Below are 141,593 nucleotides of genomic sequence, written 5' to 3'. Positions count from 1 at the left end.
CTTTGCTCTGCAGCACAGCAGAGGCTAGCGAACTCACGCCGCAGGTAAGCCATTCCCATCCCATGCTTTAAAGTGCTGGGACTGTCAAAGTTGGCACATTTCTGAGGCTGAGCATCTCACAGTGGTTTTGGGAGCAGGTTATTCTGCCTACCTATAGCTTGCTTCCCCCCGCCCCACCCCCAGGTCTCCCAGGTACTCTGAGTGGCTAGGAGCAGAGCTGGGATCTGCTTCTCCTGGCGTGCACAGTAGGGCTGAGTCTCTGCTCTGCCATAGAAGCGATACTTAATTGCTCTCCTCGGTGAGGAGTGCCTGTGCCAGCAGTAAGCAGCACCAGCCAGGAAGTGAGCAGCAGAGAGCTGGAGAAAGCAAGGCGGCGTAGCTGCACACCACGCAGTGGCACAACCGCATCGATGAGGGTATGGTGTTGACCATGGCTTTGGTACAGGGGTGTTTGGAAGTAGATAGTCTCTGCAATGAGGGCTCCCCCTGGGCTTTTGTACTCCCATGCTTGCGGGGCAGACTGGGTGCATGCTTGGGCAGGGGGGCTGTGACCTGGTGGGTGCTCCCCCCAGCCGGGGTGTCAGGCAGGGTAGCAGAAGTGCTTTTTTTCCAGCTAAGCTGTGTCAGAAAATTGTTTTCTTTTCATCCTCTTTCTAATTTTGGGCTCTGAACTCAGTGCCCAAAACACACACACGAGTCTGAAGTCCAGTGGGCCAAAGTAGGTGTGTAGTTGTGGGGACTGTACAAACAGGAGCAGGAAGGGAGGGAAGAGGAGCCAAACAGTAGGGTCTCCCCGCGTGCTGCCCAATATTTTTGGTGATCTTCACGTGCCTGACCTTGGCTACCTCCAGTGATGTTCATGATAGCTAGGGCTGAGCCACACCTCCTTTGTTTAAGCCAGACCTCCTCTATCCACTCCATTTGACTGTTTCCCCCACTTTATAAATCCATTTACTATGTTTGCACTGATGGAAAAGACCACAAGGAACATCTCTGTGGCCTGCAATGCAGCACGCTCCTGTGGGTGTCCAGGCTAAGGCAATGTTGTTACACCTCCCAGCATCCATGCAGCACAAAGAAGGGACGAGAGTCCTCTGTGGGGACAAGATGAGGAGACAGCCTGCCCACCAGCTCAGCTCTGCCTGCAGGATGCGGCTCCAGGACCAGATGCAACTACAAAAGCAAAAAGCCAGCAACTGATGAAGATTTTGCAAACAGATTTGAAGACATTTGGAAATTCTAATGGAAAAAACATTTGACAGTTTGCAAAATAATAATAATAATAATAATAATAATGTATTTTGCCTATGTGACTTTTTCAGTAAGACGGGCAAAGAATACCATAATTAACAGTATTCTTTGCACTCTGTCCCATGCCCTTAGTTCCACCATCTCCCACCTCTTATCCCACTTACTCATGAACCACTCCCTCGTTCACCCACATATTTAAATGACAAGAATACAGATCAGTTGGACCTTCAAAATCAAGCCTTTTCTGTTTAATATATTTCCACCTATGAGGCAAGACACTTGATATTGGCTGAACGTGGGATGCTTCCAAAGGCAGTCTCATCTCTTACACCTCCCAAAGAGACCCCCCACCCACTGTCTTTCAGCGCCTTGCGTATCTGGACACTGGGTACCGAGCAGAAGTTGTACTTGCAGCAGTGCGCAAAGTATTACATTCTGTGCACAAAAAAAAAAAAAAAGAAATCACATCCTGAGAAGTTCCCCGAACATTCTTAAAATAGATTTTTCCATGATTTAGGGTCGCACGCAGAACCCTAGCTGATGAGGTCTGGGAATCTGTTGTTAATTTGCTCATTAGGAGGTGTTTTTACAGTGGCTTTCAGCACTCGTGAATTTTGTGCTCTAAAACTCTCACTAAACTTCCAACAGCAAACTTCACAAGGAGGGAATCACCTGCTTGGTAGGTCCCGTCAATCCCCTAAAATCAATGCTAAATCTAAACTCCCCCCAGCCCCCTTCTCTCAATACAGTGCTGAAGCAAAAATCAAACACGTGCATGCCCCTAAATCTGCCATGGTTGAGAAGTCCTGGGTTGAATAGATCTGAACAAGCTTTTACCTGCCTATCCCAGGAATGCATCCCACTGCCTCTGACAGCTTGCATGTGTGCCGGCGAAGAGTCCTAGGCAGTGACGTACGCGGAGGAGCAATGCGGCTGGGAGCGCGGTGGGGAATGCCGAGGATGCCACAACAGGAAGCACGGAGACATAACCCATCCAAGTGGGGTAACTGAGGCAGACGGAGCAGGAATGCGATTAAATTACTCCTCCGGGATTTGGCTGAGACGGCGCGACGTGCTGAGCTCATTCCCTGGTCAGAGGGAGGAAGCGAGCGGAGAAGGTTTCGCTGTTTGTGTTTTGTTTTGTCAGATAGGACCAAACAGCAGCAGCAAACATTGCTGTTTGGGGAAAGAGGTATTTCAGCACATTCCCCAGCTTCTTCTCCCCGTCCTGAAGTGCAGCTAGTGGAGGGAATGGGGGCAAATGAAAGTCTCCCTGGGCACGCTGGTGTAGGAGATGGAGCCACCCACGGCGACTTGCCAGGAAGCCGGCAGATGCTGGAGGGGCAGATGCCGCGCATCCCAAAGCAGTGGCCACAGCCCTGCACACAGAGCCATGTCCAAAGGAGCTGGCGTATGCCTTTTCTTTTGCGTGTGCTTCCCCCTCTGCCACACAAAACCTGTCTGCTCTGGCTGAGAAACGGGTCCCAGTTCCCTGAGGTCCCTCCACAGGGGTCTTGAGTGAGTCACAGGGACGATGACGAGGCACCGCAAGCAGCTCCTTTACAGCCGGTCTCAGCTACTCCTGCCCAGGGGAGTGTGTTGAAACAAACCTTTGCAGGTTAATTCGGTGTGCAAGCTACAGGGGCCCTTGTTTGATCTCATTCTTTAATGCGGTCAGGAGTTTTCCTTTGAATGAGTTTCATTTTTTTAACCTGAAAATGCCACTTACTCAAAAGCAAAATTATCTGTGGAAAAAAAAAAATTGAGTTTTGATATCAGGGAATGCAAATAGTCTCTTGTCAGTAGTTTCAGCTCTGAGGAATCTTGCACCGAAAATATTTTGGGTTCGGTAAAGTATTACAAGTACAGTAAACATGGAATAAAAAAGTTGGGAAAGGTCAACACTGAAATGTTTTGTTGCCATTGATCTTCTCTGGACATACTCATTGTAACTCACGCTTCGATAAAGTTTTCCAAGTTCTGGCCTTGTCCTGATTCAGGAAAGAGAAAAAAAAAAATCCTCTGATATTCTGCAAATTTTCACAGGATTGGGAAACAGTGTTTCTATTGATTATTCACCAAGCAGCAAGGCTCTTTGCCCTCATGCTGTGCTTCATAGCAGTACACGCACATACTGGATCAGAGCTACAACTCTTGTCGTCTTAATACCCAGCTGCTAAGCAGGCTGAGACCTGTGTGACAAAAATAGGGCATGTTTTCAGATGCCACTTGGGAAATGCTAGATTTTACACAAGGCATGAAGATTGTCTCCATGCTGATAAGTGTTTTTAAAATACAGTTGTATTTTGGGGTGGTGAGGTGAAGAGATTCGGACTCTTTTCTGTATTAATAAATCCTGAGTGTTCCTTTCCTAAGGTTTGCAGGAACCTTAAGTTCCTTATATGAAGCCCTGAGAAAGGAAGACCACCAGTCCATCAATGAAGCATGGCTTGCTCACTGTTCCTCTTTCTGAGCCCAATTTGGGATTATTCCTATCAGGCCCTTTGCATTTAAAGTACAACTTCCCAAGTTCCATCGCTTCATTAGGACACAACCATGTCCAGCAATACCAACAAGAGCAGGAGCAGATCTGTGGCTCACACAAAAACTGGGAACTAAGCTTTCAAAAATTTGGAAAGCAATTCTCATAGCAACTGGTTTTGGCCAGTATCTGAAGCATCCCTCATCACAGATCAGAGTCAATAAAGAGAACCTCAGCAAAACTGCTTTACATCCCAGATCTATTTCCTTTGAATGACTCCTGCCTTTACCAGGTTGCACACTGTTTATAGGTTAAACCAAGGTGGTTTTTTTTCCCCTACCTGGCAACGCTGCAAGTCTCACATGGTATCTGAGCAAGAAGTGAGGTTGCTTCCAGTCTTCTATGCAATTCAGAAGTCAGGATGTTTATTTAAAAGTTTCCAGACTATATGGACCGTGTCAGAGCTCTGAACTTTGCTGGAACTTCTGAAACAGTTGATTATGGGTTTCAGTTCACATCTGAGAGGAGGATTCAGATGGCTCTTGGTGCGTTCGTATTCCTGTGCTTGTCCTTCCTGCTTTTAAGCTGTCACCTACCAAAAACATGCTGAGGTCAGGATTCAGCTGGTGGCCTTGCTGGTGTGAGAAGCAAAAACTGACCGGCAGTTCCCTCTTTTAGCTTTGCACGAGCTCGGGAGTGCTGACTTTAGTGAAAACTTGTTTTTGTCAGTGTTCAAAGCTGCTTGCATGTTACTCAAGAGGCAGAAAGGCAGCAGACCCAAACTGGTTAAAGTCACTTCTCTGACTGCAAAGTCTGACCCCTCCCCAAAATGCTAATTTCTAGTGCCAACCCCAGAAGAGCTGCCCAGCTTCTTCCTCTCACCCCTATCCCTGCTTTTGGACAAGCGTTAGATATTGTGACTTTTCTTTCTTTTTTTTTTTTTTTTAGATCAATGAATCTGATGCTCTGTCTGCACTTCTTATTATATAGCAACTGTCAACTCAGACACAATCCATCAGGTGCACGTGAGAGCACCTTTTTTATTCTTCTTTTACTAACAGGATCCTAAACAGACAGATGAAGAACAAACCCAGGTTTTAGTGCCAACGACTGTTCCTGTATGGATTCTGGGATATTTCTGAATGGGTTTCTTTGAGCAATGGGGAGAGTCCCAGGGATAGTTTTGTTGTGAGCAGCTTTGCTGGCTGTCCTCCTTCCTGTGCAGCCATAGCCAGGCAGCCAAAGGATCAGCCATTTGTGTGCCGTGAGGACTCTGAGTCCTTTTCTCAGGAGGGACCAACTCAGATGAAGGCAAAGGATGGGAGGGGAGGCTGCAACGTGCCTATGCCCCCAACGGCCCTCAACTGAGTTCATCCGTGACAGCTGGATGTACATTATAGTAGCCCTGAAATGTCTCTTTCTGATGACACCTGAAGCTCATGTTGCATTGAGTCAGACATTGCCCTTGCCCAAACACCAGTTGGTTTGGCCTAGGTCTAAGGCAAGCTCTTCCTTGACGCCCTGCTGAGAGGAGAGCCAGGGTTGCTCCAAGCCGTGCAGCCCTTCGGCAGAGAGCCAGCATTTACAACCCCAATTGCAGCAGCGCTCCTGCGTGTGGTAGCCAAGAAAACCTGCAAGAACCATATGCTCAAAACATGCCCATGGGGAAGATGACTCTCTTCTGGCTCATTAGCTCCTGAAAAGACTTTAGCCAGAGCCAGCTTTCAAAAAAAACACCCCAAAACTCAATGACACAGAGACAAGAAGCCATCTGGTTAGGTATAACCAGAGGACTTAGCTACCTCCCTAACCATTGTCCACCCTTATTAATGGTTAAACTCTCTCTGTGTCATTGCTTGCTGTTTCTGGCCAATTCAAAGTCTTTCAAGTGGGAGGGAGAGTGAATAATAGAGGTAAAACAACCCCAAAGACCTGCCTGTATTCCTCAAGACACCCATTTAAACAGCACCTCAGGTTACCTGTAAGTGGCATTTGCTTTCCTGTTAAGGGGTATTTATGCGAATCCAGAAGTACATGAACAAGCAGGGCCCTTAGCCTTGTCTTGAAATGGGTGAATGGGTATTTGTGCATAACTCACATCCTTTGTACTTACATGGAAGGCATCCTTCCTTCATCTCCACAGTATCTTAGAGCCTTAGTTTTCTCCTTATTTATCTCTACAATCTCCTGAGGACTTCTGACTGACTTGCCTGAAGTCACACAAAAAAGTCGTAACAGCACAAAGGACTTGAGTCGAGGACTTGTTGGCATGGCAGGCAGGTCACCATGAAGTCCTTCTAGTGCACCCCAAATCTCACAGCAGCCCTTTGGCCTTGAGCACCTGCCCTTCTTGCGCGGAGGAGGATAAAGCTGTGCCAGCCTCATGCCCTCATGGGGCTGTGTGCCCCACAGGCACCCATGCATGGTGTGGCTGGAGTCACGGGGGCCTTGCCTGGCCACGGTGCTGCAGGCAGGTAACTCGTGCCCCTGCTCTACCGCTGACGTCTCAGCACTTTACAGAACTGAAACTGCTGAGAGTGACAGATTTGCTAAACCACGTATTTTTCTTGTTGCAGTCAGATGTTCGAAGAGGATTAAGCTGAATCCACCACTGCTTCACTGTCCCTTGTACCCAATGGCCATAACTTTATGTTTGGAACAGGTATGCGTGAACCTCCCCCAGTAGATGAAAGCCCATACCTGGCTTTAGCCTGAGACTTGAACCAAACTACACTTGACCCTTCTGTCAAGTTTGAAAAGTTCAGTCAACATTTTTTTCAACTTTTGCATTCCTCTGCCCTCTTTGGGATTTGACTGGAGGTAGAGGGACTGAAATACCCTGAGGAATGCTGTCTAGCAGTAATTTCTGACCCTGCAGAAACCAGTCTTTCTGATTCTGTTTAACTCTTACCATTTCCAGGCAAAAAAAAAAAAACAAACCACATTTGAGCAAGGTTCAAGTGGACATCCAGGTCGAGTTTTGAGTGCTCTCATTCGCAGGTGATCAGCCAGAAAGCTCTCTACTGAGTCTGGTGGCACCAACATCAAAGTTACACCAACAATAGATTTGGGCCCAGCAGTTTTCATTGCTTGTCCACACCGATGTCACCATTTCGAAGCCTGATGTAGGATGGAATGAGCAGATCTTGCCAGTTTTCACTGCCTGTGTTTGGCAGCTGGCAGAGGTTTTGTGATGAGCTTTACCAGAGGTGAGGAGATGTTAGACAGCTGTGGCAGCTGCTCAGTCAGATGTGGCATGTGATAACCTGACCTCAGGGACAACACTGAGGCTGTCTGGGAGTCCCTTGCTAAATTGCCATGCTACTTAATTAGCTTTCTGCTTTCTTTTTCTTTTTTTTTTTCCCCCTCATTCTTGCTCTTTTATCAGGCAGGCAGTCTGGTTCACAGGACAGTACGCTGGGAAGACGGGCTGCTACAAGAGCTCTTCCACGCAAAGATATAAATGGGGTGTCTTGGGCTGTCTTTCCTGTTCCTACCCTGATTTACTACCATATGCTCCTGCAAGTGCTGCTGTGGTCCTTGTCTTTCCCTGAGAATCACCTGAGCCTCAGACGGGCTGAGGGAGGTCTGAGGGCATCAGGGCCACCCAGGGCATGGGTGGCACATGTTCTTAAAGCAGTCAAGCATCTGAGCAACAAAACATTATGCAGGAGATAATGAACCTTTTGCAGATAATTAACAACATCAGCCAGTGACATTTCAGCCAGCCAGGATGGCTTGAGCAGCTTCCACCTGCCTAGCCCTGCCATTGAGATCAGGTCCTCCTTGTGCTGCAGGAAAATTAATTGGGGGAAAGAGGGAAGTGGAGGTGGAAGTTCTTGTGTTTAACATCTGTTAACAAAAGATCATTTAATCAACTGCAAAAACAAGAATAGTCACTTCTCCAGCTTCCCAAACATGTGTTCATGTGATGCTGCAGCTCTTCTCAGAAGCGTGCTCCCTAAAGGATGATGCTGCTGGGAAGGGAGGGCAGTTTAGTTTCAGGAGGGTTATTGCCTCATAGCACAGGGGAGACAAGGGCTTGAGTCCTGAACTTGATGGCCCCTCACATGCACATCAGATGTCCTAGTCAAGCCTCCAGTCCTCCCTCCCTACCACAACAGTATAAGAACAAACCAGCCAGAGTTCAGTAAAATACAGTAAAAAAAAAAAGAAAAAAGCATGTAAGTGTTATGCTAACACTCTGTCACCTAAAGGCATAAAGAGACAGCTGGACGATACCATTTTGATGGTGAGGTGTGTGCACCTGGATGGGTGCTGTGTACAGCAAGACCCTCTGTTTCCTGAGAAACAGCTGAAAGATGAATTATGGAACATGAAAGCAGTGATGCCAGTGATCCAGTGGGATCGAGAAAGCACCAGATTCAACAGCTCTGCCCCGGGCAAAGAAGAGGTGAGTCCCTAAGGATGCTGCTTTGCTTCCTTGCTGGCTTTTCCTACTTCTCAGGGGAGACAGGATGAGTCCCGGGATTATCATCTCCCCGCGAGCAGCAGCCACACTGCCTCCACCATGCTCTGAAACCACATTGATATGGTGCATTGCCTGGTTGCACTCACAGAAGATGCCTTGTTTTAGCCTCATCAGCTTCTTCATCTCCCTCCAGAGGGAAACCATGATGGAGCATGACTGGTTCCTCACTTCATCTCACTGCTCTTTCTCCCCTCTCTCTCCCTGCAGCTGCCTAGGCTGCTTGTCCACACCTCCACTGTAGTCTCGGTGCCAGTGCGCAGCAGGAGGGGATCTCAAGTCCAAGCTGTGCCGGCTTAGGGGCTGGAGGCCAGCACCTTTCTTCCAGCAGATAGCATCCAATCTCAAACCCCACCATCCAGATCTCCAGATCAGTGACCCGAAGCAATGCTCTTCCTTGACTCTGATACTTCTGTCCAGACGATGGGTTCAAGCTGGTAAAGAATTTTTCTAACATTACTAATGTGAAGAAACAAAGACCTAGCAAACCAAAATATAACTAGTGCCCAGTTGCCTCTTTATCTGGCTGTGCTTTATTTGCACAAGCTGAAGAACTTCATGATGCCAGGAGGAATGTGATAGAGGTTCTTTGTCTCATAAATTATTTTGGCCTAGTCTTCCCTGGGGAGACAGGGCATGAGAGCAGGAGCTGGCAGCATGGGTTCTGCTCCCAGCTTTGGCACTGACCTGCTGCATGACCTTGGACAACTCACTTCACCTCCCCTGAGCTTCTGTTTCCCCTCCTCTCCTTTGTCTGCCTTGTTTATTTGGACTGTCAACTCCTAGAGAAAGGAATTCAGCCTCCCTGGCTGCTTGCAGATTGCATAGCATGATGGGAGCCCCATCGGACTTGCTCCTGGGAGGTACTAAAGTAAAAAATTCATAACAATGACTAAAAACTAGCATTTGCTAAACAATTGTATGGGAGTTTTTAATTATTAAGTGGCATACGTGAATTAGTGGGACATCTCTGGCACTTCACAGCGCTTGTCCAGGAGCAGCAACTGCTGTTTCTTTCCTTTCCCGTGGCCATGCCAAAGGCCGTATCTACCAGTCCCATGAATTCTGACATCTCCTTCTCCCTGCCTCAGCTGCGCAGTGGGAGGAGTGGGAAGCATCTGCCGGAGAAAAGGGAGAGCTTGTTGGAGGTAATGAAGAAGTCTCCTTTTGGAGTCCTCCCCCTCACGAACATCTGGACAGATAACAGCTCTTCTGAGAAAGATCGAAAGAGCCAGGGAGGCCTCCTGGAAAGGGCAGGGAAACAATCCCCCTCAGACCTGGTCAGCGCAAAGGGCAGAAAGGCTGAGAGAGGCTGTGTGGCCTAACCCTGCCCCTGTCACCCGGAGGCTAGGGACGGAATGGATGAAACCAAGGCCACCAAAAACCTACGGGGCAGATTGTCTTTGGGTGAAACTATAAGAGCCTTGACCCCAGAATATACTTCTTTTAGGCAAGTGCTGCAGCCTTGAAATCTATTTAACCATATGGATGGTATCAAGAGGTATAATAAAAGGTTTGCCATTGCATTCATGGCTCTGGAGGAGTCTCCATGCTCACCCGGTGGCTCCTCCTCCACTCAGCAAGTCCCCCTGGCAGTGCCATTGCTGTCCCTCAGCCAAGAGCATGCCCTCCTCCTCCGGCCGAGTGACCCACGGCCAGCACACAAGGATATCACGAAATGGCATGAATTGCATCTTTACTCTACAGGCCACTCCCCAACAACAGCTAAGAGCAGACTGTTTCTCTAACGTGCCGAGGATGTTTTCAAAAAGGCCAAAACCCCACTACCCTCCTGGCAGCAGCCTGCAGCTTGGCAAACCCCACTTGTGCACTGATCCACTTTTAAAACACCTTACATGTATTGCATGCATTGGCTTTCTCAAGCCCCAGCAATGTGGAGGGGTCTGCTGGGAGCAGTGTGAAACGCAGCTCCTGAAGCGATGCTTTCTAATTGACAGGACCAGAGGGCAGGCAGTGCCTGCCGTCAGGGGAGACAGCCAAGCAAGCCATTAAGCAATCAACCAGAGGCTGATGCAGGATTGTTCCCAACCGTGCTGTTCTCTGGTGCTTTGCCCATTTACGGCTGCCCCGGTGAAGGTCCTTTCCCTGCCTGCCCACCTCTGGCTGGCCTCTGCAGGAGCATCCCCGTGGCGTGAGTCCTTCCTACCTGGCAAAGCCTGGAAGCGCACAGGGGCTTCTGTCTCCAAATGCATCAGGTGGCATGAAGAAGGCACAGACATAGGAGGGACGATCTAAGAGAAGAGACTCCACCTGGCCTTAATTCCCTTCTCCTCACTGCCACAGGAGCTTAGGAAGCTCAGGAGAGGGATGAGCACATGTGGGAGAGCGATGCTCAGGTGCAGGGCAAGTGGGAGTGAGGATCCTCCTGTGCACTGCCATTGAGGGTGTTTACAGATCTGTGTTTTGCCACTGGATCCACCTTGCTGCACACCCCGAGGCCATCAACACATAAAGCAGGCAAAGGGCAGCGGCTGCATATTTAAAAGAAACATAACAAAAGAAGAAAAAAAAAATCTGTTTTTCAGAGCTCGCAGGTTGCTGTTAAGCAGCTACTCCTTTCCATGGCAGTCGCTGTGGCTCTGAGACCACTGCAGACATTGCCAGGGTCTGAAGGGCGAAATTCCTGCGTCTCAGTCTCCAAATTCCTCAAATAAGTCCCTCCAATTTTTATGTTTTCATAAAGACATGGCCTGCTGCCGGGTGACCTGGAAGAGGCATCGCAGTGCTTTGTCAGCACACTTGCCTCACTGCAGAAGCTAAGGACCAAATTGTCTTATTAATCATTTAAAAAGTGGGGAGGAAAAAAAAAATAAAAGGCACAGTTCTGGCTAATTGTAGGGGGGAAAAATGAGGTCAGAGTTCATTTTTCTCTCGGCTGCTGCTTCACAGTTCACTGGCTGACAAGGAAAGCAAGATAACAAGAGACAGGAGATAGTTCAGGGAACAACCTCCGTCTCCCAAGGAGAAGTGGGGGAGTTCAGGTTTCTGACATGGATGGAGAGGCAGCCACGCTGGCTGCTGAGTGGCAGGACTCGGCAGAGGGGATGCCGCCAGCTACTCCAGGAGGGAGTGGAGTGTTTTGGCCCCAGTGCACGTGGAGCACGGGGAGGGGGGGGGACCGTCTCGGGTTTTGCCACCCTGTAAATGTACTGACATTGGTGCTGCTCGCAGGGAAGTCTGAGCCGGGAGGAACTGGGAGGCTCCCATCATCAGCGGTCGTGCAGGCTTTCAAGTGGATGCATTCGATTCAATCTCAGCCTCAGGGTTTATCCACTCACTGGTTTTTGGTTTCTTTTGAGCTTAACATCTATGCAAAAGTATAGATTGGAGGGGAGAGCAGGGTCCTGGTGCTCCTTCCTGCTCTAACACAGGGGGAACGATACGGCAAAGCCTGCCAAACCACCCTTCCCTCCCTCTGTCCCCTACAGTTGCTCCCGCTATGAGCGGCAACTGCTGGAGTAACCGAGACCTCCTCAGGAGCGTGAGATCCAGAATCATTCATTTTATGGGGCCCTCCTGCGAGAGCAAGGGATTTGTTACCCTGACTCCTGCTGGGGAAGCGCTCCCACAGCCAGAATGTGAAACACAATACAGCACGGGCTCTGACATTCAAGCTGGGTTATTTGAGGCGAGTTCGTTACACGGGGCCTACGCAGCACAATCCCAGCAGTAATTATACAGGCTCCTTGCACCATTCTGACTAGTTAAATGCTAACTGTCGCCTGTAATTGCAAAGCCGCCGAGCAAAGCCAACGTGCCGTGGCTGGGTTTAGGGGTGTAGAGGGAGGAAGGGGGTCAGGAGAAGGAATCGCAACCAGGTGGCAGTTGCTCAGTGAAGGTCCCTGTGCTGGAGGACGTATGTTAGGGTGGGATGTTTGCTTCTGTGAGCATGAGCAGTGGGCTGTGGCAGGCGGCTTGGGACCTTCTTCGGCAGTGGCACTCGTGGTAATTCCAGTGCTAATGCTAGTGTTAATGCTACAGAAAATGAGGTGATGGATAAAACTCCTAAGTCAACAACGCAACAACCACCAAAATCACTAGGGTTGTGTTAACAAGGCAAGAGAGGTTCAGGAGGATGTGAGTAAATAGTGCCAGCAAAACATCACAGGAATAAGGTTGAGATTGCTTCAGGCCAATGACCTGTTTGGCTCTGCATTCACACAGGCGGTTCGCCATCACTTTCCTATGTCCTTATCAAGTGTAAAACTTATGTCTGCAGTTCAGTGCTGGTTTTTAAGTTGTTTCCACTATGACTTCAGTCCAGAAGTGAGAGACCCAACATGAGGCATCCTCTCATCTTGCCTCATTTCAGCTGTCTCCAGTGTAGGTCTTCACAAATAAGCTAGGCACCCAAACTCCCATTATAGTCACAGGTGTTCTAGTCAACACAGAGAAGTTTGCAGAGTGATTCATGTCATCCTAAAGTGGACACCTACACCTGGGCAGAACAACTGTCCCGTAACTTCGTGGAGAATAACTGTGTCTGAGAGGCTGCAGCTCTGTCATCACCACTGCTAGATTTGGCCAATACAAGACTGATGCCTCATGTTGGAAGTACAGGGACTGTGTTCAGAAACAGAAACTATCTCCTGAGGCAGAGTCTTTGAGACAGTGAGACCTCACTCTTGGACCATGGAGAGTCTCTGGGTGGCACTAGAATTTCTTCTGTGATGGTTTTAGTAGCACTGTATTGGGTTTGCGTGGCAAGGTTTTGGTAATGGGGGCTACAGGGGTGGCTTCTGTGAGAAGCTGCTAGAAGCTTCTCTGTGTTCAACAGAGCCAATGCCAGCCGGCTGCAAGACAGACCTGCTGCTGGCCAAGGCCAAGCCCATCAGTGACGGTGGTAGCGGCTCTGGGATAATGTATTTAAGAAGGGGAAAAAAACCCAACCTGTGCAACACCAAGAGCAATTGTAGCCAGAGAGGGGAGTGAGAATGTGTGAGCAAAACAACTCTGCAGACACCAAGGTCAGTGAAGAAGGAGGGGCAGGAGGTGCTCCAGGCACCAGAGCAGAGATTCTCCTGCAGCCCCTGGAGAAGACCGTGGTGAGGCAGGCTGTCCCCTGCAGCCCATGGAGGTTGATGGTGGAGCAGATATCCACCTACAGCTCATGGAGGACCCCACGCCGGAGCAGGTGGAGACACCTGAAGGAGGCTGTGACCTTGTGTGAAGCCCGCGCTGGAGCAAGCTCCTGGTAGGACCTGTGGACGCATGGAGAGAGGAGCCCACACTGGAGCAGGTTTGCTGGCAGGACTTGTGACCCCGTGTGGGACCCACGCTGGAGCAGGGGAAGAGAGTGAGGAGTCCTCCCCCTGAGGAGGAAGGAGCGGCAGAGACAATGTGTGATGAACTGACTGCAACCCCCATTCCTGTCCCCCTGTGCCACTGAGGGGAGGAGGTAGAGAAAATTGGGAGTAAAGTGTAAGCCTGGGAAGAAGAGAGTGGTGGGGGAAAGTGTTTTAAGATTTGGTTTTATTTTTCATTACTCAACTTTGATTTGATTGGTAATAAATTAAATTAATTTTCCAAATTGATTCTGCTTTGCCTGTGACTGCAATTGCTGAGTGATCTCCCTGCCCTTTTCCCAACCCACGAGCCTTTCATTATATTTTCTCTCCCCTCTCCAGCTGAGGAGGGCAGTGATAGAGTGGCTTTGGCAGGCACCTGGCCTCCAGCAACCCACCACAAGCACATTAGAAAATAAGGATATGCACATTGGGTATGGGTTCCTTGTGTCTGCTTTGGATGCCAGCAGTTATTCAATAGCATGTGCTATGAAGGTCAGGCCAGGTGATCACAACAGTGAATCTCTGTCCGTATCAAACACAGGGCTATTTGACCTAGGGAGAGCTATCTAGAAGGTGCTGCCGAAAGGTAGGATCAAAACCAAGGTCCTGAAAGTCTTTTTCTTTCGTGATTGAGCAGGCAGGGATGGCAGAGAGGTGTGAGGTGAGAGAGATGTTAAACCCCTGTGAGACATTAGACCATTTCCTGAGGGCTGCAGCATGGCTGGTGGTGCAACAGCGCCAGGGGCTGAGCAGGTAAATGGCAGGTGGACCATTTGGGCCAAACACCAGATAAACATGAACATGAACATGAACAACATCCAGCACAGATGGTTCCACCATGCTCTGAAACACAAAATTACTTCAAAACTACCCTGAAACAGTAAGGCACGTGAGAATGAACAGCAGATAACAAGGGTTGAGCAGAGGGTTATAAACATCTCTGAAGACCACATTCCTCAACCCCTTCAGATAGACTGCCCATCCCTTTCCTTACCAACCGTATTTTCCCCTAATGCAGAAAAATTTCTAATTGCTTTTTCCATGGAAGTAACAACGTGTCATTTTTTTTCTTTTTTTTTCTTTTTTTTTCTTCTTTTTTTTTGGCTGGGACATCAATAAGGACCCTTCTGCATTTAGACATGAAGGAAGAGAAGGAAAACAGGCTTGTTTTCAAGAAGACAGGGTCTCTTCCGTTGCTCAACTGCCCATTTGCACAAGGCTTTCTGGCCCCGTAGTATTCTGTTTCCCTGGAGAGTATCGTCGACATGGGGAGGCGAGGCAGTGTTGGAAGGTAGCCTGAGGATAACAGGCGTTATAAAGAGGAATTTTTTTCCCTGCTGTTTTTGTTTGTTTTACCACAGAGGCTCAGAGGAGCTGGCCAAGAGCCTCACACAGCAGGTGCTGCCTGGGAATGCAAGGGGAGCAAAATTCCTACTAAATGGAAGCATTATTTGACACCACCGCCTTTCGCAATCTTTTTCTTTTGTTTCAGACAAACTCCAAGTCCTCCTGGGCTTTGCGGTCAAAGCTGTGTTGGACTCTTCTGCAGGGGAGGAAAGGGAAGTAGTAAGGGTGTCCCCAAACACGCCAAAGACTTGGGTGACAGAGACTGAGCCTTCTGGAAACAATACTGCTGGGTTCCCACAGAAGTAGTGAGAGGGCCAAGAAAAAAAGAAAAGTCTCTTTTGGCTCCCTCGCAACAGTTTTTTCTTTTTGCCTTTTTTTTTAATATGAAGAAGAGGTTGAGCCTGCACACCCACATCAAAATGCTTTCGCCATTTGGAGACCTCTGAGCCTACAGGAGCGGGTGACAGCTCTGCCCAGCTTGGCTATTTTTCCCCCATGGCTGTTGCAAGACTGGAAGAGAGAGTAAGCATGGCTGGGGGAAAGCAGGCTGACTCCTTCCTTCACCAGGGGCTTCCCCTGTGGCTCAGTCCTTCAGCTCTTCTTGTTTTCTTTTGTACCTCAGCTCCCCGCCTGTAAAACTGGTAGGAGCCATGTGGGGATCATATATTAGCAGCATGGGATGTGCAACTATTTCGTAAGGGATGGATTTGTAGAAATACCCAGCAAGAAGGAAGTCAGAATTTTCCAGAAATGACAGGCTTTGCCACAGACTTTACATCCCTTTTTTTTTTTTTTTTTTTTTTTTTTTTTATTTACAAGCAGGCAGGCTGCCTCTGTCCAAATGCTCACCTCCTACCAGCAAAAATGAGGTCTCAGGCAAAGAGTCATTTTTCATAGCCTTGTATTTGGATACTCTCAGTTGATGAAATGAACCCACAGAACTGCCCAGTTCTGCTCATTTCCAGAATGAACCCACAGAACTGCTCATTTCCAGAAGCCTACGAACACGCAGTAACTGGCCATGCCTGCAGTGTTCAGATACGTTTGTCTCATGACAATCCTCAAGCAAATGGAGTGTGTTCTTGGTTGCTCTGCATCTCGCGTGCTGGAGTCGTGCTCACTGACTGAGCCCCTGGGTGCTCCTCCAAGGCCAGAGCTATTAATATTAATGATTTTCTTCCCCATCCACACTCTGGGGTGCCTGGGAGGCCAATGGTCCCTCCTGCCCCAGCCTGGATGCTTTTACGCAGCAGCGTGTGAGACGCACCACATTCCTTAGTTATAAGCCTTTACAATCACGCATCGGCTCTCCAAAACAAGTTCAGAGCATGACTTCCAGCGAGATGGATGACGTGCCTCTTCAGGCCCAGAGGTAAAAGCTAGAAGTATTAGGAACACGGCAGCTAGGTGGTACCCACATTCCTGCCGCTAACGTCACTGGCATTTCTGCTTGCCAGCGTGCAACTAGTGCATTCCACAGCCCAAAGAACAGCTTTGTTTCTTGAATTTCATATACTGCAAAAGATGGAGAGAGATGCTTGTGAGACAAGCATCTGATTTTTCCCAGCTCTTCCACTGCTATTTATTAAGTACACTAAAATAATGAAAACCAATGACATTTGGATGGAGGGGAGAAAGTGATAGAGTTCAGAAAACGAAATTGAAATGAGCCTCTTTCAGAAGGCCATTCGTGTAGCATTAAAATTTCGGCCCACTTGGAAAGAAGGAAGGATAATACTGAAAAAAAAAAAACCCTAAAAGCTTCTGGTGTAAATTTGCCACAGTGAGAAAAGTGTGTCCTTGACACATGGCCAAAGGACAAACTGCAGCAATGAGCAGGCCCTTCAGGATCAGGAGTCCCAGCAAATGGTATAGCTACTGAAAAATAGAAAAGATGCAGAATAAGATTGCACAACTAACTTCAAAGCTGGCAAATATGACTTGATGGGGAGAGACACAGCTCTGTCTCCATCTCCACATCAAAAGGGGTTGGGGAGAGAGTAAAAATGTACAACACATCTGTGCAGGGAGATGGGTGAGGTATCCAGAAGCCCATTGGCAAGCCTGGTCACAGCCCTTGTTTCACCAAGAAATGTCAGTTTGTGTTTTGCATCAGCAAGTTGAATTTCTGTTCATTTTTCTAAATTAAAGTATGTTGAAAAATATTTTTTAAATATCCAAAGTTCTCATACCAACATTTTGTGAAAGGCGTATTTCTGTTCCCTTATTCAGAGTGAATTTTCTCTGTATTATTTAGGAATAAATAATAATGCAAGCAACAGTGCAAAAAGTTTTTAAATAGCCAAAACTGCAGTAAAGTTGACTCAGAAATACTTCTGATACATCAGCCTTTTGTCCAGATGTCAGGCAAACCCCCCCCTGAAAACTCCAAAGTTTGAAAAATATAGTTTGCCAGGCAATGCTGCTCAGTTATAAAGTGGAGAAAGGTGCAAAACTGATTACTAGATGTGAAGCCAAACAAAAGCGTATTGGAAACAAGGCGCATTTTTAGACTAATGTGAGCTTCAAAGTCAAGGTGGTGAGTCTCCAACTTCGGATATGTTCACATTCCCGTATCTTGGTATGTCCGGAGGCTGATGTTTTTCTGGAAGATACAGCAAAACTACTGGGCTCGGTACTGGGCTAACTGGCTGCAACTGAATGGCTTTGAAATATAGGAAGTCATACCAGATGTTCTCATGGTTCCTTCTGGCCTTAGACCCTGTGAATCTATGAATGAGTTCTGAATCTGTGAAATCCCAAGTCCTAAGAATACAAACATATGAGTAGAGTTATATTTCTGGCCTCCAGATCAGAAGAAAGATATTGAATGTGCATTGTTGCGATAAATCAAAGCAGCAGCTAAATCGGAGCTGTAATAAAAGTCAACTGCAGATCTTTGTGCAGAAATTGGTCATATGTCATGTGAGGACAAGGTTCAGAGAAGTGATTTCTCAACATCTGAAATGACTGATTTTTGGAGCAGCCCCTTCCAAGCACTGTGGTGGAGATCCTCCTCTGAACTTGGTGCTCAAGGCCACACAGGAGCTCGTTTAACAAGTGACAATCAATGAGGCACTGAACGCTGTTGACCACAGTGTAATTGAGATGGGCATCCCTGCCATGAAAACCAGCAGTGAGACATTCAAGTCAAGAGAAAGGATTTTTGTTTAGTTGGGCTTCCTTAAAGGGAAGCTTGTCAAAACTGAGGAAATTGAAATCCATAGTCAGCAAGAAAGCTACTCAGCCACGGTCTAAGGATGGTCACACCAAGCATGTATCCACCCGCTCCCCTCCTCTGAAAAAGGAAGAGCAGCAACAACAACAAATACAAAGGAATTATGATACTTTTGTATCATTTCATAGCACTTTTAAGTAATCTGATTTGTTTTGGGGGGAAGACCTCCATATGCCCCAGAACTGGATTCAGGTGACATGAGTTTGAGTCTCACCACTGAAATGCCTTCTTGACAAGCTCTGAGCATCTCAGTTTCCTGCCCCCACCATCTCTCAGCTATGTCTTGAGAAGGCATTGGAGCGGCAGGAGCCACCTGGGACCCAGTGTGCCTCATCAGTACAACATGGGGTGAATCCTAAGATGCACAGTTGGCCACCATGATGCAGACTTCCCTTCTCCATGCATGAGGGTGCTTGCATGATGAGCATGTTTAGATGGTTGTGTTAAAGCAAACTTCCTTCAAGAAATGGACACCTAGTTTGAATGAAATGGTCAGGAAAAAGCATGTGCTGCCAAAATTCTCCAGTGAAGCACCCTTATTATATAATACTGAGCTGCGTGTGCTGTGCAGAGTACTGTATGTCATTTGCAGAGGGCCCGTTGATGCTCTAACGTCACCACCAATGTCACGCAACACTGGGCGAAGCAACGAGCACAGCAATATCACCAAGCAATACATAATGGCAATGACAGTGGAACTAATGTAGAGGCGATTATCCTTACATTATTCAACACTTCCAATTGCTCTCTGTTTTAAGTGGCTATATGATGTAATAATATATAAATACTGTAATGAAGGGTTTATTTATAGCCATCTCAGTGTTACCAGTGAAAGTATTAATGCATTTTTCCCACGCTATGTTCATTGACTGCAGCAGAGCAACCCACTTTCAAGGGACTGTGTCAAAAGAGTGTTTAAGCCATTCCTCAGTCTTAGGAACAGGTGAATGGCTAATGTAGCAGGCAAAGTAATCAGCTTTGAATATGGGAATAAAAAAAATAGAGCAAAAAAATAGAGCAAAAAAATGAAGGTGAGGAGAGGACACCTCAAATGGAAAAAGAGGGTTAAAGTGTCTCTAAAGCTGGCAACTACTTTCCAGCCTGAGGACTAAAAGGACTCCCTGGAGCAGTAGCAGCTTGCACCCAGCTCTCATTTAAGACATGAGCGTTGAGGGGGGTAGTGATCAAACCTTGGGGCTGTGTCAAACATAGGAGCAAAAGCAGCTTCAGGTCTCAGAAATCTGGAGTGATGCCATTCGTGCTGCCAGTTGCTCTCAACTTCTAACGGCATTGGCCTTAATTGAGCTGGTGTTCCTGTACAATCCTCCACATCCTTCAGCTTTCCAAACCACACTGGAGCCACCAGTAACCTCCAGATATTTCTTCCTCCTCCCTGAGGATGGTATCAAGAAGAAAACATCAGGTCTTGAATGGCTGGAGATGCAGGGGTTTGGAAGGACTACGTGGTGTTTGCAGAGACACCACAACACTCCTATTCCTACGCTCCACCTGCAAAGAGAGTTCCCTTTCACCCTGAACAAAGTGAAAACAGGAAAAAGCAGAAAGAAAAATACTCCCTTTTCCTTTGGGGTGTGCAGGAGAAGCCGCAATTACCTGGAGAGACAAAGCAGTGGAGATGGGGCTTCTGGCTCTCTGATCCACCTTCCTCATGTGCTGCACCAGGTCCTGCCCCACTCCTCAGCCCCTTGTGTCCCCGCAGCTTTCTGCTGGTCCAGGAAGAGCTGCTTTTCAGAAATTCACCTGCTACCTGCATTTTTCTCTATTTGGGGATGAGCTTTCCCTGCCCTTGAATCTACTAACACATGTGGCTCATCATTCCTTGCAGGGTGTATCATGTCTTTCCATTAAGGGCCTTTTGAATGGTGGAGCCATGGCAAGACTTGTAGGGAAAATGTCAAAATTTCTCTACCTAGTTTAGGGCTTTCCCCATTCATCTTTCTTACAATTTGCCACTCTGAGAGCACGAAAATCCTGTGTATCCATGTGGGCTTTTAGTGCGAAGCAGAGCGAGAATAGGGCATTGGCTTTTCGTGCAAGAGTGACAGCAGGAGGGGATGTACTTTCCTCCACCGCATTGGCGTGCTGCCGGCAAGTGCAAGAAACTGCCTTTTTTCCCCGTTTCACAACAAACAGAGCTGCACTGTAAACAGCATTCATCACACAGGGAGTTCCACTTAGAACTGGGTGAACGCTAGAAAAATACTATTTACAAGTCCTCCCTCAAATAAAAAACATGAGTTTATTTTGGCAGTGACAGTGGTTCTCCTAGTGATTGCTTCTGGCAAGCGATCAGGCAGGTACAACAACACTTGCTGAAATATTCATGGGATGGGGACATGCTGCAGATGCTTGTGTAAATATGAACCGTCGGACAAATGCTTGTGCAAATCTGTGTTCACACAGGTCTGTGCAGCGAGGGGTTTGCATAACTGGTTTTGAGAGCTGCTTGTGGGTTTGGGACTCCTCGAATCAAAGCGGAGAAGCTCTGCCACGTGACGGAGGTAAACAGTGACACACGCATGAACTTACCAAGAGCGCAAATGAAAAAAAAAAAAGGGGGGGAAATAAAAAATACTTGAACTGCATTCAGGCTGCGTAGTTTACAAGCAACCCAAAGACTGAGAAATGGCCAGAGAAACCATTCACGTAATAATGGCGCGTCAAACACATCTGTAAAGTTCCTGCAGCATTTGCAAACAGATGCCCAAGTTCAACAGGATTTAGTCAGAGCGGTTCATATGATTAAAATTAGGCGAGCATGTAAATATCTTACTGGAACGGGGCCAGGAGAAGGGACTACAGTTGCATGGTTACTTGATTGTCGTGAGTAATCATCCAGCTATATTTCCTCCAGGACCAACGCATGGATCGATTGGTATGGGAAAAATTAAAGATGGGAATTGCAGGAAAAGGAAGAGTGATGGGAGAGTTGGCCAGGCTGGCTTGCGGAGGTGGGCGGCTGGGCAGACGTTCAACAAGTGGCACCTACGAGCAGGGACCCAAGGCAGGTGTCACCTCACACCCACAGCTTCCAAACGCCCCATTGCACTTCTCCTGGTGCGGTCCAAGACTTAACCGTGTGCTGGCTGTAACCGAGGCGTCCGCATGTGAAAGCAATTGTGATGGCTGGAAAGGCTTGGGTTCTGTTTTGTTTGCGTTGTTCATTTCCTACAAATGCAATTACCAAGGGATAAATTAAATTAGGTTGTAACGTTATTTTGAACATCTTTTCTGGTTTGCTTTACTTCAAATTTTCTGAGAGGCCAGTGTTTACAGTTAAAAATACAACTTGGCAGAAGTACAATCAGGAGTGAGCAACACGTACCACAAACAAAACCATTAAGACCATTTAGAAAATTTTTGCAAAAGACAATCAAGTGTTACGGGACTAATTTCCCACTTGGTCATCATAGTCTTATGTCAACATTAACACCATTGACTTCAGCTGAGCCCTACAGGCACAAAGCTTGTGTGATGGGGAGGAAAACTGGCCCAGTTTAGGATTATGTATACCGTATTATTTAAAAGACAAAGAAGCGAATCCCAGGAGTGTTTAAGTACCCTGCAGCCTCTGAATACAGCCCTTTTCCCACTGAAATCAAAGGCAGAGCATCCGTGTACTGGGAGGGGCTGTCCCCTACCTGCCACTGGGAAGGCATGGCCACCAGCAATGCACTTTTTTGGGCTGGATGCGGAGTTTAGGACAGGATGGATGCTTTGGAGAATGGAGAGATGACTAGAGAGAAAGGTGTGTCTTCCTCCCTACGCACATCACCTCCCAGCCACAATACCTCCTTATGTCTCATTAGTTCATGGTTCTCCATTGTCAGAACAATATTTAAATTATTCCTGGCAGAGTAGGAATTACTTTAAAAGCTCCCCAAATCAGTCAATGTAATTTTTTTGTCTATATATTTATGGATAGAGAGATATGTATATAAAAAAAAGATGGGAGGTGTTTTTCACCTGGTTGATCATTGGAGTTTGGGGGTTTTTTTCATTGTTAGGTCTATTAGAAAAGCAATTGTATTAGACATGTTGGGTTGGCCACTAGGATGAGTAAAACAGTTTGGGAGAGGAAGAAGTTTATGAATATTTCAGGGTAATTACTAACAGTTAGTCCCAGAACCAGAGGAAAAAAAAAAAAAAGAAAGAAAAAGAGAGAACAGCTTTCGCCTGTTACTGATTTCCTTTTTGGTTACAGGGACCATTGTTTGTTTTAATGACAGGAAAAGAGAGCTGTCAGAAGACATTTGCATAGTGCAAATAGGGTCACAAATCACAGGGACTGCGTAGATCATTTAGCAGCGAGCCGGCAACCATTGGTGTGCAACTGCAAGAACAAGATTGTTTCCTGGAATATGGGGAAAAGCTGATAGTTTTTCCACATGCGGTTGAGGGCTCCATCAAATTTTGGGGAGAAAAGCTTCCTGCTTGTGACAGGGTCCTCCAGGCTTTCGCGAAGGTGTTGCTGTTTGTTTATTTTCCTAGCTGCGTGCTTAAGATGCATTCTTTGAAAATGTAGCTGATGGGTCTGTTTGTATAGACTGCACTGCTGGTGAGTTAGACCAGGGGTTTGTGTTCATTTGGGAAAAGAGAAAGAATCCTGGCCATCAGAAATGTTTACTATATCAGGAAATGAATTCACTACTTGAGGGTTCCAGTGGATATAAAACAAAAATTAAAACAAGAGCCTTGTATAAACCCACTTTGTATTGTCTCCTCCATAAACAGCCCCATACGTGACAAAGCTCCGAGTGAGAGAGAGAGGTAGTTTTATTGGGGCATGTGGAGGGGAGTTAATTGCTGTCGTGTTTTGATTTTTTTTGCACATGTTGGTGAGTTTGAAGCAAAATCTGGTCGTCTTTTTTCCCTCCCGTTCCAGGGAGAGCTGAGCGTTCGCTGAGAAATAACACTAGGCAAAATGACTTCAAGCTGTCACCATTACACAACCTAAACTTTATTTCTTCATTAATGCATTACAGAGCAAAAAAACAATGAGAGCATTCCTCTGGAATGCGTGTTTACTGAGCACAAAATGATATGTTTACTGAAATAGCAGTTGCTGCCGGGTTACCCAGTGGGAGAGAGCTTTCTCTTTCCGCACCGGTCCGAGACCCTGGTGCCGCTCTGCTCTGCAGCCTTCGGTGCTGGCGATTTCCCCTCCCTGCCCCGGTCCCTGTGCAAGTGGAGGCTGAGGGGGTCCCATGGGAAAGAGCAGCGGCGGTGCCAAGCCAAGGCTCAGCATTGTCCGGCGGCACCTTTCTGGTGGCTCTGGCAAGCCCTGGAGGAAACGAGAAAAAGGAGGGAGATTTTGAGGCATCCCTTCCTGGAAAAAGCATGAGTCAGAGGAGAAGGGGCTAAGCCCAGGATTTTGGGGCAGGCAGCAGTGCTCTGCTTGGTGCGGGAGCAGGAGGGATGCTCAGGGCAGAGGAGGGGTGCTGGTGGCACGTGGGTGAAGGGCTGAGGCGGTGGCTGAGGACTGGCAGAGCAGCTCCTGGGTACAGCAGCACTGGGGCAATGCACCACAGGAGGAAGGGTGGGAGGGCAGGCGATGTCCTTTGTGGTCACAGTAATGAAAACATCATTCCTGATGGCCGGGATGTGATGGGCACGTTGCAAACGCCCCAAACAAAAACAGCCAAGGGAGGGAAGAAAGGGAGTCAAATAGACAAAGGAAAATAAAACTGGTGATGGAGCTTTATCCCAAGCGTCAAAGCAATCCGTGCGTGTGTCAGTACATGTGTACACACGCAGGTGCACACACATGCACACCCTCCTACGCACCCGGTCTCATAAATTCAAAGGTAGGGTGGGTTTTTTTCTCTTTATTCCACTAAGATTCAGGCAGCAAAAACAATAATTAAGGAGCTTTTGCTCAGTACAACTGCCAAGCAGACATCAGGTTGGCTGCAGCACTCTTTGGTGTGGATATGGCTCTCCAATGATTCATAACCAGCCCAATCGGAACAGGGTTCATCTGTGCCCCAACCAACAAAAACACAACTGCAATGTTTTCTGTTCGTTCCCTGCTCCTTTAAAGAGAAATACACACACATGCATGGAGGAAAAACAAAACCAGAGTGCTTTCTAACCTGGTACAGCATATTACACTAATTAAGGGATGCTGTTACTCATGCATCATTCACGACCCTGCCAAAACTGGGAACAAACAGTCCCTACAATCTGGATAGGACTGTCTGAGCTGAACTTTGTCAAGTTTTCTGATCTGAAAAAGCCCAAATAGGAAACATCCTTCCCCACTGCTAAATCCCTGCAGTTGGCAGTGTACCAGACACTGCTCTTGCCCTGATCCACCTCTCTATGATCACACATGGATACTCCTGTCCAGCAGTGACCACAGGGCAGGTGAAGGGACTCGCACGATGTCACAGGCCGTCTTCTTTCTGCTGGGTTGCAGCAAAGACCTTGGAGGCTCCACATTGGGTCAGCTCCTGCCGTGGTGGGAATGTCCCTGGAGACCTGGAGGAGGCTGCACCTCGAGCATTGCCACCGCTCTGGAGGTAAAAGCATCTCCTTGCTGCGGGCTTTTTGGTGTCCCGTTCAATATCGTGGGGACACAGGGGCACTGCTGCCAGGAGAGCCACAGACATCACTCCCCCAAACCCTTCTTGCTGAAGTGTGGAGGAGGGCCGGGGAAGTCTGTCGAGGTGTCTCTGTCTGTGGCTGAGAGGGCCCAGGGAATCGTGCTATTTGTGTATGTGCCATGTATGCGTCTCGGCACCACGCTGAGAAGGATTGACAGGAGCTGCAGAATGGCTGAGTAAAATTTTCCAAAATACCTAAGTGATGTAGAAGCCTCCTGTCCTATTTTTAAAACGTGACTGAAGCACGCGAGGCCCAGAGCCTTAAAGGTACCTCTGCAGACAGCTCCTGTGGAGCTGAGCACCATCATCCCACCACCCTGGTGAGCCATCCTCCCCACCACTCTGGGGTCCCCTCTCCTCTTGGTCATCTCAGTTCAGCCCCCGACACCCAACAAGTTGCCTCTGCTGCAAGTCCTGCAGGGACCTCCTCAGACCGCTGTCGAGTGTCTGTCCGCCAGTGGAGATCTTCTCTTTCCTTCCACCAGTCCCACCAGAGCTGCTTCATTCTTGGGTTGTTCTCCCAGCCACTGTGCCTCTCTTTTTTTCTCCTTCTTTTCTGATCCAGAAGCCGCTGCCGGGTGGTAACTCCACTCCAGCCCGGCCGGCTTCCAGCTGGGACATCCCCGACCTAGCCACTGCACACAGGCACGTTGCTCTCAGCAGATCTTGTAACTCCAGAATGGGTGGCAAGGTGACTTTAGCAGTGTCTTTTCTCGCCAGCCAGCGGGCTCGCAGAGCCCCAGCCCGTCTGGCTTGGCCCAAAATATCTCAGGCTGCTTTCCACAGCAATGAAATGTCACCTATTTATTGCTGCTGATTATTGCTAATGACAAAGGCAGGTGGCTGGGGCAGGCAAAAGGAGAATGGCAAGGCTCAGGGAGATGGGAGAAGATAAAAAGGTCAAAAAGCAGTTATTTTAGCTGCTGGCTTTGTGCAATTTTGGAAGCAGAGGACTGTTTGCGTTAGATGTAGCAAGCGCAGGTTTCAGCTGCAACAGCACACTCTTCCCACTCCGTGTTTTTGCAAAACTTTCTGCCTATTTGTAGCACCTCCTGCTGTATTGCTCACACCAGCCCTTGCTCAGGAAAGATACTGGAGCCATACGTCGGAGCCGTATGTCTCATCGGCACAGCAAGACTCGAGCAGAAGCTATTGCCAGAGGCAGAAATACTCTCATGGGTGCAGCCAGTAGAATAGGTGGAAATTTTCCAAATTTCTTTTTGCAGAGGGAACATTTTTCCCCATGAAAAATGTGGAGGGAATGAAGGGAAGGCTTGATAATGACTTTTACGACATTTTCTTTCCCATTTCTAAGTTCTTCTAATTGTCTTTTCTATCTTACGATGCCCTTGTGGAGCCCCGACTCTCTCGCTGATGTCAAGTCAGGAGCAGTGAGGAAAGAAATATTGTCACCCAAGCTGCAGTGCTGAAAGCTCCTTCTTGTCAGCGCTCTGATACAAATAACCGTATAGATACCAGGACGTGCTCCTAAAGTTTCTGTCATTGCGCAAGGGCCCTTCTGTCCTCTCAGCTGCTGCAGCAGTGCAGTGCTCTTGATTTTCCCGTGTCTCTCCCAAGCAAATCCTTCCCCTGCGGACTGGAAAATGGTGTTGAGGGTGCTGCTTTGCAACCATGCCACGGTTGGTGAGGGTGGAGGTAGAGGCAGGTGGGAGAAGACAAGGGTTTGTGAAGCACCGGCAAGAGGCAGGCTGGGCACTGGGAGGGAGCACAAGCATCATGCAGTGCTTGGGCTGAATCGAACCCCTTGCTGCACGCACTTCGGGGGGAAGCCTAAACCACCCAACATTGCAGCAGGATCCCTAACATGGTAGGGGGAGAAACCCATTAATAGCAGGATGTCAGCATATCGCAGCAGGCAGCCCAGGAACTCATAGTGATGCAAGCACCTACATCAAGGACAGGTCCAGAAGAAGGACGAACTCTTGCACGTCCTCCAAACACCATCCCTACAGTACAAATTCACCTAACTTTTAAATGCCAGGATGTCTATTTTGCTTTCCTTTGAAGTCACGAGATGCTGGTAGATCCATCAGTGATTTGTGCGCTTGTGTCTCTGCAACCAGTCACCTGCTGAACCCTGGGGACCACTGCACATCCTTTGGGTACCAACAATTACATCCCTTCCCACATGATGCAGCACTGGCCCCCACACTGGCAAGCTGTGGCCACAGGGAAGCCACGACCGCTCAGATGAATGCCTTTGATAAATGGCCACCCTCCCACTTCCCTGCTGCATGGACCAGATAGCTGCAAGCCAAGGCCATTACTCAGCGTATCATCAGGTGTGTAGCTGTGTCCTGTGCACTCCAAATTGGCAGCAGGATGACTATTGGAAGGAAGCTGAAGCCAAAAGGGCTGTGGCATCTAGCCAAATCTGCTGTCAATTTTGAAACTGATTCGCTGTTCCTCCTGTGGAGCAAAACAACCATATTTTTCATTTTGCAAAGGACAAAGCTCAACAGGGCTTTTTTTTTTTTTGGCTTTTTTTTTTTTTGGTTGTGTTTGCTAGGAATTTATTGAATGCTGTTAGATTATTCTTCTTGCTGTCAGGAAAAAGGCTGACTCCCCTCCCAAGCAGCAAAGTTTGGCTACTGAGCAACCAGGCTGCATGGGGCTTTTTGGCCACTGGTGAGGCTACTGTCTTAGATGGTGGCCCATGAACATCCTTCAAACACTTGGCGTAGAAGAGCTTTGCCGTCAGCCTCTGGAAGTTCCCCTATCAATGGGCGATGAGCGGACAGCATAGCTCTTGGGCCTGAAGAGAGCAAAACCCCACTGCCATAAAATCTCTAATGCAGCATCTGGTTTGGTTTACACTCTCTGTGTGCTGTATTTCATCCCAGGAAAGTGGCCCCGAGCTGCTCAGAACATGTGCTGCGTGGTCCAGGACTGCTGGGGAAGGTGCCCTGCTCCCCAGCATCTGCAGCCAGTCCCATGTACTCAGAAATGCACAGTCCCGTGGTGGGAAATTTGTAAACCTGACCCCTCTCTTCCCTATTCCTTCAGTGAAAAGTATGGAACGAAAAAGCCTGCAGTATTTTTTTGTGATGGGGATGAGCAGCAGAAACAGGCCATGAGAAGGGATGGTAGCATGAACAGAGTGGGAACTGGTGCTTTCCTTATCCCTCCTCCTCTCAGTTATCCAGCGTGATTATGCACCTGACCCATCCACCTACATCTACACTCAAAATCTGGCACTTGGCCATCCACTAGCCATCGTTTCTGTGCTGAAGCAGGTCTTGTTTGGGGGAAATTTCCCCGGCCATGGAGAAACCAGAGCAAGAAGTGGTTTCCCCAGTTCATTCCATTATTCATCGTTATCCTCCCCTTGGGCCGCCCCGAACAATTTCCTTCCCCTCCCTTCCATGTACACCCTTGAAATGGTTTTAGAATACAGCACTGAAAAATAAAGTTTAAAAAACCCAAAAACCCAAGGCATTGAAAACATTCAAATATATTGCTCAGCTCTTTCCTCCCCGCACCATTGTCTTAGGAGGGCTGGCGCGGGACCAGACTTCTTTCTTATTACCAATCTTAACTACTCCACTGGGCATCGAAAAATAAAGCCCTATAAAAGTCACTAATTAAATAAGTTCTCCCATCTGACCTAATACAAGCAACATGGGAGGTTGCATGATTTTTTTTTTTTAGGTTTTTTTTTTTCCCTCTCTTTTGCAGAGCCCACTTTTTTGACGGGGCTTCGTTGTTTTTCTGGTAAGGGAGAGGGATTTCAAGGTCACGGAATGAATAAATGATGATAATGCGCGGCCATGGGGACAAGCGGGCACGAGCGAGCACGACAGCAGCCAAGGTGCTTGCTGCCTCCCCGGTCTCCTCCAGGGGGGGACGGGGCTGCAGTCGTCCCTCCCCACGGTGGCTGTGCGGGTGCCCGGCACCCCTGTTATTGTCTGCCAGGGCAGCCGCTTCTTTTTTTTTTGTAATTATCATTGTTATTTTCTTCTCTTGCAACTCAGGAGTGCACGGTTATCTCATCTGCATGGCCCTCGCCCTGAGGCTCTGCAGAGCTCCCCGGCTCCAGGCCTTGCGGGGTGCGTGCCTGCCCCAAAGCAAGCGAGACGGAAAATTAGTGGCTGGATTTCCTGTTATTCTTGGGAATTTTGGATGGATTCATGCAACTGGATATTCGTCACTCTTAGTCGCAGTGATTCCAGCACCATGCACCCCCTCCCTGTCTTCCCCCTGCTCCCTGGGCGTGAGCCCACAAGTGAGATGAGTTGGGCGGTCTCAGCCCACTGCCCCACCACTGGGGCTGCACAGGGCAATGCTCTTTTCTTTCCTCCTGACTTGCTTGCTAATAAGCTCATCTCTTCTGAGAGCGTCCCAAGGTTTTCTAATAACAGGAAGCTGCACGCTGCCTGCCCTGGGGTCCAGCTGCCTGTGGGAAGAGGTGTGGCTGCCTCCAACTTCGAGGAACACCAGTGTCACGAGTGGCCCCAGTCTCAGCACGCTTTCTCCTCGGCTTCTTCCTTGCCGCCTCGAGCACTATTGCCCTTTTTTTCGCTTGCTACCTGAATAACCCAAGGGATTGCAACTGGGATCGGCCCCTGCGGAGACAGACGTCTCAGGGGAGAGGGTTGCAGCTCCCGAAAGGTGTCAGGTAGAGGTGGGGATGCTGAGCCCAGGAAAATGTGCACCTCTGCTGTGGCTGCCCTGTTTCGGGTTGCCAGAGGTCCCAAAGCTGGTGCTGTAGTGAAGCAGATGCCAAAGGGTTTGAGCCCACACCACCAGAGGATTTTCCAAATCTCTTTCCCTCTTTTAACGCAGAACCTTTGGCAATGAAGGGTCTTGCCCTTTAACAAAGTGATGGACGGGATCTGCCCAGCTAGACAAGCTCTCGGGCTGCTCCTCCTGCCTCTCTTCACGCCTGGAGAGCCAGGCAGTGCAGACCCCTGGGGACGCCTCCCGACGGCCCCAGTTTAGCTCATTCTAGGCCATGCTGAGAATTATTATCCGCAGGAGTCTGCCTCTCTCCCTTCCTCATTGTGACTAGTTTTCTTATTTTAGCCTGGTGCTTCTCTTTGCCCCCACCCAGGCTATTTATTCTATAGCTTTTACACTATAGCCAGGATTAAATAAACAGCAGCAGAGAGGGGCCGTGGCTATCGGGGAGGGCAGGGATGGGTGTGAGGGGCTGGGAGAGGGTGGCGGGATCTTTGCCTGGCACTGGGCACTTTCCTAATGAAACCTCCCAGAATACGGTCCCTGAGCCAGGGCCACAGGGAAGCCATGCAGCATCCACCCGACTTTATTCCCACGGCTGTTGTGGTTGAGCATGGCCATCAGTTCTGAGCGCAAGGTGCTGCTGGGTGGTACAACCTCTCTGGAAACCTGCACGACAGCAAAGCAAACCGGAGCAGCTGCATGGAGGCAGCAGGCTCATTGCTTAACCCATGGAAAGACTTCAAATTATTTTTCTGTGACCGGTCACTTCAAGTCTTCCAACAAATGCCCTCTGGCTATTAACGTTACACGAATATTCCTGCGTACTCGGTTATTAACGAGAGGCCTGTGGAAATGACAAACCCTAAACAAATGCAGGAGACTGTTCACAGAACAATTAAATTTGCTTTGCACCAGCTTGTGGCCTGGAAAAAACATCCCTGAATTGGGCTTATGTCAATCTAGTCATGAGACAAATATGTTGTGTGACTTGGCTGAAATGACGGGGCTCTCTGCTGGCTTTTGAGCGGTGTTGAGCGCTTTCAGTTAGGGATCGGGACTCAGCAAGTTTCAATTCAGTTGACACTCCAGGCAACTTGCGTTATTTTCTGTGCACCATCTGCAATCTGGAAAGGCTTCCTACCTCATGGGTCTCGTGTTGCATACGTGGTGGAAAATATTGGAGATACCTGCACCAGCCTCTTAAAAGCCATTTTCCAGAAATGAAGAGTAAATTAGCTGCAGAGCAACAGCCAGGATGAGAAGGGCAAGAGCACAGCTGTGATGCAGCAAGCTTGTCTCCAGGCTTCATAAGACACCCTGGCCAAGGCATTAGCAGGACCTGACTGGCTTCTTACCCTGCAAGTCAAGGAGGAAACCCTTTAAATTTGTATGTTCTTTATCCATTAAAAATATGAGACTCGCGCACTGTCACTAATTTATTGCCTGAGCAAATTTGATTAGGAGAGAGGTCAAGTCTTGAGTGCAGAGAGAAACTGTCCTCCAGCAATATAAATGATCACTGAATATTTAATATGATGTTTGACATCATAGTGCACTTCAAATGGGAAAATTTGGGGACTTGGCCCTCTCTCTGGTGACTCTCTCTGGGCCACTGAGGTCTCTTGTTGCCATCCTACGTTGCGAACATCCTTTGCGTCATCTATGTTCCTGCAGGCTACCCAGTGGGGATGACTTTTGTTTTTCCATGGGTAAAGACTGACACTAATTACAGGTGTTTGGGGGCTGCTCTGGGAAAAGCAAGAGACAAGTCACGTTGCTTCTCCAACCAAGAAAGGACGTGGATAAAAGATAATAATTTAGTCTTATGCAAGTGCTTTCATTGGGAGGCATTGCCTGTCTTCTGCAACCTCTCGTTTTACAGTCAATGCAATTCAAGTTACAAGCATTTTTAGTGGGGACCCTGGCACCAGATGGGGTGGTAGGAATTAGTGTACCATGGGGCAGGAGAGGGCTGTGGGACATGGGGCAAATAGATAAACCATTTGCTATCTATCAGTAAAGAAAATGGTAATTGCCACAAAGCTTTTCCTGCAGGAAAAAGTCGTCGGTTCACGATGGACAGCCAGGTTTAAGGTGACTGGGAAATAAAATGGATCATAAATATATTCGAGCTTAGCTTCTAACAACAAACCTCAGAAACAGCTTTTGGTTCGTTGGCGCTTGGGGACTTTAAAAGACAAAATAACTGACATGTCCCCTACAGAAGGCATGCAAATGTATCACAGTATAATACAGTCATATTTAAAGACATTCGTCTAGAGCACAGAATATGGGAGTGTTCTCCAGTATTCTTGCATAGCTTAAATCCATCATTTCAACTGCATATTTACATCAGAATAAATCTACTATCGAATGCTTGGTAAAAAGGGCTTATCTTTTTCTTTTTTTTTTTTTTTTTGGTAATGCTTCAATGGAAATATCCCCATGTTTCTAGCTTGCTAGGACACAGTCAAGAAGGGAATAACCCATTACATACTTCATTATTTTCCAGATAGCGGAGTAAATCTCCTAGGAATATTTGAAATGTAAAGGGTATTATAATATCTAAAATCAAATGACATGAATTTTGATGATGTGTCAGCACTTGCAACTGGTAATGCTAATGCTGATTTTTGGGGAGCCATCACTCAATCTGCACCTCAATATAAAATGAGATGAGGATTGCCTTACAAGCAGTTGCTCTGTTCATTTTCTAAATAATACCACAAAATAAGACATAAATAGACCCCTTTTTTTTACCTTTCCTTATTTGCAAAACAAAGCTTCAATTACCCCTGATATTTTGTAACATCAGCCTCTGAGACACAGAAATGTTGAAGCAAATCCCTATTCAGAGCTGCGAGCAATATTCAATGAGCTAAAATGTGCTTTATGGTAGTCTTAAAATCAGAATTACCCAGTCTAGTAGATGCTGAAATTTACGGTGGTGCATTAAAGCTACGACAAACAACCTCTGACAAATAATTAGTCGTAACTCTTATTTCAGCACACGTCAGGGCAAAGTAGCGCAAGTGGAAAAGGATGATGTTGGGCAGCCGCGGATGCTAGTTTCAGTGCCAGACTTCAGATTTTTATTTCAACAAGCAAAATTATCTTAACCTACTTTATCCATTTTTCTCTGGGTAAAAAAAAAAAAAAAAAAAGACGTTGTTTTTTCCAGAAACCCTCTTGATTTTATAAAATGTTTGAAACTTGAGAAGAGACTGGATATGCTTTGTCTCCATGAGAACTACTTCATCCTGATAGATTTAGTGGAGAACGTGTCTGTGCTCCATGAATCTTCCCCTAAGAAATAGCCGAATGTATTGTTTCCAAATACTAATTCTCTCAACTTCTTAAAATCCCTTGGCACTTATTATATTCATTCCTCGCAAGCAGTAGTGAAAACAAATGTTCTTTGTGTAAACAGACTTTGACAGAATGTGGGAACCTAAATAAATATGGTTATAATATGGTATAAAAATCAGCTTCAAATTTGAAGCAAACTGAAAGTGTACGAGTAAGGAGTCCTGTCATTCAACTTCAGAAAAATCCCTAAATATATACTGAGGTGTATTAAAACAGGTAAATATCAACTCTGAGGATCCTAACTGCATCATATGTTTGAAGACACTGGAGCTGTGTAAATATGCAATGTTAAGTTAAACAGTTGCTCCAAAACGTCCTTTCGCATAAAACATGCTCTCGTATCTGTTATTCCCCTCCAAGAAAAATGAGCATCCTACCAGCGCTGTTTTCCTCAGCTGGCCAGCGACGTGGGGCGTAGCTCTCCGGTGGGGTGGGCAATTACATCATAGGACCGATGGAAACCAAGGATATTTTGAAACGTTTACGTGGCTTATTTAAGCTAGGGGGAAAAAAAAGGAAAAAAAAAAAACTTACTCCAGAAAGCACAACTGGCCACAAAGCCTTTCTATGAGATTGGATACCCTGGGTGGTTTTCTGAGGCATGAGGCCAAAGGCCAAAAGAGCAAAACCACCCAAAAAGTGTAATAATTACCCTTCAGGGCAACGGCTGCATGAAATGGAACTTATGAATAAAGACAAGGAAAACCCATTAAGTAATATTATTGACATGCATCTGACGTCGCTGATAGCCAACCAGTGCTTGCCACTTGTGCTCTGGATTTCTGAAATCATTTCTTAATGGAATAAGGGGGTTTTAATTCATAACGTCTTTCTACAGATGCTAGAGAATGCAGGTTTGCCAGCCATTCACGTTCCCAGCCTGCATGCTGTTAATAAATCCAAGGTTTAGTTGAAGCACAGTAGTAGTCCTCTGTTATATCAGCATTGCAAACAAGTTTCAGCTTCATGCAATAACAAAAAATTGCCATATATCAGCATTTCTTAAGCACCTGACCCTGACAGTGCCAAGCCACTCTGAGAATTACAGGGGGAAGAAATGAGAGAGACCATTTTCCATGTGAGATGTAGTGCTGCGGCGACAAATATACCTTTTGATTGCATAGTGCAAACAGACTTCGGTGCCAATTTCAGAGGCAAAATAAAGGAAAACAGGGTTCAGACGATGCTACAAGCCTGAAAAATGTGTCTGGACCACATAATAAAGGCATAAATGGAAGATTTGTGACTCTTGAGGTTTTTAAGTTTTAGGGTCCAAATGGCTGCTTTACTTCCATGGTTTAATAGCAAAGCAGTTTTAAGGAGAACCAAAATCAGAGCTGAGAGAGGATCAGCTGAATAATGCAGTTGTAGGACCAAAGCTGGATACCCATTTACCGGAGGGCGACATGGTGGTCATGAAGATGGGAGTAGTCCTGAAGCCAGGCAATATCTCGCTTCCAAAACCTGTACCCCTTCTCCTCACCTGTATCACGACAAGGACAGAGTTTCTGTTGGTCTGGATGTGAAGAAGACATTTTTCTAGAGGAAGGCATATCAACAAGGTACACTCCCACTGCCCAGGCTTAGGGAGAAAATTGATTCTTCTCTCTTTGTACATACAGTGAAGTGTGAAGATACTGATGGCTCTAGAGGGTGGATCCTTTTATTGGATTATTATTTTCTGCAACATTACAACTCCACAACTTTAAAAGTGATTCTTTTCACTGCTCAGGGCAAATCTGCATTTGGCAAATTTAAGGAAGTTGGTCCCACTTTTAAGAAGCAACAGTATTTTGACAAGTAAAAAACAGTTCATTAGTAACTCCAAAATTCAGATATTGATCACAGCTAAAAGAGGCACTTTATAAAGTGCCTGGGTGTTAATCTTATGGAGGTATTTTGAATGTAGAAGTAATTGTACCTCTGCTGGGTGAGTTGTACTTGAGTACAACTGTATGTTGGGATGGACAGTCAATCACAGATGCTATTTCTGAGACTTCAAGAGCCCCCAAATGCTTTTATTTAGCCTTCCTTAAATATATGCAGTACTCATCTTGGCATGTGTCCTGACGGTCTTTCCATGTCCCTTTAATCACTGAACCAGGGTGCACTGTGTGATGATGTTGCCTTATGTACCAGGAGCAGCTGAAGCACAACCTTCCTGTCTTGCCTGTACAGTTGTGGTTGGTGAAAGATCTGCCAACAGAGTTGGGTGAGGTCTGGTGTGCTTCGCAGGAGTTTCTGCTCTGCTCTGTGCCAAGCAAGCGTAGCTTAGGTCTCCTCTGTGCAGTCAGGCATGCAAGGCACCAAGGAGGGGCACAGCCCTGTGGAGAAAATTGGGCAGGGGCATGTTTCCTTCATGGGGATGCAGGCACTATCCCCAGCTCTTCATACCAAGACCCTTCTCCACATGGTGGGGCTGCACAATGAAGGGTAACAACTGCTCGCCCATCAGTACCCCAAAGCCATGGTTCCCTGAGGTTTTGCAGGTGGGAAGGGTCTGTTGAGGGAGGAGGCTGGGGCTGCCTGGTGAGGTGAGGAAAGCCAGCTTTCAGATCACCCCACGGTGGGAGGTGGACTTGTTTATCAGCACAACTTGCCTGGTGCCACCCCTTTTCATTTTAGACTGAGTCAACCCTCCAGACACCAATGAATGTGCTCTTGTAAACAAACACCATGGGTTGTTCTTTTTCTGTTGTTTTTGATGCTGCTGTTGGGTGTTTTTCTCTCTTTTCCAGCTAAAACTGCTTTGCCTTCAGAGAGCAAGGCAACGTAACCTTTGCAGGCTCTTGAGCAACTTTTAAATGGTCTCTGTTGGGACAGGAGCCTTTTATTTCCTGGTGAAAAAGGCCTGACCATAGGCAGTAAACAGCTCAAGGACAGTGGAGATGACATGGTGCAGGTGGGAGGGCTGCCCAGGGCTGCACCCCAGTCCTACTATCCCAAACAATGGCATCACTGAGCTCGGTTCAGGGACGCACCCAGTGTGGGTGCTTACTGCAGCATTGGATGGTGTGTCAACATCGATGGCACTCAGGCGGTGGCAATGGTTTCACAAAGGGCAGGAGAGCACCAGGTGCATTAAAAATACAAAGAGAGGCTCAAAACTATTCCTTGCCCTTTCCACCCTTGGTGGAATGTGGGAAGAGATGCAACAGGAATGACCGGTGTGGTCCACAGCAGCTTGTCTGTCTCTTTAGGATTTCCCTTCTGTTTTCCTCTTTTCTAAGTATTTTTTTATATTCTGCTCTTTTCATGCTTGTGTAGCCCTGGTCACACTGATGGCTTCCCCTTGCCCTTGTTGAGCACTACTAGTTGGTGGCACAGCATGTCCCACCGGCTGGTGTCTGGTTAGCTCTGGAACCTACCGATGGCTGTTGAGGGATGCAGTGTCCCCTTCCCTGCCACCTCTTTCCCAAAAATGCCGGAAAATGTCCTTTGTTTTCCTGGCCACAGCAGCAAATTGGAAGTGGTGGGACCATCTCAAAAAAATCAGAGGGGATTCTGCCTCTGCACATCACAGTTTGGAGGTTGAATGTTATGAAACTGAAGATGACTAAACTGGTCAGACTGGGACATTTCCTAAGGATGCTGCCTTCCCGTGGGTGAGCATGCTCCCAAGGGATTGTTTCATTCATGCATTAAGCTGAGTGACTTCAATGCTGTTAACTGTAAAAAAAGCAGCTTTTCTGCACTTACTACAATAGCCCAGCCACAAACTGGGAGTTTTGGTAAAAAAGAAATTACACTTTGCTTCAGGGTCAGTCAGTAAAGTTTCTTTGCCACCAGCTTTTCTCTCTCTTTTTTTTTTTTTTTCATTTTTTCCCCTTTAAGCCATTGGAGACCAATAACCCCAATTCACACAGTGCTTTGTGGTATCAGTGAACTCATCCTCACCATACATCGAGCAAGCTCACAGCAGCATGGCAGCTCTGCATCCCAACACAGGTACGTATGAAGGCATAAGGACACCAAGGAATTCAAGCTGCATGTTCCTCCTCTGTGCCTCACCTCTCCTACCACTGCAAGACACAGAAGTTGAAAGTTAAGGTTTTGAGTTACCAGCAATTTCCACTTTGGTGCGTTATTGGCTTTCCTGCAGCACTTTTATAAGCCTGTTTATAAGACAATAGACAATGGGAGAAGTTGCTGAGGCTCCCAGTGGACACATGTTGACAATAAACCCCTGTAACAGAGGTCAAATGTGTGTTCCCAGAATAGCAGAGGGTAGCTCACTGCTAACACTGCAAATGAACCAATACAGAAGAGATGTCTTATTGTCCAAGCCATTGAGTCAGCTTGGCCCAAGACGACTAATTTTCCAGAAGATCTGATCTCTTTACGTACTGCAAGGATATGACAACATGTCTCTTCCATTGGTAATGCCTATGCGAAGGTCCCTGTAGTCATAGATATAAAGCTATTTAAAATGATTCGAAGTGTAAAGACACAACACCACCCTAAATGTCATGTTCTTGACCAGGTGCCCCCGTTGGTGGAAAGCCTTTCTCCAAGCGAGACATGGGAGTGAGTCAGATAGCAGTTTCATGTGGGTGGGGTGGCTCTGCACAGTAATGAGGGGAGGGAAGGAATTATAAAATGCTATGTCCTATTTTTAAGAAGTTGTAACCTAGCTTTACTTTTCCCTCATATGAAGTATCCTTGGGCAGGAAAGCATTTTTAATACATGGTTTGCAAATAGGAAAAAAAAAAAAATTAATGACCAGGTGGAGTTTTCTTCTTTCTCCGGTCACTTTTCAGCTATTTGTGGGTGCCAAAAAGAATTAAAAGTTTCTTTTTTTTTTCATGTGTGGTTGCAGATACATTAGTTGTTCTCTGATAGCCAGAGGATGACAGGATGACTGACTGAATAGGACAACCCTATGGTCATTTGTGTCAAAGATGAATTGCTGGCTGACAGACCGCTCATGGTGGGTTTCATGTTTGAAAGCCTGGCACACCAAGCTCTCCTTGGTGCTAGAGGAGTTGAGTTGACAGCAAGGTGGTATGAATAGCAATGTGAGCATATATGTGAGCTCTTGGGTTGATAGGAAGATTTGCACAAGCTCCAGAAGCATTTTGGCAAACAAAAACTCTCTCCTTGAAAAGCATGTGTATCACTCCACAGAAAATATATCCATCTGCAAAGTGATCCAAGAAAGGCTGTGGGACAGCCCAAGTCTTCTCCATACGCCATCTCTGCAGAAGCAGGGAGGCGAGGTTGCTGTCATGCAATGGCAACAATTGTCCTATGTTTAATGCATTTTTTACTCTTCTTGCCTCCATTTTTCCTGACATGCAAAGGGCTGGAAGCAAAGGCACCGCACCCTGGAGTGGTGGGGGGTGTTACGGCGGGAGCACAGTGCCAAGGTTATGGTTAGATCCTAAGCTCCCTTTGACTGGCATTGCAACAATTTTATGATTGACTTTGTCTTATGAATACCCAAAGCTCTGAGCCAAGACACAGGGATTTTTCTTCACTTTGGAGCCCATTAGTGAGCAACCAGCAGTGGAGACAGGAAGCAGCTGCTCTGTAAAGGTCAGGTTGGTGGGCTAATTACATTTTCTTTTGCAGAATACCATGCCACCAAAGCCAGTAGAGTCACTTAAAGACCCTGAGACAACCAATGATGACCTCATGGCCAAACTAGCACCCTGGCCAACCCACCATGCTGTTGGACAGCTGTGCCTCATCCAACTTGCAGGGGGGCCTGCAGTTCAAATGGGTATAGACTGGGATGTGAAGGGTGAGAGGGTTAATGGCACCTAGCAGAAAAACTGAATGTCCGGTGTTTCCAACCAAACCAGCAACTTGAAAATTTCCCAGCCAAAATATTGATTCTTCTTGGTTCCTGAGCTTCTGCAGCCAAATTCACAGCTCACAATCCAGCCTAGTGCATTGAGGTCTTCACAGTGACTGGCTGATTTTGAGCAAAGTTCCCTGAGGGGTTGTTTTCTCTTATTTTCAACTGTCTGGCTTAGAATATATAGCAGGTAAGATAATTAACAGGTATCCCTGGAAAGATACATATGTTCCTGGAAATTCTCTTCTACCTTCATGAATTCCATTGCCAGCTGTAAATTTGCCTGAAGAAAGGAAGCTGGCAGTGACAATCATGACCCAAACACTCCTTTGCTAGTGTAGTAACGTGCTCGAAAGTCTTGCTCAAGGAACTGTTTATTTTGCTCTTTTAAATGATTTGCATGTTGGTTTGATGGGGACATTCACTTTCTTGAATTCTTCCTTGTCCAGCCACGTAAGGCCCTTCTCCACTTCTGTGCAAACCATGGGAGAGGAAAATGCTTAAAATGCCATGCAGTCTAGTACTAGCAGGTTGCTGATAAGTCTTCACATCCTTCCTAGTTTCTGTTTCAAAACCTTCACCTAAACAGCAAAATTCTAGGACGAACTGAGGATGAATGGGAAAAATACTTGTTAGAAGCTCAAACAGAACAAACAAATAGGACTAGAAGGTAAATACAGTCTGAAGACCCAACTAAAATATTGTTCTCCATAGGAATAACCAACTTCATGTTGTCTGGGTTCAAAATAATCTTGAGATATTCTTTCTCCATTCCCTAGTAAACAGGTAGCAATGTAAATGTTTGGCAGGTATTTAGACATTAATAACCTAAGGACTTTGGAATTTCTTTGCAACCATCTAGGAAGGGAGGGGGGGGGGGGGGGAAATCGGTAAAGTCAGCATTTTGTCATCATCTTCAGCCACAAGCAAGCACTACAGACCACTCACAGCTCTCTCTTCTCACTTCCAACATTGCCTCCAGAGATATTTTTATTTCTGGGACACTGCTATGGGCAGCAGGTGTCCCACCAAAGCCACTGATTTAGTTGCATCGTTGGCTAAACTGTTCTGTAAATATGAAAAGCAAAATCTTCCTCTACTCCACCAATGCTTTACAGAGTTGCTCAGGAAAATTTGTAATGCATGAGGCAGCAGCAGTCCCATATTAACTTGCAGACTCCAGACATTATGCAACCTGAAGCTTTCCTAATTATACTGTCCTCAACAATTCCTGCCTACATTCATATGTCCACACACTCTTACAAGTGTGTACAAAATCCAGGGTGATTTAACCTTTACTTTATCAAAACAGAATGTTAGATTTGCAATCAGCTAGGAAAAATATAATAGTTCCTGACCATAGCAAAGTAATTCCTTCAAACCCATATCATAGGACTTTGACATTTAGCCTCTTGGAGAAGAGGCACAGGGACCTGGGTGGACACCTTGCTGAAAGCCACCTATGTCCACCACTGGTCAAGAGTCAAGATAAGGGTGCTACCCAGCAGTGACCAGCAACCACATCTTCAGCTATCTATTTGAATTTTGCTCAAGAAAACACAATCCTTGGCTTGCTCAGCTTGGATGCTCCAAGTGCAAGTGCTGTAACTGTGTCAACTGAAATGGCTGTCTCGTGATTCAGTCTGCTGAAAATTACTTTATTTTTAATGTAGCATAGCTGATTTGCACCCATCTATGGCATATTATTGTCCCAAAGCCTCTGTAGCTGCTTCATGATAAGGCAATCCCCCAACAGATTAGACTATGCTGTGTCTCTTTCCCTCTCCTCCATTAGTTGTAGATAAAGCAAGGAAGAGGATGGGTAAAGCTTTCTTGCACTGATCAAGTGAACATGAAATATTATTTCTTGAGGAGTTTAAAAGTTGCTTTGAGACTCCTAAGTTCTGACATAAGCTAGTTCTGCCTTGCCCGTCACGGGAGTAGCTAAAACTTGGTTTAAGCAGATTCTCCTTCTAGGAAACTGAGCTGGCAGCAGGGTTTCCACAGATGGAAACTGGAATGCTTCATGGTCCATGAGCCATGAGATATTTGGGTGAACTGGTTCCTACTGGTTCTTCTGCTGCTGCCTCAAAATCATCTAGTTGCCTGCTGTGTTTGCCTGCCTTTTGACTGAAGGCATCAGCCCCTCTATTCTGTCCTTACCTGCATCTCACCATCGTCTGTTGGAAGTTATCTTTTTTGATATGCTGTCTGAACTGCCTGGGCGGTTGCTTTCTAAGCTACTTTCAGTTCGTTGCCAACCAATCTGGAGGGGCAGCATCCTGCAGCAGGAGAGTGGTTGAAGATAGTAAGTTGTCCAGCTGGCTCAGTTGCTTTTGGAAGATGTGTGATCAAGCTGTAAATAGAACCATTTCCTGTACTTTTCTTCCCAGGCTTTATCTTGTTCATTCATGTGAACGGTACCTGGGGAATAGCTGCGTCTGGCCTTGGTTTTAATTTGCCTGTATTTCAGCAGCATCATGTCATTACATTGGTGCAATACCAGATTTGGAGGAAATTCATGTGGATGACCTATTCTTGATAGCCCTTTAACTATGGCCAGATGGAGCATGAGCCGCTTGTGGCCACACATTGCACGATGAGGAGCACATGTTAATGTGCACGGCTGGGAAGATGTCAGAGCTCTCATCACAGCTCACTTGATAGATGGTTTTACTTCACGAAGAATAAGCCAGAGCAACCAGCTAAAAAGGTGTAGGGAGTTTCTTGGAGGTCTTCAATGCCCTGGAAAAGTGAGGAGCTGCCCTCTGCCTCCTTCTTTCCAGAGAGGTTTAGGGACAGAAAGGTGGCATGGGGGAGCACCAAGAAGCCTTAGGTTAAGCAGATGAGATGCAAGCATCACCCTGCACAGCAGTGGGTGCAGCATGCCTGCATATTCCCAGAATTTCCACTCTTGTGGCCTTGGAAAATTGCATTTCAACATGCCGGTTCCCTAACACTTGTAACATGCAGCAACCCTTAATAGCTAAGCCATCCGCTTTGTTAGCATCTTTCCTGCAAGGATCTCAAAACACTTAATACTGGGAAATGTTTCTCTCAGTTTTTACCAATGAGCTACCTAGAGCCAAAGGATAAAGTGATCTTTGCAGGAACACTTTCAAACCAAGCTTCCTGAATGCTTTTGCAGGAGCTGTTAAAGCATAGTGCTTTCATCCATCAGCCCAGTCTAGTTCTGATTCTTTTGGCCACTAAATTTTTTTCCAGCTTCCTCCTCAGTGCATCACCAAGTCACTTTAGGACTCAAAAATTTACTTAACTCATTACATCTTCCATGTTTTATCCCCTTTGTATCACCACCAGCCTCAGGCTGAATGACTTTGGGGGAAAGTGGTCTGAGCCACTCAAAAGCGGCAATCTAAAGAGCCAAAGGACAGCTGCCACCTGCTTTGGAAGGCAGCAGTGGGGTGGCAAGATGCTCGAGGCTGCTGAAGGGTGCACCAGTGTTAGGGCACACAGGGATGCCTTCTCCTCCACCTGAAGTCAGAGACCCAGGGTTGGAAGTGGGCTGGTTGGTGTCCACATGAGCATGAGGCATGAGGTAGCTTCTGAGCATCTTGTTTCCCATTTCATTACCCCATATGACATAAAATGTTTTTAAAGAAAAATTTTGCTTTTTCACTCCCATTTAATGAAGCTGTAGAAAGGAAGAGTGAGTCCTGCATCCTGTTGGGGAGATGGGGTTAGCCAATACTCAGCCACTCCAGCAATGCGCTTGGCTCAACACCCCTTGCAGCTTTACACGAGCTCCAGGGCCTCAAGGTCTCCTGCAGCTGGGCCCATCCCAGCGGTACATCCCAGGTGATTGTAGCACAACAAAATTTCACTTTCTAGGATTAAACTCCAGGATTTCCCCGCTCTTAAGCAAGTTCCAGCTCTCTGGAGTCAACAGCAGCTTGGCCAGATCCTGCTTTCAATTACATACAGATGTAAAACGCAGGGTAACGTGGTGCTCTGCTATCCCCCCTGGACAGAGCTGCTCCGACAAATGCTGTACCTTCCCCCACCTGTTGGGAAGCTGGAGGGATACCCCTAAAACAGCGTGCCTCCATGCTGTCTGGCTCCTCTGTGGCTGGGAAAGCATTTGGATGCAATTCATTCATTGCAATCAAAACCCAACAAGTACTGGAAGAAAGTTCAAATGTATGTGAAATAACTTGTCCAAAAAGCTGGCAAAGGCAGCTTATTTTTCCTGTCTTACAAGAAGTTATGCAATCAAGTGATTAATTACCCATGGCACGGTCTGAGGGGTGAAAGATTAATATTCCTGGAGACTGCTGCTGTTGACCTTGCGTTATACCCAGGATGGGAATAGCCTGAGCTTCCCAATAGAATAAACCTTGCCCAATGGTGAGTCTGTCTTCTCCATAGTTGAGTGAAGACGTTAAAGTTTTATTTTTCTTCTTAATTCTGTCCCTCCAGCAGGAAATAGTACCATCAAAAGACTCCCACCCATCTCCCGAATAAAGAGGAAGTTCAAGACTTTTATAATTGAAGGGATCTGCCTCACCCAGCCATGGCAGTGGAGTGGGAGCCCAGCCTTCGACACAGATGCTGTTGGGAAGCAGCTTAGCAGCATTGCATGTGTTAACTGGTGGGGCGTGAGCAGCAACCCAGCACTCACTGCAGACAACGCTGGAAACCCATGTCAGTGAGTTGCAGTTAGCCCAGGGAGGGGGGCAAACCTCAAATTCAATCACAATTTTAAAGAACGGTTCTTGCCTGCACTGAATGCTCATTAATGCACACTGTAACATTATTTCTTTCCTGGGGAAAGAACCATTTCCTGGGATGTGACAGAAATTAATTCTGCTTGCAGTTGCAGTACTCATTCATTCATTCCGCTCATCGTGTGCAGCTGAAGGGTGCCGTGTTTCTGTGGCATAAGAGGACATACCTTCTCAAGCATATTGCTCATCCTACCTTTCTTTCTCTACACAAGCCCATATGCAGCAATCACTTTCTGCTGAAAATCCTGCACCAGCTTGCTGTCAGCAATGTTAGCTTAGACCATAAGTTATCTGGTAGTTTTGTTAAAAGGTTGCTTTTCAGTAGTTTTTAAGTTTGCCACTCTAAGCATCCACTTCAAGATGAAGTTATTTTCCAAGGGAAGGGTGCAGCGAACTTTCGGTCATTTTAGTCATTGGATGTGCAAGGAATAATGTGTGGCTTTCCCTATATTTAAAACCTTGCCTGCTTTGTTATTAAGCCTTTACAACTCCATTCTTTAGAGTATATCTTAGCATATCCTACCTCTCATGGCTGACTTCGTAGCATTAAATACTCTTCTAAAGAAACAAATGCTCACTATTCAATTTTAGGCTATACTCAGTATAGGAAGAGGGAATAGAAGAAAGGTTGCACAATTTTTCTTTCTCAAGTAGTGGTTTCCATCAAAGCAACTTGGCATGTGAAAGCTCCTAGTAAAGGAGAGAACCAACCATAAGAAATGAAACAGGGAAAAACAGGCCGGGGGGTTGAGGGCTCACTTCATGTGCAATAAATAAAACCTGCCATAATCTTTGATCTTACAAAAAGGTCAATAGCACTGGTGCCAAATAACTCCTCACAGCAGGAAGACTGGACAGCAGCGAGGCTGCCGGGGCCGGTGGGCACCTCTCGCCTGAAATGAATGGAAAGGACGAGGCTGCCAAAACAATGAGAAGTTGAACAGGGGCTGAGTGGAGGACTTGGAAATGGATGGCGTTAAAAGCTTTCAAAAGTGCTGTAATAAACCTGACTGCATGTGAGGTGGAGCTCACAGCTCCTCACATAGTCAATGATGGTATCAGCGGTATGACTTGTGTCTCACCGCCAGTCCAGAAGAGATCTGGCACCTCATTTGCTCCTGGTCCTCTTGTCAGAGTCTTGGGTTTGCAAGATCACAGAGTAGCTGAGGTTGGAAGGCACTTCATGAGATCATACATTCCAACTCCCCCAATCAAGCAATGTCAGCTAGAGCAGGTCCAAAACCCTGAGGTTTTGAGTATCTCCAAGAATGGAGACTCCACAACCTCTCTGGGCAACCTGTGCCACTGTACAACCATGCTCACAGAAAAAAAAAAAAAATTTTTTTTTTTTAATGTTTAAACAGAATTTCCTTTCTCTCAGCATGTGCCCATGGCCTCTCATCCTGCCACTGGGCATCACTGGGAAGAGTCTGGCCCTATCTTTCCTCCCCCCATCAGCTGTTTATACATAGTGATAAGATCCCCCCGAGCCTTCTCTTCTCTGGGCCGAGTAGTCTGAGCTCTCTCAGCCTTCCTTGTATGACAGATGCTGCAATCCCTTAATCATCTTTGGGGCTCCTTGTTGGACTTGTTCCAGCAGATTGGTGTTTTGTACTGGGGCACCCAGAACTGGACCCAGTTGTCCAGTGTTGGATCACCTCCCTTGACCTGCTGGCAATGCTCTTCTTAATGCAGCCCAGGATGCTCTTGGCACCTTTACTGTGAGGGCACATTGCTGGTTCATGGTCAGCTTGTTGTCCACCAGGATCTTAAAGTCCTTTTCTGCAGAGCTGCTTTCCAGATAGCTGGTCAGCCTCTGGTTCATACTGGTGTCTGAGTTTATGCCTCCCCACATGCAGGACATCACATTTCCCTTTAAACTTTGTGAGATCTCTGTTGACCCATACCTCCAGCCTCCTGAGGTCCCTCTGAATGGCACCACAAGCATCTGCTCTATCAACCATTCCTCCCGTTTTTGTATCACCTGCAAACTTGCAGTCCCATCATCCAGGTCATTAATGAAGATGTTAAACAGTGCTGGCACCAGTATCAGCCCCTGGGGTGTACCACTAGAGACTGGCCTCCAGATGGGCTTCATGCCACTGATCACAACCCTTTGATCCCAGCAGTTTAGCCAGCTTTCAAGCCACCTCACTGTCCTTTTATGTCATCCATATTTCATCAGTTTGTCTGTAAGGATGTTATAGGAGACAGCGTCAAACAACTTGTTAAAGTTGGCATAAACAAAACCCACTGCACAGCCCTCATCCACCAAGCCACTCATTGTAGAAAGCTATTATGATGGCTAGGCATGATTTCAGCAGATCAAAATCACCAGAATGCAAGGTTTTGAGAAATTGGAGAAAGGGAACCGCACCTTGTCTCCCTCCGGCCTTGGTTTTCATAATAGTTGGAGGGAAATTGGTGTTTTAGCTTTTGTTGTAACTAAGAATGCCTGTCTCCCTTCTGGGGAGTTATGTAGGAAAGGCAGAATTTACTGTAAAAGCTTAGTTACGTGTGCTAGAATTTTAGTCTCTGCTTTGGCATGGACTTAGAAAAATAATAATCATTTAAAAATAAACCTAGCTATTGTATTTAACCTTGGCCCGTGCAACCAGTGATACTTTGTGAGACGTTCCAGCTATCCACAGATTCTTTTCACTGAAGCTTCCCTTCAGGAAACAAAATAAATTAATGATACAAACAGGAAGCAGCTGTCTTTTCCTAAATAATAATTAAAATGGGGTCCACTTAGCAGAGGGGGGAATAAAGGGGAGGAAGACCTGAAATATTGTCGGTTTAACTTTGACCAGCCTTCAGAGGACAGGTTTAGAATAGCGACACAAGCTGTGAGGCTGGGAGGACTTATTTTCTTATGAGCCAGTTTTGGATTTAAACAACAGAACAAGGTCTGTTCGAGGGGCAGATGAGCAAGACAAAGGAATGTTGCTCTCTCAAGGCACACAAGCTCTCCTCCTTCGGTAGTATTCACATGGAAAGAAACATTAATCATCGTAATCATTGATGCTGTTCTTCAGCAGCTTTCATCTGCTATCAGCAATCACTAGGAAATTCCAGGGTTCCTGATGGTTGGGGGTTTTTTTTTGGTCTTTGTCCCAGACTGTTAACTTGACACAGTTCCTTGAAATTCCACTTTAAGAAGGAAGAAGGACAACAGAGCTGGAAACTCTTGGCTCCTTCCAGCCGGCTGGGAGGAGGAGGTGGTGGCAATGAGTGTGGTACCACGCAGGGGCTCCTGCTGTGGCCCCAGGGCTTGGTCTGCTCAGGGCTTCCAGAGGTGGAGGGACCTTGCCCCTGTGGGCTTAGCAGCTGAGCCTGTGGGTGACCACAAAAACATATTGGTCAGAGGCGGGGAAACCAGGGGAGATAACCATGGCCAGCAAAAGCCACAAGCAGCACAAGAGCTAAGACTTTTATCTTTTATTACGATTGGGTGAAGCAGTAAGTTGATGGAGCGTGGCAGTGCACTGGGGTAGATGCATTTCTTAACAGTGTGAAATAACACTTTATTAAAAATTAGGTTTGAGTTTGCTCTGTCTCAGGACATGATGTCAATATGTAACCGTATGGCATGGCCCTGAGAGAAGACTTGGGATGCACCCTTAGTTGGTGCTCTGCCATTTGCTTGAGTAGGTGGTACTGGGTGACTGGTGGCACTGATCGTAACAGGAGTGGCTTAATGGAAGTTTTTATGACTGCAACCAGAGAACCAGTGTAGAAAAACCTGTGCCATAAACCCAATGGGTTAGCCAGTGCCACCTCCCAAAATATAGAGCAGGTGGAATAAACAAGATATGTGTTTTATTTGTAACATTACAAGAATCCACCTGGCAGGAAAAGAGCCTTCTGTCCACTCCCAAACATATCAGTGAGCTGTTGAATGTGGCAGGGATTTACAGGTGAAAAAGGAGATGGCAGGAAAATTGGTGACAAGCCTTATGACTCCTTCTGGTATTTTAAGTCTGGTATCATCAGACTATCACAGATACTAGTTTCTATATCATTTGAGATATGGAAACGCCAGAAAGATGTCGTGCCATAGACTCTTGTCCATGAATCAGTTGGCACCAATTTTGACTTAAAAATTCCTAGAACTGGTTGATTTTAAGATGGGAAAGCAATAAGGCATCTGGACCTGAAGAAAATTTTAGCACAGTCTCTACTCTGCACTCAATGACCCTTTTATCTATACAACCTTTCTTCCATCTTTTTCTCCTTATATCTTGTCCTAAAAGCTCAAGTTGGTATCCTCTGAGTGAAGCAAGCAGTAATACATGTTCATTTTTAACTGGGCACAGCAGTCTCCTGCCAGTCCTGTAACACTAAAGAGACAGAGCTAATCTCATGGTAAAACTGCAAATGCTTCTTTTGGCAGCACAGAGCTTAAAAGTGTAAGGACTGTCCAAGATGCTTAGCAGCCTTCACCAGGTCACATGGAAATTTTTTTCCATGGAAAAGTTTATCTTAAGTTACCTTCAGATAAAGATGGTGTCTTCACAGTCACCATGGAAATTCCCATCCATGTCCCCTCTGTGAGAGGGAAACCTGTTCTGGGTCTCTGAAGGAAAACATAACATTTCAACATGAGGATTTTGCGATTCCCTACTGCAAGTACAGTTTTGTCCCTGGCTTAATTTGCCTGTTATCACCCAGGATCTCTGCTGTAATATCTATTAGTAGATAAGTTGCAGAGTCTGCACCTTTCCTGCCATGAGGCACACTGGAAGGATAACACGATCCAGGGGCTTCTCCTTCAGATGGTCAGAAAGGAAGTCAGGAGAGCTGATGTATTCTGGGCAAGCACAGCTATTAAAACAGAAAACTTCAAGGACAACTAAAGAAGGAGTGAATATTTCTCCAGTGGTACAGAAATGCCTCCACAGGGTCCCAGGAAGCCGAGCAGATTGCAATGTGGACATCACCTTTGGTTTTGTGTGCGCTTGCTGCAGTATATGGAGCAAAGTAAGTGCGGTTGCTTGTAGTGGCGAACTTTTAAATTTTGGAAAAATTTTGGAGAAAACACATTTTAATCAATGTTTAATCAATGACTCACTAAGCACACAAAAAAAAAAATGATAAAAAGGGAGACATGTCATTTGAGGCCTCTTGGCTCCCGACAGTACACATGCCCTCATTTTTAGTTCAAACTAAATTAATTTATTAAGGTTCAGAAAACCTAATTTCACATCTGACTCTTCCGGGCAGATGCTGGAATACCAAAAAAGGCAGCTAGGTCTTTATCACAATGTACAATTCAAGGGAAGTGAGAGGTATTATTCATGTGGGTGTGACCTGATGGCTGTGCTGATTCACTCTTCCACCCCAAAGCCCTCCCTGTCCTTCCTAAGCCTTGCAGCACTTCGGGCCGCCTTTACAAGGGTCCTTATTTGGTGAAGAGGGCTACATATTTTGGCCTACCCTCTTTCCTCCCTGCTACAAGTTATTGTTGTGGAAATGGCCCATAGAGGGGTGGGGTTTTGTTTCTTTTCTTAAAGATTAGGTTCCCCATGGCTAAGAATAGCTTCTGCCTTATGTGAGCAGCAGCAAAAAGTAAGAAGAGTATCAACAATGTGAATGTCACCGGAGGCAAAAATCCCACTCCACCCGTCGCGACAGCAGTCCACTTTTGGAGATCTCTGGGTGGCGCTTGGCTAATTTTGAAGCTTCCTCAGTGGGATCGACAGTTGGTGTGACAAAAGAGATAGCAAAGTTAGGGCAATCGTTCTGCATTAAGTAATCCCTCCAGTACTGCAAACATGCTGATAATGAGACATCATCAACCCCAGCAAGCTTCGAACTGCAACAGAGCTAGGTGGTTTGTTTCCGCAACAGATGGCTTGCTATGAAGCCCCCAGAATCTTGAACTGATGTATTTATCTTAGAAGATAGTGCTTGGTGTAGCCATGCATGCTTTGCCCTCTGTTTGGCAGAGAACAGGATCAATGGGCTCCAGGTATACATCTATTCTCATTTGGGTTTGGGTTTTTTTCCCCAGACAATTTTTTCCTAATTCCCCTTTCAGGCATCGTTGTTCTTGCTTTTCAGCATTTTCTCAAAGTCATAGTGAGAGATCCAGGACAGGAGACCTCAAAGGAGCAGCTGGGAAGATGTGAAGGGAGGGCTAACAAGGCTGCTCGGTTGTTATTCAGAGACTCATCTTTTAAATACTGTTTTCCAAGGAAGAGAGGGGTGAGAAAGGCTCTGACTGTTATCACTACAAATAAACCCTTTTAAACACATCCCAAGCACGATGAATAAAGTCCCAAAGCAGTTCATCTGAGATATGCACTGTTTCAGCAGCTTCAGCACTTTTTAACACAGATGCCAATTTCAGGAGCCAAACTTGGAACCAAGAGGGTAAACTGGTGGCCAGAGCAGAATTATAATTTACTGCAAACTGCTGGATTCACAACAGCTTCAGCATTGTTTGCTGAGGTGGGAATGAATGGGACAACAAGGAGGCAAGAGGGGTAGCATTGTCCACCATCAATATTATTGCCAAACACTTGATAACATCAAACCCCCAGAGTAATGGACTACTTGGGGATGATGTATAAGGCAGGCATCACAAACCTTAAGTTGTTCAACAAATTTGTCTACCAGCAGTCCGGATCTTAAGCTACTTGGTCAACTGCAACCTGGAAAAAGGTATGTGCGGTGCCTGAGCTGTGGTGAACATAAGAGTGGGTAAGGATGCTTGAAGAGGGTGACCTTTGGGAAGTAACCACGCAAGAACAGGATAAAGCCATCCCTCGTGAACATGAAGGTACATAAGGACATAAAAACAGCTCCACTGGGTCAGACCAAAGGCCTGTCTAACCTAACATCCGGACCCCAACAGAGCCCATGAGTGGAAGCCTAGAGAGAAGTAACAACAAGGGCAAACGTATACAATACTTCCCCTCAGTGCTCTCCCAGGCTCCAACTATTTTCAGCTCAGGAACTTCCTGAGCCAGATACAGTTTCTATGTATTTAATAACTCTCAGTGGATTTATCTTCCGTGAACTCTCCTTGAATCCATGTAAACTCCTCATATCCACAACATCCTTTGGTAAGAAGATCCACAGATCTACTACCTGTTGCATGAAGAGCCATCTCCTTCTGTTTGTTTTTCAGCCCAGCTCCTACTAACTTCACGTAACGCTGCCAGCTCTTGTACAGGAAGGGACAGCAAAAGCTGCCGCCATGCCTGCTCCCATGCCACTCACAAGCTCAGAAACCTCTCTCATATACCTCCCAGTCATTCCTTTTCCAACCTGAAGATACCTGTTTTAATTGGAATGGAAATTAAGCCATAAGGTGGAACTTGTGAAGGACTGGGTCTATTTTTATGTATGGCCTCACTTGCCCTGAGACTCCAAAGGGTCTTGTTGTGTGTTGCAGTTGTGAATGAAAGCCTCCAGCTTGCACAGAGCTTCAGTTCCAGCTCTAATGCTGCAAGCGTCACACGTTGGCAGAGCTATGGGGATATAAATAATAGCCTGCACTTAAATCCCAGGGAGGAACAGTTCCTAACCATGCTGTACCTGTGCACAAGCCATTCCTGGAAGCCTCTTCATGCTCCCATCCTCCCTTACACCTCCCCAACTTTGCCAGTAACCCATACTCCCAGCTTCACTTCCAGAGTTCTTGTGAGGTTATTCATGTCTACAGGCTGCACTTTGTAGACAAACTCATGGAGTTTCTGGCAGCAACCAGCAGCTTAGCCTTTTCTCTCATTGTGCTGGCATGCAAATCCATTGTGAGTGCCCAGGGAAACCAAGAGCCTGCCACCTGCATTAAGCGTTGCTGAGTACTTAACGAAAGCATAGCATGCTCTCTGCTGTGTGTGTCTGTGTGTGTGTGTCACAGTGACCTCCAAGCACGCCATCTAAAATAACCCCATGCGTGGAACCAGGAATAGAAAGAAAGGAAGGATGCATTTTATGTAAATGTAGTCAGAAAGTCTGCAAGACAAATTGCTTGAAGTGGTTCGAAAGATGAAGAACTATGACTCACTTCCAGAGGGAACTGTTTTTACTGGTTTTGCTGGGCTGGGCTGAGGGTAGTGTTGCGTCTTAGGCAAGTACATGGTTGCCATTAGGGCTTTACTGACATCCTCATGGATGGGTTGGACATCCAGTAAACTGTATTATGGGCATGCAGAACAGGTGTGCTTCATGAACACCGAGGCAGCTCTGAAAGTGTACGATGCACCTGTTTATCTGCAGTGTGGATTTACACATATTTTTTGCAACCAGTGTCACTAACATGAGGACTCTTGCCATGCTCTCGACATAAAAAAGGCTACAAGGCATTTTTGTCCAGGCAGGAAGGAACCTCTGGACTGATTTGGAGCAGTCACGTACTTAATTAAACACTCAGCTTCCCACGAAGCCGAGGGCAACACTGCAGAGGATGAGGTAAAAGTGCTCAGCATGGGCAGCCATGCCATAGCAAGCTGCCAGCAGAAGTCTCCTCTGTCCCCCAGGCTATCAGCACTCAGCTCCTCCGAAGTATGAGGGTTTAGCAATGTTTATCAACACTTCCCCTGTGCAATGCAGCTACGCATACCCTTTATTCACCACAGAGATAACATTCTCTTCCCAGTGTTTTTCTTTCACTAACTCCTTGCAGCAACGAGCAATTTCACAGAATTAATCTGTGGCTGTTGACGACATCAGGTGTTTTCTTTCAGACCAGTTTTCCTCACCCATGCGTCATTGCTTGCTGAAACCAGGGCCGCTGTTGCATGTAGGAGAGCTGAGAGATGCTCTTCACGTGCAGCTCCATGGCGTGCCCCAGCCCAAGGGGACAGCAGTGGCTGGTCCTTCCTCCTTGCCCAGGTGTGCAGTTTTGGCAGCATGAACCAACTAGAAGTGTGTTGTGGCCCGGGTATGTTTCTGAGTGGGACCCAGCAAACGTTCATCACAGGTTGCATTGCAGCAGTCCAGACTCTGCTTTTCCAAAGCCCTGCTCCCCTCCACATCCATCGAGGACAGGAATGCAAGTTCACCCGGAAACCACCTTTCCCTTTTAAGTGAGCACATTTCTGAGCGGGTTTGGTATTTCCCATCTCTAGATACCACATTTTTTCCACTGACTCTGCAAGCAGTGCCAGGACTTTCAGTGAGAGCCTAAATCCGTCAGCGCACCAGGAAGCACAGGAAGCCAAACACCGAAACTTCCCATCCCATTTTCAGCGGAGGGGTCAGAGCTGTCTCTGCCCTGTGGCGCGACGACCGATTTACCGTCATCCCTCTGCTGCCAGGACAGGAAAGCACTCGCAGACGAGCTCCATCCTCGGCGCCCCCCAGCCCTCCGAGGCAATTCCCGTCCCGTCCCGGGTGCGCCCGAGGTGTGGGTGCTGCCTCTCCGTGGCCAGGGGCTTTTTCTTTCTCTCCGTCACCTCTTCCTCCAAAGACAACGGGTGAACCAGGCTCCCTCACGCATGCCGGGGCTGGTGGTAGGGTGGCACAAAGCCTGCATTGTGCAGGCTCGCCGCCCTGAGAGGAGATCTAATTGTCTTCCCCGGCTCGGAGCAACAATTTGCTGGCAGCCAGGCTTGTGTCATTATATAACTGGAGATAGTCTGAATTGTAAACAGATCTCCAGAACATGTTTCTCTTCCCTTATTTTGGAGAAACAATAAGCTTGGGGCTGGCTGACACCTTGATGCTGTTTGCAAGGGCACGAACCGAGCCTTTGCAGGGAGGGATTCATCCAGGGCATCGCCTCCTCTTTGTGCGTGGCAATGGGGAGTCTGCAGGGGAATCCCAGGAAAGGCAGGGGCTTTGACAAGAGACCTGGAGATCTGCAGGGCTCCTTCAGCTGCACCTCGTGCTATGCAGTGGGCTTCCCTTGGGCTGGGAGAGGAGTTGTTCAGCAAAGGCTTTCCTTATGTGCTTCCAGCAATAAGCCTGGATGAGCCCAGAGGGTTAAGGAGGAGGAATTTGATTTCCATGCTCACTTGGGTGTTTTCCTTTCCCTCCTCCCCCTGCCCAGCCATATCCTATGCTAACTGGCTGTACTCGGGAAAGGCAAAAGCCGTCCTCCTCTACTTCCATCCCCAAGGGAGCGAATTTCCATGCATGACTTCCAAGGTGGTGAGGGATAGTCAAAGGCATCTTCTCTCGAAACTTGTCAGAGTTGAAGCTGAAGGTACCATGTTGTCATGGTCATCTGTGCTCCTTAGGCTCCTTGGGCTTTCCTCCCCATGGGGATGCTCTGCACTGGGGCTTGTATCCTCCTTGGGAAAGAAAAGAAACTACTCTCCCTTTCTGAGTTTCATCTCTTTCTGCTTCTGCACATGGTAACATCAATGGAAAAAATTTCTACTTCTGGAAAACTGTTTCTCATTGACTGCAGGGGACAATTTAATCTTCATGTTAACTTCAGTGCTGGGCTTCCCAGACAGCTGTTTTGCTGCCTGAGCCTGAAACAGGGAGTAAGGAAGGGGTGTCAAAAGGAGAAATTATTTTGGGGGCTGGAATTTCCTGCTGATTTATCTGTGTAAAGACCAAAGAGGTTGAGAGGAAAGGGCTGCTAGAGACTGGTCAGAGCCTGCCTGAAGGCAAGTGTCTGCAGTGCTACCTTCACTGTGTAAGGACTGAACCTGAGTATCCCAGCACCAGAAACAGGCTATTTAACTTGTTTAGGTCCCCCCCTTACCGTACTTTTCCTCTGCTCTCAATGCTAAGCCTGCCTTTTTTGTTCCTTTCGTCCATCTCGCTTTCCCTGGGCCTCCGAAGCTGTGGGCACTGCACCCCTCCCCCAGAAAGAGGGTAGAAAAATATTGGGAGGTTGCTGCTCTATTATAACTTGGCAGCTGCTAGCTCTGCGCGTCCATCTTCCTCCGCTCCTCTCTCCCCCACTGTTAGATTCGATTTCATAAATAAATACCCTGCGTATTGACGTCAGTGTAGGCCTTGAGAAATAATACTCCTGCCGCTTTCTTTGCTAAGCATGGGGAACAGAGGGGAGAGGGAGGAGGAACAGAAGCACAACCTCTTGGAAGATGAAGTCTTAATATTCTCTTAATCACCTCCCTCCCTTTGCAGCTATGCCCCAGCTGTGAAGAAAACAATGATTACCATTATCGGTGTGCCCTTCTGGCTTGAGATGTGAAAATCAAATCTCCAAAATTCCTGTTTGTGGTGATTTTTTTTTTTAGTGAGGGAGAATGATGGGGAGATACTCTGTCCTAGAAGTTGGAGGGGTACCCTCAGAGGTCCCTGTGCTCCTAACATAGAGTTTAAGGAAATTGTATCCAAAATTCTGGCAGAGCTTGGATTAGCACCTTGGTGAAATAAAGGAGATGGTTCCTCCATCCAGGGAGAGAAGACAAAAGATAGGGATGTCATTAGAACAGATATCATCACAGGTGGCTTCATCTAGTCATAAGGAGATGGTTTCTAGCCACCGGAAGTGAATAGACACCATTGGCCTGCTAGTAGAGGAAATGAGATAAGAAACCTGTGTGCTTTGGGGGAAGAGCTCTATTAATAAATTATTTAATTTTTAAAATAATGTTTGTTTGCAATAAAAAGCTTTATAACAAGACCCCCAGGTATTGACTGCCTTCCTTTTGACTTTGACACAGCTGAAGCATGTGGTCTTGTACTGAAGGAGCATGGCCTTCATCTAAACAAACTGGTGGGAGAACAGGGGGGCAAAGACACTGTCCCAGCACTTCTCCCATGAAAAATCATGTAAATCCAGTGCTTCACATTATAATTGTTGGTATTATTTCATCTCACTGTCCTAAAATTGTGAGCTGTGCTCTTTCTAAAGCTAACCAACAAAGAAGCAGAAACATGTCCATGAAATATATGCAAGAGCTTTGAAAAGTCAGTACAAGCTGAATTTCTCTCTCATAATTTTGAAAAGTGAAGCAGGTTATTTTATTGTGGGTGACAGGGCACGAGTTCTGCACTTGTCTCTGCTGCTGCTACCTGCGAATTACTCAGATATTTGAATAGTGTTTGTTTTCCACCCAACACCATGCTATGCTTAATGCTTTCTGGCCAATGCTGCTTGCCATGTTGCTCTTCGGAGAACACACATGGAGATGGATGCTCTACCATGATGCTCACCTCCGATCACTGCTGCACGCTGTGCCTGTCCTGGAAACCCAAACCAAGAGCTGCGAGCAGCTGGCTTAAGACCAGAAAGGCCCATTTTGAGTGTCAAGTTTGACCTCCCACACTGCCCAAGCCAAAAAAACCCTAGTTCAGAAATTTCTTGCCTCCAGGCTATTGCTGGTTGCTGAGCCAGAGCCTGGCAGGTTGGAAACCTCAGCTTTTGGTTCACAATTGGCAGATAGAAGGAGAAGGCAGTGAAAGAGGCTCTTGCAGGGCTCTCTGAAATGCTGACACAATTTTAATGAGCAAGTGCATTCCTCGGGATGCACACAGCTGGGAGCACAGCAGTGAAGGAGGCCAAGATTCCTGCGAAGAGCCGTGCCTTTCTGGCAGGTTGAAGTCGCATCTGCTGCAGCGCGTTCCCTGCTGACAGCCAGAGCATCCTTCAGCACCCTGTGGGGGGTGAGAGCCACATACAGCCCCTTGGTGGCAATGCCAGACCCCTCCTAGGACATGAGGTCTGTTTGTCTTTGCAAACTGGGGTTCCCCTTCGCCTGCACGGGGAGCCATGGAATTGCTTTGCTACCCCAGCCTCAGGGTGTTTTACAGCTCACCTGCTCTTGAAAAAATAAATAAGGAGGGAGGGAAAAAAGATATCAGATGCCAGAAGGTTGTTATAACTGCTCTACTTTGCTTTATTAATACTGCATTACAAATGGGAAGTGCAATAGGTGCAGAAACTGTCTGAGTCTTGCCTACCGCCGAATGCACGCCAGCGAGAGAATCCACGACGCATCAACACGTTTCCCAGGCCTCCCCACAGCCATGTAAAACATCCGTGGACAATAATACATGTAACAAGGAAATCAGGTATATTTGAAAAAACCCCAACAAACACAGTTCTTCCCTTCACTTAGTGCATCACTGAAAGACCGAACTTTTGAGAGCAGGCAGAATGAAAGGGATGAAGTTGCTACAAGATACAGAGGTAGAGGAGCCGGTTTGGAGGCTCAGTCCATCCTGAAGGCACTAGTATGACTCACTGAAAGCTAGGAAACAGCTCAGCTGCTTTCTGGATAAGAAAAGCTAAGAAATAATGTAGAAGGGGTAAAAATAGGGAAAAGTATTTGTTGGTGGGTTTTTTTTCCCCTGTATCTCCCCGTATCCCAGACAAAGCCAGAGACGCTGAGTTACACACCTTGCAGACTGTGGCCGCTCCCATACAGCAAGTTGCACACTCTTGCCTTCCCAGTATCCCTGTGCGTATGACACTGGAAAAACGCCCTCTGAAGAGATGCTTTATGAAAAAAACATGCGTCCTTTGCTTCCTGCAGAGCTGCATGATAATACTCAGGGGCCAGAGCTGGAGCTGGGCTAGAATGAGAGGGTGACTTTCCCAGTCATTCCTGGGCTCTAGGCAGCATTTAGGATTTCTGTGCTGAAATTACCCCTTGCCTCCCCACCCTCTTGCATGTCAGCGGGGCAGTGGGTGGAGGGCCCTGGACCGGCAGGACTGGATGAGGAGATGAGTTTAGTGCCCAAACCTGCCAGCTGTCCCTCCCCAGGGAGCCCTGCCGGTCACTGCTGCAGCCTCCAATGCTTCTGTGATCCAGCAAGTCCTGGGAGCTGTGTCTGTGTGTAGAGGCATCAGAACAAAAATCGGAGTAAATTCTGCCCATCCATCTGAGCAAACATGGCATTTTGGGTTTGTTCTCAAGCCTACAGTCTGGGGTTTCCAAGCTAAGCCCGTGACTTATCTGCCAATCTGCAAAGAGGCTTGGCAGGCAGCAGCAGAAACTTGAGCCGAAACAAAGGTCCAGTTTCACCCAGTCTCCTACCCACTGGCCAGGACCAGACTTAGAAGTCCCTATGGCTGCTTGGGTCTCTCCTTGCAAGCAAACACAGTCCTTGTCAAACCAAAAGGCAGGATGGCACATTTTAAACAGTTTCCTAATATCCAAAAAAATGAGCTGCTCTGGTCTGGCCACATGGTGACCCAGAACAGGATAAGGCGGAAAGGAGGGTTAAAGATGAGCTGTGCTTGGAAACACCATCATCACCCTTATGGTGCTTCCAGCACCACTGCTTTGCTACCTGAGGGGAGGCAGGCAGGGATTTAGCTGAAGTTTTTCTTGGTTTTGAGTCATCTCTAAATGTCCCCCAAGATAGTGGTTTACACAGCAAAGAGCGGAAAGGGACCAAATCTCCCAAGGGCAAACTTTCCAGCAGGGGCCACCAGAAGCTGTGATGAAGTCAGTCCTCACCCCTTCACAAGGACACCTTTTGGTGCAAAGAAAACCAAAGGGCTGCGGCGGGTGGTGGGATGGGGACAGGAAGGCAGACATATCCTTTCTCCACCTGTGATAAAGTACGTGCCCAAAGGAAGCAGCCAGCCCTGCATCTGTACAAAAACCCTCTTGACCAACCACAAAAATCTCAAGAGGAAAAACTCGAGAAAAAAAATAATTTTTTAAAAGAAAGCAGTTTAAAATACATATTTTTAAGTACCTAAATTGGCGACTCTGCTTTCGAGGTGGAAAATCTTTTCCACCCCAAGCCATCTGGGGCGGGAGGTTGGACTCGGCGAGGTCCTTACTCAAGTCCCTTACCCCACACAGCAGTACAGAGGTCTTGACCATGCCAGTGGGACTGTGCAGATCAGGCAGTGTCTGGCTGATTTGGGGGATTAGGGATGCTTGGGCACTGTTTCGCCCAGCAGTTGCTCTACTACCAAACTGGAACGACAGCATTTTACCTCCCATCTGCACTGCTGTACAATGGCTATATGTGATGAAAAGCAGCTCATCGGGATCCCTAAAAACTTACCTACCCTGAGAAACCAAAGAACTGTCTACCAGGACACTTTATCTAGATCAACCATTATTGTTTTCCTTTTTGCCTTTGGCACATCTTCAGCTTCTGTTCAGGTCTCCAGGAGCAGCCCAAACTGGTAAAATGCTGAAGCTATGCAAATCCCGACGGCCGCTGGGAAACATCCCCGAATCTCGCCGAGAATCACTGGGCACGTATTTATCTCAGTGGGTTCAGGGGGCATCCACCACAGGACTGAGGTTTCAGGGATGTTTAAGGGCATCACAGAGCCTCACTCTTTCTTGCAGGTTTGAGCCCCAAAAAGAGGAGCTGCAGCACACTCTTCCTCCACAAAGAGTAGCACTTGGCGTGGCATTCTCCCCACCCAACTCTCACCCCAACAGCAAAAATAAACAAAAAGTGAAAGTCAGGCTTTGTATTCTGGATGGATATTTATTTGCTTAACAGATTCTCTTTTTTTTTTTCTTTTAATTTTTTTTTCTTTTTTGGTACAAAGCATCCAGGAAAGCTTTTACTTCTCTTTTTAAAAAATAAAAACTAGGTTTCTTTTAGAAAAAGACACATGAAAAGGAAAAAAAAAAGTCAATTATTTGCAATTGCTCTGTTTTTATTCTGCCTTCCCCACCCCACCCACTTCCCTTCCCCCCCCCCTTTTAATTTGGACCAATTTTCATTCTTTTCCATATATATTTAATAAAATAAATAAAGGATTTTCTTTGTCGTGTATTGCAGTGCCATTTTTTTTAAACAAAGGCTTCATGGCTCAACATTGCAAGGTAATAACAAACAAAAGGATTATACATTAAAATCCTCCCCCTCTCAAGACTCCCCCTAGCCCTCCCCTCCAAACCACGAAATAGAATACAATTCAAGTAGTCTTTTTTTTTTTTATGTTTTAAATGTATGGATATATAAGACAAAGCAAGTACAGAACTGGTTAACAGAGTGTCCCCATTTTATTAGCAAGTGAGAGTATATCATAGGGAGATGTAATTGATTCCCCCTTTTTACGGTTCCTAGACAGATAATATATATTATTTTAAAACCAACCTATTTTACAGCCCTCTGCCCACCTCTCAAACCCATCCGCTCACCGAGTCCCGAGCCTCAAGCCAGAGACTTGCCTTTCCCCCCCGTCCCGTGCAGCGGTCCTAGCCCTGCAGCCACCTGGGTGCAGCCCTCCTCCTCCTCCGCAGCCCCGGGGAGGGGGGCGAGGGGAGGAGGGCAGGGGGCGCGGGGCAGGGAGGGGGGTTCCAGCAAGAAGGATGCAAAGGGCAAGAGAAGGGAAAAGGAGATGGTGGGGCATGGAGCTGGTGCTTCTGCAGGGGCTCGGCGACGAGGGCCGCCCGCCCGCCCGCTCGCCGGAGCATCGGCGTGCGAGCAAGCTGTCAGGGTGGGGAGGAAGCGGTAGGTCCCCCTCGGCTCGGGAAGCCAAGCACCACCGGGGGTCCGTGCAGAAGCAGGGCCTCGAGTTGTAACTGGCAACACCTTCACCATTCAAAACAGTTTGTCTCTAGAACAGTTCCCTTTTAGTCTAAATTGTGGTGGTTTTTTTTTTCTTTTTTTTTTTTTTTAAAAAAAAGGATGCGTGTTGATGTATTTCTGTGTGTGCGTGCATCTGTGTACATGAGTAACAGCCAACTAGCTCATACGGTCATGACCAAGCTATATTTCAGAAGAGAAAAGAAACACATTTATCACACTTTTCCTAAAACGAAAAGCTAAAATTTCAAGTTCAGTATTCGCTATCTTGTCCTTCCCTCCCCACCCTCCCTTGCTATTTCTGGGTTTTTTCCTTCCAACTTACTTTAGCACCATAACACATTTTAAACATTACAATCCCTCTTCAGATACTACACAAAATGTCCCATAAAAATAGTGCTTTTTTGCCAAAAAAGTTATATAATATATTATATATATAAATCAACTAAATCCGTGGCAAATGTGCAATGCAGACGCCTCCTCCATTTAAAGTGAGCATCAGCTCACTTTTTTCTTTTTTTTTTCTTTCCCCTTTCCTTTTTCTTCTCTCTTTCTCGCTTTCCCTCTCCTCTTCCTCTCTTTCTCATGTCATCGATGATTTCAAAAAGGTGCAAGTCGATTTGGAATCTTGTAATGAAGCACACACACAAAAATGCAGATGGGGGCTCCTCAGAACTTCTCAGGTACGTTTTTCTTTTAAAGGTGCAAAAGAAAGTTATAAAAATAAGAAAACAAAAAAAAAAAAAGAAGAAAAAAGTGGGGTGGGAATGAGGCAAAAAAATTATATCCCTCAATATTTCTCCCCATTTTATTTTTTTTTCACTTTATTGTCAAGAAAGACACGGAATGGACTCTTCTTCTCGAGAAAAAAAAGATTAAAGAAAAATTTTAACTTCATATCCTTTTTCCCTCTTGCTCTTTCTTTTGTCTTCTAGCGTTGGCACCAGGGATGTCACGCAGCGCCCGGCAGCAAAAAGTTCAAGTGCCAAACTGTCCCTTTGCAAGTAGAGGCTTGGAAATACCGGGGGCGCGGGGGAACGAAACAGGCCTGGGAAACGAAACAACCCTCCCCCCCCACCCCGAAAGGACAATGCCGCGGGAGTGGCGCTGCTCGCCGCCGCCGCCATCCCCTCCTTGCTGTGTCAGTTGTTTGGTTGGGGCCGGAGCGGCGTGAGGGTGCCCCGCCGCCCCGCTCCTTGGCTTGGCAGCCCTGGGGACGGAGGGGCTCAAGGGCCGGGTCTCGCCAGTCCTCCCGCCCTCCCCCGGGAGATCAAAAATTGAGACAGCCGGTCAGGGTTCATTTCTGGGGGCCAGCCATTTCGGGGGAGGCTCGCGCTGCCGGGGGCCTCTGGCTGGGCAGGGAGATGAGGGGACGGTGCAGTGCCTTGGCTTCCTCGGCCGCTTGCAGCCCCTCCGCCTGCCACCGGTACTGGCGAGCCCGCAGGATGCCGGGCACCTCCCGCTGCAGCCGCTGGGAGCTCTTCTTCTGCCACACATCATACTTGGAGTACTTGGCGTGCGAGGGCTTCTGGAAGCTCTCCTGCAAGGGGATGGGATAGCAACATCAGCCTTGCTGCAGGCCCGCCTGCCCTCCAGATGGGGATTCCCCTCTTTGAGCTCCAGCCCTCCCATGGAAACATTGCCCCATCCCTGGAAACATTCAAGGTCAGGTTGGACGGGGCTCTGAGCAACCTGACCTGGTTGAAGATGTCCCTGCTCATAACAGAGGAGCTGGACTAGATGACCTTTAAAGGTCCCTTCCAACCCAAACTATTCTAAGATTCTATGATGCAGCCCACCTCTCGTCCCCCACCTTATCGAAAGCTGACTTTCTGTAGGGTATTTGGCATGTGTGGACAATGGTGGCCATCTCTCGAAGGCTCTGCAGAAGCAGCAGACCTTGCAGCTGGGATTTGTCGTCTCCCACCCATGGTCTTCCCATCTTTTGTCTTGCCATTTATTTCAGAGAAGGGCCACATCCTGGCACAGCCCCCCTACCTTGCTGAGTGCCGGCAGGCCTGCCAGGGAGGTGGCGGAGAGGTCACGCTCGGACTTGACAGACTTGGCGCAGTAGGTTTCCAGCAGAGCCAAGTCACAGCTCCGAAAGCAGCACTCCTCCACGATCCCCCGGTTGATCCGACGGTTATTTCGTCCCACCGGTCTACCTGCAACAGCAGAGACCCAGGCGTTAGCCACCAATGTGGACCAGACCCTCTTCCCTGCTCCACGGCACCCATCCCCTTGCAGGCATCCCTCCACCAGCCACCACAGCCTGGTGGGTCCCACACATTTCAACAATAGCAGCACTTCTCCCAAACCACCCAACATGTGCCCAAAAACCAGCCGAGTTTCACATTTCTCCCCAGGGCTCAGTACGGGGGTCACTTCTGTTTAATATCTTTATCAATGATCTGGACAAGGAGATCAAGTGCACCCTCAGTAAGTTTGCAGATGACTCCAAGTTGGGCAGGAGCATTGGTCTGCTTGAGGGTAGGAAGGGTCTACGGAGGGATCTGGACAAGCTGGATCCATGGGCTGAGGCCAATTGTATGAGGTTCAACAAGGCTCAGTGCTGGGTCCTGCACTTGGGTCACAACAACCCCAGGCAACGCTACAGGCTTGGGGAAGAGTGGCTGGAAAGCTGCCTGGCGGAAAAGGACCTGGGTGTGCTGGTCGACAACCGGCTGAATATGAGCCAGCAGTGTGCCCAGGTGGCCAAGAAGGCCAATGGCTTCCTGGCTTGTATCAGAATTAGTGGGGCCAGCAGGACTAGGGAAGTGATTGTCCCTGTGTACTTGGCACTGGTGAGGCCACACCTTGAGTACTGTGTTCAGTTTTGGGCTCCTCACTACAAGAAGGACATTGAGGTGCTGGAGCGTGTCCAAAGAAGAAGCAATGAAGCTGGTGAAGGGTCTAGAGCACAAGTCTGATGAGGGGCAGCTGAGGGAACTGGGGTTGTTTAGCCTGGAGAAAAGGAGGCTGAGGGGAGACCTTATTGTTCTCTACAACTACCTGACAGGAGGTTGTAGCCAGATCAGTGTCAGTCTCTTCTCCCAAGTAACAAGTGATAGGGCAAGAGGATATGGCCTCAAGTTGTGCCAGGGGAGGTTTAGATTGGATATTAGGAAAAAATTCTTCACTGAAAGGGCTATCAGGCACTGGAACAGGCTGCCCAGGGAAGTGGTTGAGTCACCATCCCCGGAGGTATTTAAAAGCCGTGTAGATGTGGCACTTAGGGACATGGTTTAGTGGTAGACCTGGCAGTGTGAGGTTAATGGTTGGACTTGATGATCTTAAATGTTTTTTCCAACCTAAACAATTCTATGATTCTATGATTCTATTAAGGCTTTCCCAGAGAAATGTTGTTGATACCAACAGGGTTCCCAGCATGCGCGCAGCGCTAATTAAAGGTGCCTTATACAGTGGTGATTTATTCCCCTCCTACACCTCCAGCATGGGCGGCCTTTTTGGGCGCAGCTAAAGCGGGAAGCTCAAGCCCAGCCCGGCCGCCAACGCTGCGCCAATTACTGCGACCATCCCCGATGTTGATCCTGGCAAGCAAGTTTTATTAGAAAGAAGCAGCGCGGCGTTGCAGCTGCCAACCTCCCTCCGTTGGGTCGACACTCAGGCAGGTGAAGCGAACCAAGGCAGCTAAATTTTACCAGATGGGACAGCTCTGAGACAGCTGCAGAAAGAATACAGGCTCCAACACCCGCCAAGAATAGCTATTAAACTTAATCTTTTAATAAGGGTTCCTCTCCCGTTTCTGCCTGCAGAAGGATGCAAAAGCCTGTGTCCGGTGCAGCAACAACCGAGTGCATTTCATGTCACTCCTTAATGACGGCCAAAGCGCTCCAGAGGAAAAGCTTACATCAGTTTCACTGGTTTTCCTCCCCCTCTTGAAATAAAAGAGATGGGCAAATTTGAATTTCTGATGCAAAACAAATTTGCTTGGGAATTGTGACTTCCAAAATGTAAACCGGCCCAAAACAAAAGGATTTTCTCCACGCTTTTGCACGCAGCATGTTATGTGCTTGCGCTGTTGTGGGGTTTGCGGCAGGGGCTCTGCACGCTGCCATGAGCACCTCTTCCCAGTGCAAGGTGCTCCGAGGGAAAGGAGCAGAGGACAGCACCAGCAGGGCTTGCAAACAGGATCTGGTACCACGTCCCGGCCAGGAGAATTTGGGCATGGGAAAAATTGAGAGCAAGCTGCGGAGGCATGATGCCTAATGCTGTTCACCATGTCGTGCTCGGCCAAGCCCCCACCTCACAGCTGGCCTGCAGGAACACACAAAATGGTCCACGTTGGCCCCAGGCATGACCTGCAATATCCCCACGTGCTCCAGATGAAGCAGGCACTCAACTATTTGGCCTTGGTTAAGATTTAAGGGTCCTGGCTTGCAAGGTGCCAACCAATTCTCTCAGTGGGTACTCCATCTGGATGCCCACCCAACATGCCTCGTGAGAAAGTGCAAAGTGCAGAAATTTTCTGTGCATGCAATGCAACCCCATATGAAAAGCAGCCCCACGTGAGCAATGCAAACGTGCATGTGTGCAATGCAGCCCTGTGTGTGCAATGCAGCCCTGCGTGTGCAACACAGCCCCGCATGTGCAATGCTGGCATCCAAAACCTCACGACTGTACCTCACCATGGGCTCTGCAATAGCGAAGCCCCCGGCAGCATGGCACTCACACCCTGTTAAAATCAGCCCTGCCCCCATTGGAGGGGAGGCCTCTGCTCCATGCTGGTACATCACCGCCATGCTCGGAGGTCATGAGAGCAAACGAGACATCGGAACACGGGGTGATGGGGCAGCTGACTCATACCATGCAGCCCGCCTTCAGGAGTCATTTAAAATGCTCTATTTTCCACATTCGTTCCCCCTGCGCCACCACCCTCCTTTTCTTTTTCTTTGGAAAAATTTCAGGCGCAACCTTTAGCCAGCCCCACCAGAAGGTGAGAAGGACGGTTCCCTCTTGATAAAGGCTCAGCAAAGAGAGCACTGATAGGACTTTAATTTTCTCTATATAAATGCCCATGGCCAAGAAGCATGCTGGATCGGGCCCTTCCTTTAAAGGCAGGGCAGGTGTGTTGGATGTCCGCAGCTGCACAAGCGATGCCAGTGCAGGCAAACCAGGTGGCAATGCCCAAGGGAAACAGAGGAGAGGAGCCAGCCTGGGGCCAGGTACATATATTCTTCTATAGACATGCAACACTCGGTGAGGTCCATGGGAGACCTGTGCTGCCACCGACATCCCGCACCAGGTACAGCCCCTGCTCAGCACGTATCGACCCCAGCAGCCAAACCTGCATGCACGGCAGGTTGCTAAAGCACTAGGCTGTTCCAGAAAGGCGTCCTGAGCACAGGCAGAAGGAGAGTTTGGAAGAAAAAGAGAAAAAATTCCAGTCACCCCCTCTCGCTAGCACATCCCCAGAGGGCTGCATTCACACTCCTGCTGAACAGAAGGTTGCACAAGTGACGACACGCATGGTTTGGGGAGAAGTTGCGGTTTTGAAAGGTTACATGTCTCCTCTTGAAAACAGAAGTTGCCCTCTTGCAGCTATGTGTTTGTTTGGAAAGAAAGGGGCGGGGGGAGGAAAAAACAACAAGCAAAGCAGGACCATTTTCACCGCCTTGCCATCAAGGGCACTTTCTGGCATGGGAGCGCACGGTGAGATCACAGCAGAGCACGCTGCGAACAGCCTTGCATTTGCAAATGCCCAGGTGTGGCACTGCCCGGGCGAGCTCCCAGCAGGGACCACCGTGGCGGCACGGCCCATTCCTCCCCACTCGCTGCCCCTGGCCAACCAGCGGGCACACACACGGTCCCCAGCCCCAATGCGCTGCCCCTTCTCTCTTGCATAAAGCTGCTGCGTGCCGTTCCCCTTGCTGGCGTCACTGCCAGCTTGGCCGCGACAGTCCAATAGGGCACATTTCCCATTACATAATTGTCCGTACGGATCTCGCCAAATGCCAATACAATCCCCCATGGAAGAGTTACTTTAGAAAAAAAATAGGCAAACATAACAAGCAGGGATTTAGTTCCAGAAAGTACCTAGAGTCAACAACCCACAGAAGAGACACCAAGATGTTTCCGGTTAACAGCAATATTGCTGCTGACCTGGATTGGGAAAAGCATTTGTTCCATAACACGATTTACGCATGGACTAAAGGTTGAATTTCCTGGCTTTTGCCCATGGGTGGCATCTCACTTTACTGCCACTGCCAGACCCAGGGAGAGTTTTGCCGCTCCGTCCCTTGCCCGCAGGGGACAGCTGTGCGGGCAGCAGGCTGCAGCACCGCTGGGGCGCACGAGACACTTCCCATTGCAGCAATGACCGCCTCCTCCTGAGGAAACGCGCCTCCTCCTGAGGAAATGCGCTTCCTCTCAGCCTTCAATGAATGGCTATGCTCTCATTTTCCTCAATTTGTGCTCCATCAAAACCTCCCACAGCTCTGCTGAGGGGCCGAGCCCAGTGGTGCAAAGCCCAGTGGTGCAAAGCCCAGCCGTGCAAGCCCGGCAATGAAAGTCCTCCAGCTGCCTGGGGTTATTCCTGTCCAGCAGCAGGCTATCCCAGCAGGGAGAGCTGGGCATCCCAGTGGTGGTGCAAAGCCAGTCCCACTCCTGGGAGAACCCGGAGGCCGTGTACCTGCAGTTCAGCTATGCCTCTGCACCGGAGGAGGTGGCACCGCTGTGACTGCGAGGGGACAGGAGACCCCCTTCCCTGGCATTGCCACCCCACTGCTGCAGGCTCCCCAACCCTCACCGGGGCCGGATGGATGCTGCGGAGGGGTGCGCAGTGCCGGTGCCACCCTGGCCGGGTCCCCTCTCCTCTGGTCAATCAGATGGCAAGCCAAGTGGAAGGGGACTTTGGGTGTAAACAGGCCCCGCACCCCTGTCGCAGGAATGTCAGGAGCAACAAGGGGGCCTTTGTGCAGCGCCAGGCCCTGTCCCAGTGCCCCCAGCCTGGCCCTCCCCCACCCCGGCACCATGCTTTCCCCCCTGCTTTTTCCTAGTATTATTCGAGGAGCGGCGGGCGCACAAGAATGTGCCCCGTCAGCACAAGTGGCTGCAAAGAGCTAAATTCTTATCAGCTGTTGGAAAGGAGGAAACAGGAGCTGTTGTTTACAGAGACGTCGGACGCCTCTCCCCCTGCAGCCCCTTCTGCCCTCCCTGCCAGCATTGCATGACAGCAACTTCACGGCTGGGGCTTCCTCTTGAGCCGCCCTGCTTTTTTCACTTGGGGCTGCGCTCAGCATCGCTCTGCGGGCCACGCCACCATCCCTGGGGTGGGTGCCGAGGAACAGGGAGAGGGGATCCCGACCCTGCCGCAGAGCCACAGCGGGATGCCACTACCTTGCTGGCACCTGTGGGCCAGCTCCAAAAGCCTTAAAAGTCACGGAGCAGAGGAATCACGGCAGAGGCGGAGAGCAAAGCATGCACAGCCTGTCCAAGCACTCCCGGGGATGCGGCGTGGGGCTGGCATGGTGCACATCGCCGTGCCCACCCTGCGTCCTGTGGCTGGGTGACCCCGGCACTGCCAGCTCCTGTCCGTGTTGGTGCAGCTCTTTTGCAGCCCCGGCTTTCGGAGGCAGCTTCAACATCCTCAGCCCCAAACACCTGCCAGCCATGACGCCTCCAAGGGCACCTGGGGGCTGGGACTCGCTCCCCATGCCAGCAGACAGGTGGACATCCTGGTTATCAGGGGGTGCACCCTCCTCAGTCTAGGTTGCGTACTTCCCCATTGGCACATGCCAGGGGGATGAAATGCTGTCGGTACACTGCATCCATTTGCATGGATGCAAACAGTGCTGTATTTCAGAGCAGGCTTCACCTAGCTAAGTGCTCCCTTGTAAGAATGCAGAGCATCATTTAAGTATTTCAATCGCCGCTGCAGCAGAAAACTGAAAATGGATTTTCATACCATTCTTGGTTTTTTCCAAGATTACCAGTTGGATGCTTGCAACAAGCCCCATCCACCTGTACCTGCGGGACAAGGCTGCCCAAGTCATCTACCTCTCATACGAATAACTGTGTTAGCACAGGCTGCTCATCACATTGCACATCCCATGCTGAGAAGTGCTCATGACAAACCCAGGCCCCGTTTTAAGATGTAAACCTGCGATCGTGCAACATAACCATGCTCTATCAAGCCTATATGATGACAATAGTGTATCCATGAGGGTTTAGGAGTGAAGGTGAATATGGTCAGGAGAACCACTTTATGAGGCCATTTGATGGAGGCAGAGGGAACAAACAAGGAAAGCTGGTGATGTCCAAACGCTTCATCAAGCAGAACCTTTGCCCAAATGTCTTGAGCCCTGCATGACACACGCTGGCCAGATGCCAAAGGCACTAAAATATGGGACTAGGGGGAATTTGCTTCATCCCCGGCATCCCTGGGCTCTCCAGAAATATTCAAAAAGAAAAAGAGGGGATGGGAGAGGACAAAAAAAAAAAAGCGAGAAGCAAGAATCCCCTTGCAAGCACCAGGCTGGCCACTTGGCACCAAGCAAACTGTCTGCCCTCAAAAGTGTTTTTATTTTGGCCTGGGTGGTTGGGTTATTTGAGGTGAAAGGAGGTCAGTTTGTCCGTAAAACAAAACCCCCATTCCCTTTCATCCCCAGAGAGGGGGAGGAGGGAAGAGAATCCACAGGAGGGAGACGGATGCTCCTCTATATGTAGAGGAAGAGGTGCGAGAGTGGGAGAGGAGCTCGCCTCCTTGCCATGCTGGTAAGGCCAGTCCCAGACCCACCACCTCAGCTGAGCTCTGGCACAGGGCTCATTGGCAGAGGAAAGGTGGAAGGGGATATGAGAAGAGGAAAGGCAGCTGATGTGCAAACCTTCACCACTCAGCTCAGCGAGAAGAAGGAAGTGCGCCCAGGGTATCCCCAAAATCGCCACCTGCCCACAGCACCTGGGGGCCCATGAAAACATCCTGCTGCTCAGCTGGGACAGGGCAGGGAGATCACCCCCAGCTAGCTGCAAAGCCACCTGCAGCCCAACCACCCACCCAAAAGTACACAGCCCGAACCCTGGCTGCTGCTGGATGTGGGATCCCTGAGCCTGTCCCTGCCCAACCTCAGCAGGCAGCATCAGCCAAGTCTGTGTGAGCATCTAGGCTGGGAAGGGGCATCCCAGTTGGGAAGGGACAGCCAGGGTTGTCTCCTAACTTTGCAGCGCCCCTTTCCCTGCACAGGCACACGGGGACAAGAGGGAGGCTGGCTTTGCATCTTTCCTATAGTCAGTCACTCTGCGGTTCAGTCCTCAGTGGGCAGCAAGGCACAGGATCTTCCCTCTCCCAGGCAGAGCAGGGGACAAAAACACCAGAACAAGGCGTCACACTCGAGGCACCTTTGCCCATAGATTACTGAGCATCCACCGCTACTGTTTTACTCCTCCTCCTCCCCGTTTACCAGCTAAGCCATTGTACTGCTAGTGCCAATGGTCCAAACTCCCAAAGCATCCTGGTGGAAAACCCACTCCAGCCAACTGTCCTGAAGCCACCCACACTCTGCAGACAACAGCAACGCTGCATCTTTTTGCACTAGCTGCGCTGCAGAAGGGTAAGACATCACTCTTCGGTGACAGGTTCACCAGCAGGTAGCCAGGAGGACATGAAGCATATTTTGTGAGCAGCCTAGAAGCTGCTGCTATAGCCAAGCAAAGCCTGCCCAGAAAGCAGGAGCACTCAGCTTGCTGCCTGCTCTCAGGATGCAGCACTTAGGCAGCAAGGTTTATAAACAAGCCAGGGCCCAAGCTCAGCAGAGAGCTGGCTGCAGACATCCTCATTATTTTAATGACTTGCCCACATCACTGGTGAGCCAGTCACCTATGGCTCCCCAGTGATATTTGACTTTCTCGAGCACCAAGTGCAGGACCCAGTTTCCCCATGGCACTAGACAGTCCCCAAAACTGACATAAGATGGGTGCATGTAACCCTGAGCATGTCGCTTTTCTCGTTCCTCTCCTGGCCTACCACCATGTACAAGGCAACCACAACAAGCACGGGGCTGGGAAACCCCTCCTTGCCCTCCCAGCCTGCCTCCACCAAAACAAGGCATGGGGTGGGGGCAGCATCCTGCCCACCGCCAGCGGCCTCCAGGCACTTACTGAAGTAGAAGCCCCTGTCCCCACAGACGAACTGCAGCGTGTCCACCAGCTCCCCGCCGCAGAGGGTCTCCGCCGTGCCGTACGCCGCGGCCGAATCCAGCGCGTAGGCCAGGAAAGCCAGCAGCAGCAGCAGCATCCGCCTCGCCGCACACATCCTCTGCACCTGGGGACAGAGGCACAGCGTTAACATGGCACAAGAGACTCCTCTCTGCCACTTTCCCTGGGCAATGCCCCCCTGCCCACAGCACGCCTGGGGTTTGATGCCCGGACATGTCAGGATGCTGCAGGGAAGGACCAGCAGCGCTGAGCCGGCCGCTGGTGCGAGGCTGGCTTCCTGCGCTTGCCCCGCCAGTCAGCTGCTCCAGCCAGACAAGGTTTGCATTGAAGCAGTTTTTCCATTGGAAAAATCCCACTTCAGCCTACCTCTGAAAGGCTTTTATTCCCTGTTTTTTTCACAGCATGATTTTTTATTTTGCCCCCTTTTACATGGGAAATCATTCAAATGATTATTGGGAGGTATTTTTTTTTTTTCAGTTCTGATGACAGATTTTCATGCCCTACCTGAACACGTATTCCTCCAAAGCAGAAACAAACGAAGTTTCAATCTATCCTAGAGCTGCTTTTGAGGAAAGTTGGGTTCTACGAGGGAGTTGAGGCTCGGGCAATCGAGGGGCTGATTGCACAAGCCATGTTTGCTGATGAGAGCCGGGACCAAGAAGACATCCCTCAGGAGCAGAGCGGTCCCATGGGAAATGCGCCTGAGGCATCACCAAGGAGGGCCAAGGGCGTATCAGCCGGTATGGAGGATTACAAAAGAAGCTCCCTGGATGTTTGCTAACTAACCCAAAGATTTCCCCTGCCTCGTCTCCAGCAAACAGCTTTACGTCCATGTCAGCTTCTGCAGGTGTAAAGCAAGAGTGCTATTGCCTCACTGGATGAAGCAAAACCCGTAGATGGTTCCGGGCATTAGGAGTCCCTCACTGATGAGCATCACTGTATATATACAGCCAAATAATGACGGTGGCCAGACAGGTCAGCTCAAAATGACGAGAAGAAGTGTAGCAAAATAGCAGCCAGCATGGGGCAACACTAAATTTCAAGCAGAGTATCCCCTCTCCCCACTAACGCTCAGCTAAGATGCTGGGTTTCACATGCAGCCTTCATCACCATAGTATCTGAGCAACTCGAGGATCATATCAGTTAATGAATATTACCTCACCCCCCCGGGATGCTTGGAGATGGAGCCAAAGCCCAGGACAGATTAAATGACTCGCCCAAGGTCACAGGGGAAGTCTGCAGCGCAGCCAGGAAATTAGCCCAGCTCCCCTGGGGCCCTGCTACGGTCCTGCCAGCAATAAAGCCACCCTTGCTACCAATTTTTTTACTAACTCGTAGCTCAAATTGTCGCTGCTAGAAATGCGCCATGCTTACAAGTTGTGAGCTTTTCTGAGCAGCAGGAAGACAGGGACCAGAAGCAAGAAAAGCCAAAACAGAGGCTGCAAGGTCTGGGTGGGCTGAGGGGGGCATCCCCCTGCATGAGCTTTGACGCCCACTGCATTGCTCAGCCTGTGCTGGCAGAGACCAGCAAGGCTGGCAAAACCCCTCCAGGGCTCTGGACAAGAGAGGCAGCAGCCCTGGGAACAAACTGGGCTCAAACCAGCAAGTGATGGGACCAGGACCAGCTTTTCCAGTAGCACCAGTCCCTTCGGCCCACCTGGGTGCTTTGATTTATATTACACTAGGAGGAGAGGGATGGCACCGGGCTGTGATTGCACCACACTGCCAAGCTGCAGTGTTTTGCCACCAGCACCTTTTCACCTTGATTTTTTTATCAAGTGGCCAACAAGTGTTTACTGGGCCTCCCCAGCATGACCTCAGCATCACCTGCACTGCCTGAGTCATGCCCCTGGTGTGGCAGCATTGGCAGCCAGGTCTCCAATCAACAAGACAGCAATGATCCTGCTCCCTTTCCTTGTTTTTTAACTTTCTCTTTTTCCTCTTTTTGTACATGCAGCTCCTGATTGCTGGTGTCCCTGGGGTGCAGGTAGCACCAGCAGCTCATTGCCAGAGCGGCAGATGTGCACCAGCCAGTGCCACTGCCACAGGGACTGACATGGGACTTCAGGACACCCAAATAATCCCCTGCCCCCAGTTAGGCTCGCGCTGGCTGTGAGTGCCGCAGCTAACAAGGAGGCTGCGCAACGGCCTCCCCCAAGCCAGAGACGGTCGCCCAGAAGGGGCTTCCTTGGTGGCACAGGTGGCAAATGTAGCTTTTCCCTCCACATCCACTCTAAAGAAAGGGTTGAGATGCTCTAAAGCAAGAGGAGAGTAAGGTTTTGTCAGCAAGGCGATATCTGATGCTGGGGAGACCTGATACCTTCTGTGGAAAAAAACTTGCGCTCCTCACAAAATAACCGCTCCTGCGCAACCCGCACTGCAGGCACAAGGCGGCCCCTGGCAGCCCTCCCTGCCTCCACTGCAAGCTCTTGTAGGGTGCCCACGCACCCCATAACTCCAGCCAGGAAGCCACAAGGACAGGGATGGCCCCAACAATGTCTCCCGGGTCTAACACAGAGGTCTGCGATGCAGTGAAGTCCCCCTTTGCCTATGCATCAACCACCAGCCCTTTCCACCGCTGTCACCTTGATGTCTCCCTGCTCCCTCCAGCAGCCATGTAATAAGAAACCGGGCAGCAAAGCGAAAAGCATCTTTATTTACTACCTGGTGCTGCAGCTTCTCTCCAGCTTGATGGAGCCACAACCCAGCCCAACCCCGTAAGCCCTTCCCTCTCTCTTTGGCCTTACGGACCCCCGCAGAGGAAAAGCCCCCAGGCTTCACCCAAAGGCCAGACAGGCTCCCTGGGTGCCATCACCGGTGCAGCGCATGCCAATGACCTTTCAATCGATCCTTCTCCCCTCCTACTCCTCCTTAGCAGGGATGAGCAGCACCCATGCAGGAGAGCTCACACCCACCCTACCACGGCTGCCAGAGCTGGCGTTGGTCCCCAAAAAAGGGCAGCACGGCATGGCTGGATACCCGCAGCCCACAACCTGGTGCAAGCACCATGCTGGCTGCCCAGGTTGCATGTGGCTTCAGCTGTCATGGCCAAATCCTGCTCAGCATCAGGAGGCAAAGCCCTGTGAACACCTCCAAGCCTTCATTCTCCACTGGAAACACGGAGAGCACTGCTTCTGGTTTCTATTCCAAGCATTAGGACAGGGACAGAACCCTCAGCTGTGGGACAGGAGTAAATTCACACCAACAGCTGGAAAACCCTTCGGTTTTTATTAGCCTCTCTCATGCAAGAGTTAACAGGAATAAGGCAGTGAGAGGTAAGCAGGACGCTTTCCTAAGGGACAAGGTCCTGTGTCCACTAGGAGAGAGCTTACGCCCAGAAAAGGTTCATTCTTGCCAAAGCAGGTTGAATCAGCCACACCAGCTGCCATTCCCCCTCACGTCTCCCCGCAGAGAGCTCAAATGCTTCAGGATGTAGTTATAACCATGTGCAATGGGAATGGCAGTGCGAGACATGCCCAACAACCTGAGCACCAAATTCCTCCTAATGAGAGCTCGGACCTCATGTGGCGTGCAAGAGGGTGATGCAAGAGGAATTTCTTGGTTGCACAGGTTCCCTGTACCATCCTGGGAATCGCACCCTCCAGCAGCCTTCTCAGCGCAGGAGAGACTCAGACAAGCCATCAGAAGACAATACTGGCATCTCCTTGCCTTGAGAGGGTCTGTTTTGTTCTCCATCCTTCATGTCCCTCTCCTGCCTTCCCCCGCTTTCCCTTCCCTGCACGAAGCCAGGTTGCTGCTGGAGCCAGCTTGGACGCGAGCTGCTGCGTGTGGGATGCTCCCGGCTGCCTCGGGACTCCTGCGTGTTCCCCCTTCACAGCACAAGCTGCTGCACCCATGGCCAGAAACCCCGAAAAACCTCTCAGCAGCCCCCAGCCGGTGGGGGCACACCAACAGAGAAGGTCCTCTCAGAGTGGCTGAGGTGTGCCAGGAGTGAGCTCAAGGGCAGGTCTGCAGCAGAGCCACCCTCCTGCCTGAGGCCATTAAAGGATTTGCTGCAGAATCAGTTGGATTGATGATTTCTGTCCAGCTGCTGAGGAGTCAGGGGCCAAGAAGCCACAATGTGCTACAAGGCCCTGTTGCCAAATCTCGGAGGACAGCTCAGGCATCCCTTGCATCCAGGCTTGTGCTGAGCCAACCAAACCACGGTGCCTCTCTTGGGCAACAAACATCTCCCCAAAAACGGAGACTAAACCTCCTGTCTGACCTAATTCCTTCTTCAGTCTGGCCTTCATTACAATTTAATATGAACAGAACAACGTAGGAGGGAATTGACAGATGGCCCAGTCTGCAAAATTTGGATTTGGACAGCAAAAAAAAAAAAAAAAATCTTGCTTCTTTGTGGAGCAGTGCAGCATTTGAACAGGATCACGGTGAAAAGTCATCGGCCCAAACCCAGTGGTGTGTGCAGGAGGGGAAAACCAGTTTGTGCATATCAGTCTCCCCATCACCCTCCCCCCCTTTAAAAAAAAAAGCGGGCAGACTGATGTTTCGCTACTTGGATGATTGACTGCAAGAGATGCTGAGCATGTCTCTGCGTTACTCCTCTCAGAGGGCAGCCCCAGGAGAGCAGGGAGCTGACCCGGTTTCGAGCACAGCTCTCCCGAAGGGGCAGGACACAGGCGTGCGCCAACTTCACACGTGCGCCAACTTCACATGTGCCAAGCGAGTGCCACCCCTGCCCATGGGCAACCTTGCGCAAGGCGTCGGACATGACGGCCGAAGGTGTCAAGTAGCAAAGGGCTAGCGGAGGCTGGCAGGGAAAGGAAGTTGCCTTGGCAGCCAAAAGCCACCCTGGGGCTGGATCTTGGGCAGAGGCAATGGAAGGAGGTGCCCAGCGGTAGCCAAAGGGAGAGGAGCCGCCGTGTGCCATGCTGCAGAAGAGCCTCCCTTTTCATCTAAAAGAAAGGATGAGATTTCCGACCTGCAAGTTGGAAGAAGCAAGCTTCAAAACAATCAAACTTTCGACCATTGAGCTGTCAGGTGCATAAAACCGACACAGGACCAGAGGTTTTGCTGTTTAGCTCAGGCTGGAAAAAAATAAAAAACTCCTGATTCTTGGCACCTGGGTTGCATGACATTTATATGGCTGAGGCTGGCAATGCTGTTGCTATTTTTAGACCTCCCTTTTTTGTCTTCACTACTTGTCCCCATCAGCAGCCCACTCCACCCTGCGCTGGGGGTCACCTTTCCACCTCCCATCCTGCAAGAGGGGAGAGACGCCTGCCTCCTCTGCCTGTGGAACAGGGGCTGGGGCAGGCAGGGGAGCGCTGCCTGCACCCCATGTCTATCATGCTGCAGCAAGGACTACTGTAGCTGTGGAAAAATCAAGCTGAAAAAGGTGAATGGGGTATTCAGTACCATTTACTCACCCCACTGGGGAGTAAGAACGTATTGCACAAATTTTGGTATGTAGCCCAGAAACATTTGATTTATTGCATAAAAAAAGGAAATGCAATCTTGGTTAACTCTTCTAAAGACAGCTGGCAGGACCCAGGGAAGGGATTTAAGTCCATTTTAGTAGCCTCACTTAACTCCTTTCTTTATTGTTTCTCTCTCCTTTCTGCATTCCCATCCAAAACCTGGAGTATATCAGGGAAAGTTAACAGCAAGTTAAGCTGTTAAATCAGAAATTGTGGTGACTGGAGTCTACTGGCAAGTGATATTCCCACAACACGTTGAACTTGCTTTATGTCTTGGCAGAGCAGCTTTAACCATTTCAGAGCTGGGCTGCAACACCAAGGTGGATTTCTTCCCCTGGTGCCCCCCCACCTCTCCTGACCCCTCACGCAAACATGTCGAGGAAGGCCGGTATCTCTTTGCCCCGTTAAGACACACAGCAGTCTTTAAAAGCAAAGACAACCCAAAGAAGGATCGGAGAGGTCAGTCCCAGGACACGAGCAGGGAGAGGGTGGGCCACTTACAGTGCTCGTATGCACTGCTGGAAACACACCAACTCCTCGGTCCCTCTAAAAATAAGACCTCACCTGCTGTGTTTGCTTTATTTAAAAAAAGAAAAGTACAGAAATGCTTTTCTCTGGTGCTCCACAAGGCAAGCCAGGCTTGCTCCAAAGCCTGTAGGAATCAATGGGAAGACATGCACTGACACCTCCGGGTTGCCTGGTCAAAGCAGCAGCCCTCCTGCCGGGCTGCAAAAAGGATCACCTGTCAGAAAAAGCACTGGGACACACACGCAGAGACATTTTGGCTCTCAAATTTCATGTGGCGGTGGGAGGGGACCCACAGTGTCAAATCTTTTATCCCTTAATGAATTTTCACAGGAGCTGGGATAGCCCCTTTGAAAGGCTGAGTGAACTTGTGTGGGTGTCGACAACATGGAGCAAGATTTACAGCTCTGACCCATTCACCCCCACCAAAATTGTCAAGTTTGGTCCAAAACAGCTCAGTGAAGCTCAAACCAGAAGTGTCAGTCAGTTTTATTCCTCCAGATGTCCTTAGCATAAAGTCACCCTCACAAAACCCCATGACCCAGGCTCCTCAACTCCACTCTAAATCAAGGCAAGAGGAGGAATAAAAAACCCAACACGCTGAAACACACACACACACACACACGCAACCTGACAACAAATAAAACCAAAGAAAATCAGGCCTTGGCCTCTCAAGCATATCCCAGCATTTGGAAGAAAACTACAGACTTTGTATAGGAAGCCTCGACTCAAGGGTTGAAAGCAGCGGTTCTCCCGAGGTGTCTATTTAAAACCACCCACGCAAACCTTGTTTTTACACTCGATTGCTCCATGCTGCCTGAGAGAGACCTGGTGTATCAGAAACGCTGCTAAAGTACCACTTGCTCGAGGCAAGGCAGCCACATCTGCTGGTACAGTTACGCTAAATCCGAGTTTCCTCATGTGCCCCAATCCCCTACTGCTCAACAGAGCGCCAAAACCTTTCCAAGTTGTGCTCTTAAAACAATTACTGTAGGGAAAAGCAATTGGGAAGGAAGAAGAAGAAAAAAAAATAAAAAATCACACGAAGTCGAAGGCTGCATGCCAACCATTAACTCTCGCTCCATTTTGGCTTTGCTTTCTTGTTTTTCCTCTCTGTATTTTTATCCCTCCGAGACCGAACACGCCGCAGTGTTTTGCAGAAGAGAGTTTAATAATCTCCCCGGTCTCCGAAGCCGGAGAACTGTCTGTCCCTTCCCCGCGCCGCGCCGCTACGAGCGTCTCCCCGCTTCCAAAACAACCCCGCGAGCGGAGGCAGCGCCACGGGCAGCCAGGGGCCGCGCAGCCCTGCGTGACCTCGCATAGCCCCGGCCCCGCCGCCGGGCCAGCCGGGCCCCCGCACGGCCCCGGCTGCCCGCACAGGCGCGCTGCTGCCAGCCGGCCCCGCACGCCCCTCCGCGGCTCCCCACGCGGGACCGCCCCGCACCGGCTCCCAGTCGCCGCTCGGGCGCGCAAACCGCGCGCAAACCGCGCGCAAGCGGTCCCGCTGCCGGCATTTCCCCCCCCCCCCCCCCCCGCAAGGTCCGAGGGGGGGCCACAGGCGCAGGCAGCCGGCGGGCTATCCCCGCCGCCAGGACGCGGGGCGCCCCCCCGGGGATACCCCGCGCACCCCACCGCAGCGGGCCGCCCCGCCAGTCCGCGGCTGGGCCGGCTCTCGGGGTCCCTCTAGTGACACGCGTGGGGACGGCGGGCAGCAGGGCCGGCGCGGCACGGCCCGGCATGGCACGGCTCTGCCCGGCGTGGCACGGCGCGGCACGGCACGGGAGAACCCTCCTGCCTCTGCCCACGGAGGGGTGGCGCGGAGCGGCGCGGAGCGGCGCGGCGCTTACCTTGGCGCTGCCGCTGCTACTCTCAACTTCTTGCGGCGGGCCGGGGAGGAAGGCAGGCTGCCGGCAGCGCTCATCCGTGTGTGCCCCGGCGCTTGACATGCTGCTCTCCTGCCCTGGCAGCGATCGCGGCTTTGGCTCGCCTTCCCCGCGCCCTGGCTCGCTCTCCTCGCCTTGCCTTTTTGGTATGTCAAGTCCCTGCTTGATTTTGTCTGAAGGATGTTATTTTGTTACGATCAGGTATTTTGTTATTCTAGAGAGCTAGCGAGCGCTTTCCTTTTCTTTCTTTTCCTTTTTTTTTTCTTTTTTTTTTCCTTTTTTTCTGGTTTTCTCCCCTCTTTTTTCTTTTTTTTTTCCCCTTCTTTCTCTCCTCCTGCTTTGGCTGCCCCTTGGGTGGCTCTCACTTTTGTGTTTACTGACTGCGTCCCTCTGGCCGGGGCGGAGGGGCCGGCTGCCTGACTGCCCGCTGCTCCCGGCTGGCTGCCCCACGAGCGAGGAGACAGGCAGGGCGCTCCGGCTGCCCCCCTTTTATACCCCCCCAATGGGCATGCTCTGACTTCCCCAGCGAGCACCAGCCCGGCCACGCAGCCAATAATGTTGCAGAGCGGTCTAACCCCCTCTCTTCCCTCCCTCCCTTCCTTTCTTCCCTCCTTCTCCCTCGTAACCCTCCGGAGTCCAGCTCGGGGAGGGAAGAGGGGACACAAAGTTTCTGCCGCACGGTTTCTTCGCGGGCTGCTCCCGGGTGGGGGCTTTGACCCACCCGACCGGCCTCGGGAGGGTGGGGGGTTGCGCGCATCCCCCGCCGCCCCCGCAGGTGAGGGGAGGAGGTGGGGGTCTGCTCTTCGAGCCCCAGCCCAAAATGCTGAGAGCCACCACCTGAGCCCCTCTCACTGTCAGATGGCGAACCCCAAGCCCTAGGGTGTGAGAGGGGGCAGCGGGAGATTGCCTCGTCTGCCCTGCTTTAGGGGCTCTCTAGGTGCACACAGGGCACAGGTGTCCGTGCCATCCGCTTTGCCCCGAGCCTGCCCCCAAACTACTCCACAGGACTCCCCGGCAAAGGCACGGGCATTCAGGGGTGCCACCCGCACGGCCCCCCTGGGCTCGCACGCCTGCCCCAGAGCCCTGTCCCGTTTTACGTGCCCCAATGCTAGCAGGCAAGCCCCTGCCTCAGCAGAAGTGAGCCCCCGCATCCACCCGTGCAAGTCCGTGTGGACAACATGGACGCTCCCCCTCCACAGGGCAGCGGCACTCAGATTTTGCACCCCGCAGAGCACCTTCCCGGACCGGTTCCTGCTCACTAGGTCGCCTCGGCTTCCTGCGGGCTTCTGCAAGCGAGATTAGTTGCCTTTAAGCCACAGGGACTTTTCCCAGGCTTCACCGTGCATGTACAGCAGCGCGCGGGCTGAACGCGCTCCCACTGCTCCACCGGTACTGCATGGCAGTTGTGTTGTGCTGCATTAAGCAAAACTTGCCTTCTCCCAAAAACCTGCCCGCCAAGTCTGCCCCGCCAGGGAAGCGACTGCCCTAGGAGAAGGGACGCTGCTCACTTTCTGCCAGCAGCAAAGGCAACCCCAGCCAGCCCCCAGGTGCCCGCACCCTTGCAGGGGTGTGCAGCCCAGGTTGCACCACAGGCACGCACCCTCCTTGGAGCGGAGAGGAGCAGAGCTGCCTGATTTCGGGCAGCAGGTTGGTCCATCTCAGGCATAGGTAGTGGCGTGAAAGGGCAAGGATGCAGCAGCCCTCACCACAACGTGCAATAAAGAAAACTTTTTTTTCCTCCAAGTTTGCATCTTTCAAGGATGGGGGGCTTGGTGCAGCTCTGAACAGTCGGAATTGCCCTCAACACGCCCAAGACAATGTGAGCAGGACTGGTTCCTTTCTCACTAGGCTTTGGACATTCTTCGCCCCCCAGCATCCTTCTGTCCTCTGGGTTATCGTCTGGGCTGTGCTTCTCTGGGCTGTGTTGCTGCGTATCCCCCTCAGCAGACCTGGTGTCAGGGCTGTGGGCTTCAACCGAAACATTGGCACACGTGGGAGAGAGACGAGATGCTAAGGCGGCAGTTGTGTGCGCACCAGACTCAAACACAGGCATCACATCTCAGCTCCTACATCGATGTTTAAGCATGCAAAGAAGTGGCCTGGCTGTCAAAGAGACTGAGCATCTGCCGGTATGTGTCAGGGCTCCAGACTTCTCCCGAAAAGAAGCATCTCCATCGATACTTACCTTTGGCTTTAGGAGTTTCTCCTAGATGCCCGGGACTTAGTAAATTCCAATCGTGAGTCCTTGCAAACCGCTCGGCAGAGCTGGTCTCCTTAACAAAGAGCAACCACCTTTCCGCACTGCAAAAGCAAAACCTCATCAAAGGAGAGGACCCAACCTTGGCAGGGGGGTAAGCGGGGCTGTAAGCTACTGTTAATAGCTGAAGGAGCCCAGCTCCCCTCCCTTCCCCCAGCTCACCACAAGGACCTCCTGAGAGTAGACAAAAGAAAGCTTGGAGGGTTAATCTCCCTGAGAAAAACAAGTGATTTTCCAGTAAACAACTGCAATAGCAAACAATGGGGGTGAAAAATAGCGATCATAAAATAGTCTGCTCCGAGGAAGAGGCAACCCAGTAAGAGAGGTGTCTCTCCGGCTGGGGGAAAAACAAGGCAGCAGTTTGGTGAAGCTTCAGCAGCAGCAGCAGCAGCAGCAAAATAAACCCCACAAGTTGCCACTGGATCTACTTGTGTTTGTGCCTTTTGATCTTTTAATTGCTTCTTAGTTATCCTTCAGTGCAAATAAATAGTGCATTGTGTCAAGAAAGAGCAGGGGGGCGGGGAAGGGAAGAAAGAGACACAAAAGAAAGAGCTGTCGCCCAGAAGAGAAAAGGAACAGGTTCTTTCCCCCCACCTTTAAAGGAGTGAATATTTGGGGGGGGGGGGGGAGAAGGGGGAGAAGGGGATAGGATTAGAAATCAAAGCGAAATTGGTGAGAAGCACATTAAGCCTCGGGCATCCTTACAGTAGGAAGAAAAGAGGGAGGTGGTAAAACCCTCTGGGAGTTTATTCGGTGAGTTATGAGAGGATCCACGAGTGTAATATTGTTAAAGGTCAGCCTAAACCTAATTTAAACTAGGGATGTGTGACCTCCGCCCTTCATTTAATACAGTCATAAGGAACATTATGCTGCAGATAGCTGGAACAATAGCTGCCTCCACCCCAAACTCCAGCCCCTGGCATTGCCTGCAAGGAGGGCCTGCGAAGGAGAGCACGAGGAGGACCAGTAAAGCCAAGGACAGGGCTAACCTGAGGACTGGGAGGCAGAAAGAGAGAGAGGAGGGCCTCTGGACCACAGCACTGACTGCAAAGGGGCTTGCAGAAACACAGCATCCCAGGAAGCATTTTGATTTGTAAGTGGATGGGGCTGCAGCAGAGCATCACCTGAAGCCATTGGAAATGCAATAAAAACAGCCCACCGCATCTTGCATTTGTCTGACCTCCATGGTCATTGGTGTGGTTCAGGAGAGAAATCGTGGTTATGGGTTCCATTAAATTTGCAAGGAGCAAGGACAGCGTTTGCAAAGCAAAGTCAGCCAAAGTGAGCTGAAACTAAATTAATCTAAAGTGGGAGCTGAAATAAAAGCAACATCTGAAAGGTGCCCTGAAACGACCAGGGGATGCCCAGGACTCGAAGGGAAAATGTCTGCTGCTGCAGTGGCTATGGAAGCATTTGGGCAGGCTGCAAAGCCCCCTGACGGCGCTGCCCATCTGAGCTGATCAAAGCTGCTCGTGGGTGGCCACCAACATGTGGCGATGGGCCGGAAAGCTTTCCAGGGAAAGGGGGAAGAACAGGAAAGCTTGGGCCAGCCTGGACTTTGCAAGCAGGGATGTGAGCTTCAGCAAAGGCAGAGGAATGTAAATAGCTGCAGAAATGCAGTGGTCACAGGCCAGGGTGGATGTTAGTGATGCTGCCGGTGAGCTGAGCCAAGCAGATACCTTCAGGGAAGGGGACATTTACATCATTTTTCCCTTCCTCTCCACCTATAATCCAAAGAGGGGAGAGGTCAACTAATCCCAGCCCAACCAAGGCACCCTGTGATGCTCATTTGGCTTATTTCACAATTATACCACAAATGACAATGTGAGCAGAACGGGGATTTGAGGCGCATGGTTCAGGTGCTGTGCCTACAGCATCGCAAAGGTAACCCCAGTTTGTAAAGCACCTTATAGTCTCATATGTCAAGAGTGAGGACAACCAGGAGAAATCAGACTGCTTTACTGACATGCCCAAAAGATCTGGCCACCGCAGGTTGAGATGTCCAAGACGAGACAGAAGGGGGGTGAGGGTTGCCCATGGGTTTGGGTCTCCCGTCATTGAAGACTACGAGAAAAAGTCATCCCTAGTGAGAACAGAGTGATTAGCCAGAGTCCTAATACACAGCTGTTTAATGGCAGTGGAATAATTGTACTTGACCTAGAGAGTTTTTCAGTGGCTTTAAGAAAGCGATACCTTTTGTTTTGCACAACCCAGGAACCTGGCAATAACACCATGTCCTTGCATGCTGCTAAAATATATTGATCCTGGGGCACACTAAGCTGTTGGAACAGGAGAGATTCATTGGTGAAAGGGGATGTGATATATGGAAGGTCCCTGTGTGAAATTGAAGTCAAAGAACTAAGAGTTGCAGAAATAATTCACCTGGGGCCCCTGGTCAACAAGAAGCAAACAAGAGCGGAGGCTGGCAGATCTGCTCAGGGCTCCTGGCACCCCTGGGTGGGGAGAGCATTTCGGGGCCATGCTCCCAGCCCAGAGGGTTTCTGCTGCAGGATTGTTAAACGGGCAGGGGAAAAGCAGGATGCCCTTAGGCATCAGCAGAGTACGGGTTTTTGGCATGTTTAGAGTGAAAGTGTAGTAACTCCTGCCTAGGTCTGCCCATGTCCTGAAGCACTCGTTTGACTTAGGTGTTCAGGAGGGGTGTTGGCAGATGCATTCTGAGGACCCGGAGGCTGTTGAGCATAGCAAAAATGAAGTTATTCCAACGTAAGATATTGCACTGTGCCAGAGGAATTTGTGACAGTGGTAAAAGGCACAACTCTTTCATGCCTGTTTATATGGAGGACAAACTATATATTTTCTGTGGGCTGGACAGACTTGGTATTCCTGTAGTGCCTTTAAAAATTCCATGTCCCCAGCAACTGGAGAAAAGCTCCAGCTTGAGCAGCCTCGCTTGGCTCAAGAGTCTGCAGGAAGGAGGATGCAGGGTAGGGAGGTGTCACAGTGGCCAAGTGCAAGGTAGGAATTGAAAAAGCATGAATGATGTTCAGCAAGTGAAACTCGGTGGGTCCGCTTGTTGGTGTGCCTTCTGCAGCGTGTCCCAAAAGAAGGAGGCCACAGGATCTCAGATGATCCCAGAAAGGCAGAGAAGTGTCTCCTTTCTCCCCATTGTCTGTGGAACATCTCTTGGTCATACCTGGTTGCCAAAGCGGTATTCTGGCTCAGCTAACGGCTTCCCAAAAGGGATTTCTGAGAAGGGTGGAATAGGGTAGATAAGGAGAAATGCCTGCCCTCTCCCCAGCTTCTTTTCATTGCAGAGGGAGCCTGGAAGGCTCCAAGTTTTGTCTGATTATTTGTGTAAAAAATGTGCAACAAATACAGTAGCAGAGAAGGAAGATGTGTCTGTGCCTATATTAACAGCTAAGCACATCACCATTTCCTGTTTTCCTTTTTTTTTTTTTTTAAAGCATTTCCATGAAAACACTCACTGGAATGTCGTGGGGAAGAAGAAGTTCAAGCTCATTTAAGGACCAGTAAAAGCTCCAGCAGGTACAATTAGTTCTTCCAAGCACCAGGGTATGAAGTTGGCTTTTTATAGCATTGTGCAAATATGGGTCTGTCTGTGGAGCAAGCTCTGAGTAAAAACAGCTTGCAAATGAAATGCATTGCAGGAGGTGGTTGGAAACCCTTTGGACTAGAAGCTCTTTGGGCTGAAGGCTGTGCCCCATAGCTGTGTCCTTCCAGGGACAGCCTCATGAGGATCCTCTGGGAAGGCAGCGCTAGTAGCCTGCATCCTTGTGTCCCCAGGGGAGGAGCTGAGAAGTGGGAAGGTGGGCTGCAGGGATGCCACCCGCCTCCAAGCAGGAGCATGCTGTGCCCTCTAAAGGTGTCTGTGTCTCACCCCCCAGCACAGCACCCTCACCCACATGACTTCCCTCTGCCCTCACTTGGAGAACTCAGGGTTCACCCTTAAAAATGTTTTATCCTGCTCCTGGGAGCATCAGTATGAACTGGTCAGTCTGGCTGTGTGTTGCTGGATTCATGAGCAAAAGCAGGCGAGCTCTTAATAAATTCTTCTTCCTCAAAAAAAAAAAAAAGTCACAGCAGTTGTCGCTGAGGTCCTCTCCAGCAGCTTCAAGAGAGCAGCCATTGCTTAGTGGCTAGTGGCAATGCCTGCGATGGGCTGTGCCAGAGATGGATGCAGTCCTTGCATTGATTTTTCCTTGGTGCAGCTTCTTGGAGAGCTTTCCCTTGACTTTGTCCAGCAGTCAGCTCACTCAGCAAAGCTACCCAGGTGAGCAGGGCGGTATTTCCAACCATCTGCCACATCCTCCGGCATTCGCTACTGATGCAGCTCACGTATTGCAGATGTGCCCTTTGGAGGAGCATGCATTGAGTGCCCATTCAATACTCTGCAGAAAATCAGACGCAAGAGCCAGCTGGAAATATCACCATGCGATGGGCTATTTTTCCAAATGCCCAAGAGAGGTGATGACACCGAGCATAGAGGGTGATGCATTTTAGGGAATATACACGGGGCCCTTACTTGCCGCAGAGAGGTGGAGTGGTGCAGATACATCTCTGTTGTGTAATTAATGGCTTTGAAAAAAAAACCCTGAGCCTGTTGGCTAAGCCCGAATACCTCTGAGGGGTTCAGGAATCCCAGCTATGTATCTTTCAGGCGTTTCTTCCTCTGTTTTTTTTTTTTTTTTTTCTTTTTGCATTGCTGCTGTGCTTCAGTACGGGTCTTTGTTTGCAGCTTTCATTGTCTTTGGGCAGAGGGTTGGGTGGTAGCATGTCCCCCAGGCCAGGGCTTCACCCCTTATCAGAGACCCTTGTCTCCACCTCTGATTGCCAGCTCTGGTGGGGGCCACCCTATCACACCTTCAGGCTGGGGGCTTTTTGGGCAGGATAAATGAGCTACCAGGCCCAGCCACTGGTGTCCTCGGGTCTGAGCTGAGCAGTGAAGACCCCAAAAGAGGATGTGGGGCTGGGGTCCCACAGGCAGGTGGCTGTGGACGTGGAGAGAAGGGGCAGCGCGGGGCTCACACAGGGCTCCCATGCCCTGAGTGCAGCCTTCCTCGGCCACTGCATCCACATTGGGCAAGTCACTTAATTCCTCTCTAGTTTGCATCCCCATCCATCAGCTCAGGGCAGGAATAAATCTGTCCCCCGTTGCCCCATTCCTTTAGGGGCTGGGACTTTTGATACCTGTGGCTGGCAGTGGGCGTACAGGAGTTTGCAATAAGGTCCCCACTGCTTGCACCCTCCCCTTATTCCCACCCCTGCGGCAGGTGATGCAGGGACACCCTGTGCCCACCTGTGCTGCCAGCATCCCCTCCACACCACGCTGCCCTTGCCACGAGTGATGGACACCCACAGGGAGGTAGGAGGTGCGGGCAATTCATTTTCTCACTTAAACCAGTCTCTCATAATCATAACGAAGGAGGGGAGGCAACAGCACTTGGCAAAGCAACTAACACTAAGTGCATGTCACTAGAAGTGTTTATACTCCACTCCTGAAAAATCCACCAAGCGAGGCGATAATGTGGTGCAGCACTGGCAGAGCAGAGGCAGCCAAGATGGAGATTGCGCCCCAAGCCAGGTCCCAGCCATGCTGGGCTTGGGGATGTCACCAGCTCATCCTGGCAGGAGGCTCCCAGGGTGTCTCACACGGGGACAGTGGGTGGAGGGACAGGGGTACTTGGGGACAGCTTTGGGCTTCCTGCACGTTGTTCCACCTGGGACAACGCACCCTTGACAGCCTCGGCTCTACTGTCTTGTGTTGGCCATCAGCACTATTTAACCTTCAAGGACAGATGTATAGATGGGGTTGGCATCTCCAAGTAGTGTCGCAGGGCAAATAGGTATAATGCGATCCTGTGTGATGGGGGAAGCTTTTTTATGGTGCCAGTTGTGCTCCAGAAAAGCTCTGGTGGGAGAAGTAAGGGTTTTGTAGAGATCCCAGTGCTCCTGGAGCAGGAGACCTCACAGGGTAGGACCCTTGGGACTGCTATGCTAATTACTAGTTACTAGGAAGGTAACCCCCACCAAAAAAAAAAAAAATACATGTAGCTTTTCAAAACAGCAGGTGGTATGCCTGCATAGCACGTGCAGGAGTGTGTGTGTGTGCACACATGTATTTTTGTGCTGAGGGGGAAGCGAGTGCTTGGCTAAGTAGGTAGAACCAAATGGCAGGTGATTCAGATGCTACCTCCTATTTCTGGCACCATTTTGGCAGTGCCACTTGAGTCCCTGTCTCTTCATCAGCTGAAGATAACAGTCTCCAAAAAAGACCCTCCATGAAGCCCCGGTGCAAACCCCAAAGTCAACAGGCAAAGGGTTAACCGAATTCCCAAGGCAGGTGGGAGCGTGAGTCAGACTGGGTGATATCGCAGACATGTTATTTGAAAAGCTAAGAAATTGTGGAATTCCTCACCTAATCCAACTTCCCCACAGTTTAAAGAAAACTGCAACGCAAGATATCACTATGGCCAAGGGAGACCCCCCACGAACCTTTCCCTGCATGATCCATATGTGAATATAGGCACCGTCAGCCACCTCCCATGGCGCTGGGCTTCTAATCCTCAGTGAGTTTGCTCCTGGCAAAGCTTGTGGGATGCAGCCCCTATGATTAGCCCCCTAATGCCTTGACCCATACGAGCTGAAGGTGGCTCCTCCATCCCTGTGACATTGCTTGTGTGCAATGCATGGCCCTCCCTCACCCTGCGGTGGTCCCTCTGCCTTTATCTGAGCTGGGTGCAAGGACATGCTGCTCACGCCACAGTAGCCGAAGAGTAGTTAAAACACCTGCATGAACAAATGTTCGATGAGATAACACAAAAATTAGTGGAAATAATGCTCTTGACTTCAGCAGTCCCCAGTTTAGGGCATACCTAGTATGAGAGGTGGCTGCAGTGGCCTCTGTAGCTATGCAAATACCTGGACGTGATTAATGATTAGCAAGTGTAATTACAATAATGGCAATGGCATCCCTGGTTCAAATCTGACTGCCACTCCCCCTTTTATTTTTCCAGGTGGGTTTCTTGCTGAGCCATCTTAGTCTACCAGGTAGATCCTCATGCAGAAGAAGATTTTTTTTTTTTTTGCCTGGAAGTTGCATAGAATTTTGTTTAGATTTTTGCATTAAAGGCAAACATTTCAAATATGTACAGATCACACAGGTGTTTTTTAGTCAAAACAAGCACAGTAACCACAAGCAGTGCCAGACTGGAACAACCTCTTCTCCACTAACCTAATCCAAAGGGGGGGGAAAGATGTTTTCCAGAGATAGAATGAATTCCTTTGTCTCCCATGTGATATAAGGACAGAGAGAAATCTAGCAATGGATGGTAGGCAACCCCTAAAAGGGACTTTAAGAGGAAGGTTGCTTTCCCTCCAAGAAACCTTGATGTTGGAGCCAAGGAATGATTCCAAGCCAGACCTGCTAGGTTCCACTCCAGGGCTCCCGTCACCAGAGGTGATGAGTGCCTGCAACTGCTGTTTCTTACAAGATGTTTTGGTATACTTTTCCGGGTGAAACTCGCTGTTTCCAGTGAGTCAGCCCAGGGGCTTCAGACTCATTTGGGCAGGCTGAGTACTGCCCTCACTCCCTAATTAACTTGCATGAGCATCATCTCATATTTGCCCAAGTCACTGGGGTGTTCAAGATCTTCCATCCCAATCTCTCGTTGAGATCCCACTCATGTAGGGTAGCAGGTCCTACCCCAAAACCAGAACCGTCTTGGGGAGGGCAATATTTGTGGGGATGCCTCACTAATCCCCACACACCCCCCCCCCCGCCCAGCAATGCAATCAGGGCACAAAACCCCCCCGGTGGCTGATGCCTGTTTCATGGCCGCTTTCTCCCACCCACCGCCACCCTCGCCGTTCCCGGAGACCCACATGAAAGCAGTAATAGCACTGTTGGGGTATACAAAGTAAAAAGATGACTCACTGCAAAGCCTTTGCTCCCACCTTCGTGAGGCAACCAGATAGGGAGCAATCTCCTGGGGAAGGGGGGTGGAATTTCAGTCAGACTGATTTTTTCTGAAAACCTTTCATTTAGTCTAAACAACCGGCTTGGGATGTTGGCACTTGGTTTTTAAATTAAGCGTGCTTTTCTGGGCACGATTCTGCCAGGGTAACAATGCATGGAGCCAGGTTTTGGTCCTGGGGGTGAAAGCAGTCCCAGATCCCCACAATAAAATGGGAAACCAGCCCTTGAACTTCAGTAATTGCTTTGGAGGGTCTGCCCTGGCCGATGGGTAATCCCTGAGCCAGGGAACGGTGCTAACTTGCAAGTGGGCTGCGTGATTTGCACGAGGCCACCACAGAAGGCTGGGGCAGACGAAGTAGTTTCCACCTCACTTGGAGAGTTTCAGCAGTGGTTCCCACCTTCTGGGCTGCTCTTCTCCCTGCCACCAGCACGTGGGCTCTGGTTACCAAATGTGCCAGCCCCTGCAACCTGCCTTTCTCTACCCACCAGTTTCCAGCACCAGGATTGATCCTGTGATGCTTTTAAAAGTCCATCTGCTGGGGCGAGAGCATTGCAAGCTCTTAAGCCCAGAGGGAGGATGGAGCTCTCTTGCAGGCAGCAGCATCCCAAACCCAGCTGCCCCAGGCAGAGGGACTCCACTGTTGTGGGGTGGGAGGTGGAAGTGGTGCGAGGACGAGGATACCCATGCAAGGCTGCAGGAGCCACTTGGACCAGGCACAACGGACCATAGGGTGTGAGCACTTTGCTCGGTTTAACCTGGTCACGCTCCAGCTGGCTTTGGCGTTCAGCGCCTGGCTGGGAAGGCAGCGCTGCCACACTTTTACCCAAACAGCGGCTACTTCCTCACCTGCCTCTCCTCTGGCTTTGCCACAGCACAGGCTGTGGGGAGCCAGCCTCCCAACCACAGCCTTTTTTTGTATCATGTGAGCTGCTCTGGGTCTCTCCCACAGACAACCACTTTCCCCCGGGGCATCCTCCCAGGGTCTGTTCCGGGGCTATGCAGCCACCCTGCTGTGGTTTGCAATTTTGTTGGGGAGGGAAAGCAAAGCATGCGAGCTGGGATCCCAGACAGAGCAGTGAAGGACAACTCTGTGATGAAGCTGGGGGACAACAGGCTTTAGGCAACCTGGTCTAGTGGAAGGTGTCCCTGCCGATGGCAGGGGGGTTGGAACTAGATGAATTTTAAGGTCTCTTCCAACCCAAACCATTCTATGATTCCGTGATTCTATGACTGACATGCAGCCCTGGCGCTGCTGCTGCCATGAGAGGTTTCCTGCAGGACCTTCGCTGGTGTGTTGAACCTCGCTGTGCCCCGGTGAGTGCCCAAGCAGGGCACGTGTGCTGCTGCCCACATCTCTGCCGGGCTGTCCGGATACATGCTTTGGCAATCAGAAATAGTCAGATAAAATAGTTTGCAGTGTGGGTCTTGTTAGAGAGGCATGGCATGGTAGCCAAGGGGAAAGGCATCACCCCAGAGATCCCACCGCCCTGGGGGATGAAGTCTTCTCTTGCTTCTGCACTAGGCATCAGGTGTTGTCAAAAAGGGAATTTGTATTAGCATGTGTGGAGGATATTATAGACTGAGGGAAATTTTAGAGGGTTGCTCATATCTAAAAAAGATTTGCTGACAGCTTGGTTGTACTTGCTGATTTGGAGCTAACCATAACAAAAGTCTAAACAAATCACTGCTTGAGGCATTTTGCACTGATTTTTCTTCCCTATTCCTTCACTGAACCCATCGCAGCTTTTTCCACCCCACCTTTCTGAAGGCCTGCCAGTCCCGCTTTGCTGTGAGCGAGACAGGCTCAGGATTTGAAGGAGTCACCCACATCACAAGCAAGTGCTGGGTTTCCTCTCAGATTTTATTTTGAGTAGCTATAAACTGGAAATACCAGGCTGTCTTGGGTCCAGCTAACAGCACACAACATAGTTGGTGAGGCAGAGAGTGTCTTCTGCTGCAGAGCTGCATGAGATTTCTCCTGATCTGGGAGGAAGGCTAATTGGAGAGCAAGTGCAGGGAGGAGGGAAGAAGGACCTCTCTTTTCCTTCCCAGGGATTTATTCTCCTCGTTTGTTCCTGGCTTTGGGAAGGGAACAGTAACATCAGCAGGCTGTGTGGGTTGGTGGCAGGGTTCACTGACATGTCTCGTCTCGGCTGTGAGGGGGTACAGGCTGTAAAATGGGGCGGTTTTCCAGCAGAGATCTCCACTGCTCGTGTCTCTGCCCTCATCAGTGTATTGCTTTTCCCTGCAGAGGAGCCCCTCCCAGCAATAGTGTCACTTCCCGGTGACTTCCACACCCCCTCTTTGTAGGGTGTAAATACTCACTGCCACCCCCACCTTCTTCTCAGGGGACAAAGTAGAAAGAGGGGCAATGGGTCTGAGGCAGCAGCAAGAGCACCAGGCACATGGGAAGCCTCAGACACAAGTTTTGAGTGGAGGAAGGGGGACTTTCTACATGTCGTGACGAGAGAATTGTACCCAACTGTTCCCAGGGCAAGCACCTGGCATTGGGGTGAGCAACCGGGTCCCACTGAACAAGCTTCATCTTCCATTGATTCAAGCAATGCAAGTATTTGTGTCAACATCTGAACTGTCCCACTGAGAGTTGCCTCTTGCCCACCAAACACCACTCCAGCCCAGATGGGCTTAACTTCACCTTCCAGACATTAAATCTTGTAAGGCTCTTGGCCACTGTTCACCATAAGGACTCTTCTCACACCCAACGGTTTGGTTGTGACCAAATCTCTCTCAACCATTTTTTCAGATAAGTACAGCACGCTTCCTTGCTCTCTGGTAGAAAGGCAGGTTTCAAGCAGGTCAGGTCATTCCCGCTGTTCTTTTCTGCTTCTTCCCGCAGCTCCCTTTTATCCCTGATGTATTTAGTGGTGAAAATGTGGCCCATTGTCTTTTATCAGGCTCGCAAGGGGTGTTAATCAGCCTGTGGTTGTGCTCACCATACGCAACATCTTCCTAACACTCAGCGCTCCGCTTTCCCTACATAACATCACTCTGCAAGTGATTTAATGGCATATTTATCTCATCCACATCAGGATCCCCTCACGGGCTTGTCCTAACTCAATCCCAGAGACACCTGACTTAGTTACATTACTCTCTCTGGTTACTGATCTGCGTAGACACAAGTTGCAAAATTGCCCATTAGTGCTTGAAGAACCTTCATTTAAAAACCTGGGGGATTCACACAGGTAGGAGGGGACCGGGCACAAGTCTTCGCCAATGTGCGTTTGGGTAACTAATTATATTTCTATTATTGTATGTGAGTGGAGAGGTCCCCCCACCACTGAAGCATTTAATGGAGAATAATTTAGACCCTTTTCCTAAGATAAGAGGCTGTTATAGATACTGCCGGATGTTGAGTCTTTAATTCACTAAAGCGATACAAATTAGCTGTGTGTTGCTCTGTTTGGCCTAAATTCAAATGAAGCTCTGCCTAAAATGCCCGAGCTCCCCTCAGCTCCCAGCCTGCTGAGTCCCTCCCAGCTCCGGCACCGATGTGAGGCACAAGGACTAAGCTGGTGCTGGGGTGGAGGTACGAATTGCTTTGGAAATAAAATGCTATAGGAATGATTCCTTAACAAATGAGCTGCAGAAATTACTTGAGCTGGAAAGCAATTGTAAGTGCCCAAACCTAGAACTGAATTAATGGAGAATTTCACTTGACAGCTTGGAGCAAGCGCTGCAAAATGACCAAAGTCTAAGAGACTCAATTGTGTCCCTCCCTGGGGATCCTCATCTCTGGCTCACCCAGTACCCAAGGTCTCCAGGGGGGTTCGTAGCAGATGCATTCCCCCATCCTCTCACAGCTGAGCATCACTGGGCTGGTGACTGGGCCAGGGCAAACCCTTGTTTCAGCACCCTATGGCTCCGGCCGGGGTTCAATACATTTTCCCGGCTGTTCCCAGGCCGTGCCGCAGCTGAAGCTCTGCGCACTCCCTCTGCTGGCTACAACGTCATTTCATAACCCCTCGTTAGGTCCTCATCCCCACAGGGAAGAGAATGTCGGCTGGGGTAAAGGCTATCCCCAACAGCAGAATATCTGATCAAAGCTGTGTCACGGCCGAGGAGGAGGACCATGATGCCATGAAATGCTTTGTGAGCAGGCGGGAGTGATGATTTGAGTACCAGCCCAGTGGTAATGCTGGGTGGGGAGACATCCCAGCTTTGTTTGAAACATTAATATTTGTACTCAGGATATATATCTATGTTCTGGCAGTCCTTCAGTGACAGGGTGAGCCAGAAGAGCCCAGGGTTTTGTTGCACAGCACAGGCTCTTTGGGGCAGGAGGTTACTAAGGACCTAAACTTAGATCTGCTCAAAAGGGGATTTCTGACTTGAAAACACATGCCCATCTGACCCAAAACGCTCCATAGGTGAATGCTACATCCAGGGAAATACCAGGCAGGTAAAGGTTCCCCAGAGCATATGGCAGAGAGGTGCACTGCAGGGTGGTAATTGAACCAGCAGTGAGGGTGCTCTGGGGTGTGAGACCCAGGTTGGTGGTCCCAGCTTCAAGAGCCTGGAGGTTCAGAAACACAACCAAAACCGTCCTTGGAGAAATAGCGCCTTTAAACAGACCAGGGTAAAAAGCAGCAGCAACCCAACTCATCATCACTCCAGGTCACTGGCCGTGCCGGTGAGGGCTGGCATCACCATCCAGAGCAGCCCATGGGTGGACAGCCAGTTGGCTCGCAGTGCTCCAGCTGTCTCCTTGCTGCTCCGGCTCCATTAGTCCCATGGTCGTGGTGCAAAGTCTTACTCCAGCATCACATCTCCAGCGACTTTTCCTCCAACATCTTACATGGTCTGTATTTATTAATCTCCCCCCCCCCCCGCCTCCCTTATTTTGGAGGGTCCCTGGTGCCCATGCCACCTTGCCGTGCCCTAGATGGTGCTGCCAGGCAGCTGCAGGCAGGGCTGCCAGATCCAGCTGTGGGCTGCCCTGCGCTCCATCCCCTGGCAGCAGCTGGGACTGCAGGAGAAGGGAAAGGCATCACAGGAATCGAGCTTTAACAGATTCCCAGCATTTTTTGTGGTGCCCTATTTCGGTGACAGAGTCACAGATAATTGCTTTGCTCTGAACAGATATGTGAAACCTCAGGATCTTTTCCAGGTTGTGAGGACTGTGAAGCCCAACAGGAGAGGATGAATTCCTCAGGAAAGGTTCCAGAAACTAAAGCTGCACAGACTAAAGGAAGAAATTGGGAAGTAAAAAGCCTTTTTGGAGATGAAGAAGGCAAAGTGACGCAAGGTTACCAAGGGCCAAGGCAAATGGCTTGAAAGTCACTCCCAGTTCTATGTTCTTAAATGGGATGCACAGCAAAACGGGCCAGCCAAAGCAACGGCTCCGTGGGGTAAAGATTAACGGAAAGCATCTTGAGAATGGCATCGGGGCTCTGTAGTCTAAACTATAAAGGAAAAATGGGCATGACGTCAGTGCTCGGTGCTGCTCGATGTCCCTGGGGTGGGGTCAGAGATCTTGCAGGAGCAAAGGAACTGCTGGAGGAGTGCTTTCCAAGAGGGCCTTCAGCCTTTGGTGGTCCTCCTGCTTCCTTGGCATAAGCCAGGCTGAGCCGGATGCCCCCTCCCCGCCCCAGCTGCATGAGCCAGAGGGCAACCTCATCCCCTTCCTGCTACTGCTTCCTCACTGCCGAAAAGCACCCATGCTTCAGTGAGCCAAAATGGACATGGGTGCACAGGGAGGCACTTTGGATACCTGCCTTGTAACACCTGCACTGGGATGAGGTCTGAAAAATAACCTATCTACATTTCATCAGAATTTTGTGAGGTTAGGTTTTTTCCTCGTTTGGGGTTGGAATTCATTATTTCAGGACAAGGTGTCAGCATTTGGAAAAATGTGGCCAGGTTTAGCTTGCAGACATTTAAAAAGTGACTGAAAAAACAAATTCAGAGGCAGGAGAGGACCACACTGCGGTTTGCACCCTGGGTGTGCTTTTAACTAGGCTTGGGTCAGGTCTCAAACTGTTTCAGCAAGATTTCTCTCTCATCACTGAAATCAGCAGAAACCCAGGGGCCAAGACGGCATTTATTGGGGATAAGTTTTAAAAATCCCCCCAAACATTCCCATACCAAGTAGGAAAAGCTGGAAACTTGGGTGTGCAAGATCTGCTGGCAGGCATGTCTGCAGAGACAGGACCCTGCTGGGTCCCAGCCTCCAAAGTGGAGGAGGTTTCTGATAAGTGGAAAAAAGGGTAGAAATTTTTCCATTGAAACTTCCACAGAATGGTTTATCGTCAATGTAGGGTGGGTGGTGTCATTTATATTTGATTTTCCGTTTTCTGATTAGAAAAGAGGAAGCTGTGTTATTTTCCGACAAAAAGTTACATTTCAGAGGTTGGCAGTTCTGTAAAATACCCCCGCCTCCAAAATCCAGCATTACAAAGCCCAAATGACAACAGCCTGGAAATCAAAAGCTAAATTTATTTCCGTTATCCATTTTCTTCCAAAATCTGAAAACATTTTGTGGGAAATTTCACTGTGAGCAGCCACATGCATCCTGGAAATCCTGGCATTTACCAGGCAGGAAAAAAAAAGTACCATATTTTGATATTTTGGCCAGGTCTTTCAATAACAGAAAGGATTTCGGAGGAGCCCAAATGCTTCCTCAACCTCCGGCCACCAGTCCTGAAGCCGTCTGGGGATGGAGGGAAAGGATTAAGGTTCGCATCATTTCCTTGTGCGCTCCTATGGGCTTGCTTCGCTTCCCGTTATTGTCCCAGGTCTGCTCGCTCCTGCTCTGCCCAACAGAACTGGGGGGGGGATGCAAGAGCCAGCCTGGCATTGGGCTCGGAAAAAAACAGCCTCCTTCCTCCCTGCCGCACTCAGGAATAATTCACCCAGAGACAATGCACTGGCAATGACTTTCCAGATCAATTTATAGCCTGACCTAAAGCTTTCTTCCTGCCCAGGGTGAAAGGAGAAGGAAGAAGGGCTATTTTTTGTTCAAAATAGGTGTCTTTGGTGAGGTTGGTGTAAATCAGAGGGAATTTGGGGTGTTGACACTGAATCTGCTCAGTGCATGCTTTCCAACTCAAGTCATTGCTGCAAGTCAGTTATTAAGGAATCACGCTGCAGATAAGGCTGTAAGCAGGTTTAGAATTTCCTAAAAAGCTGGTAAGACAGTTAAAAAAAAGTAAATCACAGAGTATAGTCTGGATATGTCTTATATAGAGTAAATCTATGAGTTGCAAGAGTAATAGACAGCATTCTTCTATCTATGGCTTCCCGGAAAAGGAAATAATACAGTTGGATTAGCTCTGGGAAAGTGGCAGCCTTCCCTTCCTCTCCAGATAAGCTGGAGCAGCGCAGCCCATCCAGCAACCTGGAGACATGGTCTGTCACCCAGCCACTGCAGACCCCACCAGTTGGTGCCCCACAGCATCTCCCCTCCATTCCCTTTCCTATGCACATCGCTCCCCTTTCCTCAAAACCGGAATGAAGCCCTTTTGGGTAAGGGCTTACGCACACAGGAAACAGGGGCAACTTTGGTCCTTTCTTTTCTAGGCAGTGTTAACAACTCGGCAGCCCAAAGAATTTGTCTTGCAATCCCCTCTGCGGCTCAGCTTTCAATTCTCTATTCAAGCAGCATGAATGAACTGAAACCTTTATTTGCATTCTCTTCAAATTGCCCTCCACCGCTAGCATGAGACCTTTGGAAGTTTGTTGCAAGAGTAGCAGAGCCAAGATATTTTAGCCGGGCATGATGCCCCACCGCTACCGCAAAAATCACTTCAAAGCAACTGCTGAGTCAGAATAAAGGGGGTTGGATGCATTTGCTTCCCAAAGATCACAATGCAAAGCCAGTCAGGAGGGGGAGTGGGGAGGGAGGTCAATGGATGCAGCATTCCCTGTCCCTGAGTCACTTCTCCTGCAGGAATTCAAAAGATCTGGCATCTCCCAAGCATATCTGAGAGCAGGGAACGGCCTGTGCGAGTGCACAGGGATTTGAGGGGAGCCTTGCAAAGAAATGCCACCCTGGACCATATTTAAGGACATCCTGGGCTGTTGCCCATCCTCAGGTTTGGGTGGGGTAGGAGGCTAACGCTGCCAGCTCTGTCGCAGCGCAGGATCAGTGAGCTGGCAGCATCACGTTTGCAAGCCGAGGAGCGGTGTGCTCCAGCATGGAAAGTGCATAGGGTTGCCTTCAGGCTTCCTTCCCTGGGGTCCCAGAAAAAAGGGGGAAAAGTACCTTTGTTCTCCTTTGGCCTTCACCTTACTGCGGCTTTTAAAAAGAGAAGAGCTGGCCCTGTCTGAGCCCTTGATGTTATTTTCAGTTCTGGAAAGAAAAATGTATTCATAAAGGCCGTTTGTTGGGGTTTTTTTAAGGTTTTCTATAGCTTTTAAATTGATACAGTATTTTCTCCTGCATGTCCCAGAGAGCAGCGTGGCTCACCATATGCTGTATGCCTCCAGGACAGCTCTTGCTTTGGGGAAAAAAGGTGCAACAGCAGCTGCATGTGCTTTGCAGAGAGCTCAGACTGCCTGGTTCCCCAAGACAGATGTGGGGCCATCCCTGCCTTCCCAACCCTAGGTGGTCACCACTCCCTCCTCCTCCTTTCTCCACCAAGGGACCTACTGTCTCCTCTTCCCGGCAGGCACAAAGGCAATGTAAGGAATGGCCATCATGACCCCTTTCTGCTTTACATCCTTCTCTCTTCTGCTCCAGCCCCAGGTAATCCACCAGCTGGGCCCCCAGTGTGTCCAGACCCCTATCTCACCTAACATCCAAACCTACCAAGAAAATATCAGACTGCATCTCGAGCTGGGTAGGAGAGGATGGTCCTGCCCCATCTTAAGATTTCAAAACAGTTCCTACTCTGTGTTTGCTGAAACCTCCTGGGATTTTTCAGCAGAAGGAGACGAGTCCACCCTGGGGTAGCCCAGAGCCTGGCGGTTAGCACTGGTCTTGGGCAATCAGGCACAGAGGATGAAATCCCCACTCTGACGCCCGCAGAGTGAGCACCTGAACTTCCCGTGTCCCTTCATCCCTTCAAATCCTGCCTTGCTAAAACCAGTCCGGTCCTGTGGGAAGTGCTGGTTTTGATGAATCAACTTTTTCCAGCAAAAAACGTGGCATTTGCAATTTCCCAACCAGTCTTAATTGAGAGCATTCAGAAAAAGCAAACAAACAAACGAGCAAACCAAACAATGGCAGAGGGTAGGAAACAAGCCGGGCATCTCTGAAGAGCTGTCCTCGCCCAGGCATCACTGCCGGGGCAGGAGTGCCAGCAGATAAACAGCTCTGGGCTGGATGCAGGAACCACCATGCTCTGTTGCAGGGCCTTGACCTTGCTGAAAGTGACTGCTGGTCCCTTGAGTGCTGAACATGTGTAGGCTATCGCTGAAATGCAAGATGTCTCAAACAAGCCTTGGGCTTTCAGCTGTGGAGGGGAGCACTTCTCTTGGATGTGCTTTCCCTCCAGACCATACAGGTGGACACAGTGGCAGCATCTCACCTCTTCCTTTGGACTCAGGGTGGCATCACCTTGGGGCAGATGGATGTATGGGATTGCTGGAACTGCATTGCATGCCTGAATACGATGGTGGCCTTACCATGAGCAATAGCTCTGCTATTTTTACTGCAGTAACACCAGTCCTGATCTCATGGGGCACCAGGACAGGTAGGAGAATTGTTTCTAAGGAGTACCTTACAGAAACCACCAAAGCTAAATGCTGTGAGGTTTAGTGGGCGCCAAGTAGCTCAGAAACAGCAAACGTCTTGCCATACCTTCAGAACGACAAGATTTTGGCTCAAGGCTGCCTCTCACAGCTGCAAGTTCTGCTGCTGAGAATATTCAGTGGGACCCAGAGGAAGGGGTAATGGAGAGGGATGGAAGGCTGGTTGGGGGGAGCTGCACCACCAGAGGAGCACTGGTGTGGCAGCTGCAGGAGGGGGCCCCTGTCACAGGCTCTTGGATGCTTCAAGGAAGCCCATATGGAAGGTCACCATGGGGAATCACTGGTGCTTCCTGATTTCCTATTTTATGGCTGTGTCCTCTTCTCAGCAGCTCCTCCAGCTGCTCTTCCAGCCCTTCAGTTTGCAGTGGTTTTGCCAGTTTTGTGGTCATCATAGGAACGAGAGCAACAAATCCTGGCAGGGATGAGATGGCAGCTTCCATCTGCACGGCTCCGATGGAGGCAGTCAGATCTGGTTTGGGAAAAGAGGCTGTTAAAACCACAGCCTCCTCTCAGATCAGCTTTCAAAATCTGCCACCAGCAAAATGCAGACCCAGCCACTGCTGCCACCTCTGCCAGGCTGCACCCGTCCCATGAGCACCTCCTGCATGGCTTCCACTACGCTGGCATGGGAGTCCTTCAGCAGAGGGGACATGACCCTTCCCCATGCTTCCTGCCACCCAAGCCAGCTGGCATTGCCATGGCAGCTTTTCCTCCCAAAAAGTGGTGATTTTGGGGCAAGAAAGAGGTTTGCAGAAACAGGAGCAGGGATGCTGCCCTGAAATGCACAGCTCTTGGCCGATACACTTGAAACTCCTTTTTGGATGAAATCTGCTTTCTGCACACACACATGGTTTGTCGAATACTTGTCCTACACGTCCCACAGCAAGAACTCTGCCTGGGCCTTCACCAAGCAGAAGGGGGAACTGGACACGCTTTCTAAATTAGTCATGGTGGTCATCCATGATTTTTCTGGGTACAATTAATAGGTTACTTAATTCTTTGCTTAATCTGAATTGTTTCCATTACGCAGCTGAGGAAGTTCAGTCTCCCAGCTGCCTTGCTATATTTGGGCTGTGAACTGCAGGAAGCTGATCAGCATGACATTGCCACAGATATTCCCCTGTAATGTTTCCCTGGAAAGAGAAATCTCATTCAAACCTCTCTGCCCTCTCCTCCTTGCACCCCAGGCACTGGGGTTACTGGGTGCTCTGTGTATATGCTCTGTGTAATCCCCCTCCCTCCCAGGGAGTTCATTTGGACAGCAGAAGGATAGTGTGATGTGATGTGATGGGTGGCTTCAGGACCTCTTAAAACTGCCTTACCCAAGCACAGACAACAACACCCTAAAGCAATCATCAGTGCCCCCTCCCCAAGACATGGATGCATGAACCAGCGCAGTCCTTTGAATAGATCCACAACGTTTATTCAATTGCTTTGAAGGTGCAGTAGCGTAAGTGCGTGTTTCTGCCCGTGGCCCACGAGCTCCCTGCCGCTGGCCTTGCTGCTAGTTGCAGTAGTTTTCCAGTTGGTAGAGGGAGCAGGTGTTGTGGCAGCATTGCTCAACGATTCCTCGCTTCACTTTCTCAAACTCCTCCTGCTGGAAGGGCAGCTCTCCTACCTCACCATGCAAGGGACTGCTCACTGCCAGGGAACAAAAAGATAAACCGTGAGACATCACACAGCATCATCCCTGGCTGCTGAGCCCTGCAGAGATCCCCCCTTTGCAGACACCAGATTTTTAAGCCAGAGTTGGCTGGAAAATGGGGAGGAAGTTGCAAAGGTTTCGCTGGGTTGATGGGGCTTGTAGCACCTTTCAGGGTCTGTGTTTCCTCTCCCAAAATAATCCTATGGTGCTTAGAAGGAGCCAAGCTGAGTAGATATCAGGAGTGTGAGGGACAGGGGGATACAGGGGCTTTATTGGGGCAGGCATGTGGAGAAGAAGAGAAACCCTGCACGCTCCCTGGGGTCGAGCAGCTTGTAAATAAGATAATAAAATGGGCTGGTCTGCTCCAGAGAGATGAGGCTTGGGACTGCAGCCCCCTTCAAGCAGTTACCCACTCTTCTGGGAGCCTGGCCAAATAACTGGGATGTCCGTGGGATTGCAAGGGGCAACAACTGGGATTGTCCTGGGGCTGGATGCATTTCCCAGCTGGTCCTGAACAGTCTGCTCCTGTTGGCTGCCTGGATAGAGCCTCAAGCTGATGACGAAAGCGTTCGTGTGTGTCCGTGTTCACAGCTGGGGATGAGTTTTTAGAAGGAATGATGAATTGGGGCATTTGGACACAGACAAAACTCTGCAGAACGTCTTGTTTGCTGGTGGGAACTTGAAAACTTGTGGACATAAATATTCAGGTTTTAGTTGCCCAACGAAAATACAGAAAATGGCAAATAAAACAATGATTTTTCCTGTACGAAGAATAGAGGCCCTAACAAGAAAAAGAAAATGCCTGGAAAGCGAGAATGAGATGAGGTTTCTAGGGCAATATGAAAGTACAGCATGAGATGCAAAATCCCCAAGTCCCCAAAGCGTGATGCAATGAACGAGGCACAAGAGTAACAAGATATCATTATGCTAGTGTTCTAGGAGGAAAAATTAGGAAAGGTTTAGTCCAACAATAAGTAGAAGAGGAAATAGCTTGTAAATGTTTTGTGATTTACTTGTCTTCATCCTTCAAGACAGCTGTGAGCAGACTGTAAACACAAATAGCTTGTGTGACAAAGAGGTGGTGGCTTAGGCAAAAAAACCCTGGAACAAGAGATAGAAAGTCCTCAGATACTTTCAAACTGGTGGCACTGATGAAATTCTCAATACAGTATTTAGGGAAGTGGCTAACAAAACTTCTAACCTATTCGTGTTGGTCTTCAGAAATAAATCATCAGAGAAGGGAGCAACTAAATTAAAAATAAATCATGGCAAACCCTCTGCTATGACATTACCTTGCTTCACCTTCCAAAGACCTTTAAACTGTTTCACAGGATGGCTGCACACACAGAATCACAGAATGGTAGGGGTTGGAAGGGACCCCTGGAGATCATCTAGTCCAACCCCCTGCTAAAGCAGGTTCATCTAGAGCAGGTTGCACAGGATCGTATCCAGGCAGGTTTAGAATATCTCCAGAGAAGGAGATAGGAGGAAGGAGCAGGAATTGGATACAAATGAAACCAGCGAGTGATGGGAGGATAACTGGTGGGAGAGGCGTAACATAGTCAGGGGAGGTTAAGTAATGGTCCATCTTGAAATGAGAGGGTTGAAATGACTGGGATTTGGCAGGGGTCTCTTCTGCATCTAATCAAAGTCTCTATTAGTAGCTTGGAAGACAGAAGAAAGAGTGTACTTTCTGGATTCATAGAGGAGCTAAAGCTGAGAGGAACTGCAGGTACCTATCTCCAGGAGAGACATCATGCTTGCATTATAGCTGGAGTATTACAGGTCCTAGCCCCATCTAGGTACAAACACCATGTTGAAGGGCAGCTCTCCGGACTGCCTCATCCCCCCTGCACTGCCATGCAGACACAAAGCGCTGGACTGGGGCAGTGACCCGGCATGGAGGGTGTGCAGGTAGGGCTGTCATCTCTACCTGCCTCCTGGTCCTCGCACTCATCAGTAGTCCAGGAGTCCTAAGGAGGGGAACCAAAGCAGCTCCACTAGCATTTCACCACCATGAAAAAAAGAGATGATATAAAGCTGTGGCAATTGCAAGCCTCTTGAAGGGCAAGATTAGTACTAAAAATTACCTTTGAAACTACAGAAACACTGAAAAGATGGGACTCTGTTCATTAAGGAATGGCAAAGATGGTCAAGGTAGGTAGCAAAACCGTGTTGTGCATTGAGGTCAAGGGTTTGACTGTGGTAGCAGTCCTTCAAAGAGTGCTGATCCACCCAAGGGAGGGCCAAGTCATCCAAGGGCGACAGTGATCACTATCAATCAACAGTGCAGTGCTGCTTTGAAAAAGGCAAACCGCCTATGTAGGCAGGAACATGGTGTGAAAAACATGCAATATCATTCTTCTAGTTTGCTCACTCTACTTGGCACTGGCATGGCCTCAGCTGGGGTCCTGTGTGCTTCTCCAGGCACCACCAGTCAGTGAGGATGTGGACCAAATGCAGAACAATTTGCATGGACAGAGATTTAGAAAATATGACCTAAGAAGGTAGTGGAGGGGTGTAGAGGGGATTTAGCTGAAAGCAGGTTAAAACTAGACATGGGAACAGTCTGCAAATATTTTGAAAAACAGCCATAAAGAAGAAAGGAGTAGACTCTTCCCCATGTGCACTATGAAGACAAGAAATAATTTACAGCAAGGAATGTTCAGGTTAGATATTGGGAAGAAACACTCAAGAAGAAGGTCAGTTGGGCATGGAAACAGGCAGTTTCAGAAGGCAGAAGAAGCTTCCTCACTGGAGGTTTTTATGAACATCCTAGACAATCATGGGTCAGGAATAGGATGGGGACAACTGAGTCTGTCTTGGGGCAGAAGGAGGCTTCCTGGGTTCCTTCCACCTTTATTTTCTATGAATACTCCCAGGCTGGTGTAATGGCCACAGGAAGAAATAGACAAGTTTGAGCTTTCAGCCACAATTCCTTTTGCCTCATAAATCCTCTTTCCCTCCCTGCCCTCCCATCTGCCTTTTCTACCTGAAAAGTTTTTCATTGGCAATGTGATGCTGTTGGTATGTTAAAGGTATTCCTGGCATTCCCCATCAAGGACATTCCTGGTGTCACGGTCAAAGACAGGCGATTGTTGCCTTTTGCATTGCATAGCATATGACTGTGTTCAAGGTCAGCCTGACTTACCTAGAGGCCGCTCAACATCCCGTCGGGCTTTGGGGGAGTAGAAGAAGCCCCGTTCTCCACATACCAGGTAGAGAGCCTCCACCAAGTGGGAGCCGCAGAGGTGCTGGTTGGCAGCCGCCTGGCTGGTCCCAGGGCCGGAAAGAGCGAGAAGGGCCAAGAGAGGCAGTGATCGAATCCAGAGAGCCATGGTGAGCAGGGTGAGGCCTAGGGTTGAGAGGCAGAGGAGATACATGGAGGTCTAGGAGGGACAAATAGGTTGTCATCAAGCATCTTATTTTCTTTAGCTCCTTTGGCATGAAAATAAGACCAAAGTAGCACATGGACCTTCTAAAGATGTCCTAGCTTGACAGGCAAGGACAGCTTTCTGCATCAGGCTTTACAAGTCACAGTAGATGACTAATGATTATAACCAGAAGTCCACCTCCATCCACATGCTCACATCAGTCCTTGCCTCCCTGCTGTCTTCCCCCAAAAGGCCATACTAGACTGGAAGAACCGTCCCACTGAGCCCTGTAGTATATGTGCCCAGAAAAGCCGAGATCAGCAGACCCCTTCAGAGGAAAAACCCTCTCAGCCAAGTCAGAAAGGGGCTGTTATTTACAATGATGGCCCAAAACCAGCACAAGACCTGAGGAGACTTCATTTTCTTGGACTAGCGAGCCAGGACTTGTCACCACCAGCTACATCAACTTAAGAAAACAGCTTTGCAAAACAGGTAGAAGCTAATAGGGCAGCAATCAGACTTACCCAAAGAAGTGGCAGCAAGAGATGGAGAGAAGTTTGCTCTGAGAGATGAAGACTGCTTGGTTGGTAGTAATATCTCCATTCTCTCTTTCCCATATTTATATGCCACACATTAGCCCAAGTCACACAAGAGCTAGCGCAAGGCCCACCTCCTCGATGACACTCCAGTCAAAATTTTTGCTGCTTGTGCACATTAATATCCTTCTAGGTAGCATCAACAGGTCTTTATGCAAGTTAAGATAGAAGCAACAGTTTGCAGTTTCCATCTCATTTCATCCCGACCTGTTTTTGCTTCCCTGAAGCTCTGTCCTGAGCCATCAGTGACCCTTTTAGCAGGAGATAATGATGCTATTACAGCTGCAATGATTGCTAATGACACTAATGCTGGCAATAAGCACTGCTGGCATTGAGGTGGCTCAACAGCTGTTTCTGAAATGTAAAATTAAAGGCAAACATGTTAATCTGTTTGATTAATATCACGTTGGAAAGTATGCAGCAATGGGACCAAGTTGTCGTGAGACCATGCTACCGTCAGGTGTTAGAGGAAGGAAAACACATTATTGCGCTGAGCCTGTCTGTGGCCCCACTTGCTGGCCATGCAGTGCACAGCAAGAGACACGTGTCCACAGCTTGGGCTGGGGGAGGAATATCATCTGCATTTTGCAGGAGACCTTGGATGGCCGTTCTAGCTCAGTGTGGGACCAGAGTTAGAGCATTTGAAATTTTGTATGTGAAAAAATAAGACTTTCCCCCTTCGCCCACTGAAAGGCAGGTCCCCTCCTTCACCTGCCACGTGCCCCTTCAAATTTCTGCTTGGGATTAAGCAGAGCAGAGACTCAGCCTCTGCCATTTGCAGGTGAGAGCTCTGAGCACCTCAGGTCTTCTTCCTGGGACTCTGCCTGAAATTGTGCAGAAATTGTGCAAATCTTCAAAAGCAAGAAACATTGGTAAATCCCAGTGAAAACCAGGAGATAGCTGATTATGTCCACTCTGGCTGGTAAGTTTGCTTTTAATAGGAGATGATGGGCCAGGAGTGTTCCACTAGCTTTCATGGGTCTGATTTGGGCAACAGATCTAGCTCGCTCGCTCTTTCACAACATTTCCCATTTTTTGGCTACCTCTGGATAGCATGCTTGTACCTTTTTCTGCTTAAAGTATAGATTTTTGTGTTTTTTCCTGCCTGAAAAGGCCTACTATTTCAATTACTGGGGATGAAATGATCTTCAAACTTCCCATTACTCTAAATTTTGAGACTACAAGTGCTCAGCACCACTGAAAAGGAGACTTTCATCTGTTTGAACTCTGCTGCTTTTTCAACTTAGTACAAGCTTGATCCTCCGTGCACAGTATAAATTGGAAGCAAGTTCACGAAAATCAGCAGAATGCCTTGAGACTCGAACCAGACCCTTGATTTCTTGAGTAGCCAAAGCAGTTCCATCCATCAGCATCTAGGAGATAGGAAGTCCCATGACCCTGTCACGACTTTAAGTGTGAAGTATCATATATTTGCTAAATGACTGCGATTGCAAAAAGGCTCGAGAGAAGTGCTAAATCTCTGATGAGCATACAGGGAAGGGACTCATTTGCTCAAATGGATGCGAGACAAGGTTATCAGTTACATCCCTTGCCATGTAAGTCTCTCGGCCTCCTGCTAATAAATCCAAGTTGTGATGCTCAACTACAGTTAATAGCATTTCTGCACAATGTGTAACACTATCTCTGTCTCCCTTCCCCTCAAAAAAGATATTGGATGTACTTGAATGACCTAGTGGTATACTCATGAAGAGGGTCTCAGGTTTCAGCAAGATATGAGTACAGGGAATTCACTTACTCAGACCTTCTTTCTACCGGGAGAATATGGGAAATTAGCAGCTACACAGGATAAAACCTGGCATTTCAGCCCATTTGAAGTAGGTTTTCAAAGCCAGGAGAAGAAGCCTTGTGCCACTCACACTTACTCCAGAGCAAGCAGCCCCCACGCGGCATCTCACACGAAGGGGACAACTTGTAGAATTACCCTACAGATCCCCTTAGCAGTCATTTTCCTGTGGTCACCACACTGCGTGGAGGTCCAATGGACCTCAGGCCAGTGGTCGCATTGGAAAGGCTCCGGAGCAGGGTGTTCCCCAGGTTAATCACACACTGAGATTTGCCATTTAGGATTTGCCTTCTTGCACTTTTGAGCATTACCTGAACTCACCTGAACTCATGTTTTATTAACAGTGGGACTTTGTAAGGAAGCTTCTCTATCCACTATCTTCTCCCTTCTGGGTAGCTTTCCTGCTGGGCTTCCCCCTTCCCCAGAGCTTACCCCACTGAGCTATTTCATTTTGTGTTAGAAGTGCCACATTATTAGTCTGTTGCTTCTCTTACTCTTGGCTAACCAAATCCTGGAGGTATCTTTGAAAAGCTTGTGGTATTTCTGCAGCATGCCCCAGCAGGGGAAGGGCTGACTGTACCGGAGTGTTCAGGAATCCCTCCTGGCCTGCTGTAGTTTGGGTGCAGAAATAAGCCACAAATTTTATTGGAAGGAAAAAAGATAGCACACTGGCTCAAAGTGCAGTACGGGCCAATTTTTTTTGCAAAAGTTTCCTACTATGTTTTTTTTTTTCCCTTCCAAAATATGATCACTTTGATTATTTATTGGAAATCATAATTTCTTACCATAAATGGTCCTTTGGAATACGAAAAATACTAGCAGTGATATAAACGGATATAAAATGGATATAAACTGCAGGAAGTTTTGTCTTAGGTGGAAAACTCCCATGTCAGCAGTGAGCTGAGAGAAGGGGCCAACAGGGGAGCCTGTTTCTCAACAGAAAAGCTTTTTCTACAGAAAGATCTCAGCTCGTTCCTTCCCGGTTGAACTTCCCCATGATTTTCATGTCATTAGGCAGCGACGGGCCAAATGCTCATCCGTCATTTCCGCTACACGTGCCTTTTGTGACCCCCCCAGCTCCTCAGCTCCACATTGGGCTCACTTGGCTGAAGGGTAGGAGCAGCTGAGTGGGAGCGGGCTGCTCCTGGCTCCTGCCCTTTGTGCTAAACCACCTCCAGACGTGACTCAAAGCCACCTCCCTCACTCACATCCCCCCGACCCTGAGCAGTTGCATCAGTGGGAACAAGGTTTAGGCAATCCCTGGTGTCATGTAATCAAGTTTTACAGTCCGTTGCCAGCACAATAAAATCTTTACTACTGTAGATGTCTAGCATTTTCGAACCCTGTCCTGAAAAAATAACAAGCCCGCTATGGGGGAACTAGTTAACAATTACAAGTTTGTGCAAGTTTTACTGACAGCAAAGGTCAGGTCTGGAGGCAAGCAAGTTCTCGGAGAGCACCCGGGGACCCTGAAACACCACCCGCATCTCCACTGCTGCTCTAACACTCAGCAGCCACTGCTGGGGCTGCTCTGCTGGTCTGCGGGCATGTGTTGCCCCAAAAGTGGAGCAGAGAGCAACACGGCAGTGACTGCGTGCCTCCTTTTCACTGGAGGGTGAATTTGGTGGCTTGTGAAACAAATAGCCCCAGAGGAGGAGCCACCTCCCAATGCACCCCTGTGCTGTGCCAGCAGCCTGCCGAAACACGGTCCTGAGGCACCCGGGGGGGTCTGCACCCCCAAGAGCAGCTTTTGGGGTGCCCACGCCCTGGGAGGTGCCTCAGTATGGCCACTAGTAGCTGGGGATGTGTAGCTGGGGCGATGCGGTCAAGCACATGGGCTGTTTGAGCTACAGAGGTGTAGCTTTTCGTTCAGCATGGGGAGATGGGGACACCGCAGGGCCCATAAGTTGCCCCCTCCAGGCTTTGCTCCACTCCTCGTGCAGGGTGCAGCAGCAGCCGGTGGCATGGTGCAGAGTGGGGAAGCTGTCATCCTCAGTGCTCCTCGTCTCCCTGTGGTTTCCAGCAGCTGTGCTCCCACTGGCATGTCCAAGCACCCATGGAATGGCAGCGTGTGGCCGCCCCGCCAGTGGCAGTGGCACGAGACGAAGGGTGGGGAGGTGAACCTGGCACCCAGGCGTGTGCTTAATCATGGGAATGCTTGCAACCAAATCCTGCAATGCCTGCAGAGATATGTGGTAGGTGGGGCAGCCACTGTAGGCTGGAGGGGGAGAGGGCGCTGCTCTAGCAAAGGGTGAGGCTCTGTGGCTTATCTGGAGCCACACAATGAGAGATGCCCTTGCTTCAAAAGGGGCATTGTGGAGGCAGAGAAGGGGGCCACTCGCTGGGGTGCAAGTAATCTCAGCCGCTTCTATAAACTAATCCTGGCGGCCGCCTGGGTGCAGGGCATGTGAGCTGTCCCCATCGCCCCGCCAGCCACCGGACCCAGGGGAGATGCTCCTGCCAGACCGAGGATTTCACAATTTTCCAGGCTCTTCCAAGCCAGGGACATTATCTTACCACTTAGAGTACAAAGGGTTGATTCATAAAACAGAGGGTGTAACCTAAAGCCCAGTGTAACCAACCAGGTCTGTTGGCGATCAGTTTCCATCACCTTTGGGTTAGCTGCTAGCAATGGAGAGGGTTGTGAGTACATCTGCGCCTCTGGAGATGCAGGTCACTGGTAGAAGACGCTCCAGGGGGCAACTCTGAAGAGCCAGTAGCTTTCATTAGAGGACAGGGCATTTTCCCAGGTGTGCTGTGGCTCTGAGAAGGGCCTCCTGCAACCCAAACCCTCTGGTCACCACTCCTGAGCACATCGCACCTCTCGGCAGAGAAATGCTGACCTTTCGCCAGCCCAGCCCATCTGGGACCATGGAAATTGGTTTGGCTGCGTCTTGCTCAAGCGCCCCCCTGCCCCCAGCCTCTGCAGGTTCAAACCTGTATACAAATACAGCTACCCAAGCAAAATAGACCAAATTGAATGATCTCTAGAGTAAATCACCCCAAATCTTTCCCATCCACTTTGGGAAGAGCATATGCAAGGTTATAAATACAGATGGAAAAAACAAGTATGCTCCTTTTAACCCCATTAAAATATTACTGGCCACATATTTTTTGAGAAGGTAGAGGAGAAAATAGTACCTAAGAGCTGCTAATAGTTCCTAGACACAGCTATTAGCAGACGCAGCAGAACAAATTAGTTTGTTTATCAATGATGAGAAGATGAAATCTGTGGCTATTAATGGCCCAAAAGTAATCCTTGGCGTAGATAGAGAAACATTAGAAGAGGTGATGACACCCTGCTAGAGGACAAGTAATGAACAACAAAAGTAACAAATAACTTCCACTGAATGGAGAAGTGCTGGAAAAGTAGCCTGATCAGCACCAATCCAAAAATACACATTTTCAGCAACGTTACCACATCTGTCCTTCATGTTGTAGAGGTCCACAAGAACAACTAAAGAGGATCTTGACCTGGTCCTCAGGAAACAACTATGAGAGGGGCCATTGAGTCCATCAGGGAGTTTTCTCCAGTGTCCACAACTGTAGGCACTAAAGTCTCATGGTGCCACCACCATGGCTTCCACAGCAGGCGGCATCACAGGCACCACTTGGAAAACAAAGGCATGGATGACCTGGAGAAGCCTTTGGTAAAATAAAGAAGAAGAAGATCTGGTCCTTGGCCACGATGCTGGAAAGCATGGGCAGGCCACCAGAGAGCAGCAGACATAGCAGAAAGTAATAGGTGCTATAACCAGCTGAGGCGGCAAGGGGTTAAAGAGACAAATACTAAAAAATGAAGGAATGGTTTTTGCTGGGTCAGACTGGATTTGTCTTCTGCTGTAAAGTGGTCTCAGGAATTGAAAACAAATGGTCATAAACACATACTTCTATGTTTTCTGCCACTGCTCATCTCTGCAGCTGTGGGTGCACCATGGACATCTGCCATGGTTTCCCTGTTGATAAAATTGGGGGCTTCAAGTGATACTGTAAGAGGACGTTGAATCATAGGATAGGATAGGATAGGATAGGATAGGATAGGATAGGATAGGATAGGATAGGATAGAATCGAATCGTTCAGGTTGGAACAGACCCTTAAGGTCATCAAGTCCAATGGTTAACCTAGCACTGCCAAGTCCACCGCTAAACCCTAAGTACCATATCTACCCAGCTTTTAAATATGTCCAGGGATGGTGACTCAACCACTTCCAATGCTTGAGGAACAATGTACTCATTCTTGTACTACTTTCTGCTGAGTTTAAATATGAAGCTTAGAGACCCCATTTTCTAGAATAAACTTTATTTTAAAAGTCCCTGTTTTGCTGTTAGGGTGCTCTTGGAGATTTTGGCTAATGCTGCCCTGGTGCCACTGCCCTGAGGCTCCACTTTTCTCTAGATGTGGCTTGCCATCTGGAAGTGCTGCTTGCTTCTTCTCCTTCGCAGGGTGCTCTGAGCTTTAGCACTTCAGATGCTTCCAGCTGGGTTGGGACCCAAGACAGGAGCTCTGATTTCTTACTCTTTCCTCCTCACTCCCACAGCATCACCCGTGTGGGAATTGGTGTTTCGCAGACCGGCACAGCTCTGTGCCAAAGGACCTTTCCTAACACAGCATCCGACGGTGAATAAAACCCAACCCACCATTGCTCTAGCGAATGGCGGCTGCTCCCAGTCACCCATCTCTGTGGCATTATTGCCAGCTACGCTGGTTATTCCTCACTCCCAGGATGCTCCGTCAGGGCCGGGAGGTGCCAAGGACTTGCAGAAGGGCTGATCCCCTCCCTGCTCGCATTCAGCTGGACCCCACTGTAGAGTGCTCTGATCTTCCCTGCCAGAGCATGGGGACTCCCAGGTTCGAGATCATTAATTACTGCAGTGTAAGTGGATCATTTTGAGCACTTAAAGCTACTTTAAGGATTTGGATGCACACCAGTAACCGGTCCATAGACTTGCCTACAGGTTCCTAGACAAGGAGGTGTAAATCCTACTGATAAGGCTTGTTAGTGTTAGGGGGCTGGGGAGGGGGAGGCAGGGGGGTGTTGGAGACAGGCACAGGGATCTCTGGGGGCCAGGAGGGGTGAGCCCGCCGCTGCAGCCCCTTCCTCCTGCCGGGGAGCCCCTGGCCCGGGGGAGGCACTGGGGTGCTGCGGGTAGTCAGGGTCAGGCTGATTTACGGCAGCGGAGGAACCAGGGCTGTTAATTCAAAGTTGCCGCTTATCGGTGTTTAGAAAGCAAGCTCCGATCTGTTGGTTAGCGATTTGGCCTTTGCTGTAAATAGAGGGGCCCCATGCTTTGCTCTGACATTTTTGTCCTTATTATCTTGTCTCAGCCTCTGAGGGAGGTGGGAGAGTTATTTAAGGCTGACCTTAGTGGAAGGAAAATGAACAACTCCCTTACCCCACCCTGTTTTTCTCTCTGCCGTCCTGGCTAACAACTGTTGCATTGAACTATCTATGTGAGATACTTAATCCTTCACTATCCCTGCAAATATTTTGTAGATCAATTCACCCTGCTGTGCCCAGAGAAAATAATCGCAATGAGACCAAGTAGAACTAATGTCAGGAGTGAAAAAATGGATTTTGCATTATTATCCCTCCAGGAAAATCAGTGAGGATGGGCCTTTACCCCATCAGGCGCTGGAGCTCACCGCTGAGCCCGTCCGGTCTTGTACCACTGTTGTTCAGGGCTAATTCAAAGCTGTGTTTCACTTAAGTTTCAAAACCAGTTGCTTCATCCCAGGCTAAACCTCTGAATATTACATACAGAAACATGTGATAGTGGCTGGTTGGAGCTGGAGGGAGTATTTTGCATTGGGAATCTGCGTACTGGAAATTTAGATCAGGACCCAAACCCTCTACAGTTCTGGAGGAGAGGATTTGGGGGATGCACAAGGAGTCTGGGTGGGTCCCATTCCTGTTGGGACTTATGTGGTTTTGGGAGGCTTGCAGTACAGAAGTCAACATGTGCGCATGCTCCAGCTGCTCCTAGGTGATACACAACATGTACAAGATTGTCAAAGTGAATTCATTAATGGAGACATGAGAAAACCCTCGTTCATTTGAATCACAGCTCTTGCAAGTCTGAAAAATGTGTAATCTCCAAATGCTCATTTATTGACCTGCCACCGCCAACCCTACCAGCTGCACAATGATAGTGCTGCAAGGCTGTGGTAGCACATCTGGGGTGCAGGCACATAGGGGTTTAAATCCCTTACCTAATCTTTGCAAACCTCTCTATTCAGTTAAAAAAGTCAAAAAACAACAACAACAAAAAAAATCTCCTGATCAGTTTTCAAGACATTTCAGATACTTTCTGCTTTCAGCCATGCCAGAAAAATTGGGCAAAAAGATCATCTTTCCCCTAGAAAGCCCAGTGTTTTCCCAAACACTGTAACGAACAAGTGTAGCAAAACTGAAAACAAATTCTTTGCAGTGGAAAATGCAGTACCTTTTCTGGTCCCTGGGGAAAAATCCCAAGTCTGATTTGAGCTGGATTAGTAGTATGAATGACAGCTCAGGTCTTATCCGAATCAATTCCTGTCTCCGGGGGGAGGGGCGGTGCATATGTGCACACGTACCTGCAGCTATAGGATTTGTAAATAATTGAGTTCTTCTGATCCGTACCGTCACAGCACAAGAAGAAAGATTTGGTCCTGAGGGGGCTGACAGAGGTTCAAGCCCCAGATCTGCCACTTAAATGTTTCTTCCCAAAGCTGTTTAGGCATGTAATTACTTTTCAGGCCCTGCGCCTGGTCTGAGTCTCTCTGATTCTCTGCCTCCTTTTATCTGTCAGCTTTTTACAGGGACAAGAGTACTCCTCTACCTCCCAAGCGTGTAATGAAGATGAATTCATTACAGCTGTAACACTTTAACGAGAACTATGAAGATACAGGGTATCCTTACAAGTCCTAAATTAGGAAACTCCCTCTCAGACGGCACTGGGGTGCCTGGATGCATGGTCCAGACCTGTGCCAGCAGTGCATTAATACACCTCTGTCTGTGATTCTGGAAGGGATTTAACCAGAGAAAGAGTCTGGCTTTCATGTAAAAAGCCAAGCTTGCAGCAGCGTCTGGAATTAGTTTCCTTAAAAGTAAGGATAACTCTGGAGTAGGAAACACTTATGGGGCCTTGGGCATCTCTTCTAGTCTTGGGGGGGAGGGTGCATTCCAGCTCCTGGGCATCCTGTATCCCTTTCGCCACTCCCACCTTGATGCAGCAGACACCTTAGGTCATCTAAAATAGTCCCTGTGCTTAAGGAAGCAGGATCCACCCCTAATTACTCTTAGAAGGGTGTTCAACACATTTAGGATTGGGGTTGCATAGCCTAGTTACATGCAGACCAGACTACATTACCAGGCACCATGCACACACCGGCACTCCTACACGGCCAGTGCTACTGGAACTGAACGGAAATAGTGAAAAATGCTGGGAGAGAAAGCATGCAGCGGAAGGCAAGCCCCCCAGCCTGTTACTGTTTAAGAGAGACCTCCCAACTACTGTTCCATGCATAATTGTGCAATCGGTAATATCCTGGCAAAGAAAGGCTTAGATCAGCTCATCTGCAAACAAGGGACCATTTTCCACCTCCGAGTTAGCATTGTGCATGAGCGCCAGGTGTGGATCTCCCGCCGTAACACGCCCCAGATTGGATTCGCATACTGCCCGCGGGCAAGGCGGCCAACTTGAATCTGGACAGCAGAAGGATGCAAGAGCCAAACTCAGGATGCTAGACCAGAAATATATATATTTTTTAATTCTTAATATCATGTCAGCAGCAGCACGATTCCAAAATGAAAAATAATTCTGTTTCATATTTCTTTACACAGAGAGACAGACAGACAGACAGATCCACCCACAGCAGCAGCGACAACAGCGAGAGACCACTCAGCGAGGCACTGGGACACGCAGATACCAGAGGGTACGGTGGGGCCTGGCTCAGAGGAAGGCTTTTCTCCTTTCTTCCTCCCTCGCCAGCCCATGCTCCATCTACAGGAGGGTTTAACCTGGGCTGACCCATCACCTCGGCTTTCTCCAGGTCACTTTTTATAGAGCTTGCAGCCACATTCGGTGAGGTCTGGGGAAATGGCATGAAGGCTACCATGACCCACCCCAAAGGACATGAGCTCATGCTCAGCTCTGAGCAGCCACATAATCCTACAAATCTGCTCCACTGTCAGGAAAAGGGAATTTATAACATCTTTTGGTGGAGGCTGTGAAAGTGTAGATCCTCAAAGTCTTTTCTTCTGAGTGATCTTGTCCAAGGCAGCTCTATAAATCTGACCAGCCTTGTGCAGAATACTTAAGGGATACCTTAAGACGAAATTGAAAGCATGGGAAAAATCTAAAAAGACTCAGGAAAAAGCCTAAAAACAGGAATACTGGAGGGCTACAGGAAATCCCAACAATATCAGAGATTACAGCAGGGGCTGTGGGCGCCTCTCCAGCCCACAGGAAGCTGATGGGTGATAGAGACCAAATGTTCCCCGATACGGGAGAGCGGATTAAGGGAGACTCGAGGATACACCACCTCTATTAGTGGGACTGGTACGGGAAGCAGCAATAATTTGTGCCGACTGAGCCAAGGCAACATCAGAGTATCAGCTGCTTCAACGCGAAAATTGTGTTTTAAAAGAGCCTATCAAGTGACTTGAAATAAGTTTGTCTTTAGAAAAGGAATACCATCTAGTGGCCCAGAAAGGCAATAAGGAGGTGCAATGGCAATTAGAGAATCAGATGAATTTAGAAAAAGAGAAGGAAAAACTGCAGAAGTAAGGATAGGGATTAACATATATAGTGCAGTGATTCACCCTGGAGCAAGGGAGAGCTCAAAAGGGACCTGATCATAGTAAATGCAAAGCTAAAATTAGACACTTGCAAAAGCAGATTGGGATGCAAAAGTTAAAAATAACTGCTGTAGCTGCAGGAAGTGGAGAGAACTGGATGGGGAGCCATTGAAGGAAGATAATTTCAAGGATGATATGGGCAAAAAGGAAAAGAAAGAGAAGTTGAGAATAGCAGCATATCCCACGAAGGCTGCAAGTGCTGTCCCGGGACAGACAGGTACGGCAGATCAAACTGCTGTAGCACTTAAAATGAAAAAAAAAGTCACCCTAAGGCAGGTAGCTGCAGATATGAAGCCACTGAAAGCACAACAGTAGAGTGAAGTGTAGGACTTAGAGAAACTGCTTCAAATTTTGAATTATATAGGAATTAAGCAGTAAGTTGATTAGAGCATGTGCTTCACCAGCTTTTAGTCATTGCACATTGGGCACCTCCTTGATGAACATTTAATAATGCCATCATGGGCATTTAATCAAATTTCCCTGCAGAATGGTAAGACAAGGATGCGATTGGCAGCATTAACATCAGTCCATAAGCTTGAGGAAGATGGAGAGTCTTTAATGAACTGATGGGGAGCTGCTCAAATGTCAGCAGGGCATGATACTGTGTGCCAACCACCCACTTCCAACGGAGCACAGGTATCTCCATTGCCCCGGCAGCCCTAAGGCTGATTCAGGCTCCTTGGACAGTGGATGAATTAGGAGAGCTAGCGGCACAAATGCACCCCCACGATTCACAGCAGACTCCCAGATGGCAAAATGCAGGGGAATACGCAATTTACAGAGTTGCTTTCACATTAAGAGACAAACAATATACTTTTACTTGCCTCCCACAGGGACAAGCACCTGCCCTGCTGCACACACTCGCATTAGGAAAGTGTTTGAATGATGGTATCTGGGGGACAAAGAAAATAAATTGTCTTTTGTGGATGATATTCGGGGCACTGCAGCTACAGAAGAAGAGGTACAAGAGAGAAGTAGCTGAGTTTTAGAATTAATAGACCAAATGGGATTTAAAGTAAATTTGAATATGGCACAATTAACGCAACCCCAACTTAACTGCTTGGGAATTGGAACTGGTGAAACAAGACGACGAATAGATGCTAGAAAGGTTAAGCTTTCTGTGAAATAAAGACTCCCACTAATCAGTCCCAACTCTGAAGAGTGCTGGGAGGATTTAATTTCTTGTGGCAGCATATCTATAACTGTGCTAGTATCTTATGGCAGCATATCCATCTTTGCTAGTACCAGCAGAGCATTATGGAAATGACAGAAAAAGAATCAGGAAGGGAGCTGGAACAAAGAGCAAGATGATGCTTTATCTAACGTGAAAGAAGCTGCTTGAAAAGCCACTGCACTAAAATTCCCAGTCAAAGGAAAATTATTCATAGTAAGAATTTCAACATGAGCTGATTCTGTGTGAGTAATACTGTTACAGAAAAATAGCGAAGGAAAATGGATACCAGTAGCATATGAATCCTCCTCTCTCCAGGGGCTGGACAAAAATTTCCCTGGCCATGTGAAAGCCTGGTTAGAAGCAGTCTAGGCTGTGATCATCTTCGAGGCTTTCCCCCTCGATGGTCTAGTTGTACCCCTGTCTACTCATACTCTGCTCTTAAACACAAAGAGAAGAAATGGGTATTAATGCGGATATCCTTTTAAAGGAAACCGGTAATAAACCAAAGGTATTGTGCACTCACAGGAGTGCTAAATTTGAACGAGGAGAAAAAATAATCCAAGATACTGCTATTAGTGGAATGAGGGAACAAATGGTGGGGAAACTAGAGAAAGGATCATGCCAAGGAGCTTACAGGCTGTCAGTAAAATACAAACCCCTCTACACAATATCTCTCTACAGATAGCTACTATGCTGATAATAGAATAAAATACTGGATGCATGATAGGCAGAAAAGCAATGGTAAGCACGTAATGGGACACCCATGAAGAAAACAGGTTTATTTTACAAGCTTAGAGGGACAGCAGAAATAAAATATATGTAAAGGATGTTAAAGCACATGCGAAGACTTAAAGCAATACTTAGAAACAATCTAGTGAGCAAGTAGATAAATTGACTCAGAGTTGTTTACCGCAGCCGCAACCAGGAATCAGCTAAAAGAGAAGATAGGATGGATACTGTGGCCGCCTGAATGAGAGCAAACTATCTTAGACTGTCATAAGAAGTTACATAAAGAAGTACAGGGTACTCTGAAAAGAGTGCAAAGAATTTATATTTGGCCTCAAGTGAAGCAAGAAATAGAGGATGTAAATAAAAACTGTGCAAGGTGTGCAATGATGCAAAAGTGGACTAGTAAAAGAAAGCTGCCAACTCTACTGCATTGGCTAAACCAATCACCTTGGCAAATACTGCAAAAGAATCATCCAGATAAACTGTCACAAACTAAAGAAGGGTATCAGTATCTCTTTGTCATCATTAATATCTTTCCAGGATGGGCTGAGGCTCTTCCACCTAAAAGGAATATAGCTGCTGGAACTGTAAAAATGCTGTTAAAGAACATTGTCCATAGGTATGGACCAGCAGCTGAGATAGGATGAGATGAGGAGCTGGGGGGGACAGGGAGGAATTGTAAGTGAAGTAACTCGAACCTTAATGAGTAACCCAGGGATTAAGCAAGGACTGCATATACCCTACCACCTGCAATCCTCCAGAGTGGTAGAAAGAAATGAGTTAGACTATTAAAAATAGACTAAAGAAAATTGTAGGACAGTATCCAAAATGATGGGCTGAAAAGTCAACCTTGATATTAGTAGCTTTCAGAAGTAGTGACAGGTTAGGGACTGGTTTACAAACCTACCATATTTTGTTTGGATAGCCCATTCCTTGGTGGCCCTATGTCAAAGACCCTAAAATATTATGGCAAGATAAAGAAGAAAAGAAGGTTTGGGTAGAAGAAGCAACATGAGAAAAAGAGGTAAAATGAGAAAGAAAGAATCCAATTCATATTGGCTTATGAAATAAGGGGCCAAGAAATGTATCTGAAATCAGATAAAAAGGAACAAGACTGGGAGACAAAATGAAGGGGACTTATTATGTTACTAATAGGATAAGTCCTCTAATATATTAAGTAGATGAGGGCAATGGTAAATACAAATGGGTTCATGTTTCTCAGATGTCCCCCTAGGGAGCCAAAAATAATCTGGAATCTGTCATGACTTTGTCAAGAACACAGACACAGAAAATGCCCCAAAGAGGAACCTCCAGCGCCCGTTCAGCCTGAGCCCCGCACTCGCAGCACGCCCCAGCACAACCTCATCTCTCGGAAGGAAGGGGGTGCAGCCCACGTGGTGTTTACCTCCTGCATGGCTGCAGTAGATCTGTTTATATGCTTGCATACTAACGGGGCTGGTTTATGCTTCAAGTTTTGCTTATTTTCTATTTCTGTAGGGCAACAGATTTTACTACAGCTCCTTGAACAAGCAACAGCTGACAGAGTCACGGAGCAGCAATGCAAACTCCAAGGCAAGGCGGAGGAGTTGAGGGCTCCTGCAGTTGCAAGGATTTTTAACTTGGTTTTTCACTCCATATTAATAGCTTTGGTCTTTTTATAAATTGTATTAATTTTAGACATTTAACAAGGCAGATAATGACTGTGAAGTGCTTCGGAGAACTAGAGGCGACCACCTTCAGACATTTATGGGTTTTGAGGCCAGACCAGAAAGCAAACACCTCCATGGAGACTCCCTGCTCAGTCCTACTCAGGAGCCTGGCGTCGCTGCAGCATCCTTGCTGCATTTGTGGGCAGTAACCCAAGAGCTGGAGTCTACCAAAGGACAGGAAGAACAGAGACCTGCAGGCCAGTAACATGGAATTGTAATTGCTAACAAGGCTATAAGCTGTGCATTAACTGTACAGGCTTCATTGTTACATCTTGCCTGTTTGGAGCTTTATTTTCTGTATTTTAGTCTGTTTTACTGGAGTCACCAATAAGATTTTCATGGCTAGACCGCTAACCCATGACCTAACTTGCCTTAGTCTTGCCTAGCTTGCACCAGCTACTTAATCTAATAATAATAACTTAAGACCCCAAATTAAAAATTGTTGCAGCTCTTAAGGGAGCCTTGAGAGTTACAGCTCAAGATCTGGATCCACCCAGATTGGGAAATCATAGCTGAAGTTTTGGAAAAAGTGCTCTAAAATTACAATAACTGAATTAACTCAGTAGTTTTCTTCATTTACGGGACAATCCTCCAAGGAGGGAACAACTTGAGGAGAAGCAGCTAGTCCTAGTGTTGAACTGCTGATTTCATGGCCTTTTAAGCAATTTAGGAGGAATTTAGGAGGGAGGTCAAATAAGAAAGGAAACAGAAAGGAAGGATTGAAGCAGGTGGGAGACTAAGTGGTGTCAGTAGCTGAGTAGTTAAAATTTGAGAGAACTGGGGGTTAAGTATATGTATGTGAAGCTCTGTAATGGGATATAGTGTAATGGATTGTAAACTATTATAACTGAGCCACAGTAGAAGTAACACTGGAGAGCGATGGTATATATAAGTATTGGAGGATAATTACACCTAATAGCCAAATCTTGACTGCTAAGCCTTGCATTTCTTTAAAGAGGAAATTACAAAAATCATATATAGTGGATAAGGATGGTAAAAGTCTATGCAGAAATGTTATAACTGACCATGCAAACAACTATGTGTAATTCTCCCCTTTGCTGTCCCCCACAGCTGTTTAGCTGCCTCCACGCATCCCAGGCCCAGCTCTGATACTGCACAGCTGCATAACCTTGGGCCAAACTTCTGAGCAAACCGCTAAGTTATGAGACAGCCTGCAAGAAGATAAGACGGGCAAAAGCAGGGGGAGGAAAACTGAGAGCTTTGGGTCAGATCAAGCCATTAATATCTACAGTGAAAGCTGGATGAAACTGGGTTTGAGCATCCTAACCATATGTTACCTTCCTCAGAAATGGGCAGCAACAGCATTAGTCACACACCTGAGCTACATCAGGCGACAGTGGTATTGGGATATCTAAGAATAAGACAATGCTGTACCTGTGTAATAGACTGGAAAAGTGAAAGTGTGTGAAATCCTCCCAAGGACTGGCAAACTAGGGACACCAGTGGCCCCGCTCAGTCTGCAATAACCACTAAACTCAGGACACCAAGAGGCTGCCGGGGCTGCCCAGGACCACCAGCACACAGGAACATCAATAGCTGTGACTGCTATCTGCTGTGACGGATGGCAGCTGGACTCTTGAGCACTCCCTGCTGTGGGACCTTTTAAAAGAGGGCTTGAAGGGGGTGCCCACGCTCTGGTCTGGGGTGGCCAGGGCTTCCTCTGTGGTGCTTGTGTTGGGGACGGTGCAGGTAGATCAGGGCTGCTCTATGCCAGACAAGCAACTCCTGGATTAGGTCAATTTAGAGGTTCAGGGGAGCTATGATGCTTATTGCAGGCTGGTGGGGTGGTGCAGCTTGGGGGTTTGTGCCTAAGCATCCCTCTGTGCGAGAAGCTGAGGACAGGCTGGGAGCTGAAGTTTCAAGCCTCATAGGGTTGCTTCAGGCAGAAAAGCTTCTTACAGCATCTCTGCATTTCTCAAATGTATGAGGCTGTAAGAGATGGTGGGGACTGAGGTTCCCTCATGAAGTTGCTATAGGAGTTACTTTGGGGCTAAAAAAGCAGATCAATTTATTCTCTCAAACTGCAAAAAATAGATTTTCTCTCTTTTTTTTTTTTTTTAAATAAAGAAGCTTTTCTCCTCTTCCTTGCACCCAGGAGCCTAGCACACAGCTCTTGACTTCAGTTTTGTCTTGCATGCTTGGCCATGCTTTTGGTCTGTGTTAAGCCTCTTCCAGCAGTCAATAGAAAAGCTACCTAAAATGCCAGCAGGCCTTGGGTCCGTCCCTCTGCCCTCCTCCGAGCTGGCCCTACATACAAAAGTGGAAAGCTGTTGGGGTTGCGTGGTGACAGGCAGCGGTGCAAATGTTTGGAGAAGACAGGTAGGAGTTATCAGCCAGGAGCTAGGTGATGGCAGAGCGGGCGGCTTTGGGGCTGCAAGGGAAGAGGGGAAGGAAAGAGCCCAGTTCTTGTATTAACTGATAACATTGAGCGCATTAATCAGCGAGTGAAGCTCATCCCTTACGCTCTCCAGGGAGTGACAGATCGTCTGAGGGCTGTCCAGGAGCTCGATGCTGTGCGTGTAGGGCTCGTATTTCACCGAGAAGGGACGCTTGATGTGTGCCACATAGCTCCTGCAAGGAAAGGGTGCAGAGGGCTTGATACAAGAGATGGGTCCTGAGTCTGCCTCCTAACCATCACCATTCACTCAGACCACAACAGGTTAATGCGTCCTTTAGGCAGAGTTTCTAGGTTAGCACAAACGCTCTGTTTTCCCATCTTTCTAGCTCCACAGGGCTATAGCAGTAGTTGAGATCCCTCCTGTTCAGCAAGGCAGACCATGGGTTTGACTGCAGGTTCCTGTGGGCCTCCGTGGCCATCACTGGGCATACTCTTCTTCAATTTCTTTTTTTCTTTTTCAAAAATGCCAAGGAGATTTAGAAACTAATTGCAGGGAAAGCCTGTGGTATTATAGTATTATAATCCTAAATCCTTTCTGACATTCATTTATTGACTAATCTCTGCTTGGGGAGAGAGGAACTAGCTGCAAGCTGTATTAAGAATAAATTTGACATGCAGTGGCTCTGGCCTGGGCAAGGGGATAGGAATAACATCACCAGAGCCATGTGGCTGAGCAACATTGCACTACTGTACCCAAAGCAAACTGGAGTCTAGATCTCAGTGATGAGCCTGACGCCTCTCAAGAGCAAGACCTTGTTGCTACCTTTCTAATGGTATACAGTTAAGTGGAAACAAATCAAGGTAAGGTTTCCCCAAAGTTGCTCCTGTTCACCTCTAACACTAAGATTTGTACACTTGACGAGGTAGGGGATTTTTTCTTTAGTGGCTGTGTAAGCATGGAACTGGGAATCTCTGTTTGGGTATTCATGGCTACAGTCTCATGCTGGAAAGGCCTGGGAAGACCAAGGGACAAACAGTACTAGCAACAGGCATCCTCCTCGCCTCTGCTGAAGCGTCACCCTTTCGCTCCTGAATTGCTTAGCTTAGGCTACCCTCTTGTGGCTACCGTGGGTCTGCTGTGGCACAGGGCTTGGGGAACAGCATCCCTTTCTCAGATGCTCTTCCAGCTGGTACTGCATGCCGTGGAGAACACCTGGTCCTGAATTGCCGGGGTTTGGAGAAAACACCACCAGCTCCAGACAGGGCAAAGTGGTAACACGGCCAAAGCTGCAGGCTGGCGCTTGCAGGGAAACGAAACCAAGTGCAAACAGAGGGGGTTTCTGCATATGCACATACTGTCCAGCTCCTAAAAGATACAGCTTATTTCAGCATCCCCAGCCCTCCCAGGCAAGGACCAGCTCACCTCCTTTATTAATGCTGTCAGCCACAGTGATGACTGGTAGCACAGCTGCTAATGGTTAGAAACTTGCCCTCCAACACGGGTGTGTTCACTTGACACCTTTTTGAAGCATACAAGCGTGACATGGGTGCCTGGAAGGGCATGGGGGGATGTGTCCACCCTAGAAAAGGGGTGGAAAGTTGTCTTTCTGGGAAAAGAGGCTTTTCTTGAGGGATAACACTGATAATCAGGTCTATGGTGGCAGCTGTGAAAAACACAGACGTTTTAATGTTTTCACCTCATAGAGTAACATCTGTGTGGTCTCTGAGCTCTTTAAAGAGGATAATTTACAGTGCTTGTCACTATCAAAACCCTCTGGCCTAATCATGGCTGTGTATGTGGTGTATTTTTCCTTTTTAAATTCAAGGAAATGACTCATTAGGCCACAGTTGGGGTTTTTTTAAAGTGGCCTAGTGTGTCTGAGAGGATGAGCTCCCCAGGTGCTTGTTTTTGAGCAGCTAGACTCTGGATTGTATGAACAGTGCAAGTGAGGGTAATAAAAGCAGAAGGTGAAATATAGCAGTCCTTGCCATGTTATTTATATGAAATACCCCACTTGCAGGAACTGCAAAATCATGTACATTGTGTAATACTTCATCTCATCCTATCCCTTTCCTAAGCTAAGATAAAATGGTATAGGCAAAGTTTTCCTCTGTTAGTCAAATGTTAAAGGACTGAGCTTTCCTCCTGTGTGCAATTCTGGGTATGGCCAAGAAAATGCTCTTTTGAACAGATGTTTGTGGGTAGAGCTGCCCCACTCCATTCTCTTTGCAGTCCCATGGGATGGGGAAACCCAGTTACACTGGTGGGATGCTGTCTAAGGTCTGCTAACCCATGTTAACCAGCTTAGGAAGCAAAAGTTCCTTTTTTTCTATGGATAAATCTATCCCCATCAAGCAAATCTTTTTAGTTTGTGCACGAGCGGCTAACTATGCCTGGGGTTTTTTTGCTGGTTGAATGATAATTGGGTAAGTTGCCCAGCAGCTGCTCAAAAGACAAACATCTTTCTGCATCCTAAATTCAGAGAATGTCACCATTTTGAGAAGCTCTTGACCGCTCTCCCAAAACTTTCTCCCAGCGAGCAAGCTTTTACATGATGCAGAAGCCTCTACTTCAGAAGGACACATGCTGGCAAGATGCTCCCATAAAGGACAGCTGGTATCTGACCTGTATCACTTGGCCCTTCTGCAGCAAGGAAGTAGAGGGGGTCATGGTGGGTGGTTTGGGTCCCCAATTCCTGGACCACCAGCACTCTGTTATGTTGCTTGGCCTCCCTTTGGGAATTGGAGATAGTATGTAACTCCTTCCTATGAGAACTAGGCAGGCAGGCTAGGTTTGTCCCTTCTCTCACTCCCTCAGTCTTGTCTCCAAGAGTGCCTCCCACTCCACCCAACTCTTCCACACCCAAACCCTTGAGTCCAGCATATTTTTGGGGGTCTCTTGGGTGAATCCAAGGGACTGAATTTGGACCCTGTAGAAACTGGAAAATCACATTGCTTTGAAAGAGATGACAACAGTTTCCAGAGTACTTCTGAGACCTTGCACTGAAAGCAACCATGGTGTCAAGCCCTTTTTCAATATATTATAACTTCATTTCCTTCTGTTTGGGCCTCCCTTACTGCCCAGTCCTACCTCAGTTTACTTTTGGCATCGCTGAAGCTCTCGGACACAAAATATACGGGCTGGTAGTTCTGGTCCTGGTAGGGCTGAATGGCAGCAGCATCAGGGTCGAAGTCCCTCACCTCTGGTTCATCTGACAAGGAGTGCTATGGACACCACACAAAAATGCCAGCATAAAATTAAGGGGATCGGAGAGCAGATATGTGATAGACAGAGGTGGAGAACAAATCAGGCAAAGTCATTAGAGCTGTGCAGAGGAAGAAGGTTTTTTGCTGTTAAGAGTCTAGAGCAGAGAGGCAAGTTGTGCTGGGACTTACTATGAGCTCCCCATAGGAAGACAGGAGCCCGGCTCCATAGGCTTTGACTGTCCCGTTCTGTCTGCAAAGCCCAAACTCCACCGTAAACCAGTAAAGCTGTGAAAGGAGAAAGAAAACACATAGGGGACACAGCTCCTCATCTTCATCTCCCTGTCACTTCTGAGCCTTTGCATCATGGCTGGCATCTGGGGTTGTTTAAATGAATGGGCGCCTGGCACTTTGTCCCCTCTCCTTACTCTGAACCCATCACTGCCAGAGAAAAGTGCTAAACTAAGCTGCTGCCTTGCTGGGACAGATGGAAACTGTGTCCCTGGGCTGGTCCCCTGCGTGCTGGGCTGCTGTGCGGTGCTGCCATTCAGTGCCCTTGGAGCCGGATGGGTCACCTTGCCGAGGGACTGCCAAAGGAAGCGGATGTCATTTAATCCCATCCTAAAGAGTCCCAGCAGTGCTGTCGTTAGAAATACGATGCTTGACGATACTCTGGTGCCCGAGAAAATTGGGTTAATGTGCAAGCGAGCTCTGCTGTTTAACTGATCTCCACTCTGCACAGTCATCATGAAAGAGCAGGGCTGGGGCAGGTCAGGTGGGGGCTCTGAGCCTGCAAATCTGGGGAGACCAGGCTGGACCTGTCCCCTTGATACTGCAGAAGTGCTGCTAGAGGGGTCGGGGCCCCTACCCAGCAAAGAGGAAAACTTACCGTTGCAAGTTTCTCAATTTCTTCATCAGTTGCTCCCAGAGATGCCAGCCCAATGTCCTGGGAAGAGAAGGGAAGGGGTAAACGTCAGGACAGATTTAGTCTGAGAGCCTTATGCATGGATTGCTCTGTTTTATTGCCTTGAGACAACAGACACTTTGCTGCAGGGTCTGACATTTTTACTCTGTACTAATGTTCTCAGTCCATCACTAGGGCTCCTGAACATCATTTTTAATATAAATAAACCCTAGAACAAGAAGGGTTTAGGTGGTGAGACTGGGGTCAGTTTGGATTCCCACCTTGTGCCCTGCCCTCTCAGGGGTGAGAAAGCAGATGACCACCTTACCTGAGAGAACTGGGCAAACGTCTTGTCAGCCAGCATTGGGACGTGCCCCAGCAGCTCGTGACAGCAATCCCTGCCGATGCCCAAGGGGGAAGGAGAAAAACGTGGTCAGGAGCGGACAGTTTGTCTGTTAGGGAGAAAGGTTAATTGCTGGCCAGGTGGAATGGCGGGGCAGGGGAGGCCATCAGGGTTGGGGGATACTCACGGCTCAGGGGAGTGCATGGGCGATGACGCATGGCGGATGTACTGCGTGCACTGGAAGACGCGAAAGGCCAGGCTGGCAAGGAAGTCCCGTGCCGACAGCAAGCCAGCCACCGGCCGGAGCTGGAAGCCAGTCCTCTCTGAAACACCACATACCATTTCTGCGGGGGTGCATTGCCCATGGGCTGTGCTGGTGTCCCGTGTTCCCAGCACAGACAGGAAAAGCATCAGTGCTGGAAACTAAAGGTTCAGCTGTGCCAAGTCTAATCTTTTCGCTCCTACTAAGGAGCAACATCTGCTCTTTAGGTACTCAGTGTGATCATTTGACTACGGGGTTGACCTTCAGTTGCAGCCCACTGTATTTAGCTGCAGTCCCCACCACCTGGGGTCTACCCCATCCTCTGTTGGCAATGCACAAGCCTCTACCAGGTCTCCTTCCAAATCTCAGCTCACACACTCCTCCTTCGACTTCATGTTTCCCAGCTGTAGCTGCCATCGCCGTGCTGGAGCCCTGGTAGACCTTGATTCTGAGTTCCCCAGGCTCGTACCCACCTTTCAGGAAGCGGGAGACCTCCTCCAGCTGAGGGATGTTGTTCTCATTGTAGCCACAGAATTTCTCCAGTAAATTGAAAGCTTCAAGGTACTCCTTGCAGGCATGGGTGGGATACAGGCTCTTCAGGGTGCTGTACACCTCCTTCCTTCAGGACGAGAGGTAGCAGGTGTTCAGTGGCCATGTGTCTAGTCCTCTGATTATACACTATCAAGGACTCACGCCTCTAAGTTTCTCGTCCTTTTGCCTTTTTCCACCACTAAGTCTATGTCTGTGTGCATTGATAGGGTTATGTAAACATATGGATCCACATTCAAATGAGCCTGCAAAGTCAGCAGTTGTATCTGCACAGACCTATTTCTGACCTTGAAGGTCAGAAGATTGTGTAAAGGGAATTAACTGGAATTAAAACATTCCCTGTAAGTTAGCTTCTGAAGTTGCACAATGAAGACAGTCAATATAACCAGGAGATGACCTTGTTTAGGAGCCTGTGTACTCAGCTCACATGAGCTGGCCTTGTTTTCAGAGACACTCCTGCAGCGACACTCCTGGAAATAATCATATTCAAAGGAAGCGGTTTCCTGAGAGACACCAGCAAGGTACCATGCAGATATTCACCACGGGGCTCATACTTCTTTCTGCAGCTATGATAACTGCCCTTTGTTTGGAGGCTGCTACTAAGCCAGGTCCCCTTAAAGAAGTGGGACTCCAAATTACCTACTTCACTCTCTGGGGAGAGGAAACTCCTGGAGGCTGCAGCATGAAAATGTTCTCAGTGCAGCCCCAAGAGAGGAGGAGACAGAGCATCACTGTTTTGGAGGTAACTTGCTCTCCCGAATGCAGTCCCTACCATAAAATGCCATGCAATGAGTTACTGGTTTTTATAAGAAGCCATTAAGTAGGATGCTTGCACTCCAGATACATTTTTCAAAAGGTCACACCCTAACCATTTAGGTTTTGATTCCCAACTTCTAGTGGTGAAGCCAATAAAGGTCACAGATTAAATCAGCACTCACCAGGTAGCAATCTCCTCCGCTGTGTAGTCCACATGAGGGATTGGGTCCCCGCTGCAAGGCAAACACAGCGTTACTGACAGCAGCAGAGCACAAGCTGGGCTCCTCTTCCCTTTGAGAAGGAAGCACTTTGGAGAAGCTCTGCATGATGTTGCTCAATCTTCTTTAAACCAAAGGGGTGACAGGAAAGACAAAGCCTTAATACTGGGTCATTTGTACAGGTGCAACAAATACATAGACACAGAGAAAAGCATTAGTCTAGCCAGAGGTTATAAATGAACAAGGAATGAGCAAAAGCTTAGCAGGCATAATATTTTCCAGGGGGAAAAAATGGTTTTCACTGGAAAAAATCGAAACTTTGTGTGAAAATAAATTAATTTCATGTGCCTGAACTTCAGGGGGCTGATAGCTCCAAGAATGAATAAGTGTCTGGGAAATAAAAGCAGCTAACAAGGGAATTGTCAGTTAGATCAAGGACAGCAAGAAAAGAAAATCTTAACATTTATGTAAGTGGAAATTAAAGAATACTGACACTTTTACCTTTTCTGCATGATAATTAGCAATTGTATTTCCTAAATCCTTCTGTTCTGTATTTGAACAAATGAGCTATTCACATATTACACCGATAAAGCATAGTCCCTTTTCCATTAACAGCCTGAAGGGATGCTACACAGTGGCTCATAAATGCTAACCTGCAGATGAGACGTGAGAGAAGACATCTTAAATGGGTGCATCATCTTAGGACAGTATTTCTTCCTGCGTCCCTCAGGACTCTCTTGCTGGCACACTGACTTTCTGTGCATTTAGTATTAGTACAGGATAAAACCATCAATGTCTATATTCTGGGCTTCAAATCTGCAAAGAACATGAAACCTAACAGAGCAGAAAGCCATTCTGGGATCACACCAGTTGCAGGCGTGGCTCAGGAAGGTGACCCATATAATTTCCATCGCCTGATTTCAGCACGGCTCACTACAGAAATCTACAGGTAAAGTCCTGCTTGGGGAGGGAGATGTTACAGTGGAAGACAGTGTTACTGAACAGGATCTAGGGAATATTTTACAAACCCAGCTGAATATTAGAGCTCTGTTTGATGTTGTAGTGAAGAGGCTGAGTGCTATCACTGCATATATCAGAAGAGGAGTATTAAGCTGGAGTACAAGAGATAGTCTTAAATCTATATAAGACAATGATGAGACCATTACTGGAATCTATTTAATTTATCAGAAAGAGTTAGGAGGTGAACCTTTTAGTTTATAAATACCCTCATAGCAAAAAAAAAAAAAAAATCTGATAGCAGAATTCAATCTAGTAGATGAAAAGCATGTATGATCCACTGGGTGAAAGTTAAAGCTACCAAAGTTCAGTTTAGAAATAAAACTGACATTTTTTTCACAGCCAGGATAATAAACAATTGGAACAAGTTTTCTGGGCACGTGGGAGCTTTTTCAGTGCTTGAAACTAGATGTCATTCTAAAAGAGATGCTACATTTCAAAATAAAGTTTGAGGTGTGATGCAATTATACTTGGCTTTTGTTATGCAGGAGGTTTATTCTGGCTTTATCAATGTGTGAATTAATGACCACAGACATTTTTTAATTAAGAAGAGACTGGAATACATAGAGAGAAGAGGGACACAAAAAGAGCTGGCAAGGCTGAATGGGGAGACAAAACATAAAAGAAGAGAAGTCTTGTGCAGGTAGTACAATGACTTCCCAACAGGATACATTGACATGGCATTATCCCTGAATAGATGTTAGGAAAGAGACTTACTGCTTGTAATGAAAAGCAATTTCTGCTATCGATTTCCTTCTCTGGCGATATACTTGGTCAGAGTAGCCCTGTGATGACAAACAGGAATAGAGACAGGATTTTTAATGAGTTACTAAAATTTCTCACCCAACAAAGTTCATCACCGGCTGGAGAAACTTCTCTCATGGTGGTGATTGCACTACAGTTCCCTGATCAGCTGCACTAATAGATGTTCTCCAGCTCCCTGCCTCTGAGGGAAGGCTCAGTACCCCAACATGAGGATGTGCCCACAAAGACTAACTCACCGGGTGGTCCAGATCCAAGTCAGGGTCAAACTTGGTGACCAAATGGTGGCACTTGTCCAATTCACAGATTTTTCTGGGAAACCAGTGAACTGTGGAGAGAGGGAAAGAAAAACTGTCTGTGGAAGTGAAGATGAAGCATCCCCTGCTGTGAAGGGGTTCTGAGGTTCAGTAAGATATGTCTGGCCTGGTATACCAAATGCACATACACAACAAACAGCACATGACACAGCTATGCCTTCTGGACAGTAGTCCAACACTCTCAATGCTCTTGTCCTAGAATCAGGTCTAATGCCATGATCTGCACCTCATGACTTCCCTGCTCATCTCTCAGCAGAGTATTTTGTGACAAAAGTAAACAAGAAGATGAAAATTGGATTTTACTTAAAGATTCTAGACTTCACATTAAAAGCAAATCCAAAGGTCCAGCTGGTTGTAAAGCAATCACTGCAGACCTCTAGGGATATTTTACAATAAGAACCACCCTGTCTTCAGAATGGAATGGCATGGGGAGTGTCTTGTACAGAGTTCCTGACACATAGGCAGGAAACTATATTTATAATATAAAACAATGGAGTAGAGATGAAGAACTCTGTAGAAGAGGTGTGAATAAAGCATGAAATTTCATTTCCTATTTCTATTTTTTTCAATGTGGCACCAGAAGAATGGGCTGTAGACTCTGGAGTCTGTTGAGACATGGACAAGGAGGGAAGTGGCTTTCAGGATTCAGGTGTCCCAGAGACAGTCTTTTAATTCTGCTCAAATTCAGCATACGGTAGCCCTTCCCTTTTTCCGGGAATAACAAAATCTCCACCCTGTTTCTACAGCTCAGCCTCTGTGCAAAAATGAAACAGTTCGTAAGTTCCTTACATTTGTCTTCCTTAGTGGTCCTCACGTCTTCTGCTACCCTCTTGATGGAGCTAATGAAAGTATTGAGGTCAGAGCTATGGACTTCACAGCGCACAAAGTATTCCAGTTCAGCAGTCCCTTCACGGGGTTTTCGGCTAAGCCTGGTCTCCAGGTGGTGAATTTTAGCTTCAAATGTCTTTTGGGACATGGAAAAGAACAAAAACATTAAACAACACTTGAAATACCTGCTGCTACTTCCCAAAGATGTCCATATGGATACATTTGGGATGAATTCCCTCTTGTCTTTTTCTTCTTCTTTTTTTTCCCTCCACTGGGATAAACACACTTTTCCATTAATTCCACAGTTTTTCCTTTGGGACAGACAACCAGTGGGGCTGGTCAGTAACTATCAACAGAAGACTTCCACAGTGGCAAAGAAGATCGTATCAAGAGGGGAAATTGATGTGGCAAAATGTCATCTCCTATGACACCCTTTCCTTTAATCTCCCACTTAAGGCAAAAGTGCTTTTTTGCTGGTTGGGAGGGGAAGGGGTTGGCGATGACGTAGAAGGGGCAGGCGCTGCCCGGAAGTGGGCAGGCGGCGCGGCGCTGGCCATGGTGCTGAACCTGTGGGGCTGAGCCGTACCCAGTCCGCAGTAGCGTTAATTTGGCGTTCGCTAGCAGAACTGATATAATTTGGGCTCATTATCAGAACTGACCTCCCCCAAAGAATAAAGGGACAAAATGGAGTCTATAGTCTTCCAAAGGGCCCTGGTAAATTTGTGGATATTTTCTTTAGCTCAGTGAAAGCTGGCAGTACAAGCCCAAGTCCCTGGGCAATGACCCAACCTTTCCAAAGTCTCTGCAAGATCTTTGGTAGAGGAAGGGACATGATTTCTTTTGTTAATCAGAGGCAGAAAGATGAGAAGGAACAGATGCGATGCCACAGGTAAATCAAATTTAGGGCCATGGTTTTTAACGTACCTACCAACTTCACTATTACATTGTCCCCTCAACAATCAATACCTTTGCATTAATCTGACAGCTGTGATTGCATTACCTATGCTTTGGCTGCATGTAACACATACAGAAGAGTGAAACCAGCTTCCCTGCAGCCTGGTTCGTGATGAGGCAAATGTCATTATGCCCGTCTGCTTTCATATCTTGTACCTGCATTGCCAGAGGGATCTGGGAAATGAATCTTCCTCTGTTGTGGCTTGACATGCTTGTCTTTTTATTATATTTAAACCTCTCTTTGTGGCAAGCTCAGAGAGCTTTTTTACTAGGAAAGCTCTTGATGCAGCAAGTAAATTGCTCCAGGAAGAAACAAATAATATTTGAACATAAGATGCCCCTGCTTCTTGCTTGCTGTTTTAAAAATTGTTTATATTATAGACTTTAAATGTAGTGTAACATAAAATCTACCAAGTACAAGAGCCTACACTTCTATGTTTCATACCTGCTAAGCAGTCTGTTGCATTGGAAATTTTACTCTGATGGATTTTTTCATGCCTTATCTGGCATCTGTGCACTTCTAGGAAGGAGACCCCAACCATGGCAACACCAAGGCTTTTGTCTGACAAGCTTATCTTACAGATTCTTTCAGTCTTGAGACAAGACCCATATGTAGCCCAGAAAACAGCTTTTCTTGCAACAGTCCTCTTAGAGGAGATGCAAGATGTTCTGTAATTGCTGAAGATCTTGAACACTTTTCATAAGATTATCAGAGATAGTACTGCATGGGCAATGAATAGCTAGAATGCACTACAATTTCAGGGAAATACTTATCTCCCAAACACCCTTTTTGAATGTTTTCAGCTGTTAGATAATGGTTTTGCTGTATAGTGTTGTTGGTGATCTGTTTTTATCCCAGAAGTGGTTGCATTTCATGGGAAAGAAGGTGTTATATAATTAACATGTGTATTCATATATGACCTAGCAGCATGCCCATGTGACGAGAAAGGCCAACCACATACTGAATTGTAGTAGCAAGACTGTAGACAACAGGTCAAAGGAAGTGATTCCTCCTATCTGGGATGAGGGAGACCACATCTGGAGTACCATGTCCTGTAGAAGAGACATTGATGTGCTGTAGCTGGTACAGTGGGGGGCTGCCAAGATGCTCAGGGGACTGGAGCACAATGTTATATGAAGAAAGACTGAGGAAACTGGATTTGTTCAGCCTTAAGAAATGAAGGGGCAGGGGAGATTGGTTCACTGTCTACTAGTTCCTGGTGGGAGGGTGTAAAGAAGACAGAGCCAGACTTGCCTGAAAAGTACACAGGGGGAGGACAAGAGGCAATGGGCACAAGCTAGAAGCAAGGACGTTAAAAAAGAAAAAGAGAAAAAGCTTTTTCCCATGAAGGCAGTCAAAGACTGCTCAAGGGGTCCAAGGAGACTGTGGGATCTCTACCTTGGTGATATTCAAAATTCAATGAGCACAGCCCCAAGCAACCTGCTGTAACTGGACCTGCTCTGAGCAGGAGGTTGGACTAAAGACCTCTAGAGGCCCCTTACCACCCACATGAGTGATTAACAGGAACAAATTATCCTCTCACTGCTGAAGTCAACGGAATTAAAGTATTGTAGATAAAACATATCTCAGAACCTCAGTTCGCAAAACACTTTTGAATCCTTCTGGATGAAAATGTAGTACATAAATGCAAGTGGTCGTGTTTTGATTACTGTTTAAATAGGCAGCACTTATCTCAGTCTTTCCATTCATGGTACTGAGATCCTAGATAATGTAATGTTATATTGCTGGCTAGGGAGAAAAAGCTCAATTAGTTACCATTTTTCCTTGGTATTAAAGCCATATACAGGGTGCGTATCTGGGGGGTAGCCAACAGAACCTTTAACATGTGAATCAAAATCATCCCTGAAGGAGGGAGGTAATTTTGAAATCAGAGACTGCCAAAGCCTTGACCCACAAGTAAGGCGGGTTCGGTCTGTAGCCACGCAGGGCACACAGCTTGCTTTGAACGTGGGATCGGAGCCCTGCACACGAAGTTGAAGTGCTGAGCAGTGGAGGGGGCTGTCAGAGTATGCTACAAGCCACAAGGGTATGGATTGTAGGTGTGAAACTGTGTGGTTGGGTGCAGTAATTAAGCAAAGTTAAGCCCAGAGCTTAACAGCACTACCAGACAGAGGTATGACTCATTCTTAGTGATGGAAAGTGAGGCCACACTGGGGCATAAACAAAGCATGACTGTGGGGATATCAGACAATTAACTGATAATTTGCAGTAGGCAGACCTAGTCTGAGTCTTCTTTAGTAAACTGAACTGGTATTTCTCACAGAACAGCCAGGAAACCTGTAGAATGTTCCTTAAGTCCCACACAACGGGTTAGGTACTCACCTCAAATACCTTAAGTGCACGGGACAGTGGTGAAGTCTTCGTTCCCTTGAGCATGAAGAAGAGGTTCAGCATGGCTCTCCCATCCTTCTCCTCAAAGACAATGGTCTCTGTGGACTCTGCAGCATCGGTGGCTGCGGCTGCAGCCTCTCTTTCCTTCCTGGCATCTTCAATGAGGCTCTGACGTCTACCAATGAACCGCGGAGACTGAAGGCAGAACAGAAATAAATAACACTTCTGATAGAGCTGTAGGGGAAATCAGAGGCATCCCCAGTAGCTGGATGAGGAGTGACTGATGTATCTCAGCAGAGGAAGAAGGGGAAGGTTGGACTGACTTGCCTGGCTTTGTAGAGAAAGATCTGGTGATGAAGACTGAGGCTTTAGAATTCATAGAATCATAGAATGGTTTGGGTTGGAAGGGACCTTAAAGATCATCTAGTTCCAACCCCCCTGCTGCGGGCAGGGACACCCTCCACTAGACCACGTTGCCCAAAGCCTCATCGGAAATGAGGAGCTTTAGGAAAAATCTGTGTAAAATATCCTTGTAGCATGACTAGAGGGTGGGCTTCTTCCCTCACCATCCCTAGCAACAGTTTTAAATATCCTTCAAAAAATAAAAATCAGAAACAATCTTCCACAGTTTTCAGGTGTCTGATGAACTCAAGTGGAGAGGCATTAGATAAACATGAAGTCATCTGAGAAAAGATAGACTATGGGGGACAGCTGAAGCCCACAGCAGTGGCCTGGCCAGGAAACATGAACTGTTTCCAGGTGTATTAGCAGGGCAGCTTAGCTAAACTGCTCCAGGACCCAACACAACATTTTCTTCTGACATTAAATGGATGTTTGCCCATTGAAGTCTAATTGGAACTGCATGCATGTACCCCAGAAAATAAATTCCTCTCACTGATCTATAGATTCATTTTATCCCAACAAACTCCTGCAGATTTCTGTTACTTGGAATTGCACCTAAAATGCTGCAACTATGTTTCTGGGGTTATGTTAGGTCATTCATTTATATTTTCAGTGAGCTACAAACTATTTCCATCATTGCTGTTTCTTTTGTTATACAAATAACTCATATACTAACTTACTTGTTCTCAGTCTTTTTACAACCAGTTTTCCATTTAGAGGCAGCTCAGCTGACAAACCATCAGAACTCGCTAAAAGAAACCTGGGGCAGCACTGAAGGAGCAGCACATAAAGCCATCTAGCACCTGCAGATAGAGTGGGGCTGGCTGCAGTTTTCCCTCTCATTACATTGAATATATCTAGAAAAGAGACAGATGCTAACCAAGCAGCTCCTTCCCTACCTTGTGAAAATTTGGAGAATGTTTTCATTTTAAAAAGACAGCCTGCTCAACTACTAAGCCCATTTTCTCTCTGATTTTCAAAGCCCATCATCAGTAACTAATGTTTCCTGTGAAAATCCTCTTTGATGCTTTAGCGGTGTAAAGCTGACATTTTATTTGCAGCCTGAAAAAGGCAGCACGTATAGGTGCTAGCCCACACACTTCTATCTGGTTCATTTTTAATAAAGATACCCCTCTGAAATTATATTTGCTGATCTTCACCCCCTTTATTCCTCGTGGCACAGAAAAACACCTTCTAAAAAATAAGCACATATTGCTGCTTGTCTAAATCAACGGTATTCATGCCCAAAGAGAGAAGACATCTCATAAGTATCCTGAGGCACAACTTTTAAAACCTTGTGAGCGTGTGCTCAGCTTTAAGCGTGTGTTTTATATCGCTACCATGTTTAAAGCTAAGCCGGTGTTTACTTTAAAGTGCAATAAGCAGGGCAAATAGCCTTGTGCTAGCCACAGGAACCGGGCTCTGCAGCAGTCCCAAGCCAGGCAGTGCTTTAGCTAAGGATGTTTCATCACACTGTGCCCAGAGGCGCAGAGGTGCAGCAGGATTTTACTTCTGGGGTGGAGCAGGGGAGAGGAGGGAAATTAGACTCCCATGTTTAGGCTGTAAATCAAGTTAAAATCTGACTGGAAGGAGTTTAAACAGTGAGAAGACCTGTGTGACTGGAAAGCCACACCGGGAGAGGCAGCCACGACTAGTCAGACCCCTGTGCTGGGACTGGGTGGCCCCTGGCAGGCAGGAGCAAGGGGGTTTCAGTCCCTGTCGAGGGCTCCTGGAAGCTGCTTAGCTCCATGCTGGCATGTTTTGGGTGGGTAAATTTAAAAAAAAAAAAAAAATATATATATATATAAAAAAAAGAAAAAGGCTGAATTTTGCTTGGGAGAAGAGCGCTGGGAAGGGTCTGCCTGCCTGCTGCCTCCCCTGCTGGGTAGAGGTTGCCTGGCTGTGCTCTCCCCATCTCATCGACCTCTCCTCTGCATCTCACATTTACACTCATCGGGGTATTACCTCCTTTTGCTGGAAATTAGGAATCTGGCATATAAACTAACCAAACTGATCTCTTGTGATAAACACCTGCCTTTGTTCAGAAGGCACTGTTACATGGTATTTCCAAATTGCCTTGCAGACTAGCTCTCTGAGTGCCTATCTAGCTACAGTGAGAAGTTTAATTTGATTTTGCAAAGCATTTATTTGCCTAAGTGGGGCCTGACTCTGATACGGTCATTCACCTCTTATGAAGGGTTACTTTGTTTTTCCTTATTTGAATTTGCCGCAGCTCAGTGTGCCCCGCCTAAGCGGTGTCATTAAAAATACCGTGCTCTGAGTAAAAGTACTTTGTTGAGGTTTGGTTTTTTTTTCCTGGCTCATTATTTGCAGCAAGCAGGAAGGATTGTAAAGACTATTTCCCTCTCTGCAGCATGGGGACAGTAACGTCCCACCCCAGCTTCCCTGGGCACTCCTTCCTGCTGGTTTGCCTCCAACCGCTGTCTCCTGCCTGGCTCTGCTTGCGTGCTTTGTAACCAAACGCTGCTCCAGCTACGGTCCCAGGGTGTCTTGTAAAAACTATTAGCAGCAGAAAAACTAAATACATAACAAAACATTTTTCCAAGGTCTAAGTTTGATGTTTTGCTGGCCCAGGTGACATGTAAAACACCTGCCGGTGTAGATGAGTTCTGGGATTGCAAAGATCTTTTTTCCCCCCCAGCACAGTTTCCCCAGCAGTGGGGTGCTGGTCCCTGGGGGTTAATGGCAAGGGAACACCTCAGACCTGCCAGACCCGGTGCAGTGGCGAGCAGGGGCTGGGTGGCCCATCGCCCATGGTCACACCAACACCACGAGGGCCAGGGACACGCAATGTCATATACAAATGCAGAGTCATGCCTCTTGCCTGGCACAAGCCAGCAAAGTGACAGGATTGTGGAGAGCTCCTATGCTAGGTGAGAGCAAAGGGCAAAGCCTTTCATGCAGCCCGCTCTCAGAGTGATCCTACCAGGGCTAAGGGGGGTTTTATTTATTCTTATGAGAGTTTCCTTTCAAAGAAGGGATGCAAAGAGAATCTGAGGTTTTATGTCCATCCCAGGCTGGAGAAGCCACTCACCTCAAGAAAGCTGCCATGCTCCTGCCAGCACAACTGGTGAACCCAAATTCCTCTGGCCCCTTCATTCAGTGACCCATTTCCCATCAAACACAAAGCAGCACCCCAGAGTGTGTAATAACCAAACACTTGCCCCTTCTCCAGACAGCAATGAGCATCTCAAGTATGGATTTGATGAGCAGCCTGGAAAATACCAGGTTTTCAAGAACCACTTAAGTGTTCATTATTTTGCCAGAATGAAAACGGTTGTGTGAGAGGGAAGCCTTCCCTGATTTCCATTTATTAGAGCAAGCATGCTTACCTCCTTATTTCCTAAATGTTTCCCTTCCTTTCCAGCACACTCTACTCTCCAAAACTCTTTTCACTGCCTATGTAGCGGCTGATTTTACTCAGTCAGAACATCACAGAGGAGAGCGAGTGAAAAAGGCAGTGGGCGCAGGGGAGGGAAATGGGGACCCCTATAACTGACCTGCTGGAGTCACCCTGCAGATGTCTGCCAAACACACCTGCTCCCTAAATAGGCTCAATTCCTGGGTTTCCTCCTGCTGAGCATCCCAAGGGGGTCCCCTCCCGGTGCACCCGCTGCCAGCAGCTGTTCTGGCTCCTCCAGGGTTGGGGGAAGGATGTGCTGGGAGAAAGTGAAACTGCAGACACAGCAGCAGCGAACAAGCTGATTAAATTGCCTGTGCCTCATATGTTGTCTGAAGTAACAGCCACACTTTTTCATTATGCTGGAACAGGTGAAAACTCTGCAGTTTATTGCCTTGAAATCAGGAGAACATTAAGATTTTCAAATTGCCTTTCACGCTGGGGATTGCTTGTTATTCCTGCCTTAAGTCTATGGGTTATTCACCTTGGTTTTGGTTGGGGGGGGGGGCGTGTTGTATTAGTTCAAGCTTTCATCCCCCCTAAGTGTTTGCATTTCACATGTACCACTATGTAAAAAGAACTGTTCGGATAATTCCCCTTTGCCAGCCTGGAGCCTGGAGGTACCTACATGGGAGAACTCCCACGAAGGCAATGTTGCTCCATCTATCCCTGCCTGCCTCTGCCTATAGCTGAGGGAGAGGCTGTGGTTTTTGGAGGGGGAGGGAAAGAAGTGGGGTAGGGTTGTCTTACCATGATGGCCTCGGCTTGCTTGGAGTCCAGCTCTGACACCGCCCTGCGAAAGCCTTTGGCTGCAGAGGTGGAGATGTTCGGGGTTGGCATCTTTGCTCTTCCACAAGCTCCGATCTTCGCTTTCCAGCTCCTTGCCAGCTTTTTATAGGGCAGGGCTGACGTCAAAGACTCTTTCAAATCTTCTCCCCCCCCCCCCCCCCCCCCCCCCCCCCCCCCCCCCCCTCCCCATCACCACCTCCCTCCTTTCTCCCCCTCAGGCTGAGAGGAGGAGGGGACGTGAAGGAGAGAAACGTTTCTGTCCCATTAAATCTAATCGCTACAAAGATTGCAGACACCCTGCCTTCGCAGACCAGACACTCCCCCCACCTGTTTGCCTGCACCCAAAAGATTTCTGCTCTGTCTTTTTTCCCTCCTTCTTCTTGGTGGAGTTCGCTCTCGCACTGCGTTTCAGTCCAACACGTTTGCTTTCCCAGCTTGGGAGTTGCATGAAAGGATATTGATCTGTGAAAGAATGAAATCAAAGGAAGGAAGAGATTCAGCCCTCTCTAGTTCTTTTTTCCCCATGTTTGCCTTGTCATTGAGGCAGTAAATGAATAGGAAAATAACACTGTTTCTCCCAAAGCAGCCGTGGGACTGGATGCTGTTGTCACGTATGCACCTCCCAATGCCTAGCCCCTGTAAACACTGTGCATTTCGGTACTCTCCCACCACCTCATGTCTTGGTTTGGCCATGTAATGCTGACAGCTGGATTACAGAATCGGGCTCCTTGAGTCCTCAGAGATGAAAAAGGTTTTAAAGAAAATAACCTTGAAAAAAAAAAACCCCTCTCAATCCTGCCTTCCTAAGGGCTTTGCACCTCTTGCAGTAATTCCGAAGAGACCAAATGCCCAAGGACCTCTGGGGCTGTGACAGCGGGTGGCAGCTCAGGACCCATCCCAGGACTCTGCTTTGCTATGAGAAAAAGTGGCTTTTTCCTCCCAGGGGATTTGCAGCCGCTCTCCCACGTCAAACAAGCGCTGTGGGAATGCACTGTCCTGCTTCGTGTGAGCCGCTGCCGTGCTGGGGACAGGCCACCGGCTGGCACAAATCCCTGTGGTGGGGAAGCTGGTGGCGTTTCACTGGCTGACTGCCAGAGAGCTCACCCACAACCTTGCCAAGTGCGGCATTGCTTTGGAAGAAATCTGCTGAAGACGCCTGGTTAATGTTGGTGGCTCATCCTTCCTGCAGTGGGACAGCTGAGTTCGTACCAGCGTGCTGATGATTTTTGCAGTACCAAAAACCCTGGAGGACAAACATACCATTGACCTCCTTGAGGCTGCAAAGCTCTTGATGTTTGCCATCTCCTGCAAACAATGAGGAGCAGACAGCATGATCAATGCTGCCAGTCCCACCAAGGCAGCTTGGGAAGACCCAACTGGCTAGAGGCTGGTAGAAGTTGAAGCTGAAGTGAGCAGTTGGCAGCAGCTAAAGATTTGGTGCAGTAGTGAGCCAAAAATAATTTTAATTCAGGTGGAGCAGCTTCTCTTAATGTGGGTGGGGAGGACACCCTGCTGTTCATTACAGTGGAAACCAGAAGAAGGAGTTAAGCAGCCATGAGGGCTCCTCTCTCCCCAGCCTCTGCATCCACCTCGCACACCAGGAGCAACCATTGCTTTTGCTTGAATTTCATCCTCTGACTCTCCTAAACCTTCTGTTTGCCCTCTGTTAAATGCTGGATGCTCAAAACACAAGATAAAACCCACCAAACTGATGGAGAGGAATGCTGCCCAGTGTTGCAGGATCTTCTCAGGAAACATTTTAGGGGCATGTCCCGAGTCATCCCCACTGCCCAGCAGCTGGGCGAGGAGAAACATTGCAGGCTCAGTCACCTCCTGGCTGCCGGGGTGGCCTTGGGGACTCCCTTACTGGGGGATACAAATTAGCACAATGCTACGGTTGATTTTTTTTGTGCCACTGGCTGAGGTGGACCATGGTAGCCAGACAAGCTGGGGTGCTGGGAACACCACCCTGCGATACCGGCGCTTGCTCCCACGCCGCTGCCTTAGCCAGGCGACCCAGCTGTGCTCGCTCCAGGCTGCACCCTTTCACAACCCTTTTGAGCCTGTTTTTTCCAGCAGGAGCACAGAACAAAAGATCATCAGCACTGCTGATCACACTGCCACTGAGAGACCGCTGTCACCTAAGGACTGATGGCTGTCTTTGACAGCCGGGCTTGCCGACCTGCTTAGGAATTGATCGCCTCCTGGCTAAGGGAACAAAGGGTTTGGGGATGACTCTGGGACAACATTCCTTTAAAACACAGCCCAGGTCCTGCTGAAGTTAGTTTTTCCATTATATGATCTCACACATATTGCCATCCACGCTGCCTCATGTTTCAGCGTTCTGTCCTGGCTTATTTTGAAGCAAGGCTTTTCTCAGGGATCTCATGGACAGGACTCTCAAGCAGTATGATGCTCATTCCCGTGCTGGAACATTTCTGTCTTACCCCAATCACAGCCACAGAGTGTGAAGAGGGATGCCCACCCCAGACAATCCCACAGAGGTCAATCACAGCAATTCATCCTGATTTTTACCCCACAAGAGATCTGGTCCTTTCCAGAGACCAAGGGTAAAAATTCTTGGATTTTTATGGGGTTTTAAGTTTATCTTCGGCACCCTTTCTGACATAAGGGAGATTAAAGAGAAGCAGTAGGTCAGTAGACTGTGAGAAACAGCTTCTTCAAACAAGCAGGTGTCTGTCCTAGGTTGCTCTAGTGTCTTGTTTTAGGAAGACTGAATCTGCTGTTAGAGCTTTCTAGTATGTAGGAAGTAGATCTCATCTGGAAATATATGAGTTAAAAGCAAACTAAGACCTCTGGTCATCTGAAGACAATCTATGAAGACTGGCAGGAAGAAGAACCAACTCCAAAAGAGGCTACAAAATTGTTCATGTTATACATCAATGAAGAACCCTCACTGGGGATTCTGTAACTCCATTAATGCCAGTAACGTAAACATAAAAAGAAAGCAAAGCAAACGCCTCTTGCAGCCATTGCCCATTTGTTTTGCTGAAGAAGTTGTCCATTGCAGCTTTACAGCCACACGAGGCCATTTCATGCAATGGTGGTGTTAGATAGTCTAGGATGAAGCTGCAAAGCTGTTAAGGGCAGAAAGCCATAGTCAGGCTAAGTACACACGAAATGCTTAATTAAAACTCTTCAGATACTTTGCTAGTGTGATACACCGTTACAATATGAGCATTGTCAATAAAAGGCCTTGCCAAGATTGGGCCAGCTTCACTGGGGTTTCATTTGGGAAGGATAAGGGAAATGGGTAGGAGGAGAGTTACAAGAATTGCATTTGAATATTTTTATCAAAGAAACTCTTATTTCTGGATGAACTCTTCTGGATTGCAACTACCTTTAAAACAGCATGTAGAATATGGAATTTCAACATTTTTTGTTTGAGGTTTTCAGTTCAATTTTAGGACAAAGACAAATTTCAAATTATTCAATGAATTTATTCTCTTCTCCTTCATGCTGTTTTCTTACCTAAAAATCAGAAAGAGAAACCATTTTGTCAGACCTTTTATTTTTTTGTGACTGACTTAGTTTAAAGGTCTCTTTAGAACAGCATTTGCCAGGGATGATAAACCTAAAATCAGCCATCAAAGCAAGTTCCAGTTATCCAAATTTGTAATCAATTTGCTGAAAGGATAGCCTTAAAATGTCAGTTCATGTAAAGAATTGGGAAAATTGGTAAAGTACTTTAATAAATATGGGAACAGAACGAGTCACTCAGCCTTCCTGCAGGCTGTAACATATTCAGAGATCACATATGAAGGCTCTTCTGACAAACAGCGGCTTTAAAAAGCACTGATAACATCAGACAAATTTTCAAGACTATTGTATGAATAGATGGAATTTCTTTGAATATATTTTCTGTTTTCCTTTTGTCTCATTACATATTGTTTCTCTCCTTGTGAAATCCCATACTTTATTTAAGCTAGTCAGTTCTTCCACTTAGTTAACTCATCCCAAAGCCCTTGATTTTTAATCCCTTTTCTTTATATGGATGACAAATTAGGCGTACAACTCTTTTTTTCTTTAAGCCCTGCTAATCTGTCACACCAACCCCCCATCCCTGTCTGGTGATGAGAGTCCTGCATTGTACAGAAATGCTCTCCAGCACAGAGACTCCACATAACCAAAGTCCTGCTTTCCATGCAACCAAGGGCAAAACTTCCAGATTGCCACAAGTGATGGTAAGACTTTCTCCTTCTGACAAGAGTGGAAAAATCAGGTTGGCTCTCCTGTCCTGGAGGAGCTGACAGGGGAAGTTTCTCCCAGGAAACCATGTGGCAGCCGGTTCTCCTTTTGGGCAGGAAGGTGGGCAGCGGGTGGACATCCTTCAGAGCAGTGTTATCAGCGTAACTGCAGGAGGACAGGCATTGCTTTTTCCCAGCCAGTCCAGTGCAAAGCTTCTTAACACATTTTCCACCTGTGTCCTTCCCAGACAAAGTCCCACCTTTTTGGAGACCACTCACAGCTTGGACATTTCCGTCTCTTTGTGTGTCCCAATCTTTATAAACCAACCGTTTGGGTCCATGTTTAATTTCTGCTGC

At 48.3% G+C, this 141,593-nt stretch overlaps 3 protein-coding genes and 3 long non-coding RNA genes across 7 annotated transcripts in view; 2 read left to right on the top strand and 4 right to left on the bottom strand.

Annotated features, from left to right (window-relative positions):
* LOC129207112 (uncharacterized) overlaps positions 1 to 1,296 on the top strand; it is a 5,232-nt gene extending 3,936 nt beyond the window's left edge. The window contains exon 2 of the long non-coding RNA XR_008577375.1: positions 1,061 to 1,296. This is a non-coding gene — a long non-coding RNA (uncharacterized LOC129207112). The remainder of the gene's footprint in view (positions 1 to 1,060) is intronic.
* Positions 1 to 4,844, bottom strand: part of LOC129207113 (uncharacterized) — a 5,084-nt gene extending 240 nt beyond the window's left edge. The window contains exons 1-3 of the long non-coding RNA XR_008577376.1: positions 4,074 to 4,844; positions 2,089 to 3,242; positions 1 to 1,173 (exon numbers count right to left, since the gene is read on the bottom strand). The exon at positions 1 to 1,173 is cut by the window's left edge and continues 240 nt beyond it. This is a non-coding gene — a long non-coding RNA (uncharacterized LOC129207113). The remainder of the gene's footprint in view (positions 1,174 to 2,088; positions 3,243 to 4,073) is intronic.
* A 55,730-nt stretch (positions 4,845 to 60,574) lies between these two features.
* IGF2 (insulin like growth factor 2) lies at positions 60,575 to 78,254 on the bottom strand. The gene is made up of 4 exons (XM_054827256.1): positions 77,755 to 78,254; positions 69,885 to 70,047; positions 61,767 to 61,933; positions 60,575 to 61,308 (listed from the first exon to the last, which is right to left on the bottom strand). Exons 1-4 carry the CDS (start codon positions 77,851 to 77,853, stop codon positions 61,066 to 61,068), a joined length of 672 nt encoding a protein of 223 aa, XP_054683231.1. The 5' UTR covers positions 77,854 to 78,254; the 3' UTR covers positions 60,575 to 61,065.
* A 5,231-nt stretch (positions 78,255 to 83,485) lies between these two features.
* LOC129206990 (uncharacterized) lies at positions 83,486 to 119,956 on the top strand. Its single transcript, XR_008577338.1, has 3 exons — positions 83,486 to 83,554; positions 112,966 to 113,053; positions 117,379 to 119,956. It is a non-coding gene; the product is annotated as an uncharacterized LOC129206990 (long non-coding RNA).
* On the bottom strand, positions 99,121 to 103,341 carry INS (insulin). Its single transcript, XM_054827255.1, has 3 exons — positions 103,263 to 103,341; positions 102,516 to 102,719; positions 99,121 to 99,360 (listed from the first exon to the last, which is right to left on the bottom strand). Exons 1-3 carry the CDS (start codon positions 103,339 to 103,341, stop codon positions 99,224 to 99,226), a joined length of 420 nt encoding a protein of 139 aa, XP_054683230.1. The 3' UTR covers positions 99,121 to 99,223.
* A 32-nt stretch (positions 119,957 to 119,988) lies between the features above and the next one.
* TH (tyrosine hydroxylase) lies at positions 119,989 to 137,079 on the bottom strand. Of its 2 annotated transcripts, none has more exons than XM_054827253.1 (13): positions 136,930 to 137,079; positions 132,408 to 132,611; positions 129,071 to 129,245; positions 128,204 to 128,292; positions 127,920 to 127,987; positions 126,150 to 126,200; positions 125,136 to 125,281; positions 124,588 to 124,723; positions 124,386 to 124,455; positions 124,043 to 124,099; positions 123,346 to 123,441; positions 123,041 to 123,174; positions 119,989 to 120,182 (listed from the first exon to the last, which is right to left on the bottom strand). In XM_054827253.1, exons 1-13 carry the CDS (start codon positions 137,077 to 137,079, stop codon positions 120,023 to 120,025), a joined length of 1,536 nt encoding a protein of 511 aa, XP_054683228.1. In that variant the 3' UTR covers positions 119,989 to 120,022. The 2 variants fall into 2 exon arrangements, with proteins under 2 accessions (XP_054683228.1, XP_054683229.1); XM_054827254.1 differs by having other exon boundaries at positions 136,990 to 137,079.
* Positions 137,080 to 141,593: the final 4,514 nt, after the last annotated feature.

The sequence above is a fragment of the Grus americana genome, chromosome 5 (genome assembly GCF_028858705.1).
Source record: "Grus americana isolate bGruAme1 chromosome 5, bGruAme1.mat, whole genome shotgun sequence".
In the NCBI taxonomy this organism is placed as follows: Eukaryota; Metazoa; Chordata; class Aves; order Gruiformes; family Gruidae; genus Grus; species Grus americana.
Note: the sequence above shows the minus strand (reverse complement) of the source record. Positions and strands in the feature narration are given on the sequence as shown.

Bases quoted from the DNA above. Each gene is read 5' to 3' on its own strand.
- INS (XM_054827255.1), bottom strand. From the start codon at position 103,341: ATGGAGATATTACTACCAACCAAGCAGTCTTCATCTCTCAGAGCAAAC. The intron at 102,720-103,262 runs GTAAGTCTGATT...TCTCAACCCTAG, and splicing joins TCTTGCTGCCACTTCTTTGG to GCCTCACCCTGCTCACCATG. The intron at 99,361-102,515 runs GTAAGTCAGGCT...GTTCCCTGGCAG, and splicing joins GGATGTTGAGCGGCCTCTAG to TGAGCAGTCCCTTGCATGGT.
- TH (XM_054827253.1), bottom strand. From the start codon at position 137,079: ATGCCAACCCCGAACATCTCCACCTCTGCAGCCAAAGGCTTTCGCAGG. The intron at 132,612-136,929 runs GCTATAGGCAGA...TTCTGCCTTCAG, and splicing joins AAACCACAGCCTCTCCCTCA to TCTCCGCGGTTCATTGGTAG. The intron at 120,183-123,040 runs GTAGGACTGGGC...CTTTCCTTGCAG, and splicing joins GATGCCAAAAGTAAACTGAG to GAGCTATGTGGCACACATCA.
- IGF2 (XM_054827256.1), bottom strand. From the start codon at position 77,853: ATGTCAAGCGCCGGGGCACACACGGATGAGCGCTGCCGGCAGCCTGCC. The intron at 70,048-77,754 runs GTAAGCGCCGCG...CTCTGTCCCCAG, and splicing joins GTAGCAGCGGCAGCGCCAAG to GTGCAGAGGATGTGTGCGGC. The intron at 61,934-69,884 runs GTAAGTGCCTGG...CTGCTGTTGCAG, and splicing joins GGACAGGGGCTTCTACTTCA to GTAGACCGGTGGGACGAAAT.